At 42.2% G+C, this 119,407-nt stretch overlaps 3 protein-coding genes across 4 annotated transcripts; 2 read left to right on the forward strand and 1 right to left on the reverse strand.

Annotated features, from left to right (window-relative positions):
* Nucleotides 1-2,632: 2,632 nt before the first annotated feature.
* nalf1b (NALCN channel auxiliary factor 1b) lies at nt 2,633-82,114 on the reverse strand. Its single transcript, XM_076746479.1, has 3 exons — nt 80,783-82,114; nt 10,543-10,714; nt 2,633-7,940 (listed from the first exon to the last, which is right to left on the reverse strand). Exons 1-3 carry the CDS (start codon nt 81,512-81,514, stop codon nt 7,639-7,641), a joined length of 1,206 nt encoding a protein of 401 aa, XP_076602594.1. The 5' UTR covers nt 81,515-82,114; the 3' UTR covers nt 2,633-7,638.
* A 15,616-nt stretch (nt 82,115-97,730) lies between these two features.
* abhd13 (abhydrolase domain containing 13) lies at nt 97,731-103,640 on the forward strand. Its single transcript, XM_076747607.1, has 2 exons — nt 97,731-97,922; nt 99,690-103,640. The coding sequence occupies exon 2, from the start codon at nt 99,724-99,726 to the stop codon at nt 100,777-100,779; it is 1,056 nt and encodes a 351-aa protein (XP_076603722.1). The 5' UTR covers nt 97,731-97,922; nt 99,690-99,723; the 3' UTR covers nt 100,780-103,640.
* A 325-nt stretch (nt 103,641-103,965) lies between these two features.
* tnfsf13b (TNF superfamily member 13b) lies at nt 103,966-107,366 on the forward strand. 2 transcript variants are annotated; one of them, XM_076747060.1, is made up of 6 exons: nt 103,966-104,602; nt 104,696-104,810; nt 105,485-105,541; nt 105,829-105,950; nt 106,261-106,411; nt 106,649-107,366. In XM_076747060.1, exons 1-6 carry the CDS (start codon nt 104,369-104,371, stop codon nt 106,759-106,761), a joined length of 792 nt encoding a protein of 263 aa, XP_076603175.1. In that variant the 5' UTR covers nt 103,966-104,368; the 3' UTR covers nt 106,762-107,366. The 2 variants fall into 2 exon arrangements, with proteins under 2 accessions (XP_076603175.1, XP_076603177.1); XM_076747062.1 differs by having other exon boundaries at nt 104,226-104,602; nt 105,850-105,950; nt 106,649-106,874.
* Nucleotides 107,367-119,407: the final 12,041 nt, after the last annotated feature.

Here is a 119,407-nt window from a genome sequence, read left to right on the forward strand (position 1 = left end):
ATCCGAAGTGGAAGGGCCACTGACACAGAGCGGAAGAGAAACCAGAATATGCAATTTGTTATTGTTCCTCAGTTTTGTAATCCAACGTTACAATAGCAGTGAATTTTGAGCCTCTTTCTATGCAATATAGCCTACCAGTGAAAATAAAGCTCAGGCAGCACATCTCACTGAGCCACAGTATGAATGGAAACAGCCATGGTTTCACTTTTCAGAGATTCACACATTATTATGCAAACTCAGGACTCCTCCAAAATGTCAGTGATGCTCAATAAACAGCTGAATAATGTGCAGTGACATGAAATATTTGAAGGTGAGTGTACGTTTATGCAACTGACCTGACTGACCTTAGCCAGTCTTGGTCAGCAGTTTCATAATATATGATTGGAAGATATATCCAGTCCTCTGGCTAAGCCCTCTGCTCAGAGTGAAGATATGGATTTAATGAAGTAAATACTGAACATACCAATAACACCAAGTGGCTGTAGTATGGACTAATCTCTCTGCCGAAGATACGCTGAGTTCAACACAAAACTGAGTTTAAAAAAAACAAACAAAACAAAACAAAACAAAACAACAACATAGTATTCATTCATGGTTCCTGCTCTCCACATTTTTTAATGGTCCATTTTTGTATTCTTGTAGTAATGCGCCTTCTAATATATCAATACTGCCATCTCATGGTTTTATTTGGAACTGCAGTCTGTGTATGTGCTGCAGCTGTTCTCTACAGGGTGAATTATTAGGACAGTTTTTGAATTTTTGCCTTGTGTAAGTTTTCTTGGAATAAATTGGAAAAAACAGGTGACAAATGTTTTGTAAGATTTGAGTGATTTGAACAGGACCTTTGGGTGACAGGGACGGCACATCTTGTCACTGATTTAGGCTGATGGAAGCATATTTATTGCTTTTGCTTTTCATCATTAAGAATTCAGGCTCCATGTTAATTTCTATTAAGCTTAATTACTGAAGGTTTAAAAATCCATCCATGATTCATATGGTATAAAGCTGCCTTTCCTTACTGTCACAACAACATCCCTCCCTTAATCCTCTCCTACAAATTTCTCTGAACACATTTAACTGAGGTAAAGAAAAAAAAGAAAGACAGAAAGAAAATGCTTCAGTAATTGTAATATAACAGAGACTTTTCTGCATAGTACCTCAACTTGCAGTGATGGAAGTATTCAAATCCTCAAATCCTTCACTTTAGTAAAAGCAATACTCCACTACAAGTAAATGTCTTGCATTCAAAAGAAAAGTATCAAAAGTACTTATTATGCTGAAAAATGGTCCCTGTCTCTGTAATATAGGATGTTTGGGATTAACATTACAGGTGCAATAATGTATATGTCACATTTTCTTTTGTTTCACAATCAAAATAATCAAATTTGGAGGTATGTGGTTTCAGTGGACAGGGAGGTATGAAAAATTGTAACCTGAAAAGTAACTAGCAACTAAAGCTGCATTGGATTAGAAGTATACAGTTGTATAAAATGGAAATACTCAGATAAAGTACAAGTACCTCATAGTTGTATTCAAGTACAGCACTTGAGTAAATGTCTGAGACTTGCTTGACTAACACCGATAAAATATTCAACATCATGACTTGAGACTCTACTTAGACTTGAGACGGATGGCTTGAAAGGACTTTATAGTAACTATTCCATATCTGGAGAGCTGGCATTGTTAGACTTTCATGACACATTATACTTCTACTCCACTACTTTTACCTTACAGCTTTGGTTACTAGTTACAAAACAAGATTTTATGTACAAAACATATGAAGAACTTGAAAATACTTGAATTTGTACTCTATTCATCAAATATTTGATTGGCTGATTATCAACATGTTTACCTGCCACGGTTTGATTTTTCATGCAAAAATGCCTGAAACATTTCATGGCTTCAGCTTCTCAAATGTGAAGATTTGCTGCTTTTCCTTATCTTACATGACAGTGAAAAAGTACTTCTCACTCTTTTAGTACATTTTACAAATCAAATAACAAATGAATTGATCAGCAGATTAATGAATACTGAAAATAATCATTAGCTGCAGTCTACAAGAATACAAGAATAAACTACAAGAATAAAATTCTACTTAAACATAATACATGCATAATAATCTAATAATATATCATAGTACATCATATATATTATCATGAATACATTTTACAGATAATACTTACATACTTGTACTTAAGTAAGGTTTTCAATCCAGGCCTTTTGCTTTTATTGGAGTATTATCTAGATTTACTTAAGGATCTGAATACTTCCTCCAGCACTGGTTACACACGAGTTTGACTGACATCATTACTAACATCAAGTTATCATGGCCTCTGTAACACCAATCATACCTCCAAGATTCAAAAGCAAAAAATTTAATGCAAAAAGTGAACAAAATGTTAAATACATCCTAACTTTTCCGACAGTGTGATTCAACATCTCAACTATTGGAAGTCACATAAAGTTAAATACTGAACGCTGGATGACTTTAACATACGTTACCTCTGTTGAACATGACGTAATTGCTGCTCATCAGCATCACTTGGGATCATTAGCAGTTGTCGGATGTTGAGACATAGACGTTGTTTTTGCATCTCAGTTGTCACCGCATACAAAAACACAGCAGAGGAACAGATTATATGTCTGTATTTATTTTCATCAGAACACAATTTTAATCATTGTAGCAGTAGTTTTCATACTTTTCGAAAAGATCATGACTCGTGAGACTGTTTTATAAATCATTTCATCAAAGTTGTTTGTAAAAAAATTAAAGAAGTTACTTGAACTAAAGCATCTATAATATTACAATATACTGGTAGTATAATAGTAATCATAATAATCATAATCGCAATGATACTTCTATATGACTTTGAACCTTTTCCATTTCTATAATCGTAAATCTTTCGCTTTCACACACACAGAACCACAACCTTTCACAATAAGGTTGTGAAGCTGAGGACAAGTCTATTGGTTAAACCTCACCACATTCTCTTTTAACATCAATGATTTCAGACGCTTAAAGTAAAAAAAGAATTTGAAGAAGAAGAAGAAGAAGAAGAAGAAGGAAGTAACAGCATGACATCAACTCAAAATACACAAGGAAACCTGGACGCAAAGACATACATTGTTCAGCATACTAGGGAACGTATTTACAACCAAAAAAGGAATGGGCTTCTGCATAGATCCACAGGATAGAGAACGGAACTATTATGAAAACAGAGAGAGGCTGAGAGGGAGTGAAAGAGGGCAATATTTGTGTACATACCATTTGGTGGTGGGTGCACAGGGGGTTAGGGGCAAGAGGCATACATAGTCTATATGTGCAAGGGTAAAACACAAAATTAGTTTTTGTAGGTTGGTATGTTATGGAATGTGACAGACCATACCCTACGACTGCTACAGACCATTGTCGGGGATCTAGACTGAATCTATAGGACCCTACACATTTCTTCTCAGTATAATGCAGTAAAAAACGGACAAACCGAAACACAAAAAAGAAAATTATCACAGCAGAGTAACTGTTGCGTGCATGCCTGCATTACCAACAAAAGTCAAATCAGAGATTTACATCAGTCAAATCTAATTCTCATATTGTTTGGGAGAACGCTTGCACACAAAAATGTCCATCCTTGGTGCAAGCATGTCTGAGGGGGCATGAAGGACAACACATATGCACAGCATTCGCGCCCATGCAGTCACAGTGAGGATGCATTTCTGCATGGACGTGGCCTCTGCGTGACTTTCGAATGCAGGTCTCTTGTATGAATACATGTCCAGGAGTTGGTTTGTGATAGCTGTTGCATCACAGCATGACCGCTGACATGATAGGCAGAATGAAATCACATGTATGTCTTCAAGAGATCCCTTACATGTGTTTATGGTGACGGGTTGTGTGAGGCTTATGAGGTGCAATCCATATATTGCTAGCATGGCACATTTCTATGACACTGACAGACCCTGTTTTTCCTGCTGTTGCCCCATTATGTTTAATCATGAAAAGCAGCGTGTCATATCAGATTCTAATTGGGTTCATTTGCTCAATATATGGTTTGCTTTGGCACCAGTTTCAGATCGTTGTCCACTCCTGTGCACTACCTCTGACATCTTCCATCTCATTTCAGACAAGGGTTGGGGGAATATTCCGTTAAGACAGGTGCAGCGAAAACATAGATCTACCCTAGTGTGTTTTGAGTCTTGGGGCACTGACACAGTTATTACACATTGTACAGTACAATGGTTTCACACTACAGTCCATGCAGCTTTAGGGCTGCAGTGAATAATGAGACCACTAATGTAGCAGGTCCCTGCGGGGGCTAAAGACAGCGGTGGCTGGCCACACCTGTCCTGCAGGCCCCAAGGTCGTGGCAACGCTAATGAGCTCTCCAGAGAACACACAGCAATTAGCGACAGACACAAACACACATCCCTGCATACACTCATACACAGACACACACACACACACACACACACACACACGCATAAGAGCACACTTTTACCCACAGGCCCATCACTTCTTCTTCCAGTGCTCAACCTATATGACAGTCCATGTGTGGTAGGTCTTCAGCAGCAGTAGCATTATAAAAGAATAAAAATATCTCCATCTCCTGGTGGCCAATAGAATAGCAGCAGTTTTCTATCACTGGATGCGGTCATCCAAGATGGGCATGGGTGTGCTGTGCTGAATGACAATGAGCAGTTATGTGTTTCATGCAAGCAAGGATGGTGAGGTCTAGAGTGGGGGCAGGGTTTAAACAGCAAAAGTGTCAAAAGAAGTCAACATACTGTTTATATAGGCATGGAGTGAATAATGATGAATTTTAAATCCTCATATAAGCTGTATAATAAAATTCTTGACATCAGATATTGGATTGGACATCTCATTTAAGTAACCAACATACTCAAGAGTGGAAAGAAATGCATTCAGTAACATCTGTTTATCTTCGAAATACCTGATCTCACAGCTTTGTTCATCGAAGAGACCAAAGAAAATCTAGAAACTAAAAGAAGAAGTCAGCCCTTGAGGTCACACCATTCCTTTCTGTTCACACGCTGGTCAACATTTGTAAAATAAACACAAGTGTCAGCTGACTTAGACGATTATCAGGTTATGCCATTAGTGCTTACACAAACAATGACGTGCTCCTCTCTCTGGATTTGTTTCTGCTCCTGCTCTCCGGTAACAGCCAGCGGAACGCCTCTGTATTGCAGGTGTCCGAGTTTAAAAAGAAACAGGTAATGAGCCACGCTTTTTACATTTTGTCCACTAACAATTTGGATGTGCAAGTGTGTCTGACTGTGTTGATGAGAGTGTTTGTACTGTATATCTTAATAAGCCCTTTACTTAATGAGACATTAATTTGATGTTTTGAGGAGAAAAGTACAAGACAGTGGGCATGCTACAGGAGCTGATTTGGGATCAGATGGCGTGTGGATTGGGGCTGAGGACAAAAATCAACCAAAGAGGCTGTCATAAGGTTGCAGAGGGCCTCCGCATGCAGGTCATGGAAATAGATTACACATTTTGTTTTCGACAGAAACAAACTGACCGTTCTGAACAGATTGTGTCTGTGTCGGTGATATGTAGAATGTCATTCTGTACCTATTTTATGGCCAGTGTAATGTACCTATTAGTGGGCAGGGGATCTTCCATCACGCTCCTGCAGGTAGCATGTTACCTTCCTTGCGAGATGGTGATATTTTAGCTTCATCATAACTGCAGGCGAACTACAGTTCACCAATCATCATAAAAGTCCTTAAGGGTAACATCCAGTCATCATGTCTCCTGTGAATTAAAAGGCCTGAGGTTAAAATGACACCACTCATATAGACGTCAGTGTTGGTTCAAGGGCAAACAGTAAATTGAGTTTTTGTTTTCAAGTAGTGGTGATAGAAGAAAATTATTTATACTTAAACCACCAGTCACATTTGACTATTAATCAAATGTGACAGCAGGGAGAAGGAAAAGAGGCGAGGCTCTTGAGGCAGAGAAGACAGAGGAAACCTTCAGTGACCATCGCTTTCATGTTGCAGTTATTATTTTGACTGGATAGTACCTTTAAAATCGAAAATAAGAAAAGCTTCTTCATCTGGAGCAACAGTGAATATCACATCCAGGGCTAAAATCCTGATGTCAGTTAACTTTGCTGGGCAATGTTGCTGAGAAGTGACCAGAATCTGAATGGGGTTTTGTTAAAATGCCTGAAATTACATCTTTGGTTAAGACAAGCTCAACACAGTTTCATGTTTTGTTCTGTGAGATAAAATTATTGTATGTGCTTTCTTTTTTTTAGCTTCCAGTTCTCTAATTAACAAAGCTGCTAACAAGTGGCTAACTCTTTAAAGTCTGGGCTACAGGAGATCCATTGCTGTTATCCCGCCTTTTACAACTGACAGTTACTCCTGGCAGTAATGATCCAAAAATGTACCAACACCCTCCTAATTTTGCTCATGTCAATAGGCTTACTAAAAGCTTCCTACATCTTCTTTAGCATCCTATCACATACTTCTGCCTTGACTTTTATTGAAATCAAAACACAGCACAGTGCACCATGAGGAGTGCAAATGTGCTAATGCTTTAGCTTAGCAGCTTTGAACTGTGATCATTTAACTTTAAAATGTCACACAATCCAGATGGCAAACTATTTTTATCATAAACTTTTAAGATTTATTGTCAACTTGTAATGATGTAAAATTATTTTGCTTCAGATTTTCATTGGTGACGTTGCAGGATTGCATCCTGTTCGTTTAGCTAGGTGTTAGCTTCTTACTGACGCAAATTACACAAGTGTTCTGTGTTAAAAGGTGAATATTATCTCACAAAACAAAGTGAGGGAAAACCATAAACCTGTGTTAAACAGTGCTTTTCATGGACATCAGAACCGCATTCAAAACCCAGTGAAGTTTTAACGGGCCAACAAACCAGCATGGCAAAGCTAAGTGACATCTGGGGGTGAGGGGGCTTAATAAAAAGATCATCGCTGCACCAGCCTGTTAGGTAGACTTTTAGGGTACGTGTCAACAGCACACTCATCCTCCCACACACACGCGCACGCACACACACGTGTAAAGACATGCATACAAGCAAACATACGCCCATGCATGCTCACACACATACAGTAAATCTAGAAACATCAACCATCACACGCTCACAAACTTGCAGCTAATTACTTTTTTTTTTTTTACACATTATCTGTCTTATTTAGAGAACACATTTTCTTCCTGTATGAGAGACCCAGTAACGAACACAAAGGATGAACATTAGAAAGAGAATATGATTGTGTTATTCCATAGTCAGCCAGTGCAACAGAAACCAATAATTGGAACACAGTGTAAAAAAGCGTAGTGAGAGAAACTCAGCCATGAGGAAGCTGACCTTCCCACTCAACAAAGGCTGTGGCATTGTCCCCTTTCTATCTAAGGGACTGCTTGAGTCCCTTAGTGTGTCTGTTTGTTTACTTATTTATTTGTTTTGATTGATTTGTGTGTCTTTCGTCTCAAAGCGTCCCGCATTTTCCGTTTCCCAGAACGCATCGCGGAGTGTCCACATGCACACAGCTCAGTGGCTGTACTTTTCCACATTGGTTGCCATGGCGAGGGAATCCCCCACCCCAACAACCTCACCTCCTCCTGGCAGCTCTATCACTCCTCGTTGGCAGGGCTCTCCTCCAGAGGCGTGATGGCGGGGAGGCCCAGTCCTGTTGCATTGTGGGATGCAGTGAGGCTGGCAACAGTGTGTAGGAGGACGAGGACCAGCAGGCAGAGTTTGAGCCGGCTGTTACACAGTCTGCAGGCTGCCGAGGAGCTGAGAGAGGTACGGTGCTGGCATGGCGGGTGAGTTCTTTTCAAGGTCCCCCGGGAACGGTTGTCCACTTTCAAGTCCCACCGCACATCACAGCACTCTGCATCCGGGTCCACGCCTGACGGATAGTCCTCCAGCAGCCCTGGAGGTTGTGGGGGTGGTGGTGGAGATACAAACAGTTAGCTCACAGCTCACATGTTGTCTTAAAGATGCTGCATGGAATATGTTTTTTTTTTTTATAAATCCCGCGCTTGCTTCCTGTCGCAAAAAGAGTACGGCCCCCACAAGCACTACTTTGACAACCGAAACAAAAACAATAACAACACTGGATTTCAGTGAGAATGAATTCCTCTGAACTTGATTATTCTCTAGTTGAAATTGATGTTGGAAAGCAGCCAAGAGAGCTCAGTGCACTGCAATGTGAGAAAACACACGACACAGGACAAAAAAAAAAAACACTCAAGAAAATGAAGGAACATATTCACTGATTTGACAACCTGTGCGCTGCACACAGAACAAATCCAAGCTGAGTTAACAGCACAAAAGGAGTTTTCAGGTACCCTCGTAATTAGAGAAAGGTCGACACTGGATGTACAGCTCATGTCTAATAATATCATAACACGCCATAAGAATGGTTTATTTTCCAACATGTGTCCCATGAAAACTTCTTTTGTGTTTTTTCTCAGTTCTGTGTTCTTTTGTCTGACTTGCACTGTTTCTTGATGAGTGCTGTGTTTTATTTATTCTGCAGTCAGTCCACGGAAAATCATTGACACTTCAGTTAATCCATTTTTCAAGCAGAAATGCAAAAAAATACAATGGTTACTGCCATTTTAGAGACCAAATGATTAACTGATGATTCAGTAATGGAAATGATTGTTAGTGAGTCCAGTGTTGTTATCTAAATGTGAAGGTTGTGAAATGGAGATGCTCTCTTTATGTGTTTGTGCTTTATCGATTTCACATGCAGTGTCTTAAGCTGCAGTGCTCTGAGACGTCTCACAACCAGGTTATAATGAAAGTGTGATTTTTATTTTTTTCAATATGATGCACCTCTAATGTCTCTTTCTGTCCTGCTCAGCAGTTCAACTGAATGACTGGAATTAGCCTTCTCTCAGCAACCAGGCCTTCTGATATATGGAAACACAAAGTACTTACTAAGATACATTCGATATACTGTAGCAACAAAAGCATTATGTGTCAGAGTAGTCGATACTGTATCGCCACAAGGGCTGAAATCACAAACAGCTGTCTGACACTGTCTCCACTGACATTATAAGCGAAGGGGGTTTGTCACGGCCTGTGTGCATGCTAATGTGAGGAGTGAAATTTGAAGTGTGTGCCCACTCAGCACAGTTTGACTGTCAACAGCTTAACTGTGACAAGAGGAACCGTGTAATTACTGCAAGTTTCTGACAAATCTGCATTTAGAGTGACCGTGTTTACAGACTTATTGACAAAATACACATGTGCATACAAGCAAAAGTGAAAGATGCAAAATGAAGAGCTGCAATGGCTGGAATAATCTCACTCGATTCGTCTTGCTCAGTACATCAGCTTGTTTCTACAGAGCAGACTGTCCATTAACAATTTATTGCCACATAATAAGACCTTTCTACTGCGTAACAAGTGCCAAAAAAAAAAATTGGTGATATTCTGTATTTTTCTTTTTGTCAGCAAAGGCAATGAAAAGACCAAAACTAATTAAGCAACATTTGCCAAACACCACAGTGCCCTGCTGTTTTTGAAATGATTTTTTATGTATATCTTTTACATATAAATATCTCCGTGACCCATTTTTTAAGATTTATTTTAGACTGAGAGCCATAAAGACCCTGGAATTAACATATTGTTGGTTTTGATCTTTCCATAAGACTTACTGTTGCAAACAAATAGTACATTGCTGCTCTCATCCTTTAATAACGAATACGAAAGATAAAAACTGCTTTTAATTTCTTGTCATACTGCACATGAAAGTAAGCTGATGCTCAATGTGACCACCAGAGGGCAGCATCGACATGTGCTGGATGTGTCTGCATCAACCTTGTTGTGGGGAAAATCTGCTAGTAGGGGACTCGCCTTCAGTGTGTAGAGACAATAATAAAGTACCAATAAGGTTAACCATTTATTTAGGAAAATATTTGTGTATGTACGTGTGTGTGTGTGTGTGTGTGTGTGTGTGTGTGTGTGTGTGTCCTGGGAGTCAGCTATATGCTGTTCAGTACACACAGAGTACACAGACTTATCGTCACAGTGCTCCACAGTGCAGCTGCCTCTTGGTGCTGTGAATAATTGGCAACAATTTCTTGTTATGGTGTCTCACCCTGTTAGTCCGGTGATTACACAGAACATCCTGTAACTATCACAAGTGTTCACCGTGTGTCCAGCAGAGGTGGTTTGCCCTGTTGAAGTGTCACTGAACAAGATGCTACGCTACCCATGTGCTCACTATGTGTTTGCTCATTGTACAGTAAGTTGCTTGGGCCAAGAGCACGAACTACAGTAGAGGTTAGAGAGGCTTGTTAGCTTTGAATCCCAGGATTTGGGGAAGTGATGCTATTTTATGCCAGAAAGAATCAACAAAGCACTCCATACAAAAAGCTACATTAAAGCAAAAGTTACACCCGGCAGCTGCTTGTAGTGTACCAATGCTAATCTTTAAAATAAGAAAACAAACACAGGAATTAAGAGCAAACACAAGAACAAACAGAAGAATGCATAGGTGAGGTGATTTGTTTTTGTACCTGTGCATATAAAACTAGGGCTGCCTCCATGAATGAGATCATCATTGTCGGGCAGGACGAAGGGGCACCGCTGCTGCACCTCCAAACAGTACTGACCACAGGGGATTCGCTTACTGCAGTGCATCTGGGTGGTCTGGAAGTACTGAGAACACAGCCAGGGCTTATAAACCATCTAGGTGGGAGACACAGAGGTGAGAGCAGGGGAGAGAGACAGGTGGAGGGGGTGCAGAGAGAAGATATCGATGAGTTAAAGAGGGTTTCATTGGAAAATACACTCATGCACACTCTCACATGTGTGCGCATCATCCATGACCTCTACAGCTATTGATTCCCACAGGGCTGAGATATCCTGCTCATCCTAATGCGTTTAATGAATGTGACTGTTGCTGGGAAGTCGTCACTTGGTCAGTCAATATGCAGTATCAGCAAACCTCGTCAGAGCCGCTGAGTATTAATGACTATGTTTACATGTATGCTTAGATTCTATTTTTACTCCCAAATACAACAATATCCCACATGTGGCACAGGTTTTTACGACAGTTTGTGAACACAGCATCTTGCCTGTTTATGGTCAGCTCTGTGCGTTGCCTAGCCAACAGTGTGCAAGGCTAAGATGCATGCACAAAAGAAAAGCCTACACTTCTGGTAGGAAGGAGAAACACACCTACTTTTAAACACCATGTAAGACGCTGTTGCATATGTGCAAACATTGCAAAGGAAACCTATTCAAGGTGGTTGAGTGAATCAAAGAGGGAGGCCATTTTTGTTTGATCCAACAAGACTATCACCAGTGGAAAACTTAGTGAGAATATTGTCTTGTTTTTGTATTTTGTGCATGTAAATGTAGTCTGTGTACTGTGGCTGCATTTCACATTTCCAGGAGGACAAATTCTGTTTTTCTGTGTAGCGATCCTTAAATACAGCCTCAGTAAAATGTAATGCAACACAGGACCTGCAGCTTGTTTCACAAGCGTTTAAAGTCACAATCTTTACCATAATCCTAATATAAATATATTAGCACACCCACCAACAAAAATCATAACAAAGGATTAGCACCTGTTATCACTGTCAAATAAATCCAGAGTCTGCAGCACTGGAAGTTACAGCAATGCTATGTGTGTAGACCAGCAATGTTTGTAAACAAAGCAGGAAACAAGCTTATATTTTATATTATCATCACAAACATCTCATAATGCAAACACTGGTGCTTACCATATATGGTCAAAGCAATTTGGTCCTTCCTTGTCAACCATTTTCTCAACAAGTGGGGACAAATGATTCACTTAGCACCTTATTGTTCCTTTCTCATGCATTAAGGTGGTCGCCCCATCGTGTGGTATTATCACCTGTAGCAATTAGCTGGTATTTCCTGTGAAACACTCCAGGGACTGCGAGGCAAGCTAGCACCTGCTGTGAGCTAATCAGCACGCCTAAAAACAGTGCACCAAACCACAGATCATATCACTCCTCCATAGATACTTATATGTTGGTACTGTGTTACACGTGTGTGTAAAAAAGAAGAGATGGAGTGTGTATATATATATTTTTGAAACCCACACATAAATGGCATTAAAATTCCCAAACACATCAAAGAAAAAAAACACACAACCACACAGATGTAATGATTTTGATATAATATGCTGATCAAAAATGTAAGATGACAGAGAACCCAGAAAAACTGCATGATATGTACAAACACTCACTTCCTGAACTGAATTATTAGTAGATTGTAAACCAGCCAAGATGTAAACACAGCAGAGAGGATGAGAAAAAATACTGAGGGTACAAAATCAAAACAATTTTAAAGGGCAACAGAGCTAATGACGATAACATATTGACTTCATCAAACATTACTGATGGACTTATTATTAAAATAAGGCATATTTAAAGCCCCCTCCTGCATACTGTCTTGTCTGGTAATCAGACATCCTTTGTGCTTCTGATGGCCACACTGAGAAGTCAGTTTGTAGCATGTGAAATGTCTTATTACCATTAGATAAATATTGATTCAAAATAACACAGTAAATGTTGGGCTGAATCGTCTGTCATGCATTTTGTGGACAGAGAGGAATATACTATACGCACGACTGAACACGTGCACATACAGACATCCTGCACACATTCACAGCTGCTGTACAGTAAATTGCGGTGCATTAATAATTAGATTAATAATTTCCAGTCCAAAGATAAGGATGGTTTCCACACACACACACACACACACACACACACACACACACACACACACACACACACACGCTGCCCTTCTTACTAATCCATCACTGTGTGAATGTCACAAATTAAAATGTGAAATATTAATCTAATGTATATAAGATGTGACCATCTTATATACATTAGATTAATATTTCTAAATCATTAACATGCTGTGCGCCTGGGTGTGTGAATGTGAGTGTCCATGTATTTGCGTGAATGAGCACATGGTCGTCTTAAGCATTTGGTTTGTGCAACACATTTTCCATTTCATGTCCTCCTGGTGCCGGTGTTTGGACAACTGCTCACTGCAGCTGTCAGCATGTGGAGATAAAGACAAACTGAGAGAAATTCAGCAACGTATCACATTACACACACATGCATTATACATGACGTTGGCAGTGAGCCTCAGGTAATGTGGAGCGCTTTGGTGTTTATCAGACATTTCCCCTACTCAGCAGAATCTCAGAAAACAACATTGAAGTCAAGGTCTGTCTGGTCATTTGCATTAAGGTTTGGACAGGAATCAAAAAATCAAAAGCTGAATAATCAATGACATCACAACTGAGGAGATTATCTTTTAACGCTGCCTGAAGCGGCCCCTTAGCTTTGACTTGAGCTGGGAAGAAAAGGTCTCAAACACACAGCAGCCATCCGTTTCACATCTCCTTACATCAGGATTCACCTCAGTGTTTAGTTATGCTAAAGAACACAGGTTAGATCTCGGTGACACCTCAACCATGTGACTAGAACACATAAAGGCAAGCGTATGAGGCTGCCAGCTAGCACAACATCTGTCTGAAGATGTGGCGAGAAACCACGGCTCTCTTTGGCCCTCTGCCACACAGGCATGTCCTTTTGCACTCAGTCCCAGTTAGTGAAGCCCACTGCTGCTGCTGCATGCAAGCTCTCCACTCCCTCAATTATCAACGTACTGTAGACCCACGACTGGTAGTTTATCATCCCGCTGTCAAATCTCAGAAAGGGAGAAAGAGACAGCAAGTGGGAGAGATAGGGAGAGGAGTGTCATGACAGAGACAGTGGTCTCTGGACTCTTTCTCTGCTTTATATAACTTTTTTTTCCAATCCACTGTGTTCTCTCAATCCCCTTGGGGAGAGAGTAAAATACTGCCTTCTCCTCAATCACCGACTCACTGAGTTAGAGGTCAGCCAGCTGGCTTTCAAATTTTTATTCTTCAATTTCTGTCACCTTTCACTTCCTTTTACATCTTCCATTCGCCTTTGCTGTCTTAACTCCTGTCACTGTGTCATCTCTCCCGCTGAGGGTGCGGCTGCGATACAAGTCGCGCATAGTTTGATTTGCAAGTGACGCTTTTACCGTAAATCCTCACATAGGAGCACACATGACAAACCTACAAAATGTATTTACAAATAAGTGTGAAACAATACATAACTTGAGTTTTTCTTTTTAACAGAATTACTTTCTTACTCGCTAATTAGTTACAAGTGCTTCTACTTTGCCATTTTTTCTATCAGTGCTAAGCTACTGCCAGTAAAACTCAACAATTCCTGCAAATGATTCACATTAAAAGTCCATTGGGAGGGATTATGCCAGTGGAGTTGCTCAGAGGCTTTAAATGTGACACATCTATCCCAGAGATGTTGACAAGAAGAAACAAGAAATTAAAGGAAGACATTACTATAAATGTATGTAATGTAAGTGTAATGTGCGGAGATGAACAGATGTAATCACAGATCCTAACAGAGATGAAAAAAAAGGTATAAACTTGTTTGGACATTTCTCCAAGAATCCAAGAAGAGTTGGTCACAAACATTTCCACAGCCAATGCTTCAGTTCAGTTGTGTTGCTTTTGCACAATGCAGACACACACTCAGAGGCCGAATACTGTAAATGCAATCATTTCAATGGAAGTCAATGGAAAGAAGACAGTAGATATGAATGGATGCAGATGGGATATGGGTAATGTGAATTTAGGTGAAAACACACCTGCTAATGTTAAAAATGACAACAGCAACTTCAGTGAAATTTTGTGTTTGTCTGAGTAATATGACTCCAGGACTGCATCAAGACCACTGCCTGCGTGAAAAGAGATATCTGCAGGTAAAACTATCAGAAAAACTGTCTGCCTGCTCTGAGTAATCACTCAGCTGATGCTTGTTGTCAGTGCAAAAGTCTGTCAGGAGACCTGTTCATTGCTTGTGGCTGGAAGACTTAAAACACTGCAGTGGTCAAAGCAAGATGAAAGAAGACTAAGAGTTGAAACAATCTCACTGGTGCAACAATCCAATCATCAGCTCTACAATGCATATGATTTTTATAATGTGCATGATATAATGCCACAATATTTGGTTTCACCTAACTCCCTCTCTGCTCTCAACCGGTTTGCTTGCCTGCTTGTGATCTGCAGAGTTGAGACTCAGCTGTCTCCTGGATTGGATTATTTCATAATGATTAGGCTAATAAGGTTGTAATTGATGGAGGGCCTTACTCTGCCCTGTGGTATTGGTTTTAAGTGGCCCCGGATGGCCCTGCCTTGTCAGTGCCTCGTCTTTAATGTTTTATCTGGACTTGTGGCTGTGGCTAAACTGCTGACGGAGGCTGAGGGAGGTGGTAGCAACACACCAGATCACTGCAATTCACTCCTCTTCAACATGCAGTACAGTGAAGCAGCGCTACAGAGAGGCACAGACACACACAAACACACCACAGAGGCTCATGAGCTGTTTTGTCAATTATAACTAGCACAGCCATTCACTGCTTCACTGCATTTGTACTATCCTCTTTTCTTTTATCCTCTTTTCTGCTCTGTTTATTGAAATGATCCTCAGCTTAAATAATGAACCAGGGCAAGTGTACAGCACAATAGCCTGGTATTAGCATAATTTTGAGTTCAGTCGGAACGGGGCATGGGAGTAAAACAACAGAAGGTAATGATGAAAACTGAGTGAATTCAAGTTAAGCCTCATCAACTTTTTTCTTACTGATTTTCACTGGAAAATATACAGATATTCTATTGGTTGAGTGACTTATGCACTGGTCTAAACTGATTATCGTCCAGACCACAATGCTGCAGAAAGCACTTTACAGATAACGAGCCAAGCTAAGGCAATCTTTAGAGGAAGGACACACTTCACTGTATTCCCTCTGAGTATGTCAAGGAACTAGAAATGATTGAACCAAAGAATGCTTTTGGATTCATGTGTTATGTGGTGATTTTAACATACTCTTAAAATATTCTAATTAAGATGCATCTCAAGATTCATTTTGCCATTCCTTATGCACTGTATACTGTCTACTATATGAAATGTAATTTTCTATATCCTGTCCACAGAAGCACAGATTATCATTCTGCAGACTCTCCACTGTGTTGAATGAAATGAGCAGTCCATTCAAGCGGTAACACTCAGGGCTGAAATAGAGGGTGTTCTTTAGTAGGAGCCGGCATGTAAACTATCATTTCCTACAGCAGCAGCAATGCCCCATGGGATTTCCACTGCAAGATGTGGCTGAAGGGTCTAATAGCAAAGGTTACACCAACTATAATCTGAAAAACAACATCCACATACGCAAACAAATGAGTGCGCATGGCTAAACACGTCGGTAAGTCAATGAATGTAATCAAGCGTGAACTCAAATACAAAGAAAAAACAAACCATTGGTCTGTGCAAGGAAAATGCATGCATAATGATATCAATACCACTGCAGAGCTACTCTGCTAATTTAAGCAGACAACATTTAATTGGCTGTGAGGTACTCATATGTGTATCTCCTTGTGTGTACAGTTAAAAAATGCATGCGTGTACGATGACTAGCCTGAGGCGCCAGCACCTGGCAGACACACAAGCAGTGTCAACAGCAGTTATATAGAGAAAATGTAACGTAGCTAATGATCTCAACAAGACAGACATGAAATAAACAGGCAGGTTTAGCCAAGATGGTTAGAGGAGCCGATGAGATTGTAATAGAAAGACAAAAGGACGAGCGAGGCTGCCGGCAGACTGAAGCTGCAACACAATACACTGATTAAAAGTGAAGTGACGCAGAAAGCAGTAATGCAACTCCCTGAGAGGTACCTATTCAAATACATTCATGTTAAATTTGAATAACTGTGTCGACACATACGGGCCCGATTTCCTAGTAAAGACCCACCTGCTGTTTGTGGCAGATACACAATAGAAACATGTGCACAGGCAGCAAACACACACAGACACACACGCGCAATCACCGACAGCAAAATACCAAATTGCATCTTTTAATATGAGATGCTCATTTGGCAAACAAAAGCCATGCTAATGTAATTACCACACGACAAGGACATACAGTATTATACTGGGGTTATTAATTTGAGAATATAGCCAAAACAAATAGCGAGGCAGAGGGGGATATGTGGAAAAACAGAATAATGTCCGACTACACAGGAAGCACAAAGTTCCACCAGACAGACGTTTGACAGACCGTGTTTCACTGTAGCCTGATTCTCAGTGAAAAAGGAAAAAACTACAGCAAGCATTATGAGTGCTGAATTGCAAAATAGCAGTGGTGCAGGGTTACATAAAAAATGAATGAATGAAAGATACGGTCATGGCAGTGTGTGAATTAATAATGAAAGAATGAATTTCCTCCATGCAGGAAGGGTCCACAGCCTACAGGAGTGTGGCAGGTGGTGCTCTGCGCTGCCCCCTGACCCTGTGAGACACTCTGTTTCAGGTCCTCCTGTCAGGGTGTGCCTCTGTCCGGCACCCATCACACGCACACATACACACACACACACACACACACACACACACACACACATATTTGTGTGAACTGTTTGAGAAAAATGATGCAGCCTTTGAACAAAGTGCCTCTCACTGTAATTCTATTGAGGTGATGATTGTACAGTATGATGTTACAAATGGGATCGCGTCTCAGTGTTTGGTGTGACGTTCCTCCCTCTCAGCCTGGACATCAGGAATCACCGCACATTCACTAATTTGGGCCTTACTTTACTTTCTTTCACTTTCAGACGTGGCAAAGTTGGTCTCTTGGTCCTTCACTTTGGTCCAGAACATCTTAACAACAAATCTACAGATTGCCATGAAATTCAGTACAGACACTCCTGCCTACTTAGGTTGAATTGATATCACTCCTGCCACTTTACATACCGTGCCATCAAGTCATTTGACTTTTTGTCCAGTGCTAGCATGCTAGCATTGTGCAGTAAGTGTGCACATGTTAGCATGCTGACGTTAGCACTTAGCCAAACTCAAAGCACCACTGTGTGCAAGCACAGCCTCACAGAGGTGCTAGCATGGCTGTGGCTAGTTTGGATTAAGGTGTTGTGTTATGTTTCCACACATCATTCAGAACGTTCATCCACACACTGCAGTCATTACTGACATTCCTAAACAACACATTATTCTATTACAGCTTAACATGGCAGTAACTCATTTTTGGGCGCTTGGGGGCAGTGGAAACAAGCTGCAAACACAATACTGACATCCTAAGTTGATGTGGTTTTTCTAGAGATTTTTGCTGAAAAAAGCTGCCTGTTGTGTCTGAAAATGAGCGATGGGAAAGAACCAACAACGAGGGTTAAAGGATGTAAAATCAAACCAATGAGCTGGAAGAAGCTGTAAAGCTCTGTCGCACTGAGCGGAACTGCAGGACTCTTCACATCTTAGTTGTCCTGTAATTCATTGTTAATATAGAAATATTGCTTTATAGCTGCTTTAAGTTTATGATAAATTGAGTTAATGCTTGACTTCCTTTTTTTCACTTACTCTGGAGTAAGTTGTGACATTAGTACTTTGGTTTTACACAAAAATTCCTAAAATCAGAACAAGACTAAAAAAATTGTCTCACAAAGTTTAAGATTCCAAACAATATCTTCTCATTTAGTGTCTCATGAAGTGAATATCATCCTGCCCTGCCAAGCAGAAAAGATGGAAAAAATAAATAGATAAAAGGAAAAAGGTCAATAGAAACACATGGATACTGTACTAGTCTAACCTCGCTAGTTTACATCCACATCTCAGCTGTACCATGCACTGATTCCACCCCCTGTAGACAGACAGCTCTGCTTTCAGACTGAGAAGATAAGAAGAAAAGACCTCTTCTATGATAATACAGAGAGTTGAGACGAAGAGAGTGTTGGAAAAAAGATACGACGATGGGGAATGATGCATGCAAGGATGGAAAACACATGGGCCATTTCCTACAGGGAGCACATCCATATGCACAAAACATTTGCCCTAAAACTCATTTTGTTGATTAATCAAGGTTATCTGGATGTAATTCATTGGCACTGTCATGCTGACACTTACACTCATAATTAATTTGACAAAGATAATTATCTGCAAGATGGGCCTACTGTGAGTGAGAGTGATGAATCAACACCCACTGCAGTCATACAGCCTGCTGTTAGCTCTGCCAGGCCATGCTTGTATGCATGTGCATGCACCTGCAGCTCAGTTATCAACTCTCTCTGCCTCTGTGTGGTCCCGTTCCTGCATCCCCACCCATGCTAAACTGTTAAATAATGCACATAATCCCAGCAACAGACAACTGTTCACCACAGTATCACAGCAAAATCCCTTTCTCCTCGCAGAACTGCTATCTCTCCTGCTGCTCTCCATGCCACCCCCCCCCCATCCCACCTCACCCCCACTCCACCACCCTTGTCTCCCTCTGCAGTGTGTACTGCAGCAGTTGGATGAAAAATGGCCTGGAAGGGGGGGCTGGCGCAAGGTTGCCAGCAGAGACATAACAGATATACACACTCACCTTCAGACACACACCGTGCTCTCTTTCTAGCTTTGCTGTGCTATTTCTCTAGCTTGCTCTCTTTCTGTCTCTTTTACAGGTAAGGCAAGCGCACACACACACACACACACACACACACACACACACACACACACACAGACAGAGGTGTGTAGAACAAGAGTGAATGAGAGTTAGAGACAGACGAGGAGGGACGGAGGTGTCAGCAGGTTTTCACAGCATTAATAACCCACAGTTGTCAGTAGCTTGTTATCAGGGGTTTTCCTCCCAAGAGTACCAGTGACCCAGCCAGACCAGCCATGTCAGGCCACTCGAAATTGAGCCCATGTCCTAAATTGTCCTCCTAGTTTTTCACTTCAGCACCTTTTTGTTTTAAAGGCGCACAAAAAAAAAAAATGGGCACAGTGTGTGTCTAGCAGTGTTAGCATCTACAATCCTCACTGCAGCTCGTTAAAAATGTATACGTATGCACAGACATGCATATGTGTGCACACCTTTCCTTTACTAACTTCACCTCAGATGTTTTGCTATTGGCGTCTTCATGAAAAGAAAATCATTCTATCTATGTTCATCTGGCACAGGCATAAAAGATTAAGTCAAAGAGAAAGAAGGGGGAATCTACAAAGGGTGTCACTGAAGTTTATCTCTGCGTTTGGGTGGGGAAGGGAATCAAAGCTTCCTTCAAAGCAACACAGGGGGAAAAAGCTGCATGCTTTAATTAAAAGCTAATGTAAAGGTGAGAGCCATGGGAAGCAGAGAAGGTAGAGGGACAGGTAACGCACAGAGCTCATCGAATATTTACAGGAAGCTCTGGCTATTCCTCTGTAACACTGTTAATGATATGGAGACAGGCGCATAATCGCCACCCCAATATTTTAAATGATGCCTCAAATACCTCCAAAAACAAAAGTTAATTTCTGCGACTCAATATTCAGCATTAAGCTAGCACCAGAACACAGTGAGTCTTTACTGAAGTCCTCCCACTTCATGTTGGTGTTCACGTCAACCAGCAACAGTGAACACAACTCTGTGTCCTGTGCACATCACGTCAAATACAAGTTGATCACTTGCATGTGTAAGTAAACCAGAGTATGTTCAAATTGTAGTCTTTGTGTGGTGTTGAGGATGATCTGAAAAGCATCTGATTTGTCATTGAAGCGTGGTCAAAAGGAGCACACACTCATGGGTCGTTCTTCTGAAACTTGTTTGTGCCGAGGCACTTGGCTGTTCATTACCTTTTTTTTGGGGGGGGGGGGGGGGGGGGTTAGCCTTTATGATAGGGACAGCTGAAGGTACGACAGGATAGGGGACAGCATGCAGCAAATGAGTCACAGGTGGGAGTCGAACCTGCGCCCACTGCAGAGGACTGACAGCCTCAATACATGGGGCGCACACCCTACCAGCTGAGCTACCTTTAAATTTAACGAGTCAGAAATAATTACTCACATATAGAGATATACATATAAATACTATATATGTATGTACACATATATATCATTTAGATCATTTTTTTTTAGGGTTTCATCGTCCCCCACGCCATCAATTTTGTCCCCTTCTTTGTAGAGAGCACATGAACCAGTAAGTCAAAGCAGCAGAGTTAGAGGGAATAAAAGCTTTCACCTTATACAAAAATTCACATAACCTGCTCCTGCTGTTAAATATGCCTATTATAAAAGACAGCTCCCATTGGACCCACAATGGTACACACAGAAAAGCAGAGTGAGAAAGACAAACATGCTGTCTGCGCTGCACACCTGTGAGTGCAGAAAAGAAAAGAACACTCGTCCATTTGGCCACTGGTGCAATAAATAGTGTGTAAAAGTTTAGAAGCCATGAATTTCTAAACATCAATTACAATTACAACTAGTCATTTGGCAGACGCTTTTATCCAAAGCCACGTAAATATGAATTCACACACCCATGGTGCAGCATCGGGGGCAGATTTGGGGTTCAGTATCTTGCCCACGGATACTTCGGCATGTGGACTTCTGCCATCCATTGATGGTCCTACAGTGTATTTGGGCAAAAAAGTAGAAGCTAATATGGGAGTAGAAAAGAGACGGGAAAAATACCAAAAAGAAGACCAACAAATGTGTCTCTCTGTAAAGCAGCTAGGTCCTTATGTTTCCAAAGTCATGCAGTAAATTATTGTCATGCATTATTTGCTGCTCTCCTATTTGTGTCCCAGTGTTTCTGCTTTAGTCAGCAAATCCTCCACAATGTTGCTACATTGTATGCATGAGCATGAATGTTACGACTGCAGTCGTATATTTTGTTAGTTTCTGTGTGCGCTCTGTGTCCCTGTCTGTGTCTGTGAAGTTTTCTGTATGCAGATTGCAGTGTGACAGTGCGGAGAGGTGATTGGTCACTGGTTGTCAATCCAGGCTGGCGGATTGGCTGTTTTCCGGAGGTACCGGCTATAAAAGGGTCCAAGATGGCGGTCGGCGGGCGGACAGCAGCAGGCATTCCACATCTCCCTCTTCTCCCAACCAGCCACACATTGCTTTGCTCAAGTGAATTTTGTAATGTTCTCTAGTAGGGGTGGACTGCCAGTTTTGTTAACCCAAATTTTATCTTCTGTTTTGCTTAGTTAGGGAGGTAAGTCCTGTGTCTTTTGTTTCCTTTGTTTTGGTTAGGTAAGATATATCCTCCCCAGTTAGGATTGTTTTGTTTGTTGTTTTGGCCTTTGTCCACCCTGAAGTCCATGATTGTCTTGGACCTTTTGTCCATTAAATTTCTTTTGCAAATAAATAATTGTGATTTAGTTATAAACTGGTGCTCTGGATCTGTGGCTATTTGGGACCTGGGGAAGATGGGGGCTCTTCGGGTTGTGTCCGTGCACCCCTAGGCCGGGCATAACAATGAATCATAGAGTTAATGTAATTCATAAAACTAAAACTAAAATAAAAATAAATAGAAATTAAGAGTAATATCGAAAGTAAAAGCATTGATAGCATTTTGTCAAATATTGCAATAATAATAATAATAATAATAATAATAATAATAATAATAATAATAATTAACTCTGTCCAAAATTATCTAGACAGAAATGAATTTAACGATAAATACCTTATATGTGTATATATGTGTGTGTGTGTGTGTGTGTGTGTGTGTGTGTGTGTGTGTGTGTGTGTGTGTGTGTGTGTGTGCGCGCGTGTGTGTGTGTGTGTTTGTGTGTATAATGGTTTTACCAGAGGAAATGTAATTGCCATGTGAATCATGTTATGTTCTGTACATTCATGAGTGAGGACGTGGAACATACAGTGTTATATATAATGTCCTGAAAGATGAGGAGGTTTAGGTTTCCATGAATACAAATAAGGTGCTGTCAATATGAAGCCTGGAACATGTGAGATACAAAAACAAATAGTGAGCATCCTTACACACACAAATACTGTTCACACAAACACACACACATGTACACTCAGTTGTTTTTCCATCATTTCTGGGGACATTACTTACATTAATTTCCTGGAGACTTTCCCTTACCATAAGCATAACCACTACTAGCCTAACCTTACCTTAACCTAAACCCTATAGTCTTCATCCTAAACTTCAATGATTTACATTATGGGGACCAGCGTTTTGTCCTCATAAGAAAGGCGAGTCCCCACAATGTGTCTCTGTAAACAGACTTGTCCTCCCCTTCCACACACACACGGACATACACAATCTCTTGGTACACAGCAGAAAATCAGCACTGTCAGCTGTTTAATTATCAGATGAACAGCTACCAGAGCTGAGGAGGTATTGATAATAGAGGTCTTGCCTGGGCTGGTCCAGCCACAGTCAGCTGTGAACCTAAGACTAAGACTAGCTGCTCAAGTACATCACACACACACACACACACACACACACACACACACACACACACACACACACGTACAAACACACACACATGCCGTGTAGAGGCCAATTCCACCGACAAGAGGTTTGACTGTGAACCTTATTAACTGTGAACCTCTCAGAGAATCCAGAGACAAAGCACTGAAAGAATGCTGGTCGATAAATGTGCTTTACAACATGCTCAGAGAGCGACTCTGGAAGACATTGCTCCAGAACACATGTTGGACTTTGGTAGCATGTGACATCACACATATAACCTCAATTTTATTATAGTAGATATGTTTGAATCTTGTCCTCAGAGCACTCGGTCGCCGAAGGAAAAACAGCGTGTAGATTGGGAGATAAATTCGACTGCGTCCTCAGCCTTGGTTGGAGGTCACAAAAATGATAAATTGAACACTGACTCAATTAAAAAGCCAGCAAATTAAATGTTGAATAAAATGCTATTAAATGTTGAATCAAATTAAATGCAATTAAATTAAATACTCAAGTGTTAGAACCAATTACCCAAATTACATGATTTGACTATGATCAAATGAAATTGCCAACAAATCATTTTACGATTAGATTTGATCAGCCTGACATTTATTTATCAACACGAAATTTAAACAAGTTGTTTAGTGTGATTTTCCTTGCCACTGGTTCTTTAAACTCAATGCAGCATTTAATCTGATTCTGCCTCATTTGATTCAATGTCGGCTTCACTGTGTGTCATTCCCGCTCACATCTTATCAGCAATCAACGTGATGTACGTATCCGTGCGTTTGATAACCAACATATCTTGCCATTGAAAATGCCATCCCAGTGGGATTGTGCACATGCAGGTTTACATGTTTGCATGCGATGCAGCAGATTGTGATGGTCCCTCACAGAAACAGTGGAATCAATGAAAAGCCTCCTGAAATCTTTGGCATCTTCAGCTAGTTAGACGACAAACCCCGTGGATAAACCGTTGCAACTCATCAGACATAGATGGGATTTTTGGATTGGCAGGACAGAAGTTGACTGAAATATAAAGAAGGTACTGTTGAGCCAAGTTAAATAATGTGACCTTAAAAGCAGGTTTTAATTAAAGGTGGTAGCGATAGCAAAAATCAAATTAACCATGAACGCACCAGATGTTTTGATAGCCATCAATTCCAGTTCTCATATTAGATTAGAGGTTTCTATGGGGCGCAGTATACGGAGTGGCTGTGCCAATCGGCTGTGAATAACATGCGGAGCCCGTTTCGGTACTTTTTTGCTGAATTGAAAATCCAGGTAAAAGCAGGATTGTCCCAGCCAATCAAACCAGGATCAAAAGGGGTGTGTTCACACTCATTAGAAAAAGTAAGCACCTGTTGGTTCTTAATCTGAGCAGGTTTAGAATTACTGTGATTTACAACTATACACGAACACAGCAAAAGGATGGCTCATGAGCTGATGATGATTTCCAATGTTTTTGCACACACAAATATTTCGTCTTGTATCCAAAAACACATACACACACACACACACACACACACAGATTTTTGCCCATCAGTCCCACATTAATAGGCTACACAATCAAAATGTAAGTAAGTTCAGTCGGTTGGCGTTGGTTTCTATGCAGAGGCTATGAAGAGGCGCATATTAGGTAAAGCATTTCCTGATCAAAGGTAAAGTGAGAAGCTGCCATGACACAGCTCGTGTCTGGAAAGCTGCTCTTCTACCCAGATTTCACTGTATAGGATGCAGGACATGTCCAGGAGCGACTAAGCACATGCGCAAACATTATTCCTGACAGGAGACGTTTGTATACAGCTTAGGTGAAGCAAAAACATGCTTTGTCAGCATTGCTTCTGACAACATTAACTTCTAATATCATTATCCTGCAAAGAAGGAGCAAACTCAAGGGCGATGCTCCATGTTATGTTTATGTGTTCATGCACAAACATGGTACACACACACAGGCATGCAAACACTATGTGGAACAAGTTACTGCAGTGAATCAAGCTCTCTGTTCTGCAGCTGTTGTTGAATCATCATATAACCTGCAGCTTACAAAGCATTGCACTGATCAAAATAAGCTTTCCATTCCCACAGAGGAAGATCCTATGGGAATCATTCCCAGAGCTGCAGGGTCTCCATAGAGCCAGAGAGGTCAGCAGCGCCAGTTTTGACCTCAGTGAATCATTAACCTGAGTCAAACCCCCCTCAGTCCTTCAGCATGTCTTTTCCCATCACTCTGCCTACTTCCCCTCCCATTGCCTTCTTCACTGGTTTCTCTGGTTACAGTGTGGCATCCGCTAAAAGCTAACTGATCTCTTTTTGCACATTCATCCTCAGCACACATCTATTGACTCACACATTTGGACACAGAGACTACATTTTTGACTCTTTCTAGCAACAGCGCTATAGCACACTGCTAGCGTTTCATCTCTACCATTTTTACCCGGCTCCCTCTCGATCACAGATTCCCATCGTTTCATGCTCTGCTCTGACGTTCTCTTTTTTATCACACATATGGACGGGAAAGTGGGCCAGGATTGGCCAGTGTTTGAAATGCAGGACAAAATTAGAAGGGAATGGTAGAATCCGATGGGGTCACATCGTCTGGGCCAAGCCTGAGACATAGCCGTCTTTGCTGCTCCCAATTAGACCAAAAACTACAGGCAGAAAGTCTGATATATTCAACCAGGCCACATTCCGCCCCTGTGCTTCTATCTGTCAGAGAAAGAAAGGAAGTGGGAGAGCAAGAGAGAAATGGGAGATGTGAACATTAGAAGAGGAGGAAGGAGAGACTGAAGATAAATTGGTCAGCCCTCCCCCCACCTCTCTCCCTCCCTCCCTCCCTCCCTCCCTCTGCCTCCCTCTCGGGACTGCTGTGTGCAAGACTGCAGATAGATTCTGATGTTCTCATTTATGTCTTAATGATTGGGTTAGTATGCAGCTTGTGCTCTGCAATGTTGCGCTTAGACAGAAAGCAAGATCACAGAGGCACACAAGCATACATGGGCGCTCATACACACATACACTGCAAGATGAAAGGATTAACACAGAGATCTAATGCATGCAGTGGCACATATGTTGATGTATGTTTCAGCGGGACAACAGAGATGACCCTACGTTTTGCAAAGAACTCTTGGTGTATTTGTTTGATCAGCATTAAGTCATACATCGCTTGGCATCATGCAGTACATTACTCTAAAACACGCTACAACTGAAATGCATGCATGTTGCATTGATGGCCTAAGAGAGAACTCACACGCAAAGGGGGATGAGGTGAGAGAGGGAGGCAGAGATGGTGCTTGTAATGACATGTCATATCATCATGGGTGGTTAATGCTTGAAATTCCAAGATGAGTATCCTTTTAGTAAACAGCCGTATCATTTGAATATTTCATTGAGGACAATTACTAGCTTGTTTACTTATTAATCTGATTGCTGCTGCCAGAATAAGCTGCAGCTCTGTATCATGGAGAGAATAAGAGTTTGTGCAAGCAGAGGAGAGTAGAGCAGAACAGCCCCCACACTGCTAGTAGGCCTACTGCAGGGAAAAGCATCAAGTTTACACTGAATTATAATGATAGCTTGGAGAATATTATCATGGTTGAGTTAAGCATTCAAGGTCCTGGAGGAAATGCACTGAAATGCATACTCTAACCACCGTAAATTCGTCGGCCTAGGTAGAGTACAGTAATGCAATGAATGAAAAGCTAATACTTTAGAATCATACAATGCAACAGACTGTTTGCTAAAGCCCTCCCCCAAACTGCGATTGTCCAATCACAGCTGAGAAACAGTGACTAGGCACAGTAGGGGCTTTGGAAGGCAGTAGGTATTATCATCTTTGCAGCACCAAACAACACAGCATACAAGAGCAAAATTATAAGGAATTGATTAAACACTGTGTTTAACAGCTCCAATGCAAAGCCTGAATGTGAGCATGACAGCCTGACAAGGTCAGCATTGAAAACTGACAGTAGCATCACTTCCAAGGCAGAGAGTTAGTGCACATCATTAGCTAGCTCGTGGGGTTATGTTGTGACTGGAAAAAGATGCTACTCTCCTGGACTATACCAAGCAGTTTGCCAAACTCAAAGATTTTTTCTCATGTAAAAGTGAAACATGTGGCTTGAAAATACAACTCCAATTCCAAAAAAGTTGGGATGCCGTGTAAAATGTAAATACAAACAGAATGTAATCATTTGCAAATGAACTGTTTACTGCCAACAGTTTTAAGAAGTGTTCCTCAGCCCATGTAGTAATATCCTTTATACAATCATGTGTTCACAAAGTGGTGAACCTCGCTCCATCCTCGCTTGTGTACGACTGAGCCTTTCCAGGATGCCCCTTTCATACTCAATCATGATACTATCACCTGTTACCCAGTGGCATTGCTAGGGTCTCTTGTGGCTCCAAGCAAGAAATCCCTGGGGCCCCCACCCCACCCATGCACACCGCAAAAATTTGTTTTTTTGCACACATAAATGCACAATTTCTGGGACATTTGAGATGAATACTGAAAAAACAGATTAGTGGTTCTCAAAGTGAGGTCCAGAGACCAACAGAGGTCCCTGAAAGCCCCGGCCTATCAAAAATCATTGTAAATAAGTGGCCGGGGCCCCCCTAGTGGCCGGGGCTCCAAGCAACTGCATGGCTTGCCTGTCCTCACGCCCCGCCCCTGCTCTTACCAATGAACCTGTTTACCTGTGGAACGTTCCAAACAGGTGTTTTTGGAGCATTCCACAACTTTTCCAGTCTTTAGTTGCTCCTGTCCCAGTTGTCCCAATACAGGTTGTAAAGCATAGATCTAACCTTTGTCTAACCTTTGTGTTGCTTGTCCAAGTAGGTATTTCTGAGCAACAGTTTTCTGAACACAGTAGCCAATTGTACTGCAATACAAGACCAATGCCGCTCCTTTATTTCTGTGTCTTAAATGTGGATCATCACGAGGTGAAGACACTTTTAAGATGGGATGCACGTGCTTAAGCTTTCAGTTGTTTTTGCATGATTACACAGTATTGAGTTACCTGTAACTACTGTAACTTATGGCCGCGTCACTGCATTTGTATAACAGTTGCCATCTCAAACTTACTTCACTACTTTTGTACACTTTGATCTGAAAACAATGAACCGATATGTAAAAAAACAACAACTGTGGCCTGAAAATTCGCCAACACTGCTCATTATAAACTGCATAGTGGAAAGGTTGACAGCCATAGCAACAGTAACTAAAAGAGGCAGGGCTGTACTCATTGGTCATGCCTTATTTCAGGGTAAAAAAAAAAAAAAAAAAAAAAAAAAAGCTAAACAGGCAGAAAGATGAGGATATGGTTTTCCAAAACAGCAACTTTGAAGATGACTCAAGATAAAACATGATGTGAAATGCTGATTAACTGCTTCCACACATCAGCAGGAAATGAGACCCAAAAACAAACATATCTGACAGATGCTTGATGTATTTTGTTTGTGTGTTTTTGTTTTGCTTTGCTGCTGGAAAATAGATTTGAAGTGTATATGCACTGAAATCCAATATTTGTTTCTCAGGTGAATGTGGACCATGTGTTCAGACCAAGGAATGACAGGCCCATTAATCTAAGCTATATATCCCATTACAAGAGGCTGTGTAGGAACATGGCTGCGTCCCACTACCTGCTGGCTTATTACAACTCAAGGGTCCACTCAAACCATCTCGCCTGCCATCTCGTATCATCAATCTACACCCTGGCATCAGATGCAACAGAATAAATATCATACACTCACATTTAGGGCTCACATGAGGAAGGCAGGGATAATGGACAAGGGTGGCAGAGAAAGGTGCACTAAGGTGTATCCTTTCAAGGCTTCCTTAGTCATATCCGATATTTATCTGAACAGGGACATGGCTGTAATTCCTTTGGGCTGTGATGACAAAATGGACCATCTAATAGCGTCATTGGCTAGAAGAGAGCTTGCCTCAGGGCCCAGCTCACCACTGCTTAGGGGAGTTGATATATGAGAGGATGAGAGGAGAACAGGAGGGAGGAGAGGAGCTTAGGGGCAGCAGCAGTTTCCCATAATAGTAACACTGCAATACCTGCAATACCCATGATCATTATGTTGTGTGTATAGCACAGGTGCACAGTCATAGCAGAGTTTTACATAAATGGGGTGAGTAGAGCATGTGTGTGCTACGGTGTGTGTGTGTTTGTGTGTGTGTGTGTGTGTGTGTGTGTGTGTGCATGCATGTCCCTGGGTCAGGCTCTTCATAATCCAGAGATTTTCCACTCTGCTGCCTCCATTGTGAGGAGGAGAGAACATAGGAACTCTTGGTGCACTCTGCTCCACTTGCAAACACACGCTCTATGTAACAGAGGCTAATACTACACTTCAGCCTCATCAAGTATATGTGTCCTCTTCAGCACTAATCACTGTCACCCACTCATGGAAGGTTTGCTTAATGAGTCTCACCAACTGTCTGCAGTGGTGAAAGTACAACACTCTTTTCTTTTGCACAGAAATAATAGATAACCCATATCTTGCTTCAATAATTGATTGTCTATATCTACCTGAAGCTCTGCGGGACATTAGAGCTCAGGGCCCTCTCACACAAGTTCTCCATGACTAGAGGTTAGTGCCAAGCTGTTTCAGGATCACAAGTCAGGTCACATGACCATCTTCAGTTCATAATTAGCTGTAAAGGATAATGCTGGCAATGTTCTGTATTTCATGAAATCCAATGGAAAGTTAACAATGTAATAGTCCATCTTATACTTTCCAACTTGCCGTGTCTGTGACCCTCAGCCCCAAGCCCATACACCTTTATTGAAGAACTAAATCTTTCATTACGGCTCTGAATACTGCATACACTTTTATTTTAAAGGAAAAACATTGTAGCAAATATTACTGTTGTTGGGGACTATTTCAACTGCGGTGTAATAATGATTTATAGAAGCAGGACCATGTAGATACGGTATGTACAAACGCATAAACTACACTAGGCTTTGGCCACAGAGGTAATACTGTTTACACTTGTTAGCAATAAGAAAAACAGACTCATTCATTTATAGTATGTGCCTGCATAGTTTTCTTCCATGCACACAGTTTGTATATGCTAATATGTTCAGTCATACCAACCTGCCGAGGGGTGAGCGGACAGAATTTGTTCAAATAAACAAACTTCATTTGAAACTCAAGCTAAGAACCAAAAGGAATTATGCAGACGACATGTAGAAAAATCAAAAAATCCATATGAGTAAGACACCTGCACAGAATCTCATTTGTGCATGTGGCACTTTGATGTAGTTTAGTCCATATTTTCATGTGGCTTTTAAGAAATAATCGAGATTTGATCAATTATTCATTTGAATGTAAAAGGGTTTGCTTAGTTATTAAGACCTTTCATATTCTAGAAATTGAGTATTAAGTTTGGCCGCAACTGTGCGCTACCTTTGAGGCTATGGTCGTTTACTGTACTGTTCCAAATAATCCCAATGAGATAAACCATCTGTGGGTGACAGACTGTACATCTCGCACCTAAAATACAACTCAAAATCTCTCTCATTTCATTGATCTTCTGTTGTCGCACTCACCCACGTCTGTGTTTTTCTGCTTTCCTGACCTTGACTATCACTACCTGCCCTCTTTTCCCCAATTTCATTTCAATTTTTCTCACTGTTTGCCATCTCCTTCATGTTCTCTCGTGTTTTCTTTGCTCATTCTACTCTTTACAGTCCCATAAATAAAGAGTATGAGAGATTCTGTGTGGCAGAGTAGTATCTGAGTATGGAGACAAAGCTCGCTGAGCCACGGCAATGTGTTTCATGAAATTGAACATTTGGAGCGTATTTCTGCAGAGTCACAATCCCAAATGAGTCTGTTCTATTCCATTATGTAAATGAGTCTGTAAGAGTTACTCCTGAGAATTTATGAAAGCAGGGCAGACATTCATAAAGACCGTGCATATACTGTGTCCTCCCCTGGACTGGCTGCAGAGGCCTGACTTGTAGCTAACAGAGTTAAGCGTGACATTATGAATGAAAACATTTTGAAATTGTGACAAAGCTGCACATGCTGTTGTTGGCACAAAGCGTGTGCTGACCTATATGCTATACAGCTATAATGATCCCTGCATGTCCTGCCCTTGGAGATCTTTACTCACAACAACCAATCATGGGTAATATACTCAGGCCTCTAAACACCCTTTCCCCTCATCTCCTGTTGTCTCTGCACTCATCCAGAAGCTCGCACTGACAGCATTTGCATTGAAATTGGAAACAGAGTAAGTAATTCCTTAATTCCCTGAGTATCCACGGTCCCACATGACCCCACTCCACAGTGTCCTCCCACACACATCTACAAGAACAGAACGATCTTTTCCTGGATACCACTGTGTGCTTGACACCTCCTCTTCCTCCCCCACATACTATGCACAAAAGGGTGTACATACACGTGCGTGCATGCACATAGATGAATAAACAGCCTGAACGTGCTCATAAACACACAAAGCAAGCACCAGGAGAGGACGTGTGAGGATTTATGTTGTCATTAGGGGGAACACAATGACTCCTGCACTGCTCCTGCTGTGAGCTCGTTGCTTTCTTACTGATGAGTCCATAATGTGGTCAGTAGCTGTGGTCTGAGGACACCCTGTGTCTGCTGCATTTCATCAACCAGTGAAATGATGCCTAGGACGACACAAAATGTAGACCCTTTCTACCACACTGACATTCTGAATGGATTCAATCACAGCACACAATGGACGTTCCTGAAAAACATATGTCCGCATCACCCCTGCTTATACTGGACTGAACTGTTCCATAAACAGTTTGCCCTTTTCTAGGTTTGACACCTGTTAACAGATTCTAAAGCGCTCTGAAGGTTACATAAAAGAATTGATGTGAATTTATGAATGTGTCGCTTTAAATAGGGTGCACTGCAGACAGGAGATTTGAAGTGTCAGCAGAGCTGTCATCCGCGTTTAACCCTGTGGTGTGGAGGAATGGCGTTTCAGGTTGAATGCTCTGCAATCTGTTTCTCACATCTGGTGTCGATGTTTGACGTATGGATAACTACTGTGTAAATTGCTCATATTTCAAATCACATGGAAAAAGTATGAGCAGCAGTAATGCTTGGTGTCAAGGCTCTAACCTTGTCAATCCGTGCAAGGAAACATGGAGCTCAGCACAACAGGGATTGGGCAGCAATGATACTCACTTCCCTACACTGAGAGCCTACAGGTGCATGCGGGCTGGAGGTGGGGCTGTATGACTAGCGGCAGTGGCGGAGGCAGCAGGAGCAGCCAGCAATAGAGCTTACAAGGGAGCAGGCATGCAGAAAAAGAGTGAGCAGAGCACTAACAGTTCAGTTCACTATCATGATCAGAAGGGTACGAATGTGAGCGTAGCAGCAGAAAGAAGTTTTTCTTTTTCACGCTAAATTAAAATTGTCTCATCAGTATCAGGGACTGTAAGTCAAGGACTGTGATACATATATTGCGCTGAGATGTGGAGGGAAATTAAGTTGAATAAATATGATTTATGGAGCGAATATGCTGATGCTGACGGTACCAATGTTATCGTGCTGACCTTTATTTCGCTCAAACTCATCCTGGGCTTCTGAAGGAAAGCAACCACTTTCACATGACATGTGACATGATACTTGCACTGCTCACTGGACCACCAAAAAACATTTAGAGTGTTTGAACACACGTGCTGCCTCAGGTGCAGCGTGGCCTTAAATGTTCCACCGTGTACAAGCAGTTACATAACACAGAAATGCCAGGCGCCGCGTTGCCTGCCTTCTTACTTGTCTTTCTCAGTGCCAGCTCTGTGGCATCACAGCGGATTGTGTCATCTGTACGTGACTGGCTCTCCACCACCACCGCTGTCTGCCTGCCTGGCAGCTCTGACCTGCAGACCTGCTGAACAGCATGCTGGAGCATAAACACCAGCAGGCTTCACTTCTCCCCTCATTTAACTCCACAATCACATCACATCTCAACCTCGGACTCACAGTGATTTTCACCATGAATATTAAGTGTAAGTTAACAACTTAGACACATGAAAACATCCTGTCCATCCTCACGCCTTCAGTCTGCGTTCAGCTCTACCTGCCTGACAGAACACAACGAGGAGAACATTTTTCAATACAAGCAGGGCGTGAATGCCGTCTATCAACTTATAATAGCAAAACAAGGCACTGGTGTGGAGTTATTTTCCTTTTAACTGGAGCTTATTCCTGAGAATAGTGCTATAAAAGATGTAGTGATGACAAATATATATGATAATAGAGCAAACAAACACGTCTCTTGGGGATTCACTCTACTTCTCCAAATTATTTGGTTTGATATTATGACTTTGACCTGCCAGCTTACAGCCCCGTCTTAATGTCTCCATCATGTAAATAAGGTCCCCTGACTCCCTGCTCAGCTAAATGTCATCAGCATGCGAATGCAGTCGCCACAAACCTGCCATAAGTGGCTTCTGCCTCTAAGCCTTGAAGGAAAAGGTTTCTGCCTTAATATGCTAAGTAAAGATGAGCGGCCCTGTGCTTTCCTGGCCCGTATCAATTATTAATAAAACAGCTATGAGGTCCACTCTCTGGGGTTCTGATCAATGGTGAATCACTTAATGTGGTTTAGTGGTCCTGTATATGTGTGTGAGCATGTGAGTGTGTATGTATGTGTGCTAACATGTGCAAATACAATTGCCTGCATATGTGTCTCAGATTTGTTCTTAAATGAACTTGATAGACGAGTATCGACCTTTGATTAAGAAGGTGGCATGCAAAATGAATTGCTGCATAAATATTTACCAAGCAGCAAACTGCAGGGCTGCTAAATGAAGCCAACATACAAGGTCCAAAAACTGCAGTTCCTCAAATGGCCACTTGAGGCTGGCTCCAAAAGTCAGTCCCCATAGACCCCATATTAAAATGTCCAATTTATAACAGAAATAACCATGTTTAGAGAGAGATGACTTTTTATATAACTCAGTGTTACTCATGTGCATGGCTGCTTTGAGTGACAGCTGACTGCTTGGTTTTAGCAACTACGCTTCATTTGGACAGCCTCAGCTCCATCCATGCGCCAGCTTTTTGTCCATTTTGGATTAGCCAGGAGTTAGGCGGAGTCAGGCACTGCCAAGGAGCAGATGGGTAGAGCCGCTGTCAGTGAGCTTCACAGTGGCTCTTCAGAATGTTAAGGTACTGTTTTTTGTCAGTTCAAGAGGTGTGTTGCTAAGAGCTAAGCTATTTCCCCATTCATTTCTGTTGCAGTCGGCAATGTTCCCTGTTCAATTCCTACCAGGAGTCTTTGTCACGCGTCCTCAGACCCTCTCACTGTGTTTCCTGTGTGTATATACTGGCATGTTATTAAATAAAAGCAGAAGTGCCATTTAAAATCTAAAAATTAAAGAAAAAAATGAAAAGTAAAAAAAAAAACACAGAGCCTTGAAAATATGGTACAATAAATTTTCTTGTCTTTCACTCACATCAGCTTGTGTCAAGAATTGCTTTTTGCTGCCTTGCTGGAATCTTAATACTTGTTTCTACAAGCAAGTGAACTGCAGTTAAAATAAGAAGAATTAAGTTTCAACCCATTTTCATCAACTACATTTTATTTGATACTGAACAAGTTGGTCCATTATTTGTCAAGAACATTTTATAGAAGAAAAACATAAGGCTACACTTAATAAGAAACTTCGGATCTTAAAATGCGTTATGTAGGCTGTGTGTATGTGGCTATGTATTACTCATGTTGTGGGAACATAAAGCTGTTTACACAGTCACATAGTGGGGACTCGCTATGTGACTCACCCCGACAAAACACAAGTCGCTAAAATGTAAATCATTCAATTTTAGGGTGTTGAGTTTGGTTAAATGTAGGGAAAGGTCAGGTTAAGGTTGAGGTTAGGGTTAGGCAAGTAGTGGTTATGGTTAAGGTTAGGCTCGGTCTCCAGGAAATGAATCTAAGTCTCTGTAATGTCCCTGCACATAACAGAAACATGACTGTGTGTCTATGTGTGTGCGTGTGTATGTGCTTGTGTGTGTGTTTGTATTTATATTTACATATTTACACTGGATCATCTGGCTGCTTGGCAGTGGCTGATTATCAGCTGACAGCTCAATATGATTTTGACATAAAACTATGCTTCATCCCCTTTTTTTCCGAGTTTCTTTCTGCACAGTTTACTCCCTGAGTTATTTCTCCAGCTATCTTGTGTCTTTTCTTCCAAATCTCTTGCTCTTCCATCAGGAGCTGCATCAGTATGTGTGCAATCCTTTTTCCCCACAGACAAAGTCAAGGTTCAGCTCCTGGCCCTCTCTTCAGCCTTTCTTTGGATGGAAACACTTGAATGTAATATGTTACCAGTGGGGACAAAAGTAGATTAATACAGTTTGAAAACTAGACAAAACATGAAAAAAAAAAAAAGTTAAATGTCCTTGACTTAGGGTGTTTTGGTATCAGGAGCACAGTTAAAATAGTAGTTCCAGCTGCTAATTTTTCACTTCAGTTCTGAACTTGTAAAACACAGTAACAGCCAAACAAGTATGAGGCAACAAAAAGCTCAAAAACAGCTCAAAGTAAAACCGCATGTCTCTTCACCTGTAGATGAGATACCAACGTTTGACAGCAGCTGAGAGGCACAGTGTGGATGAGAGGAGGATAAGGATGCAGCGCGGTCAAAATAAATAAACCCATGGGTGTTTTTAACTGACAAAGAGACCAGCTGCCTCAAAGACTTCTCTCCGCCAAACAACCGAACTCGGGTGAAATCTGCCCATTCATTTTCTCAGCTGCTGCTGGTGCTGTTTAGAAATGTTAGCTACAGTAGCAGGTTATCACTCCCTTGGCACACATAAACAAACCAACATCACAGGCCAGCGTGATGCCAGTGAGCTACATCGCTTCCAGCTCCTGAAGGTGTGCAAATGTGTGTGTGCGTTTGTGTTTGCAAACTAGGTCTGTTTATATGATAAAGTGTGTGTAATGCTTATGAGCCCTGCTTTCTCTTTTCCAATTCATATTTTCATTGGATTTATATATTTATTTTGCACAGTTTTGTTTCTCCTTGTCATTATTTAATTATTATTCACTTATTATTCTCTGGGAACGGAAGACATAATTAAGGAATTGTTTTAAATGATCCATTCCTGGGTTGTAAAATATTCATGAGTTTACCTGCGTGTCTTCCTTACAGCACCTGTAGCACCGAGGTAAACAGCATCAGATGAGCCACAGCTGCTTGTCTGAGATGAACACAAACAAACACATAGAGATCATAGTCCCTGGACCATTATTTAATCAAGTGGTTTTTTTTTTCTGTTGTCTTGGTCTGTTCCAATGCCCTTGTTTAATTGTTACAGTAACAAGGACTAAGAGTGTGACTGCAGTATTTACCTTGGTTGGTGAAGCATTTGTTTACTACGCCAGCTCCTGAGGTTTGAGATCCTGAGGTCTACCTTAGCACTATACTATATATGTGCTTCTTGAAAATGGGAGAATCCTTGTTTTTCTGAACACCTTTGGAGATAAGGGACCATTGCTTTGATGTAAGCTTACAAATGAGATTGTCCTCCCAAGAGGAAAAACAGCATCAGTTGTTTCATTAAGTGCCCCCAAAATGATAAATGTTTATATTCAAGGGACAAAGCCCTCCAGCAAGTATAGGTATTATAACAGCAGCAAAGGAGGAAGTCAGGTGATGATATTAGAGAGGGGCAAAGCCAATGCAGGGAGGTTGGATGGATCAATAACACACTGGAGACCACTGTTGGTTTCCTGTTTCCTACCAGCCACAGCTGGTCAAACGTACTCATAGCTTATCATCCAAAACTAACAAAACACCTGTGCCGTGTTTAATGCTAATTATCCAATGTTAGCATGCTAAAATGCACTAATACACTAAGATGGTAAACATTATACCTGCTTAACATCAGCATGTTAGCATTGTCTCACATTAGCATTTAGCTCAAAGCAGGACCCTCACAATGCTGCAAGCATGGCTGCAGAGTCTTAGTCTTGTTTAACATACTCAATCTATACCTATGTACAGTATACAGTATATAACACACGTATGCATTCAGTTTTGTTGAAGAGACTAGCATCATGATTAAGTGACGTACTGACAAATCAGTAAACCAGTCACATAAATAGGGTCACTAAATCAATGTATTTTGCAAATATTGTCTGTATACAGTAACCACAGTGCGTTTGCATGTGTGTCTGTGCCTGTTTTGATGTATGCACTGTCTTGCCACACTCCAAAGCTGAGTGTGAGAGGGGATAATGAGTCTGATGCTCTGTAGAGTGACAGAGAGAGAGAGAGAGAAAGAGAGAGAGAGAGAGAGAGAGAGAGAGAGAGAGAGATGGGGGTTAGCTCTCACAGAATGCACAATGGAGCAAGCAATGAGATAGGAATGTCAATATATCCTGTGAGCGTTGCCTGGAATACCTAAACATGGTGCCAAGTAGAGACACAGTAGGACAGTCTCAGCCATGAGTTGGTGTGTGTGTGTGTGTGTGTGTGTGTGTGTGTGTGTGTGTGTGTGTGCGCGCGCGTGTGTTTGTCTGTACTGCAGCAGCATATCCTCTCTGTGTGCACATCAACAGCTACGAGCACCGACGGCACGTCACAGAGACATTCCTGAAATCACCTGCACGCACGAGACAGAGTGACATCCAAGACTCTGCCAGTTTCTTGCAAGGTCAACCTACAATTTCCTTGTCATCCCAAATGTAATAGATTTAAACTGTAAGACAGCAGTAGGGCAAATAACCAGCAAACGCAACCACAGTTTAAACGCACACACACACACACACACACACACACACACACACACATACACACACACACACACACACACACCAAAACACGCATGTGCAGTGCTTGTGTAATGACTGAGTGAGGGAGACAGATGGTGACTCATACCCCACTTTAGATTGCCAAGCACTACATTTCCCATGAGGCCACTCGTAACGCCTGCTGTCAGAGGCAATGTTCTTCTTGTTTTTCTGTGATTGGAGTGCACCCTCATGGGAAAAGGTCAGATGTCAGAGCAAGAGCGGGTGACCAGAAGCGCTACGTCACAGAGGAAGATTACAAATAGCATCAATTAGTTATGTTCAACGGAGTTTCAGTGATCTAATTTGTTTCGTTCTGTCATGCCTGCCCGGTGTAGTTCTCCTGCTCTGCTATCATTTCTTACATTGAATTTCAGTAATCTATAAACAGAATTGGTAAGCTTGTTCCGCTCTGCTGTGTGTGCCTCATATATTTTCTGTACAGTAAAGACATCCCCAACAACTGATTGTTTTTATTTGTTTACAAGGGAAACAATTAAGATTCGCCTCATCGTATAAAGGGGTTTATGTGTTAGTGAGGGAAAAACAATGTTTTTAGTGCAGACCAAGTAAAAGTTGCCGCCCTTATTCAAAAGCGTGTCTTGTTGATGTGTCCTCTGGGGCAGCTGTCAGCGGAGAGATTAGTATCACTTCCTCCTTTCTGATGGGTTTGTCACTGTTGAACCACGTTAGTATAGAAAGAAGTCCTTATTCTATTCATGATTATTCCCATTACATAATCATTTGCTGGTTATATTTTGATTAAATGTTGAATTATTTGGATTAGAAATGCTCAAGGTGAATTCTGTTTGTATTTTCTGTTTGTAGTTCAAAACACACAGATAGTCCACTTCCAATCTCACAAAACAAATAAAGACTCAAAAGCTCACATTTAAGAGGCAAGAACCAGCAAATGTTTGACATTTGTGAATTTGTGCTTGAAAGCATAATTGAACTAATTTACTTACTTTATTACGAGATTATTAATATAAATGCTGATTCATTTTCTGTCAATCCACAAATTGATTTAATCAACTTGTTTGAGCCAAACTATAAATGTAAAAAATAATAACAATAAAAAACTGACAGTGCCCTTTGATAATTTAGCTAAACTTGACAGTAGATGGGGTGAAAATAAATAAATAAACATCAGGACAAAGCACTGGTGATGCAGCTCTATGAACTCACTTTCAGCTCAGCCTCTCTTTAGGTTTCACTTCCAATTTTTGATGATAATTAGCTTCTTGTTTCTTGAGTTCCTGAGTCTGAAAGCAGTTGTTATGAGTTGCTGTCAAATTAATGTAAATTACTGCTGTCCTGCTTCCTCCCTGACTGCACACACACACACACACACACACACAGGGGCAACATGTTCAACAGAAGCATCATATTTCTGTCCTCAAACTCAACATGTCTCCCCTCCATCTCACTACCGGTTGCCTCTTACAAATAGAAGCCGGCTAAATTTGCTGCTTTGCTGTAATTCGTCACCAAAAAGAGTACCTTTGCCATTATCTGCAAAACCACTGGATCCTCTCTAAAACTGGCCCCTTAAAAGTAGCCTCTAAAATTGGCTTAATATGTAAAGCTACAGCACTCCCTGCATTAAAGACACAGCATGAAATCACAGTTTTTACCCGTCCTCTTTTGTCCAGTCACCACAGTTTTCATTCTGAAAATGTCTTTCACCTCACTTTCCTACTTTTGTTGCTTTTGTTGTTATGTCACTCCACTGTATTGTGCTGTTGTGCTATCAGTTGAAAATCAATTCAAAAACCTGTTACGTCATCCACATGTTGCCAATTATACATGAAAAACAGGATTTTCAAGGATTTTAAGCCGAGAACTCGGTCGGCCACTGTTTGTCTAACAGCATTACGATGAATTATTCCTTTTAAATCATTCATGCTCTCGTGTGTTACTTGATGGAGTCATACTGGCATGTTGACGATGGCGGCGCTTAAAGCAGGCTGAAAGGTCTTTCTAGCCACCTTGTAATGGCCTGAGGCTATCGCTTAGAGCTTTCCCCTTGAAGGGAGAGTAGGATTGATGCATGGAGCATGTGGGAAGTGTGTGTGTATATATGTGTCAAATACGTCTACAGGGACAGACAGATCCTCACCCTCAGAACTAAGAGCTGACAGCTGCTGGTCAGATAGTGTGAACGCTGAAGAAGACATCAGTCTACCTCCATAAAGGAAAGTGAGTCAACTGAAGCAAAGAGAAACTATTTCTACAATAACACTGTCAGGGGCAGAGCAACACAGCTACAACTCACCCATGTGTACGCCCTCCACAGCTGCAGGAAGAGCAGCCAAACACAGCAAACATACAGAAAATGTGCTGCTGTTTTAAACTTAATGCAGCCAAACGTGCTTCATATTTTCATATTTGGCCTCTTTCCAGGCGGTTAAGATGAAATGTCCAAGGGGAGAGCAAACAGGAAGCGGTCGCACATCAACCGGCGTGAATAGAGCAGTTTCCGTGACAACCGCAGGCCTTGTTCCACCAACAGCACTTGTCGGGAAGTGTAAGTGGTGAAAAGTGTAACCATGTTTTCCACGGCTACACTTTTCTGTAAAAGGCTGAACTTCTAATCTATTACTGTGTAGAGACATAGACATGAGCGCAGCACAAAGGTCCATGAACTCAAGAATCAACACATCGAACCACCTTAAACCTGTGTAAAGCAAACACATCCATTTGTTATATATTAATACATTTTGTTTTAAAAAGTTTGACACAAAAGGATTTTAGGACATTATCAACATTCACTGTCATAAAAAAGAGAGATTTAAACATTCACAAGATAGTTACTGTATGTTTTACAGTGCGAACAGCTCTACTAGAGCTTGTGCAGTAATAATCTGTAACAGCCTGTTATTTTACATGGAGAACATTTTTTCAATGCAGCCATGATCAATATTGTGATATTAACAATGTAGCGAATGACAATATGAAAACAAGCTATGAAAGGAGTCTCTCTTTGTGTCATCACCTGAATCTGTAGCCCCAGCTGTCCTGCACACAAACTTTTCTGGTTGGGTTCACTCTCACTGCTCTACCAGCGCCAGTTCAGATCTTTCTCATTCCCAGCTTGTCAAATGTCCCTCAGCATAAAGATGCAGAAGGTACCCTTTGGCGGCTGTATGAGACGCAATGGGTTTTCCAGTTCAATGTAAACCCATCAGTGGCAATATTAGACACTCAGAGCAAGGTGATGTAGCATAAAGAGCAAAACAGTCCACAGGGAGGAGGTCGGGGAGGACGAATGAATGGGTAAAACACAGGACTTTCACCCAGAAACCAAAAGTCAATGTTAACTCATATTAACTTACCTAACATACTCAAGTTACATCACATACATGAGCGTACTTATCTTAAACCAAACCATGGTCTTTTCCTAAATCTGTCCAAGCTGCAACCGTTTCACGTTTAACCACGTGTTAGAAAGGCTTTCCGGCAGGCGTCTCATTCAGACTCTAAAGGTTATCTTGTGCATCAGTATGAGACGCCGATTGGTGTGACAAAACCCTGTCAGTATTTGACGACCTGAAAATGAAAACTGGGTGGTCATGTTCAGAGAAAAAGCTCTAAAAACCACTGTACTCTACCTGCCCTGTGGCAAACAGCAGACACTATTAGTGACGAGCTGGTGAACATAATGGAGCATAATGTAGTAACTGGAGTCAAATTCCTTATTTACACATCCTTGACATATAAATCCAACTCTGGTTTACCTGCTACAGAGCCAAACTCTTCAAATGAATGATACCGTTGATCTACAACTGCTGATTCTGTAAAAAAGCAACTGTTTGCTCACAAGTTCAATGTATTAACTCAAACAGTGATAATATGTCAATGTTCACAGCCTGTTTCTCCCAACTTTAACGAAGTCCCTCCTCACTTCTTTTCTTGCACTGCTCATCGGACTCAACATATCCCAGTCGGCTCAGCATATCCCAGCTAGCATATTCAGATTTTTTCATGTTTGTGATATGGGCTTATCCCGCATATTGTACACACAATGTGGTGTTTACGTGTGCCAAGTTAAATTCAGGACATTTGAATATCCGGAGAGTAAATGTGTCAGCAAGAACTCGACAGCAGTCATGCGACCGGATCTTCCTGCAATCTGAGCGAAGTTTGGAGAGGATTAGGAAAAGAGAAGTTTCACTTGGCCCAATCCTAAAAACAAACAACTACTTTACACTCTGAAGATTTTCGAGCAGATTTACAGAAATTTACAGAACTGATTCCCAAATATATCCTTTCTCTGTCCTGTTAATCAGACACAGGCAGCCATGCAGGGTTTCCACCTCAGCAGCTGATACCGCACAGGGTCACTTCAATGGAACAACATTTAAAATCCTCAACAGAACACAAATATAAAGGTCAAGACGTGTTTCTAGACTTTTACAGAGTATGTTAAAGAGAAAGAAGGAAGAACAGATCAATACCACTGGTGGTAATGTGTGCTACCAGTAAAGGAAAAATAAATGAGGCACATTTGTCATTAAATATTAAAAATGAAAAAGTTATCATGGCGCCAGTGGTTTGCTTAAAAATACTTCAGGGCTGTATTCATTTCACACTGATAAACATTTTCATTGCTCTGTTCTGAGCATTTAAGATGTGCTTTTTTCAATTGCAATGAAATGCAAAAGTAAAGTCAGGCAGCTCGTACACTATGAGACAAATGTAAAGGGAATTCAGCAACGTAATGCACTTAACCACGAACGACAAACACTGAAACACACAGACCAAACTCACAGATATTTGTGCCAGTATCACTTGAATTTTTTCATACATGTTAGCAATTGCACACACTTTTATCATTTCACTGGGAGAACGGCCCATCTGCCTGTGACACAGGCCCACATGTGACTGCACAGCAGCTCCCGTTGATCAATGAGCAGAGGGATGTTTATGAACATGTGATCAATCAGTTTATTGGGCTTATCTGATAACATGGCTCTCACACACAGACACACAATGCCGGTCACGGTCTTTCCAGCAATCTCTTCTTAGATCAGTCTTGATTCTGGCGCTGCAGTCTCTTTTAATACCAGTTAACTGAACCCAAACAAATGCACCATACCATTATCTCATTCCCACCTTGTGTGTCTGTCTTCAGGGGGGAGAGAGAGAGAGAGACAGCAAGAGAGGAAAACTGACTCACGCTTGCATGCTGGCATAAAATACACATTTTCACACCATGTTTCTACAGCTGCAGATAAGTGATGTGGATTTATTTATTATTCTCTAGTCCAGGGTTAGCGCCCCTATGTTAAATCCCATATTTAACTTTTTGTACATGCAGCTTGACAGAGGAGAGCTAATATACTGCCAGACGACTGGTGTCCACTCATGCATTTATTCAAAATTAACGAGTAACTATGTTGTAAAATTTATGTGACAGTTAATTATTCATGCAAATTCTTTGTTTAAGATTCATTTTAATAGGCTTTTACTGTATTTGGCCATTATAGAAAGAGCAAACAAGGTAAGGAAGAGAAAGACACAGGGTGTCGGGTATAAAGACAAGACAAAAAGCTAGAAAAACAGTTAAAAACCTATAATTATGATAGCCATTGATTAAGTGTCCATATCTAATTCACATATGTTTTTCTTAATATGAAATGCCTGCTCCCAGGGCTCTCCCTCCCAAACAAAGAGGAATTCATTTTTATTTATCTAGCACGAAATCACAACAGAAGTTGTCTCTGGACACTTTTCATATAGAGCAGGTACGGACCATAGTCTTAATCTACACAGACCCAACAATTCCCCCAAACACTTGATGAATCGCATTCAACTGTCCCTCCAGGATCCCTTACAGTCAAGATGGCAGTGGTGCTTCAGAGGATCATAACATATCATGCCTGGATTTCATCTGGAAGGTGTTCAAGATTAGATGAAACTATTCTTTGGATGTTAGTTTTTGATTCATGATAAAATGTGGACTGCAACTGACCAGGTAAGCCTCGTTTTCAGCACATCCAATGGCTGGAAATTTGCTATATTGTAATGCATATCGTAAAATGGTCAGTACTGCTGGACTGGTGGTATAAAACAGAGCGGTCAATAAAATAGGTTTTTCAACAATTGTGAATCACAGCGACCATGAGAGGTCCTTGATCATACAATCGTAAATGTGCACAGAAAACATTAGCCTTATGCGTCCAGTAGATTCACACACACACATGTGCACACACACCTAACCAAAAGCATGATCTTATGTCTGGCAGAGATAATGACGATGGCTCAAATGAAAGGGGCGCCTCGCAGTGATGAACCCACAGAGAGTGATCACGAGACTCTGCACTTCCCCTCATCTCTGCAGAGATTTTTTGTGTCTTTAGGCTCATTGTTTTGGTTTTATGGAGGATTTACTGATTTTGGTTCATTCCCACCGCAATCAGTAGGTTTTTGGCCACAGCATACAGCTGTTAGCTAAAAAAGCTATAGCTATAAAACCCACTGTGCATGGCACCAAACCGCTCACAGACAGAGAACATGCTGCATAATATAGTGCATAAAACATTTTTCTGCAAGGAACCAGACTCCTAGATCCAGAACTAAAAGGAGAGCAAATATTGACTTTACACTCACCAGGTGAACAAAAAAAACAACTTCAAATGAACGATAATGTTACTCTTTATCTGCTCAATGTGTAAATAGGCAACTGTACACAAACATGTTCACCACATCAACTTTATAAGGTGGTAATATATGTCAGTGTTGTGGTTACAAGTTGTTTTCTAATTGTGGATTTAAGGTCTTCTGGCTAATATTCTAGCAACGTCTAGCAAAAGTCCAAACAAACAAACAGTCTTATCAACTGGTCACACACACGAGACAGCTGTTGTACTGGGCAGATTCCAGTTGTGAATGAATGAAACTATGTGTGTGCAATACTTAAGAAATAACACCTCCACCAGAAAGAGACAAATATGACTAGTAGTGCCGTTGGTGTCCTCAGTTTTTGCCTGCTTCACTGCTCATTTACTTCAGCTGAAGCTAAAAGCTGTTTCAGATTGAGGCACTAACTCTCAGTGGGACCAGCAGTTTAAGCAACTCTGTCAAATGAACAGGAGCTATTTGACTCAATGTTTATATAAAATAAAGGCTTAATCTTTAAAAGAAAATTACATTTCTCTATCAAAAGGATGTACTAATTCTACGTGTGTCTGTTGGAAGTGAACAACTCGAGAAGACTGACTGCGCGATTGAACTAATTCAGAAAATGATTAGTTTGTTTAGAGCAAAAACACACAAACACAGACAGAGACGCACACTCACCCAAGTGCACACATGTGGTCTAATCGGTAACTGAATTTACAGCAGCCTAATCCTGGTGAGCAGAGCCCAGAGAGCATCCATGGCGTGTGTTTAGAGGTCCCCAAGGACTATTAAATCAGCCCAGAGTGGATCAGGAAGTCATTGCCATAGCTACGGGGAAAAGAAGGGGCCTGATTTACAGTGGCCACACCAAATGCTGTAAACACATCCTAGTATCATGATCAATCACACAGACTACTGTCACTCGCACAAAACAAAGACGCACATCCAGGTCTTCCTGCTTTTCCTCCCCTTAGCGTTTAATCTTGGGCTTGATGGTGTAAAGCTGGGTCCTGTTCCCCGAGGCACAGCTCTTGAACGGCGGTCATTGTTCAGCAGCTGAGGAGAGCACAGTCCTCCCAACGTGACTGCTCCAGGAACAGGCCAAGACTTGTGTTACAGAGGAAGCTGAACAACAATGGGGTGCTATAAGGTGCTGGGCCGTGTCTTCAATTTGTCCTGTTTAACAAAAAAGGGTGTTGCACCCACTCCATCTCATGAGCCGTTTCCACTACGAGCATTGATGACCCGTAACTTAACGTGTGGCCATTGTCACAGGTTGCACTGATGTTTCTACTGGGCTTTGGGGATGCACTCATGGAACTACATTTTCGTGTCCGCACAGGAGGTGACACTGGCTTTACATTCACTCTCGGGGGGGATGCGATGCAACATGAATAAATAACCAGGACATATGTTTCTCTGAATATCTACTTTCTTGTCCACTTAAACTGGAGTTTTTGTGCACAGGCCTGCACTACTTGTTGCTACTAGCTACTCGATCCCTGGCTCCGCATGTTGAAGTGTCCTTGAGAAAGACACTGAACCCAAAGTTGCTCCCGATGGGCAGGTCAGTGCCTAGTGAGAATGAAGAGAGACAGAGAGAATAAAGCGGCTGGCTGGTTTAAAGGTACAGAGCAGCCAACCTGCCCCAAAGGACACACTGGTTTAGCCCATGCTGTTGACATCTTACTGCTTGTGGGGAAAAAAGATTTATTCCATTGTTGTTCGTCCAACAACTGCTCTCACCTACCAAACAGCACATCGCAATAGCTATTCTCTATATTACCTTTAGTGGTTTTCATTATTAGTGTTGCACCAATCCCACACTGCATTTAAACTGCCTTCACACACACAAGGGCCTCTCATGATGCAGCGTGTAATCCAGAGTTACATGCTGCATCAACATCCATACTCTTTACTGCTCACTCTTTTATCAGAGCTGGAGTTTATTAAGTTACTGCTGCTGCAAACGGATGCTAGTTTACATTACAAGCATTCAAATGATCACAGTCACAGGAAATGCAGTTTTTGTCACAGCTTTTTCATTTAACAATCCGCTGTTTCAATGTTTAGAACTGATCAGCTTATAAAAGACAGCAGGAAATCACTGTTGTATTTTAATGAATGATCGTGGTCACTGCTAAACTCAGTGACAAAAACGTTGTTTCACAATAAAAGCCAGGCATTCAAGCAGTTGAATGTGCTGTTTCCAAAACTTTTCAAAATGCAGATAACTCTGCAATGCAATGTACTGCAATGCACTGTTTTTATGCTGAAACAGCATGTGAGATTTTTCAGTATGTCTGAAACCTTAGTACAGTATGAAACCAACAGCACATGCATTTCATACTTTTTACAGGGGAATATGAAGGTATACAAGGCCTGCAGACAACAACACCAACAACATAATCACATATGGTTCCCTCAAGACACACTGGACAGCGTTCTCATGCTATGAGAGTGATGCGGAGTGACTGAGATGATTTCGACAAGTTCGGGAGGGGAGACGGAGGAAGGGAGGGTTTTATTTGGTGTGCTGTATAAAATATTTTAAATTAATAAAAACGTTGAAGTTGGGAAGTTTGGACTTATTTTTTTATAACTGAATTTTTGTTATTACAGGGAGTAAAGTACTGAAGAAAAATACTGTTGTGTACTGGCACAAATTCCACGTACCAGTACGTGAATGGTACCCACCTCTAAAGAGTAGCTGGTCGTGTAGCGTTTGTTGTAATATTAACCCTCACTTGTACCAGTTACCACAGGTGTCTTACAACTTTTACAACCTGAAGCGGAGCCACTTTTTGAGTAAAACGCACTGAAACATTTTACTTTGTAAAACACAGTGAAAAGGCAGAACCTAAAACGAGTTCATGCAAGTGTTTGGTAAGCTCCATGTTACGGGTCATTAAGTTCCTGCAGTGGAAAAATGCCATTATTACTCTAACGGTCACTGCCTGTATTTCAGAATTGTTGCTAACAAGAGGATTATCAGCATTCACTTGCCCTGAGGCGAGCCCACACCTGAGCACACGTGAATGAAACCCTGCAGTGTTTGCTGAGAGAGCGATCGAGGGACAGAGGGAGGGAGGCGGGAGGACTCCAGAGCACTGAATCTGTAGGACAAGAGGAGATGTTAAGTTGGAGGTGAGAAATAACTGGTGCAATGCAGGTGAGTGAAGAAGAGGTTTAGCAGGGGGGAAGAGGGGCGAGTCGGGCCTCTGCAGTGCTTTGCTGTGGGAGAACATCAATCCAGAGCCCACTTAGCTGCCATCTCTGCCATCACACTCCAACGGGACCCCATATCCAGAGAACAGGAAGGACATGAGCCGGCCCTGCACCACCGTACATGCTAACTGCACTGTGCAGCATTATTCACTCTTATTCTTGACCCCATGTGAGCATTGCGGTAAATAGAATTATCTTTCAGTCCCTTAATTACCCTTCAGTTTTATTCAAGCACTCTTAGATCTACTCCACTGAGACAAGGGTAAAAAAAAAGTATCAATATGTCACCATGTAGTTTTTAAACCTGCATTTGATTTCATTTCTGAAGACATTTGGTTCCTTCTCTAGTTTTAACAGTTTCCACTGTAATAACCCTCTTAATTCTGCCCTCTTCCTGCAACCCAGCTGCAGCATTTATAATTGCATTACAATTGATACAGCCTCTTAACACTGAAGCCATCATGCTGAAATGTGGCACAAGGAACAGTCCACTCCAGCTGCCCGATGCAGATCGTCTGAAACAGGATCCATTACCAGCATAATGCGCAATGCTCCCATCTGTAAAACACTGGCCCAATATCCATTTATCTCTGTGTCGTTTGTGTATATTCTTGTCCCCTTCCCTCTGTGTTGTTTGGTTTGCCTCCCATTAGAGTGTTGACAGACAGTGGATGCTCCATGCTGTGGAGATGCAGAGAGCGTGGGAGTTGATGGCCAGGATTATGCCACACAGCGCAGTACATGCCTGCTTCCACACATTTAACCATTACTGAGAATGCATCTCTAAGATTCTGTACGAAGAAGGCGCACTTTCTTTCAATATTATGTCTTTTAATTGAAATATGACGTGGTTTAAAGGTGCTTTATGTGGTTTTACTTGCATTTTCCCATCACCTGAACGTCTAGTATGTGAAGAAAGGCTTCATTTTTTCCTGATTTATTCTACGTATACTTATTTTGGGGATAACGGTAAAATTTATTTTAAATTAAATGTTTAATATATAATCTGAATGTAATCTCTTTTTTTTCCACATTGTTCGGCTTTAAAATTTGACATTTCATTCAAACAATTTGATTTCACATTTCCTAACCTGCAGTATGATATAATGCTAAAACCTTTGTACCAAAAACATCTGTCCGTTAATGCCTCAGTCACTTTAGCCTCACACCTACAGTGCATTTGTCCGTTTCTCTTTATCTCCCACTCCGCAGATTAACTGAAGCTGTTTTCCTCAACCTATCCATCCTCTCTCCTTTGCCACCGTTCTGTGTCTGTTCTTCTTTTCTTCTCTCCTCTCAAAATGTCTTTTCTGTTTCTTTATATCTGATTCTGTTAAAAAGTGCTCAGGAAATACACAGTATCAAACTGTTGATTTAAACAAAAACGTATCAAAGGCTGCTGAACTGCAAATAGATGGCCATCAATGATGCAGACTCTCTTGCACTCTCACAAAGAAAATAAGCCAGACATGGAATCTGAAACATTTGTCAAACTAATGACTTCCTGGCATTGAAAATAGGTCTGTGTGGTGTAAATGCAGATCGACTCAAACGTGACCGGATCACAACGGGTAGAGCTGGAATGACCACACGGCATTTGGCATCTGCTGAGTGAGAGGTAATGGTAGTGCTGCTGGACAGCTTTGAGCTGGAAATGATATAAAAGAAGAAGAGTTTCACAGTGTTAGCAGTTAAACGTTTGTCTCTGTTGCGTTGTTACGTTCCCTGCAGTGTTTCTGGCCACTGGGTGGGCTATGGAGCCATGTCTTTTCCAGGCTATTCCAAGTGCAAATGCAACAGTAATGCCCTAAAAAACTGTTTAATGCACCACCAAAGGCAGTGAAGAAGAAGACTGAACACTATCAGACATGGATGTAAGAGGCGTAGAATTGAAAACATATTCAAAAATTACTTTGCAAATGTTTCATGAAATGAATTCATTTGTTACACCTCCTAGAGAAACCCAATGCATTTCGGTGAACAGCACTGTATTTCAACATAAACTCTGTTTGTCTGCTAGGAAACTCCACAGGGAACCTTTAATTAATGTTAAGTCTGAGTGCGAGTGATGCTCATCACCTCTTATCACTAATCCAACCAACCGTTCCTCCTATTAAGTTTGTCAACAGATTCTGCCCACAGTCTGACAGCATCCAAGCAGAGACATTTGGTTTTGACTGTCATTTAAATCTTATTTGCTCACATGGTAAGTAGCATTCTGCCCGACCCACGGGCTGTTGTATGTCTAACTTTTGTCTTTAATGAAAGAAAAAAAAAAAAGTTATACTGATGGTCTGATAATTATTGTGGTTTTCTGAAGGGTTGTTTTTTATTCTTTTGAACTGCACCACAAAGAAGAAAATGAATAAAAACACAGCCTTATTGGTTTTTCAGAGTAGGTCTTCAGTTGCAGGGAAGTTGCCTTGGTGTTGTGTAACAACCAAAAAACAGAGAGCAGGAGAAGATACAAGTAATGCAAAATGTGCATTAAATACATGTACAATATTCTATGATTAAAACGAAGACTGGAAAGTTACTAGGTCTGATCCAGACAACAACATTTATGGATTTAAGTAGACTGGAGACAGACATGGAAAATTAACATTGCATTTATGTAACAAAGTTCACATCTGAAAGAGGTTCCAGTATACAGTGTGCGCTCTATCCTTCCTGCTTCAGCAGTACTGCAAGAAGACAGCTCATATAACTGATGCCATCTCCTCATTGCCAAAACACAGGCAGTTTTCCTTCTCTACTAACTGGATTATCAGTAATCAATAGTGATTATGGGGAGGAGCTGCCCTGGCCTATAGTTGAGGTGTGTGTGCCAGGAGTCAGAAGTCAGTAATCAGTACAGCAGAGGGTTGGAGAAGGCCAGAGTCTTTTCTCAGCCAAATAACACTACTGCCAGGTCATCACTATCTACTCCAACAGCAGGAATCATCCCAGTTACACTGCTGCATCCACCCCGCCATGCACACACACTAATCACTTCACTTCTTTGGGGACATTTGACAAGCAGACGTTCCGTCTCCTGCAGAGAAATGAGCGTGCAAGAATATTTGCACACACAGACACCTACATTATACACACACGTACTGTAGATCACATGATATACCTGGAAGCAAGGGACTGATCTAAAATAAAAAAGCATGAACGTGAGTTATCACTCAGAGCTATTTTCTGATACCCCTGAGGGTTCCTTCATGCCATGAAGACAATTAGTAGTCCTGAGTCATAACTGGCTAGAACCAGGAGTGTAGGAGTGAAAACTGCTAAAAACAGCAGCAACAACACCCTGATGTGAGGGTAAAAGCTACTGTAGAATGCTAATTTTCCAATGTGAAATAAATTCTGCTCGGTGAAACATTTCAGGTAGAGACTGCAAACTCGCCAGCCTGGATGTGAGTGGAAATTCATTTGAAGTGCAAAAAGGGGGCTCAAGCTCATACAGTTGCAGCCGTTTAAAATGTTGAAGGTGTGATGCATATGAAAGTGTTGCCTCGGATACTGTAACAGTACGGTGGCTTGGTTGCATAATGCCCTCAAGCATCTCACAGGAAGCGTGCCATGCATTTTCTTGGACTGCAGCTACGCTTAAGGCTCACATCAAATGCATGAAAATGCACATAACAAACTCAGAAAATGGCTGGAGGCCAGTCAGACGCTTACTCACACACACATATAAAAGCCATGTAAGGTTACATAAAGTCATTCACGCAATGGAAACACGGTTGGGTTGTGTTCAACTGTAAAACACTGAAGTCTGACACATTTCTTTTTGACTAATAATTAAAAAAAATGTATCTGGCCAGTTGTATTTTAGAGCATGACATCAGTGGTAGCTACTGTGCCACAATGCATTGCATAGAGATAAAAGTGAAGAAATGAGCATCAGTCAAGGCTCAGAAAACAAACTAAAAATACATTTTACAAGCCATCTGTGATGTTTTTCAATTAAGGAAGTAAGTCAAGCTTTACTGTATGTTATCAACAGGAACTTGTTGTTTTTTCTGAATGAAACAGGAAGCCAGTGAAGGGATGCAAGAACAGGGGTAATGTGGGACTGATGCTAGTTCTAGTTAGTAGACAGGCAGCTACATTTCGACCAACTGTAAACGATTTAGAGCATCTTGACATGTATAGAGGGAATTACGATAATCTGGACGGGAAGAAAATGAAAGTGCGAACTGATGAGATGCTTCTGATTTTTCTGATATTTCTCAGATGAAGAAAACAGGACTGGATGAGTTTATTAACATGATGGTCAAAAGTCATATGCTGATCAGATACCAAGATTCTGAGCGGTACATTTGATATTAGAGTGAAATGGAGCATTAAATTGATCAGCTGCACTGGCAGTTATCAGGACCACTTAGAAGAATTTCTGTTTCATCAGGGTTTAGGTGGAGGAAATGAAGACACATCCAATCTTTGGTGGCAGCTCAGCAATCACAGAGAGAGGACAGTTGATTCGGGTTATTGGGTTTCTTTCGTGTTCATTTCCTTATTTTGATTTGCTAAGACCAATGTTATTAGTAGCAACAAGAGAGCTGCTTTGTCTTTACATTGTGGTAAAAATGAGCCATTATGACACGTTACCTTGGATTCTTTAAAGCTGCAATATGCAAACCCTTTAATGAGGAGACCTTTTATTTTGAATGAATGACGTCCTCATGCTTCAAGCCTCTAATTCTTCTAGTATTGGTGCTAATTATCAAGTACACACACACACACACATACACACACAATGCACTTGGGTTTATCTTATACAGTTGTAATTAATGTGCAGACCGGGGTCCCTGCTCTCTTTGTTTTTTCCTCTGGTCCTGCAGTCTGAAGAGTTGGAGAATTAGGTTTTGTTTTCCTGTCTGTCTCTCTCTGCTCTGCTCTCCGTGGAAAACTTTATTCATGGACTGGCAAGACGTTACTGCGCAAGGGACTCACAAAACAGCACAGAGCTTTTCATGTGCATTGCTGTATGAGTGCGTGTATGTGTGTATGTGTGTGTGAGTGTGTATGCGCACGTACGCTGTGTGTAATTATTAGTTTCCAGAATGTTTTGCAGTCAAATATGCAAATCAAAACACTCATCACCTGTAGAGAGACCTGGTCAGGATTTCCTGTCTCTACCTGCACACACACACACACACACACACACACACACACACACACACACACACACACGCATGCATGCACACACGCACACACAGCTATTTATTCCATCAACGCTCACACTCCCTATATTGTGATATCTATGACTCATCGTAAAGACATCTGTATCTTTTTCGGTCACAGAGTGACATTCTCACATCACAACAAGCTCGTTAATAACAGAAGACACATTTTCACCTTGGTTTTAACATCCTGCCTGAAATAGCAATAAGACTTAATTAAGAATTGGTGAATGTACAACAGGGAAGAGACTTTCTACTTTTTCGGCTGTCAAAAGCTAAATCTCTTCAAACGTTCCTCTCTGTCAGTCTCTCTCTTCCACACACACACACACACACACACACACACACACACACACACACACACTTTCACTGTCTCTCAGAGCTGCTCCCCAGAAGCCTGAGGTAACCCGTGGCATTTCTACGGTTTCTCTCTGAGGACACCAACGCCTCCCACTGCTTTCTTCAGTGCTGCCTTCTGTCCTTGATTGTCCTGAGCTCATGTCCTCACTTCTGTGCAGGTTCAGAAAAGGTGGGGCTTTGGCAAATTAAGTTCTATAGAGCACAGAGCAAAAAAAGTATTTGGTGGTAATGATGTCGTATTAAGATGGAGGAGCACCTGCTGTGTATGCAGCTCTCCAAAATAACCTAAAGATAGGTGGTTTTCTGCTGAGTAACCATGCACATCAAACGATTTGGTTATATCTCAGGATTACAGCCATAAAGAGTTAATTATCGAACATGTACTGGATCTGTGATGTCCGAGGCTACAACAGAGAGGGACTTTGAGTCTGCCATGTTCAACAGATTTTTACAGGAAACTGACTGTCTATACAACCATATCAAGGCCCATACTGTGCATTACTGTATGCCACAGTGTCCTTTTGGATAAGGGGCCTGCCTGAGTTTTCAAATTCCACACAACCTGGCTTACCACAATGTTATTTGTTAATCCATATTGCTTATCAGGGGGTCACATTGGTGCATTGCTGCTCACAACAAGTCAGTGCAATACATTCAGAGTTGGCCTATCTTGCTACATCATGAAGGTAGAACACTGGTTGATGCTGGTTTGACCTGACTGACAATAGACTGTAACCACTCTCTCGCATGTCATCTGACCATGTTATCACATGATATTCCACTCTGTCCAAGTTCACCTGGGTGCACGGGACACCTCTGGCCACATGTATCCCCACACGCCTTCTGCGGTGTCAGCAGTGTTTGCCTTACTGTGCACTGCATGTTAAGGAAAATTAGCTTCCAGAAACTTTTACCTTCCCTTTGCCTCTCTGCATCCACTTTCCTTTGGTTTGTGGAAGAAGAACTAGTTCCAGTACTGTATTTGTTGTGAAGTGGAAGCCATCGGAAATAGGCTGGTACAGTAAGTGATGACTGCGCTGGCCACAGTGACACCCGGGAGCCTGGAGCTACAGCACACTCACTCAGAACATAGCACAGTCTCTAATTAACTAATGAAATATTAACCACCTCTTCATTCTCCTTCTATTCTGTCTGCCTCCTTCTACACTTTTTCCTCCCAGTTTCTCATTACCCATCCTCTTTACCCCCATTTTTCACAGATTATTCATGTACGAATATGCTGTATAGATGAAGACCAACCTCTGTACCATGTGGTAAAGACATAAGACGTACATGTCTGTGCCGTGTGCTCATTTTCCATGATATTGATTTAACATTGCAATGTCATTATTCAGATGGAGTAAGTCATGACATTTAAAAATGAGGGGCCACAGAATATAAAAAAAAATCTGATGTAGAGCAAAGAAAATCTATTGACATATACTCTCTTTCATTGAAAATACGGCGAGACCAGCTACCTTCTGATGCAGAACATTCTCATGTTGGGCTAACATTGTACAGGTGTGTGTGCCTGTATGTGTGTGAGTATGTGTTTGTGTGTGTGTGCATGCAGGCAAAACCATTTTTCTTACATGTCAATAAAGTGCAAAGATGGAAAACAAAATAAAAGAAGAAAGTAGACACACACATACAGTACACAAAGGAGCCCACACACACACACACACACACAAACGACAGCCACTAGGTCTGGGCGCTGCTGTGATATTGGCAGCTTGGCTCGGTGCCTATCAATAAAGCCCTGGAACAGGCCAGAGGGCCAGGACCCCACGCTGTTCTCCCAGGTGCCTGATCTATATTAAGGTGGGTTTCCAGACCAGCTGACCCAGCAGGGGGTACACAGCAAGGGGAGATGGGGCGGCCTGAACAGTAGTTGGCTACCTCCTGCCACGACTCTTTCAAAGGGAAGCACTTATTAGCCACACAGACACAAAAGAGCAAGCGAGTTAACACACACAGTCTGAAAATTTCACGCCGTGTCACTCATGAACATTCCTATATTCCTTATATTCCCACATAGCAGCTGGTTCTCTTCTGCATCTGCAGTACCTGCCCTCCAACCTGCAGGACGTGTTCCCTCCACGTCTCGGTGCAGACAGTGAGTGTGTGTACACTTGCCATCAAAATTAATTTGATTTGATTTGGTATCAAAATGAATCTGGATATACTCCATAAATTGACACCATCAGACAACTTGACAACACACTTTGTGCAGAGCTGCATTCTGCATCGTTCAACCTGTGATTTTCATCAGATAATGAGAAGATAAAATCTTCTGTGAAATGGTTTTGACTAAAATGACGACAAATTGACGGTTTTGGCAAGACTAGACTGACTGAAATGCTCAATATAATCTGATGACTAAAAAAGACTAAAATACCATCAGTTTTCATTGACTAAAACTAGACTAAGAAGTTTTTCTTTGACCAAGATAAGAATAATTTTAGTCAGCTAAACCTGACTAACACAACATGGTGAGGTTGACTAAATATGATACAAACTAACAAGGACATTTGAGACAGGACTAAGACTAAAAAAAAAAACAAAAAACTGACAAAATTAAACATGACATTAAATGCAAAATTTGCAGTCAAGCATCTTGTACATTATGCTTTATATCCACCCTTTTGTGACTGTGCCTGGCACAGTTATTTCTGAGACTAGGCCATTACGTCTATCTGTGCTACCACTAATTCAATACCTCATTAAGTAATATATTACATTAATTACTGCATATTCTATTACGGTACATGCAGCGATTTTGTCCTCCGTACATTCTGGATTTTTTCCAGAGGTTCCCCTTCCCTGCATGCCTTTCTGAATGGTCATGAATAGCATTAAAATCAGTTGAAACATGGACTTGTGCATTTCTTTCTCACACCTCATAAAGCCACATACATGGAGACGGTTTCCAACACCAAAAGTTTGCCCCTATTTTTGAAAATAACAGTAATTCAGTCTGCCACTCGTTCAACCTCAAGTTCCCCTGGTGTGAGGATCTGATATCGACATGTGCACGTATACCTGCTACGGGCAAAGAAATCCTCCAAAAGCCCTTCTTCATAGGAACTTCAAAATACTAGCTTTTGTTAGCTTTGCTAGCTTGCTAGGCACTGGCAGCCTAAAGATGGCTGTCTGCATTTGAGTCCCATTTTGTGTTGAAAACATGCACTGTTTGAATTATATTTCATTATGATCTTTTTTTTTTATGACTGGTGAATTTTAAAAACCCACCCATCAAGTGATTTGTAATGATTTGGAAGCAAATTTATGTTGATTAAAGTTAACATTTAGGCCAAAACTTAGACAGCTTCTTAGTAAATGACAAATGTATCTTCAATCCTCTGGCTTACTCAACATAAAATAAAAAGGAGAAGATAAACAGTGATGTATACACTATTTACACTATTCTACCTGTGTTTACTGACAAATAACGTGTTCAGGCACTACACAGTGACATATGGTTCTTTTCTTCCTTACAGCTTTCTCATTTCAAGAATTATCCATCCCGGTAGGAAGGCAGTAGCACTGAAATATTCAGCAGGGGCTTTGTCACCTAATATAAACTCAGTGTCCTGAAAGGTAGCAGAGATCCTGTGTATTGTGTTGCTCCCTGGCCTGCTGTATTCAATGTCACATTTAGATGACAGCAAGAAACACGCAAACATGCAGGTTTCCTGAGGATAAATAGGGAGAGGAAGATGAATCATTTGAGGATAGGGAGAGGAAACACCGCAGTCCTACTGGAAGTGATTAATTCTGCGATTGTTCATCAAAAATGTGGATACAACCCTCGATTCCAAAAAAGTTGGGCCGCTGTGTAAAGAAGATTCCAGCTCACATACACTGATACTCAGTACAACGTGGTGATATTTGGTCTTTGCATTTTTGCATTCTTGGTCAGGAGTACTGACTGTAGTACTGACCTAAGATTGGTGGAGGGAACCAGAGGCCCTGAAGGAAATCCATGTAAACACATGAAGAACATGCAAGACTACATGTTATGGCACTTAGTCAACTGAAAACAGTACAGACTCGAATTTGATGCCAGCAACACGTTTCAAACCAGTTGGGACAGGAGCAACTGAAGACCAGGAAAGTTGTGGAATGCTCAAAAAACACCTGTTTGGAACATTCCACAGGTAAACAGGTTCATTGGTAACAGGTGATGGTATCATGATTGGGTATGAAAGGGGCATCCTGGAAAGGCTCAGTCATTCACAAGCGAGGATGGAGCGAGGTTCACCACTTTGTGAACACATGCCTGTATAAAAGATATGACTGCATGTCATGCCTACATATGACCATAAAGCTAAACTTTATAACCTTCGTGACGATTTGGTCAGAGCTGTTGTATTACACTCCACAAGCGTTAGCTGGGTGTACCTCATAAAATGGTCAAACTGATTGTATATTCCATATGTTTCACCATATAAACTGTACTTAGACAGTTATTGTTCAATTTTAAAAGGTTGAAAAAAGGGCTATATAGCCACTTAAGCCTACACGACTCAATCATAAGACACAACGTGCTTCATTATCTTGGTGACTGTTCCAGGCACTTAGCCCTGTGAGAGATTATTCAAAATGATGATATTAAATCCAAAGGAATTTAAGCTTTGATTCAAACCCATGCCTACACTTGAAACTCAACTCACATTAGCATGAAATAGCTTAATAACAAGCCAATCATGAATGTTCAGCGAGGTGCATGGAGGAGGGTTAGGGTTAGACACCTTTCAGAGAGCCCTCCCTCTCTGTCCCCCTCAACCAGGGACACCTGGACACGAAATCTATCTACCTTTCATCACCAGAGGTTGATAACATCAGGCTTCAGAGAGGCCACACTGACACCGGACATAACATACACAGGTGTACAGCTGACCTGGACTCCCTCTGTGTGTGTGTGTGTGTGTGTGTGTGTGTGTGTGTGTGTGTGTGTGCAAAGCTACAAACACAAGCACACACTGCAGACAAACACAGACAGAGGCGCTTATATGAGTAAACCTGTGGCAGCTAAGGGGGGAACCTTACAGCAGCTGCAGGTGTGATATGTTACCACAGCTGCTCCAATATCATCTTTCAGTGAAATCTCTGCATATACTGAACAGTATGACCTTTATTCTCATAATGGTTGCAGTATCTGTGTGGTTGCTCAGAGATATTCTCAGGGCCACATTTACATACATCAAAACCAAATCTGAGATGTGTAAAATGCTTCGTAAGCCAAAGTCTCCAGACAGACACGTTATTGTTGAAGACACAGATAATGATTGAATGTGCATTCTTGGCAGATTACCATAAAATATCAATATGCTCCACTCACACTGTCAAGCTGTCAAAAGGTGGAGACATCTGGTAATGCTCTTAGACATTAGAGGAGACACTCTCAGAACGGCACTGCGAATGTCACTTGTTGAAATGCTACCTGTTAGTTTGATGTGTATTTTGAGAACAGAAGCGGTTTCAAAGCAAATAAACAAACAAGAGAACAGTTTGCCTGTTCAACAAAAGACCAAGCATGGTATCAGTGTAGGCACCGTCAGTGAAATATGTTCATAGTTTAACACTGACTGTGTGTAGTGAGTCGGGTGGTTTGTCCCAGCATTGGAAATCATTGCTACGTGAAGGAGACCCTTTCTCTCGACTTTTACCTGCAGTTCGTTTTCTTTTTCTTCACTCAAAAACACCCAATGACTCAGATTCGATTTTATTCTCAGTCTTGCCATTTGTCTCATAATTCCTAGTTCCTGGCTAATAGTTGGAGTCTCAAAGTGAACCAAAGCTGTGTTTGGCGACTGTATACAAAATATGGTTGGCAAGGGTTCACTCAAGGTACTGAGAGCTGAGATGAAGACACATTTGAGTAAAATGAAAATGTTTCAAATTGAGTGAAAAATGTGTTTTCTGAGCTGTGACTCATGAAACAGACACTTGAGTAAAACAAGATCTGGAGGGATATAATAGACAGAATAAGCTTTAAAAACTGTCTCAGCCAGAGCCGAGTCACACAAATACAAAGACGCTCCACACACACACACACACACACACACACACACACACACACACACACAAAATGTGTGTCGTTAGTTAACTTGCTACAAAAACATCCAAAGACAAAAAAATCAGCGGTCAAAATTGTGCTCACAAAGTTGGCACAGAATTATCTTTGTGTTCAATCTAAACCCAATTTTACCTTTAGAGATGCTCAGACAGGACGTCTGGATTGGGAAATCAAGGTCTGTTTGAAGGTTTACAATAACACTGTCACTGGTAATGTGATGCTCAAATGAGTTTTGACCACACTCCCTGCCACTTGACAAATAAAAACCAATGAACAGACGACTAAATAATAATTTATCTACCATATATAATGTAAAGGAGCTTGAATCTGTGTTATAGATTTAACTGACAAGGTGGAAAGGTTTGCGTTCTTGCCTCATGTGCCAGGTGCACATAGCCATATCATGTCATTATATGTAGAAAAAAGGCCTGCACTGCATGAAATCATCCTCAGCTCAAGTTGCAGAGCATGTAATTCCGGAGACGCCGATATTCAATCAGACAAACAGTAATGAAGCCATCAACCAGCTGGATGTGATCGGGAGGGCCTACAAGCGCAACTGCATGAATATTTAAACAATGCGTCTACACTCACACATCAAGATGTTTAAATTCATGTTTGTATACAATAAGACATTGGAAGAAAGAAAGATAAGTCCTCAGCGAGCCCCGTGAATATTTTCAGACATTCCAGTTTAAGTCGTCTCTGATTTACATCAACACTCAACAACACACCAAATAAGAGCGCTGAGGCTGGATGACCAGCTTCTTGAAAATGTCTCGCAGCAGAAGCTTCTGTCTCGTTGACAGGCCATTGCTCGAGTAGTTGCCAGGCCACCCAGTGCCTAATCACTGTAATAATGTAAATGGAGTGCTATCTGTTAAACTGAATTTACAAAGATGCTACAGTACATGCAGCGCAGTGCAGGAAGGGCGGGAAAGAATTAATACTGCAAATTCAATCAGTGCATAAAATATGAACATTATCCAAAACACATTATTAAACTTTTACTGGGGGGGGGGGGGCTTTTTACACATTTCTAATCAGCCATAATATCATACATACAGCACAACACCAAGGACAAGGACAAGGACAACCGGACAACCACAAATGGAGCTTTGACATTGGTGCCATATCACCAACTGCCGATTTCTCAGTTTTTAACCGAGGGCATGGCCCAATGGGACCACCTAACCCCAACACATGATCACAGAAATGTTCTAGGAGTATTACAGGAATAGTACAGGCAGCAGTGTGTCTCTATGATCTGTATGACTCAAGAGTATACAGGCCTCATTTTAGCATAGAAGTAAGAAGTAGTGAGCATTCATAGTGAATAGTTTAGAAAATATTGTTGATCCAAGACGAAACTGACAGAAGGGTGGATGTAAGAGAAAAAGCCACAAATACGAATCCTTCTGCTACTTCAGCACCACGGACAGCTCCACGGATTTATCAATACAAGGCACAGACATTTCAGAGCCGTGGTCGGGGTCTCAGACTCTTACTTGCACAAACCTCAGTCAGATAAAGGATCAATGAGTCAGGCAGACCAGACTAACATATTCAACTAAACAATATATAGTGGGTGGCTTGCAGATTTACATTGTAAGAGTGGATGCTTTGGCGGAGGTTTGCGCTCCCCTTCTTGTTACCAATGAATCACTGTCATTCTCCACTTTCAGCCATTGTGGTCATAGTGAATAAATTCCAAGGGAACATCTGCCACATGCTCTCTATTTGCATGCTTGCATTACTTAAGCAATGGAGGGAAAAAGTAGAAAATGCTTTATCACCTTGAAGAATGGATTTGGCAAAGGCCCGGAAAGGCCATTTAAAATTTTACTTCATTTTCTATATTAAATATTGACGAAACTGATATCAAACATACTGAAAGTGAATGTTCAACCAAATGCCCTTGTATTGCAGTATTAAGTGTTCCATCTTGAATGCATTAACCTTTATTAATTAAGCAAAAGTTTTCAGTGGTCCATTTTTAGAACCACTCTGGATTAGCTTAAAGACAGCTGGTTAAAATTTAAAAAGGCAGAGAGAAAGTATACATTTAATGACCTTGGCCCACACTTCAAGTAAAACATCTTCCTTCACATCATAATAACACGTCATGCTTCATCCTTAGACTTAAAGCTGAAGTTTCAGAACTTCAGAAATAAAGACCGTGCATGGCTCTAACTCAAATGTTCTCTGCCTGCCTGTATACTGTAGCTGTGTCTAGCCCCTTTCTCTCAACCCCAAACCTATTTGTGGCTTTCTGTTGTCACTCCCTCTTATTACAAGAGTCTTGTGTTTAAACATGCATGTGACTACAAACAGAGAGCAGCACCTCATGTTGGTGTGGGGACCCACAGTTTGCCCTCCTTTTTCCCTTTCGTGTCCTGCGTTTCCCTTCTCCCTCTGTCCCCTCTCCGTCTCTCTTGTGTCTGTCTAGAGTGAGTTTGTTTCCCTGCAGGGCGTGGCTGACAGGTTGGTCTCGGCCTCCCCCTTCCCCGAGCGCAGCTGCACTCAATCATTCAATCAAGACTCACCTGCTGCCACAGTACCGGCTCTGTACTCAGTGCTTGTTGAATTGTCTGTTATGCTATGTGGTAACTACTGAGACTCCTGCAAATACACTTAAGTATATTTTGACTCTTGTTTTTGCATGTGCTCAGGTGCCTTGCCCTCACCTGTCTCCGTCCGTGCCCTACCTGTCTGTGTCTTTGGAAATGGCTGCATCTGCTCTCGTCCGGCCTACTCCTCGTCAAGCCTTCCTCAAGCCTGGAAAATTACTGGCTATCAGTTGCTTCTGTTCTCAGTCACAATCAAAGACTCTTAACCTAATTTCCTCTCTGCTCAAGTGTGGCATTTTGGGTTATGTAAACCACTAAACCTAACAGTTTGGTACATTATTTGGTGGCAATTCCAAGAAGTGCATTAACCTCATAAATTACGACATAGTTGTCTCTCTTACATCATCGTATATTAGCTGCATTTCGCAATAAAACGTGTCATTATTGGTAATGATATCAGTGATCCTGGCTGAATGCAATTTTTCTGAATACGTTATATTTTGTATATTCAGCATTTTAGCTATTGTTTTCCTTTGTGCAGTAAAAGTAGTGACACACATTCACTAAGTTCAATTAAATTAAACTTTTACTGGAAACTGGGCTGCCAGTAAAAGTGAGTGTTTGAATGCTAAGGTGAAAGTGTATACATAACTGAAGTGGTAATATGCTGCTGTAACAAGAGCACCACTTAGCAGGTGAGCATAGTAAAAAACACTTTGGTTGTCATCAAGCTAACTCTGCATGACTAAGCGAACCTGTTTGCTCCCTCATTTACCTCTACAACAGGAGAATACTATTATTTCATGTCATTAAGCTGGCTGTGAGGAAGAGTTCTTTCCATGTGATGATTGTGAGGTTGTTTTTGGTTCATAGAGGGGACAATTGAGTCATACACAGCCCAAAATATCAGAAGACATTTGTTAATAAAGCTGAAGTCGCCCAGCACTTCACCTCAAGTTTCCAACATTATCAACTTGCGTCAGCTTTCTGCATTCATTCTTTAATCTGCACCCTCTGGCTCCTCCCTTGCACATACACACACACACACACACACACACACATACAGTACACACACCATCAACAACGAAAACAACATGCTCTCAGCCCAAAGGCCAAATGAGAAATCAATCCGTTTCAACACCAAGTCAAGCGCAGCTACTGAAAATAAAGCTGACATTTCTCAACTTTGTACTTTGTAGCAGAGCTGGCATTGCAGCTCGGCTGCTGCATAATGCAAATCAGAGACCCCATTTCCTCCAGAAAAAATGAACTACTGTAGCAGCCAAGTCCCACTGCAGGTGCCTAATGTTCACTCCCTGAGCTTCAGTGTTTGTCTCAGCCCCTGACCCTCGAAATGTACTCTCTTTCTCTCTGTCTCTGTCTCCCTCTCTGTTGTTCCCACTGCAGAAAAACTGCAGATCTGCGTCACCAAGGACACGAGAGACGAGTCTGATGGATCTGCTATCACTCTCTTCACTCTTTTTCTTGCTTTCACTTTTTGTTGCCTTCCTCAAGAAAAACACATTCATTCAGAGGAAACCATCCTGAACCACAAAATCTTGTCTGTTTCAAATCAAATCTGCACCCACCAACAGAGAAACCTGGCTGACTGCACAGTAGCAGCACCATGCTAGATTGCCTTAAAACGTCGCAGTATCCTCCGGAGAATATCATTTTTGTGCAGAGATGATTAGCTCTGTGTTAGCATGTTAGCATTATCCTCTCTCCCAAAAACAACTAGCAGGGCAGCCTGCTTGTGCGTTTGTATTCTCGAGAAAGTGAGGATGTTAAGTGTTAGAGGCCGATTAGCTGGGATGTGTGAAATCAGACAGAACCGGCCTGAGTGCAGACACCCATATCCTCCTCTGACCCACTTCTCTCACTCGCTCTGGTTCTTTTACTTAATATGCTTGCTGCAAACAACTCAGACTAAGTTGGTGCAGAGCGCTCATAGCCATGCTTATTCAGACAGCATTCAGAGGTGGGTCAAGGGATGGCGATAGAAATAACATGCAGACAAGTGACTGACGAGAGAAAAGAGATGCATGCAGCTACATAACCGGCATTGCTGGTTACAGTGGCTGTGGTAGACATTGTATTGTTGTGGTTTTCACCGCGTAAAACAGTCTCCACCACATCTCTCATTCAATTCCAGCCCGTTTCCTGTTACCATGGCAACATATCTCTTCCTCCTTCCCAACTATTCCTTCTTTCCACCTCTTCTTTCTCATTCATCCGGCCACACTTCAGCATAAGCTACATCAAATAGCGCGTCTATAAAGAGAACTGTTAAGTTATTTAATGGAAATGTGTTGCAGCAAGACATGATTCATCTCATCCGGTAAATCACACAACATTATTATCATTATCCCTCAACTTTTTAATAGTGCGTGCAATTAAGCCAAGCACTCATGTACTGTTTTATCTAATCTTGCCTGCACAAGCAATGAAATCGACAGCAGAAGGGGGAGAATGGGTGCAAGAAATCATTCGAACTGTTAGCATAAGAAGCTTTTACTATCTCTCTCTCTCTCTCGCACACACGTACAGTACACACACGCAGACATGGTGGGTAGATTTTGCTGCAGTGGATGTGTCGTTGGTGTCTTCACAGTGACATTGGTGCTGAGTTACAGTGCTAATGAGAACTTTAATGTCACCCACACACAGACTCCTGGCAGACAGATTAGAGCTGTGATTACACTGAGCCCCAAGAACACACAGGAACACAATGATACGCACACACAGACACACACGTTACAGAGCACGCACATGCCCAGATCACACTCACACATGTCGACAAACAAACATAAATGGGGTTGAGGTTTCACAAGCAATGACTTGTAAAAGCTTCATGTACTCCACTTGCAATCTTTCTCTTTCTCCTGTTGCACTGTGCTACTGCTCATGCAGATTCAAGAGCGAGAGACACACACAGAGAAAGGGTGAGAGAGAAAGTGAGACATCCAGACAGGCAGTGGAAGGAGGGATGCAGCACTTATATCTTATTAAGCAGATATCAGCCAAATGTCACGATCCGCATTAAATACAATTTTCTATTCCACATGGTTCATTTACAGCTGTTAGCTAACATACTATGTATGGCTGCCACTGATACTTTGCCACTTCCTGCATGTGCACCACTATAAATGCATTTTAAAGTAAAAGCAGTGGAAGGCCTTTTTCGTGAAATCAGAAGTGTTGATAATGACTTTAGCAGCTAGCTAATATTACCAAAGATTTGACCATATATAGTTTTTCTAATGGCAGATTTGGACATTTTCTGCATTTTCTGTCTGGAAGTCATTTTGCAACAATTCTGCACAGATTTAATACATACATGACTTGATAAAGGAGAAACAAAGACTCACACTACATCTTACTAACAAGGAATGTTTAGCAATTGCAGTTAAAACCACCACTGGAGCAGCGCCATTCTTCAACATGTCAGTATTGGTCTGGAAAAAGACACAGAGCCACTCACAGGTGAAGTGGTTTGTTGAGGAGATGTAGAAGCTGTAATTATGTAATGACGCTGAGGGAAGCCTTTTCTTTGTGGACACAGAAGACACCGAGTGTGGCACCGGCTCTGATCCCCGCTGCTCACAGCAGCAATTATTCTACAGCATGGACTGTGTGTGTGTGCGTGTGTGTGTGAGAGAGAGAGAGAGACAAGAACTTGATGGTATCTCGGCTTTTTTAAAATTACCTTTCCAAAACACAAGAGCAAAAGTTTAAGGAACGGATTAAACTGAGTGTGTGTCTGCTCTAACATAAGCTTCAAATGATAGCATGTCTAGATAACTGGCTTACTGCGGTAACCTAACGTTATTTTCAAAGGAAAGTGAACTATATTTGTAAGGGGGGGGGGCTGCAAGATATGTTACAAAACATACCTGTTGGGGACTGAAACATCCGCCCTGTGGGAGGTGTCAGCATATCAGAGTTTTGATGGATGTTAGCAGCACTGTCCTGGTCATCATTTGGATGGATTTGGATTATACGATAGTACAGCCAAATTTGCAAAAGATAGTGCCATTCATATTTAAAAAATCATTTCAAGTCAATGAATCAGTCTCAACTTACTTTCTTTTGCAGAAGTGAAGCTTACTGTTTGACATTGAAGCATAAATAAACTATGTTGCTTGCCTGCAAATGTTTAGCTATAGTAATCATCTAAACCATGTTAAAACTAATAACATTTTAATAACAATTCTCTTTATAATAAGTTAGGGCTAACTAGGGCTGCTAATGATTTCCACGTCCTCTATAGATCATCAGCTCATGAGGATGCTGACTTTTTACCTGGGACATATAGCTTCAGCCTCAGTCTTTTAGCATCAGTAATGTAGGTACCCATCAAGCGCACATTTAAGACCCTTAACAGGCTTTTCCCTTTGAAATGAATCAACTATAAACATTAAAAAGCCAGCCATAGGATTTTCAACCCACTCATGGATTTTAAGCAATAGCAGCAGCTTATACGAGGTAGGCCGAGCTACAGCTGGCAAAATCCGCTCGAGACAATTGTCATTTCAGCTGGCAAAATCAGCAGCCATTGCATAAAAATGAGAAGCCTGTTTTTCTTTTCTTCTGTGTGAAATTGAAGACCCATTGTTCCAAAAATGACTGCAACTTTCAGGCATCAAATCAGCCACCATTATCATTGTAAGCAGCCAGAGCAGAAAGCTTGACAGGCACAGGAACAGCAACTAAGCCAACAGCCAGTGTTGGTGTGTGAACAGCTCTGCTTATATTTTGGTTAAGAAGTGATTTGTGGTTACAGCTTCTCATTAGCTTGCACGCTAAGTTAATGTGAGTTAATCAGTTCCACAAGGAGAGGTCTACACGCTGCTATTACTGTAGAAGGCTACTCGAAATGGCCAGATACCCTATATTAGCATTAGTAGTGTGGGAGAAAAAAACAGCTAGAGTTGAGAGAGGCTGAGTCGATGGGAAGGCACAGATGATGTTATGGTGGGTTGGGGGAGGTGAATGGAGGACTTATGAAGACAGAGGAAAAGATAAAAGAGAAAAGAAAGAGGCGGAGTAATTGTCAGGAACAGTCCTGCTGTCCTCTGTACAGGATATGACCCTCGTTGTCCCCTATCAATCAATCATTATCATTTCCTATGCCAGAGTTGTGCTACCAGCATCTGTGTGCCTTGACTGAAGCATCAATCTCAGATGGGACTGGAGGGAGGGGGGGGCGGGGGTTGTGTAAGGCCAAGCCCCCTCACTCCCAATCACCAGCCCTCCCCCTGTTTGTCCACTCTCCTTCTACATGTGTGTCCAGCTCTCTCTTTCAAGGCTTCATCAATACTGTTCAGCTGTCAATCCGGGACCCACCCCCTCTCTCTTTTTGTCTTTTCTTTCCACCTCATGTCTTCCTTTTCTTTGACGACTCCACCTCCCAATCTCTGCCGGCCGAAACCTCACCCCTGCTTTCAAATGGGAAATCAATAAGTCCGTTTGTGAAAGTCGCCCTCGTTCTCTCTCACTCTCTCTTTTCGCTTACTCACTCGCACAGTCACACACACACACACAAACACAGTCATATATACAGTAATATACCCTCCTTCATATCCTACCAACACTGCTACAAACACAAAAACACATCATTAAATCTTGAATGTTAGATATTTAGAAAATCTCTCTGACAAATTCACATCTCCTTTTCATCCCATCCTACTGAAAGACACTGCACTGCGGGAATGAAGCAACACACATACACACACTGTAGTATACTCTAAGAATGACAGTACATTAAGCTCAGGTGCTGCAATGCACACCTGCATACCACAACTAACTGACACCAAGGACAAGAGGACACTGAACAACAAGGAGGAGCCCAGACATGTAATTGCCGACTGCAAATGAAGACAATCACATCTAAAAAGGAGGGGAAACCCGTGGTCCTAGGTTTCCATAGAAGAGCTGAGGGAAGCGGCTGCAAGGACACTGCCCTTTAACAGAGGTGGGGCAGTTAACCAGATGTGCATTTGTCAAACTAGCTGCTTTGTCCTCATCCTTAATGTCCTATCTCTGGTAAAAGCTATTGTCTGAGTCTGTTTTCGAGCGTCTTCTTCACCTCATTTGAATGCAAACATTGACTAGCAACACAAACTTACTTTATCGCAAGTGTTTTAAAACAGTATTTTTCAGTTTAACTAGAGAAAACTGGTTGGTTTAACAAATGTAAACCTGGTGAGTTTCCTCATCTCCACAAAAGAGCTGCACATAGCTGCTTCCCTGAGCTTTTCTGTGGGAACCATCTGGAAACATCCCCTGTTCAGTGGGAGAGACAGTTCAAAACGGGGCTAACGAAGCGGGATTCATTGTGAGAATGATGAATTCTGTCCAAAGTATTTGTGACAAACAGTTCATTTTAGTCTGTTTCAGAGAGCTCTTCACCTGACAGCTGGTAAAACATAAATGCACAGCAGTGTGTCACAAAATCTAAATGTCTCCATTTTCAGAATGCTCTTCCTTGACCTGCCTGTTTTTAATTCCTGTTCAATGCAGGAAGATTATGTTGAGTTATGCATGAAAATACTACTGTCTTTTCGATTATTTTTAAAATTGCAGTTAGTTGTTGTCTGTCAGAGACCTTCAGGGTCCCTCTGGGATTTCCTTCCGTTGAGCAACTGAATTTGATGCTCTCCAAAGAGCACGGCCCTGTAACAGTGGAAGCTACCGTAAGAGTGCTAAAAGGGGGATATGAAAGGGTACTGCTGTAAATCCTGCCATAAAGAGAAAGGATGGGAAACAGCTTTATCCAGCTAAGAGCCTGCACAGGAGGATTAGGGCTACAGGGAGCAAGATAGGGAGAGGAGGAGGAGGATGTGACGAACAGGAGCAGCGATTGTGTGACGGCTAACAACCTTGATAAAAATGGAAAGAGGAAAGGAAGGGGTGCAAAAAGGAAATGGGTAGAGGGGAAGCAGGGAGACGACTGTGTTGAGAAAGCATCAATATGGAGGTCAGACTCTGTAGGATTACAGCGGGGAGACGATATCTACATCAAAACACATTCATGCCCTGCAGGTTAGAGCGAAGCAAACACGCACATACAGCGGCTGTCTGGACACTATAAAAAGCTTAATTTTATGTTAAGCTCATCCCCACTGTCTAAATACTCAAGGACTGCTCTCAGCTGAGCTCTGCAGGATTCTGGGCACATACGATACCGAAAAACACAGATGAGAATTTGCTGTATGGAACATGAATTTTGACACAAACACGCATAAACAGGTTTTTGTGATCACATGAACTGAAGAAGTCCCTGAAAGTTTCTCTTTCAATGACATTTTAAGAATGATTAAGCAGGAACCACCAGCCTACTTCCTGTGAAGTGTAAGTATAAGATGCCATTGGCCAACTATTTCAGTCAGCATTTTCCTCCCCTTCTGCAACCAAGCTCGCAACCTCTGCACTGAAAATGGCAACTCACCCCAATCCTAACCTGTTCGCTAATGGTCCGGACATAAAAAAGCTAGTTAACTCTTACCTTTTCTTTTGCAGGGATTTCGCCATTTTAATGACCCATAAGAAGATATGAGAGCATAAAACCTCCAGCCTGCTTTGTGTGTGTGTGTGTATGTGTGTGTGTGTTTGTTTAAAAAAAAAAAAAAAGTGAGGTACAGCAGTGTCACAGGGGTGTGGGAGCAAAGGAGAGGAGTGCTCCAGTTCCTCCTCGGTGCTTTTGAAAAGTCAATGACAGATGAATAATTTACAGAGAATCAGTCAGGGGCCGTCAATGCCACTGTAAAGCAAGACTGCAACAAAAGAGGGAAAACAGGAGAGGACTAAAGCACCATCCATGTTCTACAGGTAGTTTCCAAGAGGGATCAAGATGGAAGAAAAATAAGAAGTAGGCATTACAATGGCAAAGATTGAGTAAAAGGATGAAGAAAGACAGCTGCAGCTGACAAATGGACAAAAGGGCTTTAGACAAAGAGGGAACATTCAGCAGGTAAAAAAAACCCCACTAACCCCTCCACCGTCCATCCACTTCACACACACATACACACACACGGCAGGTGAAAAACCATTACCAAGAGGTGCCGATAAGGCCCTCATCATCAGGTCAAGCTCCCCTCCATTCCTCTTCTGTCTTGCTTTGTTCCTTTTCCATGTTCTATCTGTACCCATCAATAACCCCTCTCTCTTCGTCCCTGCCCGTCCCATCCACAATCAAATTACTGTGTCAGACGGCAGGAGGCCGTTGGGCGAGGATACTGCTTGCTTCACTTCAGCCCCATCACAAATCCTCACTCGGGCCACCAAACGTTCTGTAGGTCTCACATACTTTGAGCCAGCATCATGCACCAGGAAAGGCTCCTCAGTGGTGAGGTGGTTGCTAGGTGCCACTGAAGTAATGATGTGAATAATCAGCCTCTTTGGCTTCATAATGAGGGCTGTGAGGAGGACAGCACAAACTCATTTGCATCATCTGAATGGAGGAGGTGTTTAGTGTAATATTGCCTAAATGCTCCTTTGGAGGTTTTTCCATCGCACCTGGAAAACACTTTTTTAGGAAAAACATGGGCAACCACACACAAACAAACACAGAGAAATGACTTTTTTTTTTTTTTTTAGTTTAAAATATCACACATTAATGGCTGTTACCTTCAGTGCAACAGCCATGAGACAATGCAATATTGTTTCTATAATTACCAGACACAGAGAAAAATATCCATCATGACTGAAAACATTTAGATCATCAAAGTCTTGTCATATATGATGTTAAATTGAATATCTTTGGGCTTGAATTTATGGTGGAATAAAACGAGCAATTTAACAATTTAAAAATGTCACCCTGGGCTCATGGTAATTATAATGGGCATTTTTCATTATTTTCTGGCATATTAGCGACAAAATAATTGCTGAATGACGAATAGATATAATTGTTAGTTGCAACTTCTAAAGTGATGGAAAAATAGGTTTTAGCAAACATAAAACTGAACAGAAATAGTAATATATGTGAAAATATCACTCTTGTGTATGTACAGAAGCCTAAATATGAAGCTAGCACCATCAGCCGGTTAGCCTAGCTCAGCCCTTCTCTGTCCAAAGGTAACAAAATCCACCTTCCAACACCCCTAAATTGACACACCCGTAACCCGTAAAACCACAACTGTTTCCCCCTGCTTTCAGTCTGTTTGCAAAGCTAAGCTAAGCTAACAATCATCAGGATGTAGCTTCACATTTATTGGACATACATGAGAGTGGTATCGAAGTCTCTGCAAGAAAGAAAACAAGTAAATTTCCCAGAATGTCAAACTCTTCCTTTAAAGCTCTTGCCACTCTTCACACTAAATTCAAGACAAAAAAAGATGGGAACGACTACAACTTCCCACTATGCCGTGCACTCATGCATGCAAACAAATACACACACACACACGCTCACCCATTGACAGAAACACTAGGCTGATTAAAATGGAAAGGATTAGGACCAGGTGCTCAAATGAATTGTTTGTATGAAACCCAGAGAAAATACAGTATGTCAGGGGATCTGACACGAGTCCATCATGCCGCACAAATCACTGGGTATTTCCTCTAATCTAACCATTCATTTGTCACTCTCTCATCCTCTCCACCCCACTTTTATTTGCTTCCATCACCTGATTGCCGTCAGCCTCTCTCCCATCCATGAGTGTGGTGTTGTTGGTAATGCTACAGCATGCCGTGTATGAACAGTATGTGAGTTTCTAGACTGCATGTGTGTGTGTGTGTGTGTGTGTGTCTGTCTTCCCTCACTGTTCTGCTCTGCTCTCTCTGAATCAGGACATGCTGTGAGTGGCTGATGATGATGATGACTCAGTAATGTGAGAATGTCACCAGAGTCTGGGAACTGTGACTGGTTTCTGTCTCTCTGCCAGTGATGCTCAGACTGTAGCTTTCTCAACACACTTCACTCAGTTTCTTTCTGTTCTTGGAGTTTTTGTGCCCATCTCAGGTGTCTTTTAAGCAGGTAAAATCCAGATGTAACTTAATAATGGATGTGTTAATCAATGCTTCTGCATTAGCCGGATTCCAAATCTGATCTGTTTTCCCGGGCTACGTGCTGAATCAGGGTCTGCTCTACTTTTACACACCTGAAGCTGCTTGGCTGAAAACACCTGTAGAAGAACAATTTGTGCAATAACTTGTGGGAGGTAACTGTCAATTAAATAGCACAAACACGTGGATGAACATGAATACTTGGATGCACTAGCATGACTAAAGCTTTGCTCGTCATTACAGGCTCCCGCTCACACCGTTTCCTCCCTGATAACAGATCAATGCGCTGCCGCCCACACAGATCATTCAGTGGTTACACTGATCAGGGATCAGACAAACACCACGGCAGCACGTTATGTCTTCTCTGTGACCTCATGTGTGGGAATCGCTGTCCTGCTTTCTTCCCGTTGCTTTTATTGTGACAGGAACAATGGCGGCTAATTTCAGTGTAGTTTCAGTGTCACTTCGGCAGCCGTTATCACAGGGGATAGGCACTAAGAGCAGCTACTTCCACAGGATGCATACTGATGTGGTTACACTCGGGAGGACAAACGATTATGTTTGCATCTTGCAGGGATGGATGCATTGATACCTTTTTAGTATCGGGCTAGAAGGCTTCTCATTTCAATCTGTTTGTAATGCTTTTTTGCTTTTTAGCTAAAACTAAAAAATTATGAGCCTCAACCATCACTTGCTACCTTCACCCAACAAATTATTATCTTATAGGGCTAGCTTCAAGAGGGTTTAAGTTAGGGTTGACATGATTGAGGTAAAACATAGGATTTGTAAACAGCCAGAGTGGAAGCATTGACTCAAAAGTCAGGCTGAGGGGAATAAAAACACCCTGTTATTAGTGCATGCAAGCAGGGAGTGGATGGAGGTCTGATGTAATAGACTTGTTTAAGATGAATCCCTTCTCGCCTGGTGGCTGCAGCCGGGGGAGGTGACAAAAAGCTACAGTCAACTTGGACAGTTTCCATCAGCATCAGCATCAACAGTGTATACAGGAAGTCACAGTCACATTTTTCAGATCATGATTGGAAAAAAATCTATATTTACCAACCTGATCTGTCTATCTTGTTTAATTACCAGTGATGCTCATGTTCTGTGTGATGGACCACTCGGTATCAAACGAGAACTCCACAGATTTAGCACTGCACCAGAGAGCTTGTCTTTTTTTTTTATTCCAGCTGCTAACGTAGCGTCGTGCCACTAGCCACAAGCAGAAAGAAGGAGCGGTCTACAGAGGTTTGATGAGCTCATGTCTTTCTAGCTCCACACCCCAACTTTCTTTTTTTTTTCTCATTTTACAGACTTGCAGTCTTCAAGTGACATCACTTAAGGTGATTTATCAGATTTCGCACAGCTCCCTCTGGAGCCACAAGACACTTTATGCTTTTTCTTCACACATGCAGCAGTACTCGCTGAGACCTGTAAACACACTTTGATGTGTAAAATTCCCTTTAAAATTGCATTTTTCATTGTAATAATCATGACAGTTTTATTATTTAACCCTCATTCATTCAACTGTTTTACAGAGAGGTGTCATCTAGAGACCCCATTCACCTCAAATTCATTCATAATTCAGATGCCTTTACCTCTAGGAGAGAGTGTAAATGAAATGTGACGCGCTGTTCCATTCCATTTCTCAGCCAATATGAACACCATTAAACAGCTTACAGACATTACTCTAAAATCCATGTCTAAATAGCACATACTTGCACTCTGCTTTATAAATGGCTTCCAAAGAGCTGCTTCAATGAAGTTCTGATTAAATGGATTCCATTTTTATCAATGATTCACTCCATTGACTGGCAATTTTCTGTCCCTTTCAAATAAACAATTCAGTCTACAGATTAATGTCATGCTTAGGCACAAAAACTGAATTAACATGGGCATATTAACACAAAGGGGACCAGAAATGTGAAACAGCGCTGGGCTGTCACGGTAGCATTTGTGTACCTCAGACGATTCGTGTTTTAAAATCAGTCTCCTCGTATTACTGTAGTCTCTTCATTCAATTGTCGCCTTCCTTTTGTTGGCCACCAAATGACTCTGCATAAAACTGAAGTGGCAGAAAAATCCTGGACACCAGTGAAAAATCTGCTGCACAGAAGCATCGTGGTTTTCGTTCCTAAGTCATGAAGATGCAAACCATTTCATACAGACATGGGCTGCTGAACACTTGTCATTGGCTTAAACTAATAAATGCCTAATGTTTACCGATTTTATGTCTCCCGTGTTTAGTTATCAGTTATCAATAGCAGCCATATCTGCTCTCTCTCTCTCTCTCGCTCCTTCTCTCTCTTCACTTTGTCACAGAAAATCAAACCTAACACATCACCCACTCATCAAATCATTCAACTAAGCGTACCAGTGAGACAGAGGAGAGATGAGCCAGATAGCAAGTGTGCATTTGTAAAAGTCATAATGCATTTATGTCATAGATCTGATTGAATTGGATGCATTAAAAGGACTCATTGCAACTTTTATCTCATTATCAGTGCAGCTGAGCTATGACCGACAGTGACTGGCTGGATACATGCAGCTTGTTCTTGCACGCAGTCTCACGCACACGTGCACGGGCTAGCACATACTGTTGTGTTTGAGGTTTTCAGCTGAAATAAACGGTACCCACGCACCAGGCAAACAGGACAGCACTCCTCCATATATCAAGTGAATGAGGGAAAGGACTTTTTTTCAGAGTGGTGGCCTGCAGGAAGAAGGGAGGGAAATAATATGGAGAGAGGGTGTGGATGTGTTGATTGGAGCCGAGGCCCAAGGCTGCTAAGGAGGGAGCCGAACGGTCTCATTGTGCTGCGTAGACGGGGAACAGAGGACGGCGAGGAGGCGTTTCCATGGGAGTGCTGCTGTGTTCTTCTCGAACAGACGCATTCCCTTATCTCCTGCCTGGGGAGAGACAAACACTGGCAGCTCATATGAAGGGGAGTTTCCCTGGATCTATTTGAGCTGTGTAGAGAGGCAACAGAGCCCTAATTGAATTTGACTGAGAGAGAGAAAAGTGCAGGACTTGTAGTCGAGCCACGCTGTCTGTGTTGATAGAAGAGCAATCTGTACATTATGTGCTGTGTCGAAACCTGCTTTCATTTCATTTACATAAAAAAGCTGCCAGTTTCAGCAAATGTGTAGTTTGGCATAACATCCATTTGTATTAGAGCAAAATGTGCTGAAATATGCTGAGTCAGTATGTTTTATTATGGTGTTACTTCTTCTGAATGTCTTGTTGTCCCAAACTTATAATACAGATAAAAATACTGTATGTATTTTCGCAACTTTGTCAGTTTGAGCAGAAATATCAGGGTCCTGGGTAATGTGGTAGACAGAAATTAGATTTATTTGATATTTATATATAATTTTAGCCATGCTAGCAGTGGAGCATTAGCAACAGCAACATCAGCCTGCTGATTGGTCACTTATCTCTACAAATATTAGGAAGATTGCAATGAAATTTAGTACAGATATTTATAGTACACATATCTTTTATCCTATTGACTCAGCTGATTCTCTCACTTTATATTTAATGCCACCAGCATTTGACAGTTTTGGTTCAGAGAGTGGAATATTTCCACATTTTTAGATGACGAGACAAAATCACTCTCACCAATTTAGTTGCTGTTCTGCAACTTACAATCGTAGCACACAATCTCAAATTTTAAGCCAGCATGGTGTAACTGGACAATATCCATCTGCTGAGGAGCAACACCTAATATGATTGAGATAACTCCTAAAAGCACTTTGTGAAGAGGGCTTTTGTTTTGTTTTTTTCTCACTGCCGTTTCCATGGTCAAGAATAAACTCTCAGATAATTCTCAGATACAAATTCATATTCCTGTCAGGATGAATTATAGTCTGTTTTGTGATCCATTCATTTTTCTTCTTCCTAATAGAATCATCAGGACTAAATTTCATTTTGTCCAATGGTTAATGGCCGAATACCTGCACATCTGACGGCATTCCCCTCAGCCACAGCTGTACTCAGAGTTGAGTGCAATAAGCCCATGCTAGCATGCAAACACACCAAACAAAGCTGCTGACCATGGTAAATATACTTAAACATAGCACTGTCATTGTTAGCCTGTTAGCATGCTGGCATTTGAATTTAGCTTGTACCTCATTGAGTCTCTAGCATAACTGTAGACTCTTCTTTCTATTTACTATATTTCTATACTGATTCTCCCTACGTCTCTGTTGTGCTTGTTGCAGTGCTAAAATGAGACATTTTTGTAGTTCTGCATGATTTAATAGAAAATGCAATCAGCCTATCCTCACTGCAGAGTTAAAATACAAACCTAAACAGCTAAATGAAATATGTGTTCAACTGAACAGTCAGTAGAAATAGAGAGTGATAAAGGAGAAAGGTGATTGAATAAGCAGAGGGGCCAGAGAGGCTGTGTGAAGGAGCACACAGTGGGATCTGTGTGGACAGGCCTGTAATTGAAGGGAAGGAAAAGACCTTAACCTAGATCAGTATCTATCACTCCAGCAGGAAAAGAGAGCTCAACACCCACATACAGTCTTTCCAGAAAGGGAGAGGGAGAGATAAACCAAGGCCCCTGGTGGGAAGTAAGTCTATAAGGAGGAGGGAGAGAGCGGTGGCGATGATGTGGAGACAAATACTGGACACACGTGTATGTGTGATGTTGGTTCCTCAGAGCTCTGACACAGATGGGAGGAAGACAAAGAGAGAGGATGTGAAAGAAAGCGAGAGACAATGACAGATAGAGGGAGAGAGGAGATCAACATGTTGAGATACAGCCCTGGAGACACAGCCACCAGAGAAGCAGGGAATTATGGGAGTGCAAATTAAATTACACCGGAAGGGACAGTCAGGTCTGGACCTGCAGGAAATACTGCACATGGGGCTCTTTGTGTGTGTATGGGTGTGTGTGTTTGTGTGTGCGTGCACAATATAACATAGCACATACCGAGATGAAAAGGTGTAAAGAGCACAAGCAGGAAAGAAGAAAGAAAAGAATAGGAAGCAAAACGGAGCGACTTGGTGGAGTAATTTGCAAGCATTTTTGTCAAGCACACATAAAATAATCACACTGACAAAAAAATCAGCTTTTCCACATCCCTCTTCTATTATTTTTCATTTGATACATTTTATTTGTATTTTTATGTATATACTGTGTACTGTACAGGCCACGCTGCACCAAAACTTCAGATTTTAACCTAAATTGTGTTGTTTAATAGTGCAGCCAATGGTTGTAGCAGAAAAATCCTTGTTTGTTCACAATAATGTGAACTTCCTTTGATGCGTACATATATGTACAGCTAATCTGCTGTTAGCAAAGGAGGTGGTTTTATAGTTTTAAAAAATGGATCGCAAAAACTTTCTTTTAAAAAAGCTGAGTAATCTCACCGATCTTTGAAGTTTAACATGACTCAAACAGCAGTGAATACATGTAATGCATTTGTTGGGGACTATTTTAAGCTGCGGATTAATACACATTTGGAGCGCTAATGAGTAATTATGGCAGCAGGATGGGGTATGTGGATGGACTCCTGACAAACTACAGTGCACATTTTCATGGAAATTAAAAACATGCCATCCACTGCAACACTGTGGCTCAATAGTTTTTTGAGGTTAGCTGTATCAGGCTTTAGCTGCACAGGTAACATTTGTTAGCAGGCAAAGTATTGTTGTTTTATATGTTTTCATGGGATTTGCTGACCATGACAAAGTATTTAAATGATCAACAGCCATGTCTTTTCAATAGAAGACAATTAGTTTTATAACCTTTATATATATATATATATATATATATATAAAATATAACAATTTGCATCATATCAGGGTGTCCCACAGCCTTTCAAACGTGTGCATCTACCAAGATAGATTAACCATTTTAGTGTAGAAGAATATTTAGTAGGTCTTCACAATCCTTTGGAATCCTATCACTTCCTAATTGAAGGGGAGCTCCAGTTGTTTAGTGAAGCAAAATGTTGTGTTTGTGTTATTGTGTCTGCAATATTTGCTTCAGTTACACCAGGGCGGCCTCAGTTCAGGAGGTAGAGCGTGTTGATCACTAATCACAATGTTGGATGTCCCATCCCCAGCTCCTCCAGTCTGCTTGTCAAAGCGTCCTTGGGCAAGATACTGAACCCCAAATTGCTCCCGATGGTTGTGCCAGGCTATGTGAGTGTGTGTAAATGGGTGAATGTGGCATGTGCAACTGGCAAACTCTAGTAACACATCATTCTCTGACAGTAAACAAGGCAAGACACAGTGTGATACACCATCCTGATGAAATCTAACTGGTCTGAGTGATAATGAACCCACAGTTTACATCTGTCCGAGAAGATTAGTAAGCTAGTTATGCCTTAATATGTGTGCAGTATCTGTGTGTGCTGTTTATGTGGTGATACTGCTGCCTCTTTGTGACAGTTTCGTTTCCTTCTCCTTTCTTCTCACCTCACATCTTATCGGTTCACCCATCCGCTAAACTTATACAACAGCGACAGCACACTTCTACAGTCTACACAAACAACATGTGATGCTACAGTTTCAACTCACTTAAACCATTTGAAAGGGACGCTTGAGCAGCTGTTTCAAATGTGGATGAATTTACAACAGCAGAGAGGTCTGAGGTGAGAGGAATAAGAGATAAGAATGAACAGCAATAATTGTTGTTTCCAGCTGTCTAATGTCTTTTTATTGTCCAGCAGAGTGATTCTTCAAGGAGTAGTGGTTTGTGATGCAGGCCTGGGGTGCTGTGCTTTCACAAAGGTCATATGAACACTGAAGCAGATTAGCAATTCAGATTGGGCTAAAGGGGCTAAAAGGCTGCTGTAGCCCTGCCTGAGTCTGATTACATTAGCAAAGAGTAGGAGTGCAAAGGCACACAACTGATTAGATGGCATGAGAGGGAAGCAGCTATAAGAATTTATAGGAAACCAATTCATGCACATATATATATGCATGCACACAGTCTCTGACAAACAGGCATAACAATAACGTATGACTCACAATACACAAACATATAAACAGCACATGATTCCATTGTGAAGGTTTATCCTCAGTATATCCTCCCACTAACTATCCTTCCTCACACACACACATGGATTATCAGCACTCACAGCCCAGCACTCTGACCATCTGCCCTCATACAACATCCATCTTGTAGAAATTAGTTTGGGCTGCAGGACCATTATGAGGGTAGTTTTGAGGGAAGACTTCCTGCTTTTCAAGGTTCATTCCCTGACCTGTGTTATGGCATTGTCATGGTGATGAAGCAGCTCTCACGGCTTTGGACACATTTGATAGCAACAGCTATTACATTTCCTCAAAACCTTTAGGATGAGGAAATTGGTCCAGCATCAAACTTTTCAAATTTCATGCTGAGTTCAAATAAAACTGAACTGCAATGAAATGCATGTAGCACAAGCTGGACCAACATCATATCACCACACATATCTCCCACATCCCTGGTGTCATTAACCATATTCCACACCAGCAATTCTCCCTCCTGTTAATGAAATACCCCCACACTGGGCATCTTCAATCCATCAGGTGGCTGTTTGGCTGAATTAAGCTAATCAAGTATGGGCAGAGGCGAGAGAGGTGGAGAACATGTTAATCATGCTCTTTGTGCAAATAAAGTCACCTACTGCACATCGCTATACATCAGTGCCAGACTTGTTAAAACATTGGATATAATTTCACAAAGCTAACGAAACAAGCACGTCCTTATGAAAGGCCTTTTGCAGGGCCTCCTTTCAGCACCATGGACAGCGAGCACAGGAGGCTACAGAGCTGAAGGAGAGACGGAGCCTCTGCAACAGTCCAGCGCACAACAAATGAAACAGATTCAAGTGTAATTCAACCAGTGCATCCCCACCGTGTCCCTATTTAGTTTATATAAGTTTTCAGCATTCAACACAGCCGAGTGGGCTTTGATGCCTCCAGTAACACAAGACGAAGTGTGTTGATCTGTGTGTGTGTGTGCATGTGCTTGTGTATACAGTTGGTGACGTAAACCTTGGCATGCAATGCTGTTGACATGCACAACATGTACTCCACCGCCTGAGATATGTGCCCTAAGACTGCCGTGTTATTGGAACAACAAGCAAACTGGGGACAACACAAAGCCTGGATTAGAAATCACTCGCGTGCTATTAACGATATTGAAATGAGCACCACTCCACAGCCCTCTCTCCCCTCATCTCATAGAGCTGCGGTGCCAGCCTGGCCCTTACTCCAAATGTCAAACGTCACTTCCACAGTCACAGTTCACAAAGTAGTCCTTAATAGAAAGATTAGCTCAGAGCGGCAGAAAAAGACAAACAAAGAGAGGCAGAAGAGAATGATGAAGGACTGCAGGAGTCTGTTGACCTGTCCTCTAGCCCCCTCTGTTATCCTCATGTGGTGCAACTGTGTTTGTGCAAACCCTGACAGGTCAAATGATGCAGCAAAGGCACTGCTGGCCTACTGAGAGCCTGAACTCTGAAAAACAAATACCAATATACTGACAGATATGCCCAACGGTTGCCATGACGACTATGAGCCCACCCCCTTAAATGTACTTGCGCGTGTGCGGGCGCGGGCGCGCGGGCGCGACCCGGCCTCGTTAGTCCTACCTTGCATTCCTCCATGCACGTCCTAACCGAGTATGCATCCGTCTCGTATTTCTGAACCAGCAGTTCAAACTCCCGGTAGTTCTTCTCCGCCTGCTGGTCAAGACTCTGATAAGCCCGGACACACTTTCTGCATCCCAGCAGATCCACCCCCATGGCCATATCCAGGGTGCAATTCAAATCGTCCGGACTCGTAAACCCGTAAAACAAATCCAAAAGTGAGTAGGAATTACAAAAAGAAAGGTACAAATCGCTCAGATTCACGTACGCCAGCTGTGTCCCCTTTTCCCCTCCACCGGAGAGGCCCAGGCACACGGTCTCCGCGTCCGTGAAAGTAAAGCAGTCTTTGGACAGGCTGTCAGGGTGACAGGTGTCCATTCGCCACAGAGGTTTGGTAGAATTCCCTAGAAAAATAGCATCTTGCTCTCTGGCGAGACGGCGGGGGTCAGGTGATGTTGGTATATGGTGTTGGTGGAGGGAGTTTGGGTACTCGCCCATGTCCGTAATTGCAAGCCCCTCGTCCGACCGCTTGTCTCGGGTTCGCGTCAGTTTCGCCTCGGCGCAGAACCACAAGTGATCAGAGAGCAGGACGGTGATGAACAGCAGAGAGGCCAGCGACAGTCGCCATCTCTGGGCCCGCTCCGACTCGGTAAATGGCTTCTCGTTCTCTCGGGGTGCAAACCAGAATTTTAAGCCTTCATCATGCTGCCGACGCATCCAAGCACCCCTGGTCATATTTTAGGAAAGTGCTGCCCTGGCCGACTCCACCGCGGGGGCTGCTCTGCCACAATACTCATTGACTTGGGGGGAGATGGACTCCGGTTGGTTCTCCTCTGTAACGGTGTGGTGCCGTGCCTCCGCCGGTCCAGGGCGCTCCTCTATCGCGCCCGCAACAATCGGTGCTATTCCGATCCAATTAGCGCGCCCGCACAGATTAAGCTTCGCGCTGCCGCATCCCGGTTCTCCATGGCTCTCCGGGGGGAAACGGCGTCCTCTTTGACCGCATGCCCCCCTCTCCTTACCGTCCCTCCCCGGGTTTGTTCTCTCGTCGGGAGCGCAGGGAGACCAGCTGTTGCGAGCCTCTCGGTACTGATGCTGCGCGTCTGCCGCCGTTCGGTTTGCAGATTCACTTAAAGGAGAGCAACGAGTCCTTTCGATGCACGCAGGCTGGTTTCTCTGTCCCGTACCTGGGCGGAAAGCCTAGAATAATTTCTCCCGTTGGCCATTGTCATCTTGGACCGCGGTTAAGTTGCCGCCATGTTCGTCTTGAAACACTTTTTCGGAGAGCCTGGTCTGTTTGCGTCATCTCCATCGTTGCGATAGCTCCATCGTTGCGCAGTGGCGGAGCAGCTTATTACCTATGTGCACACACACACACACACACACACACACACACACACAGGGAGGGAGAGAGAGAGGGAGCACAGACACACATAAAGGTGGTTTAAAGTGTTTTGGCTGGCCACTCTGTTGTTTCTGAGTAATAGTCGCCAATTATTGTCCTGGTAAGACACAAACACACTTTTGGCGACATCTTGCTTTTGGTGCAGGATAGACGCGATCTTCCATTCACAAGAACAACAATGCAGTTAAGACATCACACTCACTGTTTCCATGTAGCCATTAAGATTCACTGATCCGGACCATTTCATACCCCCAACTGCAGATCCTCAAATTACAGAGCTTCCCCTTCTGCCCAGAGGAGACGGAAGTGAAATGAAGGTGTAGGAAATGAAGGTTTTGACAACACTGGGGCAAACTAGTCATGCTTGAGCCTCTGAACGAGTGGAAAGCAGCTGAACAAGCACAAGGTTTGTGCTTGCAGGTGTAACAATATGATGTACCTGTTAGCTGCAAATGGATCCCATCTTATCAGCGGTGTTGTGTTTGGTCAGTGAGTTTAAAACAAACACATGACTTACAGTATGGCTCTATAGGCAATGTCCCTGTGTGTGTGTGTGTGTGTGTGTGTGTGTGTGTGTGTGTGTGTGAGAGAGAGAGAGAGAGAGAGAGAGAGAGAGAGAGAGAGAGAGAGAGAGACAGACAGACAGACAGACAGAAAGGGGGAGGGAGTAATAGGTGGTAGTTGCTCTTAGGGTGCTGAAAGTAAATTACTGTATTTATCCTGGTCTTTAAAGCTACTAATCATTGTCAGTGTGCATGGCTTGGAGTGCTACCACAGAGAGTGTTGCTTAATGTTAATGGGCTGCATATTGGGGATAAGACAAGAGATGATTACCTGATTAATTTGTGCTTAAGGCAGTTTATTCTACAATTTGTTGTTGAGCGGGAAAAGTGCTCATCTAAAGCCACTCCAATTAGTTTTAGTGCAAGCAGTGTCCCTCTGCCAAAAAAATAAAAAATAAAAAAAAATGATGCGACAACATATTGAATAGCGCAGGGAATTAAATGAAAATGTTATATATGGAGTTTTGAAGAGCAGCACTGAATTTCAGCACCTTGGATAGCTCACCACTTACTTTTTTGTCTGTGTGGAAGCTGCAGTTTACCCTGTTTATTTTGTAAAGCTGCCCTCCAACACAACAAAAAGAGGTGTTTATTCCCTCTTGTTGTGTTGATGATGGCATTGCACCTTCCACTGAGTGCCCTCCAGAGTTGTTTAAGCTACAATGAAAAAAAAAAAATCAGAAAGTCAGTAATGTAGGGCCATTTCTGTCATGTTGTCCTGCCTGGAGGGAACAAGTCTTGTCAGTTACATTATTGGCTGATTTATCACCAAATGTCAGCGGGTGCTCACACAAGGAGATTCAGTTTTCTTGATGTTTTTGAACCTCTCGGTCTGTGACAGAAAGTTCACCATGCAGGGCCTGAATGTTGGTAGGAGCATTAACTGGATTTGAAACCGCGGGTGGTGTTATGGCAAACATCTGTTGTGTCAGTGCTAGGGGGTGCTTGAATGCTCATCATTCATCACTCATTGCTCTCACATATTATGTCACTGCAGGATGCTGTGATCATGTCTCATGGGGATAGATGTCCTACTTCTGCTGGAATTGTCTAGTCTGCCTTTAACTGTAGTTGCTCAATTTCATGCTCTGTCTTTGACCCTAACTGTGCTTTCATGCATGTGTGTGCCTGCCCATCTCTCCTTCAGCTGTGTATGTAGGGACCTGGCCAGGAGTCTCTTAATACCATTTTCAGCTCTGAAATTTCATTGGTTCGAGCTGAACGCCTGACTTATGTCAGCTCCTGAGAAGTAGCCAATCAACAACATACGGAGTGTGTGTCTGGCACAGCAGAGAGTTGTCAGTTTCACACCACCCCCAACACTTTTCTACCTGTGTGTTAGTGCGCGTGTGTTAGTGTGTGTGTGTGTGTGTGTGTGTGTGTGTGTGTGTGTGTGTAAAGGAGACAGGAGTAATGTGAGGGCAAGAGTGAGACAGAGTAGAAAGAGAGAGAGAGAGAGAGAGAGAGAGAGAATACAGTATATCTGTGAGATGAATGCAGATTGCTGGCCCTTAAATCTGGAGCCATCACAGTAACAGTGAGGGCTGGCAGACATGACTCATCCACTACCCATGCAGGGGAACATGTGTGTGTTTGTGTGTGTGTGTGTGTGTGTGTGTGTGTGTGTGTGTGTGTGTGTGTGTGTGCCCTCTCTGTACATACGTGTGCAGAATTGATTGTATTATCTCATTGTACTGATACTGGAGCTCTTGCTTAATCATACGTAATTTGCTCACTTGGGGGAAATAAAACAAAAGCAAATAAAAAGTGCATCATTCATTATCAAAACCCCTTAAATATCTATTTTTGCATCATTGTCCTGCCTGGCTTGTCAATGACACTTGGAAGTACGCTTGTGTCATTCAGATTAAACTCCACCAGCTATTTATAAATGTCTATTTAATATTGTTTTCGAATCCAAAATAACCTTGTGGAGGGTTCATTGCGTTTTTGATATTCTGATTGAAGCCTTTTTAGTCACTCTGATTCTGATTCAACTCCAACTCTGAAGAGGAACCACTCTCTATTCTTTCTTTTGACTCATACAAGCCTTAACTGATGCTGACAGCGTCTGCTCTTTAATCCAATATTTCATGAGCAATTTAGGGGTTTTTTTGTCAAGACCTTTTTGCACCCTGATGTTCACTATCTCATCATCATCATCATCATCTGAGACGTGGCTGCTAGACCGGACCAACAATCGGACGATTAGGAGAATGGGGTGAAAGAAAGGAGACAGGTGACATCATCCAAATGTGCTATTTGCCAATCTTCTGTCAAATCTACAAACGGCTCACCCTCTCTGCACTGTGTCAGAGTGGAGATTGATCTCTTTAAATGAATCTCTCACCATGTCTCTGTTCATCTCATGTTCTGTCTTTACAGCTGGCTTTAAAATGCATGCTCTTCTTTCTCTTTCTCTGCTCTTCTATGTTCACTGCCACCGTCTCTCTCTCCATCTTTCCTCTCCCACTCAGCTGACCCAATACAACTCTTCTGATATGACTCTTCCTTAAGCTCTCGCTCACCATCACCCGGTCTTCTTCCGTCTCTCAGTCTCGCCCTCCTTCTGTGCTTTCATCCGTCTGACGTCAGAGACAAGAAGGAGACAGGCTCAGCTTCTCTGATTGGTCAGGGAAGACAACACCCTCAGCCGTGGCTTTGCGTCCTGAGTGGATGTGTGATATAAGGTTGGTGTATTATCCCACTTAAGAGCAAGTATGGTGTATGCACATACCAAGACACAGGTGTGCATACATGTCCGTGTTTGAGTTAGTCTTATGTGTGGTTATTCTGCTGCTCTGAGTGGGTGCCACTGTGTTAATATAATTATTATTTGAAGGTGACAGTTCATCCCTCACCTCAGGAGTAGTAGTTGATAAAAACATATTAATTAAACGTCAGCTAGTTTCCAATCTAATGGTCTTCATCAGCGGATTGACCTTCCTCAGTCGTCATCATGAAGCATAAGTGTGGAACTTAAGTCATGTGATAACGGGTAGTAATTCATGTAAAATTAATCTAATAGTTATTGTGTATTAAAAGGCCATTCTTTTGCAGCTAACATCAAACCAGGTGTAATCTGTTTAGAACTGTTGACAGTCTTCCATAGAATGATGCAGAGTGATATATTTTTTGAAGTATTTGCTTTCCTGGCAGCCATTGATTTCCATTTATCCTTTTATGATATGAAAATTAATCAACACATTCCATAACAGCAAGTCTTCTTGTTGCTGTTATATTTGAACATCTCACAACTATGATATACATATTGACATTTTGAACCATAGAAAAAAATCTATGTAAAAAAAAAAAGCAGCAAGGTAACATATACGTGATTTGACATCAATGGGATTAAACATGCAGACTCACCCCGATGGGCCTTGTGTATATGTGAGGGGTGATTGGTGAAACAAATTAACATGTTCAGGCTGTTCAATTGGTCACTGGAATCGAGGGGGGATTAGGCCAATGATGGAGATAGCATCACGCAGTTCAACTCCCCACCCGGCACCACCTCTGCTCCGCCGCAGGGTTTTACTCATCTGATCGATTGACTCTCTCCATTTCCATTCCAGGAATCCCTCAGCAGTTTATCAACACAGCTCACTTTCCCAAGGACACTGCCTTTTCCCATATCCATGATCCTGGATTCCTGGCCTATATTCCCACGGTGCAATCTGGATCTCTGCGCTCACCCGGCCTGCAGCTTCAAAGGAAATGTACCTGTCAGGGTCGGCAGCTTTTGGCGGGATTTACAGAAAACAAACACATAGTAGAAGAGGCTTGCTTGTGTTGGAATAAAATCTACTGATGTCAAGCCCCTTGAATTAATGTATGTAATATTAGCACTGTTGAACTGGAGCCTTATTTAAACCCTCTTTAGGCCCTCTTATGATGTAAATCTGGTTTTCAATATTGTACAAACTACAATGTTTAAAACAATCTTGTTGAGAATATCTGTCATCACAGCACTTCACAACTGTTACATGAAACACTGCTGAATGTGTGCATAGCATGATTAAATTCGTGTGTGTGTGTGTGTGTGTGTGTGTGTGTGTGTGTGTGTATGGGGGTGTTTGTCTTCATCCTCTCTTACCCTGATGTTACATCACTGGTGGCCTGAGACTGTATCCTGATGCTCTCACAGTCTCTACACAATCTCTTACACGAGGAGTGATTGCTCTCTCTGGGAAAGGACCAGAAGGCTGGTGAAATGATAATCACACAGTGGGTTTAACTCTTCTTACTCTATTTCCAACAGCGTAACAATTTCTCTTAACAAAGTCTCTTTTAGCAGCAAGTAATTCCTTTTGCACAAGATTTGTAAATGTGAAATTAACTCTAACGTTGAATTAAAAATGTCTCTCTGTGATTATGGTGTTTTAAAGTGACTGATTGTTCTGGGGTTATTATTCTGTTGTTTTCTCATTACGTTTGATTTTTGAGCACCGGTAATATCTTGATTTTTAGCCACGCGAACAGCATAGCGCTAGGAATGGCATCGTCGGTCAGTCAGTCATTGTCGTTCAAATACCTGGTCATATCTCAACAACTGTTTTGTGCATTGCCATGAAGTTTTGTACAGACATTCATGTATCCCAGATGATGAATGCTGATGACTTTGATGCTCCTCTGACTTTTCATTTATCACCGTCACTTTGTAGTAATCACAAAGTATCACCATGTACTTGTGTTTATAGCCATTATACCTGCTTACTTTGAGCATGTTAGCATGCTGACGTTAGCTCAAAGCAGAACCTCACAGTGCTGCTAACACAAAAGAAATATACAAAAAGTCACTTTAAGAAAGAAATGATTTCATTTGCAATGATATGTTTGATCAAACCAGAGATATGCATACATTTCTGAGGAGATCTTGAATTCCAGGAGTGTCTTGATCAAACACCAAAACCATGACCCTGCTTCCTCCAGATGGAAGGAAGCCCCTGTAACATCAGCCTTAGCCCTCGTGTAAACAGCAGAAGGCAGGACTGACAGTAACTCCAGGACCAAGAGTGAGGCTCCACATGCCAGCAGAGAGAGCTGAGGCCCAGCAGGCGTCCCTGCTGACAACACCAACCTGAGCTAGAGGTGTGATTCCTTATTCCCTCCCAGGCTGTCTCTCCATCCTCATCTCCTAGTTGTGTCTCTTTACATTAAATTCTACTGCTGTTGGTATCACTTGAGCTTTGAATTTGTTGTGTGATGTGAGGTTACATAAAAAATTCATATGCTGAACTGAATGGGACAACAGATCGGAGACTTTGGATGAACCATTCATTAATACAAAGCGTGGTAAAGGCTCAGAGTGTGAGTAAGGAAAATGAGCCTGGCGGTTCTAAGTGCATTTGCCTCGCACTAATCTGTGCTGTCAGAGAAAAGCACCTCTTGATGAAAGGGACATGTCTGCCCCTGGATCCAGCCGGGGGGGGGGTGGGGGTTTGCATATTGAAGCCTTTGAAGAAGACCAATTGGATGGGGGGAAAATGATGGAAAATGATGGAAAGTCAAATCCTGGATAACATGGAAGCAGCATCCAGTCACCTCTCTTCCCGTAGGATTGGTGTGTTCACAGAATAAAGAGACAGCTACTATCCAGATTGTGCCTGGGCTGGGCCTGGAGAAAGGCCAGGGTAGCTCTGCTCCAATCGCCCAGCCCCATCTCTCCTCCCCTGTCCTCCTCACTTGTGTTTGCAGTGTTAGTGTGCTGACACTTAGAACAACAGCAAGCAGTCCCCGCCACTGTGTTAAAACACAGCTCAAAGGGCTAATCACACAGGTCCATACCAATTTCTTCTCTTAAATCTCTGTCTCACTCGTGTCAACACTGCCTCACTGCGTAATTGCAAAATGATGTGCAGTGGAAATTGTTTAGGTCAGATACAATATTACAGTAAAAGAGTCTAGCAGTTCTCATTTTGCTACTTGATCATCCTAGTTATCATTTATAGTAATATATACATAAGCATGCATACATTACATTATATTAAAGATGAAAATTGGCTAAATTAATTCAACCAAATCATTGTGCTAACATTAATGGCCTCTATTCATGTTTACTTTCCATCTGCAGGCCTGTTAGCATGCTAACATGACAGATTGCGAGCCTACTAAAGCTATCATTGTCATTGTGAGCATGTTGACATTTTCACCACCACTGTGCCCTGAAACACACTCACAGAGCTGCTAATGGGCTGCAGACTCTTTTAAGTCTTGTTACCGCTCTTCACTTAACACTCTCTGTGTGGCTTCCTTGTTTGTAAATAAAGCCAAGGTTTAATCGCTATCTAATCTAGTATGCAAGGTGGTGTGTTCTGTGTGTGAGCCCTGGCCTGTGTGGCACTGTGCTGTACTCAGCCTAAGCCCTTACTCTGCGTCATCCATCTCATCACACAGACCGGCCGACCTCAGATGACTTTGCAGACACACTCTGCAGTCTACCAGTCACGTGCGAATCTCTCCCTCTCTCCCTGTGGTGGCTTGCTCTACTTCTGATCACAGCACACATCTGTGCTTCTCCTGGCAATCTAAAATCTATGCCGAAGTGAGACAATCAAAGGGGGAGTGCCATCCGACTGTAGCGACTGTTCACAAGCTTGCTTTTTAGACGCACCACTGTAAATTCAGTTAACCTGGCACCATGGCAAATGTAAAGTCTGTGTCAGTGTTAATTGTGTTATCCGCCTATTTGCAGGTTGGCAAAATGCTCCGTAAGGCCGCTTTGATGTGAAGGAGGCCTGCCTCCACTACAACAGCAAACACACACACACACACACACACACACACACACACACACACACACACACACACACACACACACACACACACAAACACACACACTCATGGCCCCCTTCCTTCCTCCTTCAGCTATCCTCTTTTCTCTCTTGGACACTTATCCCTCTCTCTCTCTCTCTCTCTCCACCAGTGATGCCCTTCTCTGTGAGGCTCTGTAAATATCTACCACAGACAGTGTAAAGTTCAGGAAAAGGTCAAAAGTGATAAATTCTGCACTGGCTCTGTCTACTGTGTATCAGTGTAAGACCAGAGTTTGAGAAGGCACCCAGTGTTTCATCTCAGCATATCCATGGTTTCATCAGTTGAGATTATCAGACAGCAGCACATGATCTGCCTTCATTTTTCTACCACCTTTCTATCAAACATGTAAACCTTTGCTGCAACCATTAAACAGACCCTCTCGGCAATGATCCGTGGAAAAACATCAATCCTTCTCACCGTGCTCCTCTGGGCTCACTGGAGCTGTGATGCATTGCACCACAGAGATGCTCGATTTACAGGAAGGAGACTAGGGGAGAATAAATGATATGCTGAAATTATGGCTATAGTTAAATCAATCAGCCCGACAAGATCGGCATCATCTGATTTTGTGAGCTCCCGTCATGCAGGGGGGCTAATTTATGGGGTCACAGTGGGGTCATGGCTGTAGCTGCAGTGATCAAGCCAGGGTCCAGAGAGCCGAGGCCTGGGAAACATAAATCTACTATATACTATTGGGTGGTGAACTAACATGCACATGTGCACTCTCTCTTGCACACACACACACTCACACACACACACACACACACACACACACACCAGGACAAATGAGCTATAACTCAGTTATCAAGGTATCACACACTGTCATCAGGATGCACACATTCACACACAGATACAGAACACCCTGCTCTCTGCTAATTCCTCCCATTAACAGTGACATTTTAAGATATCTCCCCTAGTGCGCAGCCGCCAGTGTAAAGTACCTTTTCATTAAGCTCTTATTGTGTGGGCCTCAGGGGTGAGGAGGGGAGGAGCCTGGATGTGTGTGTCTGTGTGTGTGAGTCTCTGTGTGTCTCCCTGTGTGTGTGCGTGGGAGAGAGTAGGAGAAAGGGAGAAGAGAGAGAGAGTGAGAGAGAGAGAGAGAGAGAGAGAGAGAGCATGAAACAAACTGAGAGCCAAGCGTGGAGATAAAGAAGGCAAGATGAGGAGGGAGGCAGTGATGTATTGTATAGAATCACAGGTTGCAACTCTTGTCTTTAAATCACAAGGCTCCCTGAGCAATGGCTATTACACTGACTTACTACAGGGTCATATGACTGAAAAGGAAGAGATATAGATAGCCAGATAGGTAGATCATGACATGGACTTGGATTTTGGCACATCCTCTCGATCATTCTTCTTCCCTCTCTCTCACTATGATCCCTTTTCATGCTCCTATGCAGCAATTTATACCTGGAGTTTTGACTGTGTATAGTTAAACTGATCATATATATGAAATTCTCATCTAGTGCAATAATTAGACCTGGGTCAATTTCTCTTATTTTATAGTGACCGCCTCATGTGACTTGCTGTGTACTTGATACATATGCAGTATGAATGGTAGCATCGGTCAGTCAGTCCAGTCTGTAACTGGCTCTTAATTGAATGGATAATTGTTACACCTGCAGTGCCAACAAAGCATTGTGTTGGTGTTTGGAGACTTATTTGGCCCCAGCTGGGCTATTAGTCTTTATTTGCAACACACTGCTGCAGGATCTGTTTACAGCATGACCTGCTGACACACTGATGAATAAGAACCTTCCTCTCGCAATTGTATCACATGAAGCATTACTTTCAAGGCTATGGTATAGGGTGACATTACAACATAGTAAATAACAGTGTGTGTGCTGGGTATTTACAAGAACCCTCATTCTTTTACAGTTTGGTGACATTCTTCTCGAGTGTGTCAGCTTTTATTCCACTGTGTTTAAATCAAGGATTCTTGAAGTTTTGATAATTGAGTGCCACTTTAGGGAGCCCGCGTATGATTGAGGGCTGCAGAATAAAACCCACAAACTTCTCGTAAGGTTTGTGATTGGTCCTCCTCCTTCTGAGCCACACAGTATTTGGTGGGTTTGTCCATCTCACTTCCACATTGAACTGCAGAGTTGTTCACTAAAATTGCTAATTTTAGTGAACAGCATTAGCATTGATGAGAGAATGCAATCCCAGCCGCTTTCTACGTGTTTTTCGTCCTAACATGACAGATGCTTGTTAGGGGGGTGCAGTTTCACGCAGCAGCTGAGCAGCGTATTAAAAGTCCTCCATTGAAAGTGAAAGTATTGAAATGGAGTGATATATAAAAAAAATGCATTTCATATGGGGCCTACAAAAAATGTTTGTTGCTTTACGGGTTTTTTTAATTCCAGTGCCTAAATTTGGGAGAACATTCTCACTCTTTCCTTTCAAAGCTGCCATTTTCGGTCATTCACTCATACAAACCCACACTCACATGCGCAAACACACACACGCTTATTAAATGAGAAATGAAAGATGGCCTTTCCGTTCCCACAGGCTAAAACAGTAACCTTTCATCTGGACCACAACCCTGTCTGTTCTGCTGGCGACCACAGTCTACATGTCCTCTGGTCTCAGTTCAGTCAGGAGTGATCTCCAAAAACTACTCAAACAATGACTTATTACTGGTCTGACTGACCTTCACAAAGTGACTGAGCGTCCTCTAAATTGTGTGAATTTGTTCTTTAAGTGGATGGCGGTTACCAACATGACCCTATATGCACTCAAATTCCTACGGTTTACCCTACCTTTAGGAACCTCTTGACTTCACTCAGACAATGTGGCTGCATTTTTCAAGGACAGTGGGTCCTACTCCTCTGCAGAGGCTGAAGTCTCCACAGGCTAAATTGAACACATTGTAATTACAGCATGCCCTTGATATTGCACTTTTTCAAATGGGGCTTGCTGCTGACACTATTTCATGGTTGCACTCCATTCAGAAAGAAAATGTCCTTCACAGAGAAACATGCTTCGGCTTATCCTGACACGATGATACAAGGTAGCTGTAAGTGGGATTAATGGCAATTATGGTGATGATGATTACTGGTGGAGGCAGCTGAGGTGGTTACCGCCTTGGAGTTGTTGGAATTGTTTGAAATATTTTCCCTGTGGCTAGGAGCTACAGTTGATGAGAAGATTGATATCGTTGTCATATATGTGGCTGGAAACAGCAGGATAGCTTAGCACACAGACTGGAGGCAGGGTCAAAAAGCTAGCCCACTGTCCAAAGAGAAAAAATGTACCTACCTGCTGTTCTAAAGCTCACTAATAACCACAGTTTATCTTGCCTGGTTGTGGTTTTAATATGCAACTTTTTCTTGCCAAACAGTGGTTGGCAACAGTGACTCACTGGTGTTTTGTTGTCATGGTGAAGTTACCAGGCAACCAGCAGAGACTCCAGGAAGTGGCTGTGCTCGGCTACTGTTCTCCACCAACAGTTACAGCACACTTTGTAAAAACACACTGTGTCATTTTAACATTTCTCTTTCTGAATGGATTAAAGAACAGAGAGATACCACACAATAGTTTGTGAGCTTTAGAGGTGCTGGCAGGCATATTTTTTAACTCTGAAGCAAGCCAAGCTAGCTGTATTCCCATGCTCCCAGTCTTTATACTAAGCTAGGCTAATTGTCCGCTAGTTTTAGCCTCGCATTTAGTGCACAGCCATGAGAGTGGTTTCCATCTTTTCATTTAATTCTCAGAAAGAAAGCCAATAAACTAATTTTCTAAAATGTCATGCTGTTCCTTCAACTATGTGGCAGCCAGATCAAAAGCAAAGATTGTCCAAGACAAAGCAATTTTACTTGAACTGCATCAGTAAACAACTTGAAGACTGCTTGATTCAGCAGCTCTGGCAAGTGGCGTTACCGCCGTGGTCGTTCAAGTGTCTGAAGAGCCAAAGAAAGCCTTGTCTGAAAGTCATCTTTTCAGCACAATGGCCATTGTGCTAATTATCTATCTCACCATCAGCAGAGGTTGGGCAAAGACCAGGGGATTAATGATGGCTTATAGATAAGATTATTCACACTCTATAGATGCTGCAGATATGACAGGACGATGTCAGGGAAAGCAGTGACCGCTCCAGTTTAATTCATCATGGTGAGTTGAACAAACATGGTGACGGATGTCAACAGAAGGGGCTACAAGTCCTAGTTAATCATAATATGAAACCCAGCACCTCATTCAAATCCAATGTAATTAGGAAACTATGTCCAGTCAACATGCAGTTATTCCTTTATTACTTCACTGAAGGGCTTTGGTTTGGGATTTCCTCACCACTTACTGCACTTTAACAAGGCAAGAGCCAGATTTCACACAGGACCACACAGACATAGACACATGTATACACAAACCTATATCTGCAGGTTAATCAGAGTGATAGATATCATCATAGCTGTGACAGGTTTATTTGCAAAGGAAATGAGGGAAATGTAGCCTTTATTAAACATCTGCCTCTTCCCCACAGGAGCGCTCCTAATTGCTGCCTGAGACATATAGCAGTTTTCACCCAATTTATTCCTGGCAGGCTTAGTATATAAAGCACTCTTTGCCACATGTCAGCAATGCCAGGTAGGTCTGCCTAGTTCACTCAGCTGATTAGGCCATCACTGTACAGTGTACAGTGTACAGTCTCATTAAAACCTGTTGACTGACACTAGTGAGCTACAGCAGCTCATACTTTGTTAATTATGAGTCAGCATGAAAGGGGAAAAAAAGGCAGTTTAATGTTGCGCTGCACTGATAGGTAACTTCTGGCTGTGTTTGTCCCCTCATCTGTGATGTGTTTAAAATGAAGAGTTGCCGTTATGTATCTGTCCCGCTCTGACTCCAAGCAATGCTCTGTCTCCAAGGTGACAACACATTTACATTGTAGCCATGGACACCACATCTATCACCTTGTGCATGGCATTCAGTGACTGGCAAATCAAAGAGGCGTCACTTACGATGATGTCAGACGAGCGCACCTATGTCTTTCACAAACCAAGCAGAAATGCGGTGATAGCAACTATTACACATGAAGGGATTAAGCCACAGCAGCCAGTCATAAACGATGGTGACTGACAGAAAAATCAATGGTGTATCAATAGCTTGGCCATTGGGTGCATGGCGTGAGGTGAATGATAAGCATGTCCCTTAGCCTGATGATATGATATTCCCAGCCAGGCCATCACAGTCACTCCTCGTCCTCTTGCAGCTCCGACTTTGTATTATTGAGCTTGGGCCCTCTAGCTGTTTAGAGTGCTATATATCAAGTAATTGAGTCGTGGGAATACTAGAGTGGAGCCACATAGTGTACCGCTATAAGTGTGTATGAGATTTTGAGTGTGTGTATGTAATAGATGTTTTGACTGACATGTCAAAGGTAATTGAGTGGTAGGTAGGAGAGAGTGAACTTGCCAGCTGTCAGTCTCTTATAAGCTGAATCCATCAGAATGCAGCACTCCCTGTAACCTAAAGAGACAAGTGAGTGTGTGTGTGTGTGTGTGTGTGTGTGTGTGTGTGTGTGTGTGTGTGTGTGTGTGTGAGTGAGTGAGTGTGTGTGCGCCATGTGTTCCATTGACACTGCACCTCCTACCAGGCAGGGCTGCAGCCACCGAAAAGGCCACTGCTCAAAGATTCTGTGTTATTAGCTTCTTCTTTTTTTTTTTTTTTTAAGAGAGTCTGAATAATGAATGGAGCATGAACATGGACATAATTTTAAAGTCAATCTGTCCAAGTTGAAAAAGTACAGTCCCTCATTCCCAGTATGTGGTTTGAGGGAGGACTAGTGGGATACAATTCTCCTTGTTGGCAAAATGACAAAAATGTATCCCCGTTGTCTGCCCCCCACCCCCCATCTAATCTATGGCCCTGACCATGGCTCTGAAATATCAGTGGTCTAACTGTGCTGTGTGTTGAAACATCCATGGAGCTGTCATTGGTGCTGAAATGGCAGAGAAATTTGTTAATTGTGCCATTTTCTCTCACTCCCGCCTGTCTGTCATTTCCAGCTTGGATGTATAATATTCTCCTCCATTCTGTGCTATACTGTAGCCCATATAGTATAGAGTAGTGTCCACCTCATGATCAAAGTGGCAAGTAGCAACATGTAGTCACAGAAAAGTGAGAGGATTATAGAGACACACTGCTCGCTGCAGTATTCCTATGATATTCTTAAAATTTTTCTACAATCATTCAGTAAAAAATACACCCCCAGACCAATTCACGTCTCAAACAAGCTGTTAAAGGAGAGACACGACTGCATATGTAATTATTACTATTTCTTCAACATGTTCAAACTTCTATTACAGTTCAGAGCGTTACCTTTCCAAAACCATGCATGTTTTGTGTTTTTAGTTGTGTCATGTTATGTTTTTAGGCAAATTTTCACTGGACTGGTAAGGGTGGTCAATGAAATAAATATGGAAAATGTTATGCATTTTTATCTTCTCTGCTTTTCTGAAGAACACAAGGTGCTTGAACTCAGGTCAATTTGCAAAACATATTCAATGATGTGTGTCTTTGCTCAAAATTATAGTCACTGGCAAACAAGGAATGGCAGGTGAAATGACCACCTTACTAAGAAAGGAAATCTGTATGGATGTTGAACATATACTTGTGTAAAATGTGCCCCCTGTATGGCCCCTAATTTTAAAACAAAAATCCTAGATCTGCGCCAGTGAACAATAATTAAAACACAAATGTTTTCATACACTGGCTACATTTTAGACATATACTGGCTGAATGTTGGTAGCCTGTGAAGATTTTATTTAACAGAATTGAATCATGCTCCATCTTGGGTTTTGATGCTGACTTCAACACCACAGAATCAAACAAACTTCAAGGGCAGAGAACAGCCAACAGCTGTGCTAGTCTGCACATAATCTGTCTGTCTCCTCCAAGGTCACACTGAGTGTGAGCAAGATGTTAAATATAGCAATACCAATAGGCAACGAGAGGGAAAAACAACAACATATAATATCCAAACGTGTATTTAACAAGCCTTTTGCTTAATGTTTTGGTTTCATGTTCTGCTTATTTTGAGAGATCATCATATTATTGCATGTGAAGTCATCAGTGGTGGGAGTACATTCAGTCACAATCGGTCAGCTCGAATCCTTGGTTGTCTCACCTTTGTTTGTTTTGTTGACCTCAGCTGGGCGGAGATGAAGGTTGTGTGCAGGCTGACATGCTTTCTGTGCTTTCTGTTCTTTCATCAAGGGACATTTTGTTCAAGGCCCTTTCTTTCAGCACACTACCTGTCAGCAGCTCAGAGTGTTACAACTGTCACATCTACAATTTGACCCACTTCTGTAGACCGAGATGTGTCAGTCCTGACTCCACCAACACTTAAAAAACATGTTTTAATAGACTGCTGTTGAGATCACAGCAGCAGGCTGACATATGCTGTCCAGGGATGGGATGCTTGATATTAGCATCATGATTTAAGAAATGGTTACATTACAGTCTTTACCTTTGAGACACTCTTTCCTGAGATTCTGTCGTTTTAGTGCTGATTCTTGTAGTCCTGTATCAACATTAAAAGCACAACAGGAAAAAACAAAAAACCTTCCTGTCTTGGCTTTATGTCATGCATGATTAATAGCTACAGTTCCCTGTGCACTGTAAAATGGAATTGTTAATTATTCATAAAACATCCCTGTAACTTCAGTGTGTGGAGTTTGCGTTTAACCTGTAAAATTAACCTTCACTTTGTGAATTTATCTGGATTATATTCTTTCAAAGAGCAGCACCTGGTGGGCAAAATTTGAATAGCACATCCAGTGGTGATGGCTCAACTTTATCAGACGGATCACACCACTGTTGGCAACACCCAGCTGCTGTGTTGTGCATGACATAATGTTATCAATGGCTGATATGAGGCATTGGCAGTATTACAGTATTTCCACGCATACAGTTTTAAATGAATGGGTGTGGCCCATAGGCTATCTGTGAAACTGTATTGAGGACAATCTTTGAGAAAATTGTCAGGTAACAGAAACTGTAGAATATGTGCTTGTTAGTTGCAAGAGAGAAAAAACATGCAAGAAATGAAAATATTAAGTTCATTTGAGGAAGAAGAAGAAGAAAGTTTGTTTGTTTGTTTTTTCCTCCGGCGGAACCTTGTTTCTTGGGCTGAGCCCAACACGGACCTTATGAAGGCTACACTAGTTGTGCTAACCAGCTGTGCAGCTAGCTTCGCCGGTTCCTGCTGACAGTAACTCACCTTGCGTTCTCCCCAGTTAACTGTCATTGTTCAGTCAGTTAACTGCTACAGAGCTGAATGACAGTGACCGTGCTGTCTGTGTGTCACTGCTTTGTAAAAATTTCATGCAGCTGAGGCACTAAAAATGAGAGAGGGGTGAGTATGTGGCTACCTTCCAAACCATTCAGGAGATAGGTGGCTAAGTTAAACCGCTATGACAGTGCTGATAGCACTAGCAGCTATAGAAGCAAAGGATAGCTAGCGTGCTTGTTACGGAGCTAACTGTCAAATAGCTAACGTTAATTATAGAGGGGGTCGCTCGGTTTTATGTTGAGCAATATCAACGCTTGGTTTATCGCCTCCGGTTTGACGGCTTGTTTTGACAGTCCGGAAAGAGATCGCTCAGTGATAGCTGCCGGGAACGTCGATTGACGTTAGCTGGCTAACGCTAACTTTCAAAGCACTCGTAACGTTAATCGTACGTAGTTTTCATCAGGCTACAACAGCTGTCACCACCTCTTCGATGTGGGTCGATCAAGACAGTGTTCAGTCTTGTAATATTTGTGAATGCATCCCTAGTTTGTTCCCTGCTTCCCAGCTCTAGAATTGGCTGAACACACCTGATCCACCTAATTAGGTTTAGGCTGCACTAAGATGAGGAATGTGCTGATCTGGAGCTGTCTTGGACAGGATTGATCACCACTTATATCTGCTTTCAACACACTGACAGAAGTGATGGTTGGGACTAACTGTGGTTGAAATTGTGATAAGCACATCGTCAGACGTGTTTCCTGCCCTCTTCCCTGAGCACAGGACGGGCGGTGTTTTCCTAGAATCAGTAGCATGAAGTGCTTTTTGGCTATGAAGGTGTTAATCAGTACATGGCTGTTGGGGGTCGAACATCAGATATGTATACCATTCAGAATGAAGGTGCTTCAGTGAAATTAATGCACATACATTTTGTTGGTGATACCAAAACCTTATATCTTTAATAAATGTAATTGTAAAATGTAGTTCAAGTTAAATAAGTACTTTAAGCATTTACGTTTCCATATACACATGCTACTATTTGTAATTTGATGCTAGTGGCTCTTAAATAGCCTGCAGAAATAGCAAAGACTGTTACTGAGCTAGAATGCTGCAAGCTAGCTGGACAGTATATAAGATACTGTCACAGGATAAAATGTGTATGTACAGATTATAAGAAGACTGTTGCCATTTTTCTGATTAATTTACCAATGCCATGTGTTGAAATGCACTTGAGAAATACTGTTGCATAAAAGAGAATGGTGAAATCATGATCATAAATAACAGCAGTGCAAAAAACAGTAGGTTTGCAATGTTGAAATGGGAAACATCATCAAACAGCTGTTGGAATCAAGGACCTGCGGTCGCGTTCTATCTTATACACTGGATGCAGCAGTCTGTTGCCGAAGGAGCTTAAGCCCCCCACCATCTCATGCAGGGGGTGGGATGGTTTGTCCGTGATCGATGTCAGCTTGGCTAACATCCTCCTGTCACCCACCCTCTCAGTGTGGTCCAGAGGGCAGTTGAGGACAGAGCCAGCTCTCCTGACCTGAGAATTTGTTTGTTTTTTTTTCTTATTGACGTCATTGTACACTGAGTTTGTTAGATTAATGAAGCACTTTGTAACCATCACTTTGGCCTCCGGTAGCTTGTGATGCGTACTTTATACAATTAACGTGCATCATTCTGTACCAATTCTGGGCAGACGTTCTGTATCTCATGTGTTTTTAAAATTCATAATTTGGGTTCATTGTTAGACCACTTTTGTGTAGATTCACTAAAATGTAAGACACTGTTTTTCCAAGTATAGCACTTTCCTTGGTCATCTTCGTTTGTAATGAACCATTTTCCCTTCTCTCCCTTGTACTCTTCGTTTTGTTTTCTGTTTGTTTACAGGGTGTGTGTCGCGTGACTCAGCTGTTGTGTAGCCATGGAGAAGCCTTGGAGGCTGTGGGGGGCAATGGAGCGTTGTACCCTGGCTCTGGCCTCCTGGTCCTGGGGTGCTTGTCGAGTCTCCCTTTTGGCCCTCATCCTCACCTTCCACCTGTATGGAGGGTTCTTTCTCCTTGCTCTTATCCTAGCCTCTGTGGCAGGCATCCTCTACAAATTTCAAGATGTGCTCCTCTACTTCCCTGACCAGCCCTCCTCTTCTCGCCTTTATGTTCCCATGCCAACAGGAATCCCACATGAGAATGTGTACATTCGCACCAAGGATGGTGTGAAGCTCAACCTCATCCTGCTTCGCTACACAGGAGGGGAAACACCTCCTGGAGTCGCCCCTGGCAATCAAAGCAGCCCTGCTTCCTCTGCTCCACCTACCATCCTTTATTTCCACGGCAATGCGGGCAATATTGGTCACAGGGTGCCAAACGCCCTGCTGATGCTGGTCAATCTGAAAGCCAACGTGGTGCTGGTGGACTACCGTGGCTACGGTAAGAGTGAGGGTGAGCCCAGTGAGGATGGGCTGTACCTGGATGCCGAGGCCACGCTGGACTATGTCATGACGCGTCCTGATCTGGATAAGACAAAGGTGGTACTATTCGGTCGCTCACTGGGAGGTGCTGTGGCTGTGCGCTTGGCGTCAGTAAACCCTCACCGCGTAGCCGCCATTATTGTTGAAAACACCTTTCTCAGCATCCCCCACATGGCAGCAACACTCTTCTCCTTCTTGCCCATGCGCCTGCTGCCCCTGTGGTGCTATAGGAATCAGTTCCTGTCCTATCGGCAGGTGGCGTTGTGCCGCATGCCCTCACTGTTTGTGTCTGGTCTGTCGGACCAGCTCATCCCACCAGTCATGATGAAACAACTGTATGAGCTGTCTCCTGCGCGGACTAAACGCCTGGCGATCTTTCCAGAGGGCACACACAACGACACGTGGCAGTGTCAGGGCTACTTCGCTGCTTTGGAGCAGTTCATGAAAGACCTGCTGAAGAGCCACGCTCATGAGGAGAGTGCGCAGCCCTCAGCTAGCGTCACCATTATCTGAAAAAGAAAAAATAAAAAATAAAGTCAGGGACTGACTACAGGCTATGGGCTGAAGGAAGTGAAGGCTGTTGTGGATGTTGAATGGAAGGACTTCCTTGATTTTGGGAAAGAATGTACATTTTTTTATGCTTTTGTCTGGGTTCTTATTTTATTTCACTATTTTTACCTTTCTGTAAATGTAACATATTTGTTAAGGTGGTTTGACTATTTCATGGTTTTAAGAGAGGGTAACAATGTCCTCATGGATTCTTTTGGGTTGCAGCTATGAATGCATGTATTTGACCTTTAATGAATGAAGCCAGAGCATACATGCCCACACTGCAAGACATGTCACAACCGCAGAAGAATTAGCCGTAATGGGTCTACTGAAATGAATTACAATCACTGAAACAACTGTTCGTAGTGTAACGACCACATGAGGATTTACAAAAATTCAGAGAAAACAGATTCCTGCTGGAATTAAAGTTACAATTCTTCTGATAAACAAAATGAAACACTGACAATATGTAGACCTAGACTGTATATATACACATCTTTGTTAATCCATTGCACTTTTTTTGTTCAGATTTATCCAAGTGTTGATTTCTGTAGGCTAACATCTTCTGAGCAATACTTTGAGCGACATAAGGATTTTTTTTTCTCTCTCCTTTTGGTGAGAAACATTAATATTTAGAGTGCTTGCAGCAGCTTGGCATGACATGGCGTTGTGGTGATCAATATTTATGTATACCCTTGAAAACGTTTGTCAGGCACAACAGCATTAAAAAAATAATAAATACATTAAAAAAAAACTTGTGCTGCTGGATAATTATGTTCAGCCACAAAAAGTGTTGGCTGACACGAAGTGGTCAGTGAGATAAGGTTGACGTGCTACTTCTGCCTATCAAAAATAAGTTCCTGAGATCTTATTTCCTGTCAAGCTACTTCTGTTTCAGTGTGATTGGGAGACACTGCTGATACTGTGTCCAGGATAGGCTTCACTCTGAAAGGGGCTCAAGTCGCTGTTGAGCAGTTTGGCTCCTGTAGTTTGGGACGGAGCATTTGTTCTGCGTGTGGTTTATTAAAGGATGGGCTCTTCAAGTCTCAGCACAACACTCTAACACATGCTCATATGTGTGGTGAAAGAGTCATTGACGGTCTGTAATCCTCCTGTCCAGGCTGACAGATCTGCTTCTAATGTAAATGCATTGGAACACAGAAGAAAACGCAGAGTTCTTTTTATGCAATAAAAGTTGAGCAGAAGCTAATATGAGGTTTCAGCTGTGTTAGTAAGACAAGTATTGACTAGAACGTTTCCTCATTGTGTTACTAATCCTCTGCTAAGGTCAACAAGGAAGCTGACATTTTATGTGAGAAAGACTCTTTGAAAGTTGCTCCCTGAAACGTCGGCTGAACTTTGGACTGTGGATTATCTTACACTCTGATTGCACTCCAAATAAATTTCTTAATTGCTTACGGGGGGAATGATTACAGCAATGACTGTTCCAACAAACATTTATATGGGCGTGTGAGTATTGTACTAAGATCGTCTTGGAAAAAAAAAACCCAAACCTGTCCTTCAAGAGCCAAAAACAAAGTGTGAACATTTTTAATCAAAGGTTGTGATTATTTGTTAGCTATTATCATCAGCATCATAATTGTTAATTGGAGGTTTCCAGGTTCTCGTCTCACCTCATGCTTATGTGGCAAAATGGCTTTACTCACTTGGAGGGCTTTTAATGAGCTAATTAACCTTTCCTGCATGTCTTCCAGGGGGTGGAGCAGAGCCTGACGACCCTGTTATCTGCTCTTGCTTTCCAAATGCAGCATGCTGCACTGCAGTGGTATCAAAGCCATTTGAATACAGATCTCCTTAGCCATATTTGATACTGTTTGTTAACAGTACGCTCAACGAAATTTAACATCGAAAGACCAAATGTGTTTGTGTCAATGTGGTACCAACTTGAAAAATGGTGTAAAGGCTAATATGAATGTAAATTGTGGTCTTAAATGAACAAGTGTGCTTTATAAGAAATAATGTACAGGTGTTTTTTTTTTTTTCTTCTTCTCCCTTTTTGTGTGACTTTTTGCCACCAGTGGCACACAACAGTTCCAGACATTTTTGTATTATATCAAATCCATAAACTGAGTGGGATGCATTCAATTTAAGGATTTTTTTTTTATCCCGTCATATGTTGGTAGAGCACATTGTGCACTCTGAATTTAACCATGTGACCATACACTGATTCAGTTTTGTGCGCTTATTCTTTACATACTTCTGTTGTTCGTGTCTTCATTTAAGAAAACATGTAGGAGCTTGTCATCATTCACTTGACTTATTGCTTTGGTGGCTGGCCTAAAGCAGAATTAGTATCTAGAATATTGGCTTTTATCCGGGCCAAATGTATTGTTACTGTCCAACATCCTGTTGATGAAAAGAAACTGAATCAAACTGAATGTTCATTTTTTTTCTATAAAGAAAATCATTTGCCAGGTTCTGTGCAAATGCACTATGGAACATATTTTTATATGTTCACATGATTGTGTGGAGAGTGGAATGAATGCTGGTGAAAGTGTTGGTTTAATTTGCATTTGCAAGCTGGCATGTGATTATGTTGAGTCTCGGCCAATTTCTGTGATGAATCTGCACAGTGTTGACATTATTTGTGTACATCGACCATGACTTCTGGAAACATCGATGGATATCTGATCAGTCGGACATCTGAGTTACTCATCGTTCTCTTTAGTATGAAGCAGTCAGTTTGAAGGGTTTTCCATTTTAGAGTGATGTTTCTTTTCTATTTCAAAACGATCTTGACAACTTCTTTGTAAGCACACATTTTCACTTTCTATTTTCTGTACTGTAACATGCAATAAATTGATACCTTAAAGCTGTTTGTCTTGTCTTGTTTTTGTTCTAAGCTTTTTCTAATGTAACAGTTCCAATTTCCATTTATGCAACTTGGCATCACTTCGCTTTTTATATTCTGGGAATCGCATTTTGTTTGTTTTACCATGTTATGTTGCTGTAATTTTTGCACTTCCTTCTTTCAGTACGTGTTGGCTCCCCTAACTGTCAAATTCAAATGCAGTTGTGTCATTAATAATGTCTATTCCTCCTTCTTAGTCTGACACCTCTCCCCCTATTTCCCTACCACACTGTCAATCATCTAACTGCCAAGACTGCCCTTCCTGTTTCCACTCTCTCACCGCTGCATGGGTTGTTTGTTAGAATGTGGAGGAGTTGAGACGTGTTTTATCATTTTGAAGAAGCAAGATGAAGAGGAAAAAAAGAGAGATTTGTCAAGGCCCCTGGCCAGGCAGGAAGCAGTGAATGTGGTTAGCTGAGCGGAACAATAGAGGGGAAGCTGTGTTGCCTCTTTTTTTTTTTACTGTATTCGTATTGCGTAGTCACTCAGATTAGACTGGAACCGGCTACCGAAGGACAAAAGCGAGAGTTTAGGAAGTCAGTGAAGCATTTAGACAGGAATTAAGGTAAAGCTGGGGGCTCAGGAGAAAACCTTGATGACAGAAGCAAACATCTTCCATCCTTGGCACAAGTCAGCACAGTAGTTCAGTCATGCTGCCAATGTGAGCTCTCAGGAGATCGCATGGGACCTACGATGGCAGTTTTGGCAAGTGTGGAGTCAGGGACTGGACAAAAGGCAGGTGAAGGCAGGCTGTCCTGGCCAGTTTTTCTGCTGACGCTAGCTGCTGTCACCTCCTCCTCTTTTTCAGCGTTGTCCCTGTACCAACTGGTGGCACTCAGAGCTGAGGTGGAGGTGCTCAAATCAGAGGTGTATCGTAGGAGGGAAGAGGGACAAGAGGCCAAACATGGAGGCCAGGTGAGAGACAACTAGTCCTTTAGGACATACACACAGGATCAGCATTTTACTAGCATTTATGGTTTTACTCAGGGCTTTATTGTGTCTTTTCAGACTGAGGATATCAGTATGAGGAGAAGCAGCCAAGAAGCCCTGCACCAGACTGAGTCTCAACATGCCCTCATGCTGTTAAGGAGTAGAAGATCGGCCCCCGGAGCAGAGACAATAGGTAAGACATGTTAGGCTCACCCGAGCCTGACCTTTTAGGTAATGAATGGGAGTTCCCTCAGCTGCCTGCAATCTAAGATTGGAGGCGTTTTACAAGTCCCTTGTTTCACTTGGCTGAGTAAAGGCTGAGTAAAACTGGTGATTAAGATTTTCAATAGATTCCTCACTGTTAAATTTCCCATACCATTCTCAAGTTCATTGATCACAAACCAACTCTTTACAAACTGTATTATCTTCTACTATTTTAACCCTCTGTTTAGAAAATGAAAAATACCCCAAACAAACATTGTCCACTTTACAAAAGATTTATAATCAAGTGTGAATGACTCATCAGCCAGGGGATCACTCATCATGACTCATTTGGTCATAACCACAAGTGAAATGAGAAGTCTGATTTGGGGGGGGGTGAATGCTAACATCTATTTCTGCTGACTATTAACTAATGGTGTGAATGTGCGCACCATCAGCCCAAGCTATTTAATAATCCCCAGGGTGCAATATTTACAGTACACTTCTGCTAAGTGCCGACACTGTCGATGGAATTTCACCCAATAAGGAAAAAGGGAAGGAGCAGAAAGAAAAAAAGAGACAGCTATGAGATTAACTGTGTGCAGATAGGAAAGAAACTGCTGACCATTTCTAACATGTCTAAATGTCTGTTTTGTTTTGTCTCAGTTTCTATGCCGTGTTTGCAGTTGTTGGCAAACAACAGCAGGAAAACCTTCAGGAAAGGTACCGTATGTCTGCGCTGGTCTGGGTTATGGCAGTGCTGTGATTTGCCATTTTTCTTTTTAGGTTTCATTCACCTTTTAACATTTCATATTCGTTTTTGTTTGGACTTTCCAAGCGTAAACTGAATATAGCCATAAAAACGGACAACATTTTACACAAAAATGTACATACACATAAATACAGAAATCCCAGCAGTAACTGATTTGAAAGAGAGTGATTGTTGGGATAGATGTTTAGCTTTAGCTGCGTTGACATGTTTCCTAATATGTTCTTATTCCCTGAATCAGAATTTACTGGGCCGCACACAGGTATCCCCTGGATGACTGGGCTCAAGAGAGGCTCTGCCCTGGAGGCGGACGGAGACAGCATGTTAGTCAGAGAGGAGGGCTACTACTTTGTGTACAGTCAGGTTGGTCTATTTGCTGCCATTTCATAGCTTCCCCACAGAGGGGTGCTGCTAGTCTGTTCGCTGATCGCAAGATTTCACATGAGAGGGGAACACGTCCACATACATAGCAGAAAAAAGGGTGTGCTCCATCTAAGCGTGCAGCTGGTTAACAGACCTTGAAGAAAGGTCAGATGAAGAGGAGAAAATGCAAATGATGCATGCATGATAAACAAATGCTACAAACACCCCCCCACATGACTGTTACTGCATGTTAAAACCCATGCTTGTGCTTTACCTTGTAGATTTAACCCAGTCTTTCCGGTGTGCTCAGGTCTACTACATAGACACCACCTTTGCAATGGGTCACGTGGTGATCCGGATGAAGAGAAATGTGGTGGGAGACGAATCCCCATATGTGACCCTGTTCCGCTGCATCCAGAATATGAACCCTGTCTACCCTTACAACACCTGCTACACAGGAGGTGAGCGGTGTTATTGTTTATGTCCAGCTATGTGCACCCTTTTTACAACAGCTGTTACAGAAGGTCAACCAGTGTGTTCTCCTCTTTAGTCAACCTCTCAAGCGTGTGTGTGTGTTTGTGTGTGTGTAATGGCTGCATGTGTGTCAGTAGTTGGGTATGGATAACAGCTGTTTGTGGTAGGAAAGGAGGACAATGCCAGGTGAAGGTGTGAAGGTCTGAAGTGTACCTTTCCCTCAGGTGTCGTGAAGCTGGAGGTCGGGGACCACTTGGAGCTGCTGATCCCTCGCTCCACAGCCAACGTGTCCCTGGATGGAGACTCCACCTTCCTGGGTGCTTTCAAACTGGCTTGAAGTGCATCACCTCACTTTAGACCCCCAGGGACGCTTATGTGGAACGAACCATGCAACAAGGCACAGTTCTTGTGACTTTGCTTGACTTTTGGTGTTCTGAGAAGAACACAGGAAGCAGCCGCTTCTGCGCAGGCAGAATGACTGACTGCGCTGCTTGTTCAGCCTGAGGGGACATGAAGAGTACGATGAGCTGATGGCATAGCCTTTGTTCTTAAGAATACATGCATCTTATAGCTACAGCTGAATTAGGTTCATTTCACATCAAAACAGAATATTTTAACCGCTGTCTGCATCAACTATCTTTATTCAAATAATCACAAACACATTATAAGGTCTGAGTTGTGAGAGATGTGTTACTTGTGTGAAATCCTTCTACTACTGTTTTAATCAATAGTCCTTCCTCCTGTAGCAGCAGCAGCAGCGTCACTGTGCCGCTGAAACAGCCCTTCTCATACGCTTCATTGTTTTAGATGTTTGAACATAACCACCAGTGGTCTGATTTATCATCTGAATGCCGTAATTTGATTTAAGCTGACCTATATATGTCAAACTGATTGAATTTCAGATCCAATAAAGTGGCAGTTCTTAGAGATGACATCATCCTGAATCTGGGTGTTGTTCCTTTGTTGGCCACCAGAAGGAAAGACTTCAGTGTGACAGAGAATCCTGCCAGGCAGCACAGAGGGAAATCAAGCTGAGGTTGAGGTGGAAATCAGAAAGAAAAAAAAAAAAAGTCTATTTTTAGATAACTCTATAAGCAGATGATGTCTGCACATTCAAAGGAGCTGCTGCTCAATGAATTTGTAATGTGTCAGGACCCTGGAAGAAACAGTGAAATATCCTCAATGGATGATTCTTCCCTTTATCTTATGTTAAGCTAGAGGCAGAGGGAGAGTTACACCTGGGACACATTTTGGCCAAAGGATTATCTTGAATTTTACATGACTTAACACAAATTCTGAATATTACTGGTGTTAAAATTAACCTCCATAACATTCAGAGTAGATTACACAGTAGAGCTGGGCGATAATTCAATGTTATAATTAATGGATTTCGGTGGAATCATATTCTGATCGTGACACGTTATTGTATCAAATCAAAAACTGAACTACGAAATGAATTATTATACATAGGTTTTATTTCACACATTAGAATAGTTTTACCTGATGAAAAGTAGAATAGTGGAACACAGTTCACTGCATTGAAAACCACTTTGATCATTTTACATGATTTAGCATCAATATGGCTCATCATGATACATATAGATAATGGAAAAATATGAATATTGTGACACTGATCTCAAACATAACACCCATCCTGAGCATAAAATACACTTTACAAAAACACAAGCTAGAGAGAGGCTGCCATCAGGGAACACACACACACACTGCTGCAAAACATATTTTTAGGATACAGAGGTTTGTTTATAACTGAGCTGGTGCCCAACAGTAGTCAGTAAAGCTGGTGTCTTTGTGTTGCCTGCACACAGAAAAGGCTGGCTTTTGTACTTGTCCGTCTTACTTACTCTTGCTTTTGTTCTGGAATTCTGCAGCAACAGATTTTGAAGTCGCTTGATCTATCTCTCCTTTGATGGTTTTAAAGACTCGGTGGTTCTGAGCAACAGACACAGAAAAACATTTTGGTGAACCAACTCTGAGATTTGTGTGAGGAACGTTTACAACAGTTTGGAGCAAAATATGAAATAGATTTTTCTGACAATCATGCAAATGTGAAAAATGTACACAGACCTTCTTTGATAATGCTGCTCACTTAAAGCAAACCCAAATGGCTAACTGCAATTAATATGAGATGATTAGTGAAGCATAAACCATAATTAAGTCATAGATGCCTCTTTAAAATGTAGAAATGGTGACATTGAAAAATATGCTTGTCATTTTGTTTTGTTTCAGGCCTAAACTAGACTGCATTAAATTAAATCTAAATTGACTTTGCTTTTTAAAAGATTTTAGTCAATTTCAAAGACAAATATCTCACTAAATCACAATATCAAAAGATGCCCCTCCCACCAATAGGTTGACCTCTCATTTACTTCTCAGCCAGATATTTTCTAACTTGTTTATTTTTAAGCAATTGATATTGCTTTGGGGTTCTCCCCTACCTGCCACCCTCTGTCCCATCTGTTTCTCCTTCTCTGTGTAACTCACACACACACACACACACACACACACACACACACACACACACAAACATGATGTTTTCATCACTTGTTGGGACATTACATAGACTTACATTCATTTCCTGGAGACTTACCCTAACCCTAACCATAACCACTGTTTACCTATTCCTAACCTTATACCTACCCTAACCTTACCTAACCCTTGATACTATCCTCAGTCTTCACCCTAAAATGTAACAATTTAAATGGTGGGGACCTGTATTTTGTCCCCACAAGTAAGGTGAGTCCCCACAACGTGACTGTGTAAACAGGTTTTTCTCCCCACAACGTGAGTAATACATGGCCACACACACACACACACACACACACACACACACACGCACACACACACACAGGCCTTCTGTCCGTTGGGGCAAAGAGTTAGACAAAGCCCAGTGGGTGGTCACTTCTTCACTAGGCATATTGCCCTTGGAGTCATGGCTCCATTTGACAAGAAGAGAGACCAGAAAGAGGGGGAGGGAGGAAGAAAGTCTAAAATAGAAGGCTGAGAAAGAGAGATTTGAAAAGGACGTAATGGATAGCAGACGCCATGAGTGGAAAAGCAAGCGGAAGAGAAGAGAGAGGCTGTGAGGCTAAAACAGATAGAGAGCAGGCCAGGCCCAGGGTGGCTACGACAGCCATGGAAGTCTGAGGAGCTCTTTGATGAGCCGGCAAACAGAGCGGGCGGCTGTACAAACACCAATGGAGAAAAAGAAGAAGGTAGGGGAGGAGGGTGTGAGAGGAGAGGGGAGTCCAGACCTCTCCTATAAATGTGTCAAGCATGATGCTCTCCCTCCCTCTGGGCCAGAAATGTCTTTGTGTGGTGCCATGGTGATGGCTGGTGTGTTGGCGGAAGCTGATGTCATTGTAGGCTCGCCTCTCAAAAGAGAAACCAGCGTCTGACCGGAGAATCAGGAAATGAGACCTGCTGTGTACACATGCTGGCACTGTGTGTAGTTCACACACACATACACACACATGTTGAGAGTACACACAGCAGCATTATTAAACGACACAGACAGAAAAAGGCAGACAGATATACATCACATAGACACTGTCAAGGGTAAAAATTCTAAAGATTTCGAAGTATTTTGCTCGCAGGGCAGAGGGGTAAATCCAGTGGGACCATCAGACCCTGTCGCCATCATTCTGCCATTTCTCAGGCTGCATTGCTTGTGTTTCCTTCGCGTCTCCGTGTCCCCATCTGTCCTTTCATTTCCTCCCTCCTCCCTCTCTCCCTGTTTGGGAGCTTTAGGACAGGTCTGACTGATGGCGGGGGCTAAAGGTGATCCCTGAATCCTGATTATAAAACCCAGCATGCTCCATGTCTGCAGCAAACCGCCAAAAAACACTCACATCGCAGCGTCTGCAAGAACACTCAGATTTACACACACACACACACTAGTGTGCAAACATGCATCTTCATTGCCTGCCTTAAATACTTACAAAATGTACAGCCATAAAGTCGTCTCGCTGAGCTGCAGTGTACTACACAGTTGCTCCATGAACGTATTTCTCTCGTATTCGGGGATTACTTTGATCTGCTGCAGTCAGCCCAAAGTAATCAGGCTGATCCAGAGCCCTGCAGCTGAACTGGCAGCAGAACTGCGTGGATTTCTCATTTAAGTGAGGATTTGGTTTATCAACAAACTGGATTGTGCCACCCGTTACTCCAAAGTCTAAGCACCATGTTGTGTGCTTGTGATGCTGTAGGTTTTTAATCGATTCAGCCTGAGAAGACACTAATTGTTGATCTAAAAAAACGTGACTGACCCAGCAGAATGAGAGGTTTATTTGTTTCTAACAGCGTTTATGTTTTTTCTCCCTCCGACTACATACGATCTGCTGGAATATAAACTGATCTATAATTCATACGGTTCTGCCTCAGCCTGGAATCAAACCGCCATGAAACGAAAGGCTTGAAAATCTGCATGTGTGCGAGAAAAGTAAGAGGAGATTCAAAAGTTGTCTCTGTTCAAGCTCATCTTGATGAATCTTGCTTTTCTTCTGGCCTTTTCCTCAAGGACATCAGCTTATTAGAGAGGAGAGGAAAAACATCAAATGGATGAGAGGAGGGAAGTATTTTGGTTTGCCACAATTCTGCACCCCCACCCCTCCTCTCTCCATCTCCTGACTCCCACACTCCACTCTGCATTATGGCTACAAGATGGAGCTTTGGCAGACACACACACACACACACACAGAGCCAGCAGCATTTATCTCGGGCTGTTGTGGTGCCACGGCAAAATGCTCCCCACCCCTGTCCCAAACATTTAAAGGCTGCAGGCCTGAGCGTGCAGTTTGTATACACTGTAAATACAAACTGTGTTCATGCTCATGCTACCAGTATCAATCTCCTCAGCAGTTCTTTTAAAAACATACTGGAAACACCACAAACGCTGTGTGTGCCAAACCATGACCCCAACAGCAAACTCTTCATAAATATCTACAGTACGATTACAAGATAATATGTTATTTTATGTGTTTATTTATCTGTCCTTCCATCCTTATTGCTTTTCTTGTTCATGTTAACAGCATGTCACAATGCCAATGCTAACATGCTGATGCTAAGCAGCTTTAATGCTTCACCATGTCATTAACTGTGCAAGTATTTGATCAAGATGAAAAGTACTGGACAAATGGACATTTTGACCTGATGATGGCACTTAAGGAGAACTCAGGGGATCACCAGAAAGCATTCACATCATCCTCTGGGGGCCATGAATGTCTGTTAGGAACTTCATGGCAGTCCATCCAAAACATGTCAACCTCATGGTGGTGCTAGATGGAAAGCCAGGGGTTCAACAATGTCAGTAGAATTTTTCTTTCGGGGACCATGAACGTCTGTAGACCATTTCCAGGCAAGCCATTGTGGGGATTGTGTGGACCAAGGTTGTGGACTGGCCAATCACCTGACATCCCTTGAGCTAATGGGATGAGAGGAAAGCAGGGAGAAGGCACATAGTAGGTAGACACATCTACTCTGTGCTGCTTTTTGTCCTCCTGTTTTCACTGTGGTTTCACTTTCAGTCCATTGTTTGAATGTTTTTCTTCTCCTCCCCCTAACACTAACACACAGCAAACACACACACACACACACACACACACACACACACACACACACACACACACACACACACAAAGGAGGCGCAACAGAGTGCAGTGTGTATGAAGTCCTGTGTCACTCATTCCCACCAGCTGCTTATGGGCTTGTGATAAGCAGTTGTAATTAGAGATTTCAACCCGTCTCACTCGCTCTCTGTTTTTCTCTCTCACAAACACACACACTCACTCACTGACAAACTCCTAAATCTCTCTCTCTCACTGACTCATGCTCTCTCTCTCCCCCTTTTCAACTGCACCCCCCCTCCCCAGTTCACTCAAACTGGCACACTCCCCTCTCTCCCTCTCCCTCTCTCTCTCTCTCTCTCCCTTTTGCTCTATCTCTCTGATGGGATGTCAGTGGAGGATTGTAGCCTATGGGTGTAGATGTAGAGAGAGCTGGGAGTTGATTTCTTTCTCTCCCTCTCTCTGAGTGTTTCAGATCTTTGCAGCTGGGATCAGATTGTCTCTGGATGTTGTCTCCTCGCTGGCAAGAAAGCATCAAGAACTACGGGGAGATGTTACAGTGAGGTATGCTGCCACTTGTGTTTGTCTGTGTGTGTTTCTCTGTGTTTACCACTCATATAAGGCCTGGTGGCACAATGTCTGGCCATTGACAATGTGTTTTCACTGTGATTCTTATTCTTTGCATGAATGTGTTTCCAGTCTTGCAACTAGTGTCTGCATCCATCTGCATCTATTCTGCTCTATATATTTTTCCTATGGAAAGATCATTTCTTCTTATTAAATGGCCTCTGTCTTTGTTCACTCTCTGTGGATTGGCCTTTGTTTCATCCCCCCTTTTTCCATCTTGCGTGCTGTTGTTTGCCCTGAGATGTTGCATGTGTGCCGGCTGGCAGCGCAGACAAAAAAGAAAAACAGGTTTGTTGGCTTGTTCACTGCACACACACAAACACACACTACTCCAAAAAAGCCTTTGGGGCTACTGGATGTCAGCTGGGAATCGTCCCAGTTTCAGAAGACCTTGGGCGGCCCAAACGGCATGTGGTTGTGTGATGTGTAGGGTGGGTGCTTGTGTGTCAGTGTTCAGAAAGAGAGTGAGACAGAAAAAATATGAGGGAAGAAGAGACACCGAGACAGAAACATTGTCATGGGCAGACAGAAAAGAGCAGCGAGGAAACAGAGAGGTGAACAGATTCTGTAGAGCTTTATCTGCTTGGTGAGACAGATCGTAGCTGAGTAACAGACAAGAACATAACTCTGCCTGTGTCACCCCACAAAACTCTGCTTTTGTTTTGCACAGGGGCTCACAGATGGGCTCATTCAGACAGCTAAGAGTCTACACATCCCTCAGTGAGTGAGAGTGTGTGTGAGTGCATGTGTTGAACTGGTGTTGGTGTTAAACCCTTGGGACGATATGATAACTGTTAAACACTCTGGAAAAATCGATCATGGCAAACTGATGTACGATGAGGACCAGCCATTTCAGTCACAGCCCCCCTTTCAACAAGATGTGTGTGCGTGTGTGTGTGTGTGCACGCTACACCCATCTGTCCGCCTGCTCAGCCAGATTGTGGGCCTCTACGTCTGCCAGTGTTGCATGGAGGTATCACTCTCTTTAAACTGAAAAGATTATCTCCCCCACATGGTTCCACAATGCCATTTTCCAGCACTTGCCCTCTGGTTTGTCCTTTCTCCTTCTCTCCTTTGGAACACAGCAAAGGGTGGTGCATTGGTCTGTGGGTGTAGCCGGCAAGAGGCTAATGTCTGAAAGCTGTAGTCTGTCGGTCTGTATCGGGAGGCAGCCCATGCAGTCCCCTGTGCTGTGGTCAGCTGTTGAGCCACATGGTCTCAAGGCTTAGTCACCACCCTCCCTGATAATTACGGGTTGATTTATGAGCAAGAGAGGATGATGACGAAAAGTATGAGGAGGATGGGGAGAAGAGGATGGCTGTGCAAAGACTTTTCCCCACAAGAAAGCTTTTTGATGGATCTGCTGCTGTCAGAGCTCCAGAGGTGTTCAAGGAATATACAGCCCCCCTCCCACTGTTTCACTCATGTAAAGCAGCCCTCCAGCTGAATTGCAATGCTGGTGCCCCATGGCTTTGGCAAAGTTTAAATGGCACCTTTTATGCATGATTAAGGAGGGGAGTGCTTGTTCCCAGAGGAGGTGCGATGTGGTCGTGAAAGTCACAGCTGCATAAAATTCAGAGAGGAAAAGTAGAGAATACAGCCGCCACCTGCTACTTGGAATATTTCTGTCTGCTGTCTGATTAGTCAAGTCAAACTGGTGAGGAATTCCTGCTTGATAACACCTCTAACGGGGGGCCTCCCGTCACTTAAAAGTCTTTGTATGTATTTTTGATGTCTAACTCTTGGTCTAGTTTACTGGCCGATCTATTTTTAGATGGGACTGACTGGTTACCAAGCTTACTGAATTTCCTTTGCAGTTCTTATGATGGACAGCACACCTCATCACCCCTATAGAAAAAAAGTATGGGCATACATACACACAGACACTGAGTGGTTAGATGCATTTCATGCGCCTGATGTCAGAAGGCAGACAGCTGACTGTGCAGACACAAGTGGGGGTGGGATTAAGGGGGTTGCTGTTCATCTGGGGAAGCCATACATTTGTTTCACCCGCAAATCTGATTTGTGCAAATTGTAATCCGCACCAATATGTGCTAGTTAGAATTGGTGAATTTGAGACAGATGCCTGTCATTTATGACTGAAGATTAACAATATCTATAAGAAGCACGCATTTGAATAGAAATGAAAGTGTTCAATACTGCATTATTTTATGATGATTAATCCCATGGGTTATTTTTTGATTAAATATTGTTTAGTCTATAATGTCAAAAGTTAATGCTCAAAGGTGCTTGAGGTACTATATTATTGTAAAACTGTTTATTTTTTCCATCCAACTGCAAAGCTACCCTATTTGCAGTCATGGAAAACAGAAAAAATTTGCAAATCCTCAGAACTCACAATGTCTTTTGACAGTTATTGTCAATTGATCATGTCCAATGTGGAAAATGCATAAATTCAAAACCTTCTTATCTTCTTATCTTCTTATTTCCTTCTTCCTATGTATCTCAAGTGTCAGCGTGAGTTGAAAAATGATCCTGAGATGAGGATGAAATCCCACACTATTCTTATAAACTGGGACCATGGGACTGGGCAGTTGGCTGACTCAAACAGCAGCTAAAGCTAATGACAGGTGGTGGGAAGCACTGCTGGCAGCAGCAGCAACATGTTATTTGGCAGTGGAACACTTCCAACAGGCTAAGATTAAACCCAAACCTTTGGACCCCCATCTGATGAAACAATATCATGGAAGCAGAGCAGCCTGCATGGGCTCAACAGTAAACAGGTGCGCCGGCTGACACAGAGGTTGACCAAGCCGTATATGATAGCAGTCAGAGGAGGTGGAGGCTGTTCCCCATGTGACCTCATCTTTCTATAGAAGACTTCCTCATTTTAATGCTGGCATGTGACTGGTGGCCTTGCAGACTTTGTTTCCCTTCCAGAGCTATTATCGGACACAGTTTCTGTCAGGGACATCAATGTCAGGGCCAGTGCCTGGGCTTGCCAAGACTTGCTTTTACTACGTGTGTGTGTGTGTGTGTGTGTGTGTGTGTGTGTGTGTGTGTGTGTGTGTGTGTGTGTGTGTGTGCGTGTGTGTGGACACGCGTGTCTGTCTGTGTGTGTACATGCAAACATGTATGGCCTCTATCTGTTTTTAACCTGAACTGGAATGGTAGAGCTCTACAGTGCTAGAATTTGTGCTTGTGGAGAAGAAAAGAGCATCCAAGGTACCTGACTGCCACAAAGGTAATTTAGCATGTAGAAGTGGGAGCTGAAATGACAAGATTGTGTGACATGAGAAGGATGGTGACGAGGGAAGATGGTAAAGGTCCTTCTTAGAGAGAGGACAGAGGTGGGAGGGAAGAAAAGACAGATAGGAGAGACTTAAAGAGTAGCCTCAGAGGGAGCTGGTTCTCTTCCCTTACTGGAATGTGTGGCAGGTGTATAGAATGTCACCACTTTACTGGTTCTATCTAAAACACACACCCACACACACACACACACACACACACACAAACACATGCACACATGGACCCTCCCCCTTGCACTCAAGCACTTGTCCACCTACCAGGTTTTCTTGCCTGCAGCTAGACAGTGTATATTAGAGTGCTGAGTAGGAGCCCAGCTGCAGAGCCATGCTAATGATTTGAACAGGATCGGTTAAGCATTCCCTTTAAGAGCACTGCTTTGATCTATCTGAGAAGCCGTGGGGCGAGTTTATGCTGAGATGAAAGATAATGTCTGACTGTGATGTTTGCGTGCTTGATTTCAAACATGTCATCTCTCACATTCAACCCTAATCAAATTAGGTCAACACCTAATGGGGCATGATGCCCCCCCCGACAATGCTATGATACATTCCCACGTACTATCCTGCTAATCAGCTACGGATCGCTGTCAAACTTGTGTCTACAACAGAGCGGATGAGAGGGATGAGGGATATACAGATGAAAGAGTGAGGCGAGTAGTAGAGGGTATGAGGCAAATAGCTGAGAAAAGACCGAGGCACAGCATAGCTGGATTGATGGTGGCATGCAGTGGAGGAAGAGAGAGAGGAATCAAGGTGAAGGGTAATATGAGTGAAGAGGAAGAGAAGATATGGAGGAAGGGACGATAAGGGACTGGGTTTGTCAGTCTCATCATAACCTCTGCTCATTTCTGGAAGTCCAGATAAGAGTCCTGAAGAGAGGGATAATGTCTCAGTAAAGCAACATCTCATACCATACTGTGGAGGGAATTGCTTCGCCTTTTGGATGAAAGGTTTGTGCATCTGTGTGATTTGAACCACTAGTCTGGTAATTTCACGCCCCTGGTGGATACCGAGATTTAATGCACACTCACCCCTGAACCTCTCCCACCTCTCTCTCTAACTTTGTTTCTTCTTCTTACATTAGCCAAGTGACCCTGTTCCAGAGCAGAGGGAGTGTAGCTCAACTGGGTCACGGCCACATGCATACCTCGCTGTAACAGGGGGCTGATAAGTGGATAACTCTATGAAAGCATTATCAAGTCAAGGTTAAGTGTGATCTGCTCACAGAAACCAACTCAAAAACCGGGAGAGCGATAGGCTGCTTTTCATTGTGAATGGTCGCCCGCTGAGCTCCGCCGAGATTCAAAAGGGGCTCTGCAGCACTACAGAGGAAAGTTGAGAAAAGCTCGACTGTATGTGAAATATTCTCTGATGCAACGCAAGCAACAACCAGGCAAGAGCAAATCTAACAAACTTACAAGAAAAAGTAACTACTTCCTTGTGTGTAGTACGGTGCCTACATCAGAACACAACTGCGCTGTTGGAGCAGAGCATGTAAACACACAAAGAGCTACAGCTTCATCACAAGGCAGACCGCCTGCTGCTGCTAATACTGTGTCTGTAAGTGGGAACGCAGCATAAGTCCTCTCCAGTCTGACTCTTGACATATTGCAACAGATCAGGGTCAGGGTTCAGACTGTATGTACCAGGGATGTAGAAACATATGACAGATGCTGTCTGTTGAGTCACACACAGACAGAAGACAGGAACATGTTGCCTCTCATTGCATGGATGGCTAGTCTGGCTAGTGAAGTAACCCATTACAACTATTAAGAGGATTAATTGAATTTGCCCACTAGGGTTGTGTGTCTTCATCAGTGCTGAAGACAGACTATCAGTGCACTGAGTATAGTACAGTTAAAATAGTATAATAGTTGTAAATCTGAGCCTAACTTTCTGATTTTACTTCCTAAGAAGTGGCATGGGTCATTGAAGGGAGAGTGGATTGTCAGTTTAAATAAATTAAATTAATATGATATTAGAAAAATAAACTAGTTAGCTAGCTAGCCTTAAGGACACCCTAAAATATATGTTTACTGTGTAATTTCCAGGATAATGCTAGCTAACCTCATTCCTACCTAACACTCTCATTGGAAATGTGCCAGAGAGCTAGCCAGCAATGAGCAGCAAGGGAAGAAAGCAACGGGAGGTTAAAGAAAAGATGGAGGTGAGCATAGTAACTTTCATAGCTTCACAGGTGTGTTCAGTCAGAGTTTAATGGGAGTCAGACTGCCACAAGACAACAAGACAACGGAGCGTCCTGGAGCACCGAAAAAGTTTTTTTTTTTTTTTTTTTTTTTTTTTTTTTTTTTTTTATGTCGCCGAGGTATGACGTTAGTAGCACTTAGTGGGCTATGCTAACGCTAACGTTAGCTACTCTCCTCCACTCTAAAGCCAACCGCAGGATAATAACAAGGTCAGAAAAATTAAAACGATTTTTCAAGTTAAAGGTTAATACATTTGACTTGTGTTATAACTTTGTGATGCTGAATGAGAGCCGTTACTGTCACTGATTAAAATGTGAGTAGCATGTAAATTCTGTTTGAAATCAGAAATTATGGTCAAACTTGGCTAGTATGCATAGCTGGTCCAAACTGTGGATTACAGCCTCTCCCTTTAGCTCATCAATGAACAGTTGGAGTAAACTATAAGTTACTGCACTTGGAAATAAGTCTGAGAAGCCAAGACTTGTCACTCTATGCTGGTTGGTGAGATCGCCATTAATTATGTGAGAAGCAACAGAGAGATTACGAATGATGAGCAAGGGATTGATGCAGACAGGTGGAGAGATTCTCCAGGAGGAAAGCAGGGGAAGCTAATTAAAAACCGGATGATGTGTGAAGAGATGTAACAGAGAGGAGATCCCTGTCTTTTCCAGAAATACCCACCTCTCTCTGACTTTGTTTAGGCTTCTTGATTTACTTGGTGATTTCTTAATTACTTTTTAAACCTGTGCTTCTCATTCCTTCGCTCCCCTCCTGATCATAGTCTCCTCGGTGACTGTCTGACAGGTGGATGTTTTTTCCCCTTATGTTTTTTTTTTTTTTTTTTTTTTTTTTTAAACCCTGTTCCTGTTTTTGATGTGCTGCTCTTTGTCCATGGGGTTGAATACCTTTAAGTGACTCTCTCAGTCCTGCAGGTGAAGATGAAAGTAGGTGGGAGAGGAGCTGCTGATGGGAGATTTAAAATATGAGAACAGCAGGGTGTTGAGTGGTAGGAGTGCAGGGTGAAATGGTTTAAATAAGGCAGCAATGAACATCTTAAGCCTGTGGCGGCTGTGAAGAGAGGGCTTGCTGGGCAAAAAAAAAAAAAATGTGGATTGAGGGAGAAAGTGGCTCATTGAATAAAGGAGGCGGCTTCAGTCAGGGTGAAGGTGTGTTTAAGTGTGTGTCTTTGTTTGATTTGTCTCTTAGTGACCAGATTTTCCTCCCCTTTGTCCAAGGTCAACATGGGGATTATTAGCGGCGAGGCATGATGGTGATGCTCATCAACTATTCATCACCTC

Source organism: Chaetodon auriga, chromosome 13 (genome assembly GCF_051107435.1).
Source record: "Chaetodon auriga isolate fChaAug3 chromosome 13, fChaAug3.hap1, whole genome shotgun sequence".
NCBI lineage: Eukaryota > Metazoa > Chordata > Actinopteri > Chaetodontiformes > Chaetodontidae > Chaetodon > Chaetodon auriga.

Coding starts and splice junctions, on each gene's coding strand:
- abhd13 (XM_076747607.1), top strand. CDS start 99,724: ATGGAGAAGCCTTGGAGGCTGTGGGGGGCAATGGAGCGTTGTACCCTG.
- nalf1b (XM_076746479.1), bottom strand. CDS start 81,514: ATGACCAGGGGTGCTTGGATGCGTCGGCAGCATGATGAAGGCTTAAAA. Junction 10,715..80,782: donor CGTGCATGGAGGAATGCAAG/GTAGGACTAACG, acceptor TCTCCCACCTAG/ATGGTTTATAAGCCCTGGCT. Junction 7,941..10,542: donor CCCTAGTTTTATATGCACAG/GTACAAAAACAA, acceptor CACAACCTCCAG/GGCTGCTGGAGGACTATCCG.
- tnfsf13b (XM_076747060.1), top strand. CDS start 104,369: ATGGGACCTACGATGGCAGTTTTGGCAAGTGTGGAGTCAGGGACTGGA. Junction 105,951..106,260: donor ACTACTTTGTGTACAGTCAG/GTTGGTCTATTT, acceptor CGGTGTGCTCAG/GTCTACTACATAGACACCAC. Junction 106,412..106,648: donor CAACACCTGCTACACAGGAG/GTGAGCGGTGTT, acceptor CCTTTCCCTCAG/GTGTCGTGAAGCTGGAGGTC.